General features: G+C 46.5%; 2 protein-coding genes and 1 non-coding gene across 5 annotated transcripts; all 3 read left to right on the top strand.

The window, feature by feature from the left end:
- The first annotated feature begins 17737 nt into the window (after positions 1-17737).
- ULK1 (unc-51 like autophagy activating kinase 1) lies at positions 17738-90087 on the top strand. 2 transcript variants are annotated; one of them, XM_088532482.1, is made up of 29 exons: positions 17738-17895; positions 18028-18234; positions 19099-19191; positions 19284-19325; positions 32257-32289; positions 33004-33040; positions 39607-39780; positions 41602-41675; positions 44279-44380; positions 50638-50696; positions 54521-54603; positions 57572-57622; positions 64029-64117; positions 66159-66324; positions 67445-67505; positions 68650-68739; positions 72361-72486; positions 75751-75902; positions 76733-76816; positions 77391-77653; positions 78285-78469; positions 79349-79464; positions 80056-80199; positions 82608-82795; positions 85416-85594; positions 85712-85830; positions 87604-87761; positions 87974-88109; positions 89528-90087. In XM_088532482.1, the coding sequence occupies exons 2-29, from the start codon at positions 18145-18147 to the stop codon at positions 89581-89583; spliced, it is 3150 nt and encodes a 1049-aa protein (XP_088388608.1). In that variant the 5' UTR covers positions 17738-17895; positions 18028-18144; the 3' UTR covers positions 89584-90087. The 2 variants fall into 2 exon arrangements, with proteins under 2 accessions (XP_088388608.1, XP_088388610.1); XM_088532484.1 differs by lacking the exons at positions 17738-17895; positions 80056-80199 and having other exon boundaries at positions 17991-18234.
- Positions 90088-96252: 6165 nt separating this feature from the next.
- On the top strand, positions 96253-101635 carry PUS1 (pseudouridine synthase 1). Of its 2 annotated transcripts, none has more exons than XM_088532434.1 (6): positions 96253-96303; positions 96744-96959; positions 98264-98401; positions 99212-99314; positions 99536-100233; positions 101286-101635. In XM_088532434.1, exons 2-6 carry the CDS (start codon positions 96753-96755, stop codon positions 101331-101333), a joined length of 1194 nt encoding a protein of 397 aa, XP_088388560.1. In that variant the 5' UTR covers positions 96253-96303; positions 96744-96752; the 3' UTR covers positions 101334-101635. The 2 variants fall into 2 exon arrangements, with proteins under 2 accessions (XP_088388560.1, XP_088388561.1); XM_088532435.1 differs by lacking the exon at positions 96253-96303 and adding an exon at positions 96410-96463.
- A 4587-nt stretch (positions 101636-106222) lies between these two features.
- LOC148593110 (small nucleolar RNA SNORA49) lies at positions 106223-106360 on the top strand. The gene has a single exon (XR_015913823.1). It is a non-coding gene; the product is annotated as a small nucleolar RNA SNORA49 (small nucleolar RNA).
- The last annotated feature ends 2057 nt before the right edge of the window (positions 106361-108417 follow it).

Here is a 108417-nt window from a genome sequence, read left to right as displayed (position 1 = left end):
AGGCCAAACCAGGGTCATGGGATGTCAAAGAGGAGAAATGGGCAGCAGCTCTGGGACACACTGGGCCTCTCTGCCCGGCTAACTTCATCTCCCCCCATGGCTCTTTGCTGCCTCTCTGTGCCAGAGCCTGGGGGAGACCGGGCACTGATGGCACGCTGAATGTCATGTTGTGTTGGGACCCAGGGCTTCTCTGCTCTCCCAGAACAGAGGGAGATCTGGCCTGTCCAGCTGCAGGGAGGACATGTGGTTACCTGCCAGAGCAGTGCCAAGGGCAGCCCTGCAGCCCGTGCTATCGAGGCTGCCCAAACTCAGCAGCTTAAAGCTGCCTGGGGATGACTCCTGGTGCTGCCATCCCACCCCTGACTCCAGGGCTGAGACACAGAGAGCCAGGGGATGTGATGGGTGACAAGGTTGCTCTCGGGCACAGATGGCCACAGCTCAAAGGCTGTTGCAATCATCACACTGCTGGTGGCTGGAGAAGGTTGGGCTTGGACACGAGCAGGTTGCTGAGGCCGGTGAGCACCTCCCGGGGCTCTGAGCTCCCTGAGGCCACCTGGAGCATGTGGGAAAACCCTTGGTCCCTTCCACCCCTGCTGGCAGGTGGACGGGAAGGACTTCGGCATGACTCTTAGGGTAAAGCCAAGGTACAAATCACCACCCAGAGCTGGTGTACGTAGGCTTAGTGCTCAGAGAGCCTACTTGAGCTTTGGTGGGTTTTCTCCTCAAGCGTGGCCAACTTGGCTTCCTCCTGGGCTGGGGGAAAGGGGCTGCGCTGCTGCAACGCTGCCTGTGCAGCACGAGCAACCACCACCCGTGCGCTCAGCACCCCGATAAGCAGGGTGGGGTATTTACCTTCATCTTGCACAGGGACACGGAGGCTGAGCGCCCCAGATGGCACAACAGGTCTGTGCTGGTCCCCAGGCAGGTGGTGACGCGGGGACCCTGTCCCGCGGCGGGAGCAGCCGCGCACGGGCAGCGCTGGAATTCCCGGCGCCGCCACGCGAGGACAGCAGAGACGGCGGCTCCGCTGCGGCCTCCCGCTGCCTCCGCGTGAGCGCGGCCTCCGCGCGCCCGAACACCGCGGATGCTCCACGGCTGCGCTCCCCGGCACCGACCCGGACACGAATTCCTCTGGACCTACCCAGCATTGCTCTATGGGCTTTTCTCCACAATGCCATTCTTAGTATTAGCTGAAAAGGCTAAATCAAACCAACCCCACCTCAAAAAAAGCCTTGAGCATCATATTCGTATTGCGTGTAGTGCCTTTACTCTGCAGACTGAGTCTGGCTGTTTTCCAAGGATTTCAATCCTCGCGGGACTTGGTGAGGTTATTTCAAACACTTATCCTCTGGAACACGACAGATGGGATTTTAAAGTGAGGGGGCTTTGGCCAACTGAATCCACACATATTTAAAGCTGAAAAACCTCAGCTTATGATAGCCATGTTTGTGGCTGGGGCCAATTCCCATACCTTGGTCGGGGTTTTCCTGGCTTTCCCAAGCCACCTGTCCCCAGGCTCAGACAGCCCATGAGGCCCTTTCTGTTGTATTGCTCAAAAGAAAAACAGAAGGAAAAAACAGAAGGGAACATTCAGCCCATAATCCAAAGGGCTTTCCTAAAAGGCAGGCTCCTGCTTTATTAGGAATGAGATTCTTCACCTTTTCCCAACCCCTGGTTTAGTAAGAAAAGGTGGGTGCACAGCTGGGCTGCAGCAGCGAGGGGCAGGGGTTGGCCCCGTTGCTCAGGTGCAGCTCGTCTGCAAGGTTTGAGCTCGGGCTCCCGGGTGGAGCGACCCTTCCTGTGCGGAGCGTGGTTGGAAGCAGGCAAGTCCCTGAGTGTTCCCAGTCCTGCTGCCTTGTTCTTTCCATTCCTGCGGCCAGGTATGGGATCTGGAGCCAGGTGCTAAGGCAGCGCTGCCCTGGGCAGCAGTCACCTCGGGGATGTCTTGCCTAAGGAAAGGTGGCTGATCCTGGCTCTCTGTGATCCAACAGCTCCCGGTAAGCTCTGTGCTAGGGGGTACTTGCTTTTCCCTGATGTTTCTGGGTCGGACAGCCAGAAGAAAGGAGCAGGTGGTGGAGGATGTGTCCATTGGAGATATCTGGGCTAAGAAGAGGAGTGAGTGTTAAAGCTGGATGGTACCTGGGGGATTCCTGCAGGGATGTGCTCAGGCTGCAACCCGGGAAGCGCAGAGCTGTGCCTGCCTCCTCCGCGGTGGGAGCGATTACTGGCCTTGTAGTACTAACAAAATTACTGCAAGAGCTGCAGAAGCGGTTCCCTGCTCTCCATCTAAACTTTGGGTCTTGGTTAAAAAAATAAAAAAGAGGAAAAAAAAAAAACCCAAACTTCTCACTAGAACTGCCAGCACTAGGTTGCCAGCTCTGTAGTTTCATCCGAGCGGTCTGGGCTTTGTGCTGCTTTCAGTAAGCACGGCTTGGCAGGGGGAGAAGCTGGCCTGCAGCATTAACCGGGACACCTCTTTACTGTGGCAAAGACAAAACTTCACAAGGTTTTTGCAAGGAATTGCTTGAAAATCTATGGGTTGTGCTGCTTGGACTGTAGTGCCTTGTCTTTGGACTTCATGTGAGGAACTGCATGTCCTGGGGAGAGGCCTTTCTGCTCATATCCAACCAGCCAAGTGCTCTGCAGCTGGAAATCTTGCGAGCAAATAGGACTCTTGTGCTTGGGATCAAAGCTGGAGTGAGTTCTTGTCCTCCCTAAAATCTCTTCTTGTTCTGAGGGACAACTGGTGACTGCAGAAGCCTCTCTGGATGCAGGGCCCCTCCACTGAGATTTAAAGAAAATGCTTTTCTTTTTTTCCACATCTGCTGTATTATGGGAATAACCAAGCCGAAAAGATGGTCCCTGGCATGTGCCTTCCCTGGGATCTTGATGGTTACATGGCAATTTGGTGATATCTCCATCTTCTGAAGGACAAAGCCAGTCTGAAGAATGCCTATTCTGTATCTGTGGTGAGTTTTATCTGGAGAAAAAAAAAGAAAATTATGGTGCTGAGTGATCTTCATGTGGAGACTTGCCAATTATCTGTCTTCAAGCACCAAACCCACTTCACATCCGGCAGTTCCTCTGCTCCTGGTACCTCTCCCTCCTCGTCCAAGCTGACTTAGCCGGCAGCTGTCGGCAGCCCCAGAGCATGTGGGTGTCAGCAAGGAGAGCCCTGCGGGACGGGTTTGCTTGTTTTGGAGTTGCCAGGTAATGGAGCAACCCTGGCCAATGAGCACCTGCTGTGACGAAACCATGGCTGCACCTTGATACCCTGCCTTGGAACAGAGCGCCTGAGGAGGGGCTTCCACGGAAGCAGAGGCAACTCTTCGCCCCAATTATTTGCTTTGCTGTGCTAGAACTTATCTGCAATGTCATCACTGTGTTCAATCCCAGGCTCCGACTACTGAATGGCTTGGTGTTTTACAGCAATTACATACTTCAACCTTTTCTCTTTTTCTGTTGTGTTCATCTGCCCTTTCTCCTCCTTTGCTGCCACGAAGCTCTACTCCTCATCACAGATGCACAGGTCAGACTGGAGTCAATCTTTTCTTTGGAAAGAAATCCCGTAAGCTCTGGTGGTTGGAGAGTGATTTGTACCTCTGCTCTTCCTCTCGGCTCACAGTTATCACTAGCTGTGTAGAATCATTGAGTCATTATGATTGGAAAGACCTTCAAGACCATCGAGTTCAACCGTAAACCCTTCAACAACATGCCTGTTAAACCACGTCCCCAAGTGCTTCATCTACGTGTTTCTTGAACATTGCCAGAGACAGAGACTCCAGCCCCTTCACCAGCTTCGTTGCCCTTCTTTGGACACACTCCAGCACCTCAATGCCTTTCTGGTAGTGAGGGGCCCATATCTGAACATGGTCTTCGAGGTGCAGCCTCATCAGGGCTGAGCATGGGGGAACAATCCCTTCCCTGGTCCTGCTGGCTGCACTGTTTCCTCAAGCAGATCAACTCTTCCTCCCAGCTTGGTGTCATCTACAAATTTGCTGAGAATGCACTCGATCCCCTCATCCAGGCTGTTGATAAAGATCTTGGAGAGGACCCGCCCCAACGCTGACCCCTGGGGAACACCGCTCATGACTGGTCGCCGGCTGGATTTAACTCCATTCACCACCACCCTATGGGCCTGGCCATACAGGCAGTTTTTCAACCAGCAAAGAGTACGTCTGTCTAGGCCATGAGCTGCCAGCTTCTCCAGAAGGCAGTGGGAGACTGTGTCAAAGGCCTTACTGAAGTCTAAGTAAAGCATGTCCACAGCCTTCCCTCATCCACTAGGCAGGTCACCTAGTTGTAGAAGATCAGGTTGTTGAGGCAGGACCTGCCTTTGATGAACCCATGTTGGCTGGGCCTGATCCCCTGGTTATCACACACATTGTGTGATCACCCTCAAGATGATCTACTCCATAACTTTCCCCTATATGGAGGTTAGGCTGACAGGTCTGTAGTTTCCCCTCATTTGGGACCTCTCTATTTGACCAGGACTTCTGATAGATGATGGAGAGTGGCTTTTTTTGGCTTAGTTTACAAAAAAACAAACTACAGAATGCTTGGGTTTCACATTTGGCTGCCAGATAACAGCACTGAAGTGTAACCCATGCCTTTGTTAGACTTTTTAAACTGTTAAAGGAATGAAAGCAACAACAGAAACTGTATGGCTTCTGGAGATATACAATACAGAATATAATTTGGTTCTGATTTCCATCTACAGATTTTGCATGTTCAGACATCACCCCAAACTGGAAGCAAAAATAGCAATGGCTCTGCCTTGGCATGTTCTTTCCAAAAAAAATACCTGCTGTTAGGTTGGGCACTCAGCTCTGTCATCCATGAGGTGATAGGAAAGGCCTGTTTCCAAAGCACGGCCTATGGTAGGCACCGGGGGCACGTGCTGGGCCTTACTGTGCTGGGCTGCTGTTCTAGCCAGGTACCATAGTGCAGAGTACCAGGTAGAACAAGCAGCTGTGGTAGAGTCTCAAATCACAGTATATAAATCCATGTCCTAAAGTTACTGATTAGAGTGGGGTATTGGGATTAGGGGCTGAGAGCGAGGACTAGGGCAATGGATTGGGGATGAGAGGGATTGCAGGAAGCTGTAGCAGGAAAATCATTATCTTGTGGGTACTAGGTTTTGTTCACATAAGGACTGCTCTCCCAGCAGGACAGCAGGAGGCCAAGCCTGCATAGGGGCTCTCTCTTAAAGCATGCTCATGGTATAGGTAGAAAACCCTGTGCCTTGGGCCCAGGGTGACTTGGAAGGAGAAACTCGATGTAGATCCTGTCCTAGACTCATAAGAAACACCAATGCCTCATGTAGGCTGCTGAGACTTGAATGAGGGGGCTGGCAGCAGCTTGCCAGGAACGTGTTTCCTTCATCTCAGTTGGCTCTGGAAGGCTTTCATGGAGATGTACGTGCAGGATAAACAAGTGAGATCAGCAAGCCCCTAAGCAAAAGCTGTGCTCGGGCGAGTAGCGTTTTGCAAGGCCCACGCTAATCCGCACAGCACATGCCAAACACTTCCCCGTGTTTATAGGAGTGAAGTCACGTCCCCGTTGGCCTCTGCCGCCGTCGTGGGTGCTGATGGCAGCTGGGCTGCACATCTCGAAGCCCTTCTCCCAGCACACTTGCCAGGGGAGCAGCGCGCTGCTGCCCTAGGATATCTGCCCCTAAATAGCTTTGCTCTGGCAGCACGAGGCCGTGCAGCCTCAGTGTTATTCTTACCCTTCGGGTCACGCAAGGTAGCAGTGACATCATGGAAGAACTTTGCTCTATGCATGCAGCGCAGTTTATCTCGACTCTCGGGCGGTGAGCGCATCCAAACCTCTGTTGTTGTGGAGGGGAACAGTCCCAGCACCTTTGCTCCGCTGTCGCTCGCTGACATGAGTCAATTCTCACTAGCAAAGCATAGTTGCATTTTCCATATGTTGCCAAAGGTGCTCTGGTTATAGTGCTGGGAGTCAGAGCAGGTTTCGTGGCCTCCTGTGGTCCGATGAGCGCCGGGCTCTGTTGGTGCCTTGTTCTACTCATCCCTTTGGTAAAGGCAGAACGAAATAATCCTAGTTGTGTTGGCTGGTGGGGTTACAGGTCCCAGGCAAAGCCATTCAAAGATAACTTGTCTCTTTCCATGAGCATGTGGAGAGTGACACTGATAAGAGGCTGACTTTGCAAGTGCTTGCCAAAAAATGTTGATCCTTTAGTGGTTCTTGTCTTATTCGGTTCTAACAGGAGGCTGTCAAAGAAACATAGGCTTGGCAAACATCCGAAGGGGCCATTTTACAGCCTCCTGTGTCCTTCTCTGCCACATTCCCAAAGCATAAGAGATGCTCCTGGGAGTGCACCAGCTCTTCAATCTCATCCCAAGACTTGTGAGCATGTTAGGATTTAGTATTTGAATTCACGTCTGCTCCCTACTTGCTTTTCTATGTCACTAAGGGCGAAACAAATACTGGAAAACAAATTCCACCAGAAGGCCAAGCTGGTTGTCTGCAACGTGCCCGTGTTTACACAGGCGCTATCTCCACGGTGTTTGGACTCCGCAGGTGTGTGCGTTGGGCTGCCGGGGGTGTAGCCGCACCGCAGAGCGAAAGCGCAACTATCGCTCCTTGTCGGGCACCGCGGCTGTGGCCTCGCTTGAACCCACCGAGGAGACGAGTGCCGAGGACGTGGGGCTCCGGCAGAGGCTCGGGAATGACCGAGCGCGGCTCGGCAGCAGCCGTCCTGCCGGCAGCCTCTCCGCGGCCGGTGGCGGTTGCTGCTCCCGGCTCTGCTGCAGCAGGGCACCCGTTCGTGCAACCGTTGGGGCTGTTTGAACCCCCTTTTCTGCACAGAGTGCCCGAGCTGATGTCCTGCCCTTTGAGGACTAGGTACCTCATCCCAGGCAACTGAGCTCCTCCTGTCTGGGCTTCTACACTGAGCATTCCTCTATTTGCTGTTGGATTCTGTTGCCTTCATTTCTTTCGCTGCTTGCAAGGATGAGTGCCAATGAGGAGTTTTTTCCCTTCCCCTCTCTCTCTCTTTTTTTTTTTCTCTCTCTCTTTTATGCCCTAAAAACCTAAACTCAGCGGTGGACACAGTCCTGTGCCACGTGCTCTAGGTGACCCTGCATGCGCAGAGGGGCTGGGCTAGATAACCTCTAAAGGTCCCTTCCAACCTTAAGGATTCTACGATTCTATGAAAGGAAAGGTAAGGAAAAATGATGAATTAGGGTGTGGTGGACAGTTGGAAAAGTATTAAAAACTGACTCCAGTCTTGCCCTTCAGGTCCACTGCGAGCTCTGTAATTAGACCTGTAGTCTAAACTGGAGAACAGCGGCCCATTCTGCGTTCCTGGCTGCGTCCCGCAGCACCAGCCAGTGCAGCAGCCGCCCGGGGCACAACAGTGTCCCTTGTCCTCCTGCCCCAGCTCGTGTGCCAGCCGCTAACCCCAGCACAGGGCACTGCACTCGGGGGGTTTCTTCTGCATCCTTCTCCGGTGCTCCTGGGCTTCCCTCCATGGGACGGTGCCAGTCGAGCAGACCGATGGGCCGGCACGACAGGTTTGTTTTTCCACAAACTGCTCAAATTGTGCTGGCGCTATCAGTGAAAGCAAGTTTCCGTATGGCCTCTTGGTTTGCAGGTGATAAAGGCCTTATCTGCGTGTGTTTTGGGGACGGGGGAACGTCTTGCATGGATTTGCACAGAGCCAAATGCAAGGTGACCGTGCTGTAATGACTTATCACGACAAACTAGTGCTACACATAACTGCAGCGCGATGTATTGGGTCCTGAGGAGCATCCCAAATGCTGGGGGAGGCAAGACGTGAGTGCAGGTACCCCTGTCTCTGCACCCCGCTGCCGGTGGGGACCAACCAGCTGCCCCAAGGCTGCGGGGCTGCCATGTTCTCCTTGCCCTTGTTCTGAAAGAAAGCTGGAAAAACTGAAGTGTCAATGGGAAAACACAATTATTTTGAAGACTGTTGCTTGTCTTGCTCTTGCCCCTTCGAAGGGGATGTGACTTGCCAGCCTCACCAGGCTGCAGCAGCTGGAGGTCAGCCCAGGTTGGGACTACCTGGATTTTCTGCTCGGATCCGGGACTTTTGGTAGCTGGTTCAGTTCTGCCCACGTGCTGCCAGCACAGGATCTGCTCACTGGCCTTTCTGCCCTGTGCTGCTCTTCAAACAACCATCCTTGATCTATACCCTCATCAGACTCCAGGAAGCAACCAGCCCTGGTGTGATAAAACTTGCCAGACTGGTGCTCCAGCCCCGTGCACGTAGGCAAAGCACCGGGAATAACGTCTGGCTCCGCTCTGCACCGCGCTCGGCTCGTGCCAGGCCCTGTCTCTATTGCTTCTCCAAGCAAAAACAAGCGCCATCTGCTCACGTGTCTGCTGCCTACGAGAGCCTGCCAGGGACAAAGAGAAGTTCAAATATTTGTGTTCACTTGTTACTCTTTCCATTCAGACGGTAAGTGACAAGCTTAAGCAAAACCTACCCGTGCCAACTGCAGGATTTCCAGCACACCGGCCCTGACTTTGCAACCTCACTGAGACGAAACACCTGCAATTAGCAACTGGGTTTAAATCTGGGGGAATGACTGATGAGCATTTCTGAGTTAAGGCCTTAAGGAAAAAAAAAAAAAAAAAAAAAGGGTCACCAGAGTTTCTCTGTGTCTGGTTGAATGCAGGCATGGAAGGCCGAGCCAATATGGTCTGCGCTTCCTCCTTCTTTTGTGTTGATACAGGAGGACAAGGTGAACAGGAATCAAGGCAATGACAGGTATTTTCTCTGACTTGTTATGTTAAAATAGATGCTGCACCCAGGAGCTGAATCTCTGCAATTTGAGACATCCTAAGGAAGTCTGTGTGGCTCTGTCTTGGGGACTCTCCTTGCCTCTTAACTCAGTGACGTTGTTGCTTCAAGAGTACGATTCCGTAATAGGAATCAATATCGGGTGTTTCTGTTGCAGGGACAAGATCGTACTCTGCCTGGATCACTTCTGTGTTGTGTGCTGATGACACTTTGGCTTTAAGCTAAGTTGGGAAGCTTTCCATTCTCTGGCAGGCTACGTGACAGTTTATTTTGCAAATTTGTGCAAAAATGATGTAATCTGCAGTAAAGGCTTGATCTCTGACCAGGTGGCATGTGTCAATAGCCCAGGCTTGGGGAGCTGCACATGTAGTTCCTCGTGTTTTTTTTTTTTTTTTTTCCCTCCTTCTCATGGACTTCAGGCTCTTTAGCCCTGTGGATCCTCTATTACATGTGGGGTGTCACTGCCCTGCCAGCCTGTCCTAGCATCGGTCTGGACAACTTGTTTTGCTTGACAAAGCCTGATTCCCTTCTCAAATTAATGATGGTTCTTCCACTAGTCCCAACAGGTACTTTTTGGCTCAGAAACTTCTTATCAGGAGCTTATTATTCCTGAAACTTAAAGGAATGACTCCTCAGGCTGCATTAGGTTCTGTAATTATCTTTGCACTACTCTTTGAAAGATATTATTAGTGTTTCATTCACAGCATGCAGTACTTTACTAATTTCTACATTATAACATCAGATTTAATGACCCCTATCACAGATAACTGAGAACTTAAAAATCTTAAGAGCTTTAGTTAAATCTAGTGTCAGAGACGAGGCTTTTTCTGGCTTTTTGATCATAGTCATTGCACGCAACAGAGACAAGAAGCGCTCTTGAAGCCTGCTCCAGCTGCTCCCCATTTCCAAAAAGGATCGATTCTGGCAAGCTCTTTAAGCTCCCTCCTTCTCAGGCCACTTCTGAGATCACGTAAGAGCTGAGGCATCTCCCAGTAGCCTGTTCCGCTGAGTGCTCAGCTCTGTTTTGCTTCCAGGCTCACTGTCTGACACTTGATAATCATGCCTATTGGAAATGTAATAAAAGTAAGTATTAAAAAGTAGACACTCCAGGCACACAGTAAAAGTGGGTAAACTCTGCACAGTCCAAATGAGAAATGTTGGAATTCAGTTTATCTGCATCTGCTCTCAGATGTGTCTGAGCCTAATGTTCCCTGCCTGGCACATTTGAGTGAAGTAGCAGAGTACTAAATTCCACATTATCTTTAGACCTTTAACATTGGCTCTGGATGAAGGTCAAAGACACAAGGCTACAGGGAGATAATTTTGCCAAATATCTGTCCTTTTCCTAACATAAATACGTGAAGCTTAGGTTTAAAATACACCTACTAGACAGGTTGCATATATTAATGTGTCTTTAAAAACAGCTGATTGATAACAGCTCTTGCAATCAGCACAGCCAGTACAGTTTGAAACTTCCTGGAAAAAAACATATGCACAGCAAACCCATTACAATGAGCTGCATGATAAGAGGTATTGCACTTTAATGAAGTTTGTACATAACATCAAAGAGCCCTTGGTTTCTTGGATAACAGCAAACAAGAGCAGACGTTATGCAAATCAGCAATATAAGTCAGTTACTCGGTGTAGCTACAAGATAAGTTTAATGCTGGCTATAATCATTGTCCACTGTGAACTTAGAACATCTTCATTACTCCTGTTCTCCTGAAATTGTCACTTTTTCCCCTGCCAGGAGTAATCAGGCTGCTATTTCAGCTACCTGGCAGTCGAGCCACCCAATGGTTCTTCATTCACACTTGCAGCCTCTGGAGCTCCAGTGCGGAAGCATTTAAGCTAAAATTATCTAATGCTGGAAATCAGCTTTTTTAGTTAAAAGCCAAAGAGCTGGCAAGAGCTTGGCTAAAGAAAAGAAGTGAACGGCCAGCTGAAGTGCAGAATGTGATTCATTATTGAGCATGTATCAGCTGGGGTGCTAAGTAATTCCCTGCTTGTGCATCGCATAGTGATGCCCGTTATGTGGCTGCTTCCCGGGAGCACCAGGATACTTCCCGTGTGATGCAGGCAGCGTGTGCCCCCTCCATCACGAGGGAACCGCCTAAACAATTGTAGGGAGGACACTAGATTCGTTATGTAACAACAGGTCCTCTATGATTCAGATAAGAGTGTGCTTACGTTGGTAAAACGGGATGATTTGCATATGGCCTCGCTGGCTGAATCCAACCACAGAGCAATTCTCTGATCAAATGAGGCAGCCTGGTTTGGCACTGGTGAGTCTGTGGGTTGCAACTCTCGTCCTCAGTGACTGTGCTGAGTTCAGTGGTGGATATTGTTTGTGTTTTGATGGTATCTCATGTATTTTCTGTTTGTGGGTTTTCCCAAACGTTAGGAGGTATGTGGGGCTGGGTAACCTGTTTCAACATAGAGGTGTCTTCTGCTGAAGCTCACGGCAAGAAAAGTTAAGCATCACATTTGCCAGGACATACTCCTGGCTCCCATTCATGTGCAGTGATGAGAATGAGAGATGTGTGCACGGGAGAAAATGAGCGTGCATCCTGTGCGGCTCTTCCTCCCACTCATGTCTGATGGCTGGTTCTGTGTCAGTGTCTTATGTAACAGGCTGTAACCATAAAGGTATCAGCAGATTTTTTTGTCATGGCCTTAATTTGGTGTCTTGTGACACCTTAACCCGATGCCACAGTGGTTACACGTGTCTTTCAAGTGAGATCTCTTCCTAAGCGTGTTGGCTGCCTTAACTAGGTCCTCAGAATGGTTGAGTCCAGTCTTGAAACGTGTGGCCTGATGAAGTGCCTGTAGTTTATTTCATGAAAGATGCTATATTAAAGATATTAAGATTGTTGATAGAAAATCTGTCTCAAGATAAACCTCAAAATCTGAAGGAAGTTATGCCAAACAAACCTTAGTCTTACAAACTACAGGATCATGTCATCTTCAAAGAAAATAAAGCTGCTTTCTTAAATAGTTCCAGTGTCCCTCTCTTTCTCTTAATGTCATTTAAACCGTATTCCTTTGCCTATTTTTCCCCTTATCCATCATAAGTAGCTTCTGAGGAAGAAAATCTCTATTAACTTGTAATCGCTATTGTTAGAAAACATGGGATGTATTATTTAAACCAAAATGACTGCAATGTGTTAAATGGGTAACGCATTGCACAGCTCTCTGGATTACTCTGCATTATTAGGTCTGAACAAGTGGATTCAAACAGGTCATTAGGATGTCAGAAATGTTAAAGGTCAGATGGAAACCAAGTACCACAATAAAAATACCACTTTCCCTGTGAAGTCCTTGAGCAGACAAACTGTCCAGGGCCAAACCCTTTGTGCTCCTCCGGAGTTTATACCTGTTCAATGTGTATCATCCCAGATGCTCTGTGGCCTCTGTTACTGCAGTCTTCCACAAAATTTATAATTTAATATTTTTTAAAAATTTATTTAATCCTCTCTGCAATTCCCCTTGCCTCTTTTTGCAGAGAGAAGTGCAGAGAAGTTAGAGATGTTTGTCTGCAGTCTAATTTACCACAGTGATCATGCTGTTGTAGTTGCACAAGAAGACAAGCTACTTGCCCTGAGTTTCCTAGGAAATTCATTGCAAAGCTGCTTGAATCCACATTTCTGAAGTCCTGAGTTGATGGAGATTCCCCTGCAATGGAGTCCATGGGGTCAGCTCCAGATCAGATGCTCCTGGTATGGAGTTAAGCAAATGCATAATATTTTGGTAGAAGGGGGTAGTTAACCTAGTTATAGTATTTTATCACACAGTTCATTTAAGCCAATATTCTGGTGTATGTTTATTCACCTGGTTAATTTTGTGTGGCATGTTTAAACTAGTATTAACAGTTTCTTGCATCTGGGTATGTTTTCTGTAATTGGATTTTATTAGTACTGCTATTCAAGCCTAGAAGCTGCAAGTTTTCCGTCCTAAATACAACCTCAGTTGTGGTACCCTGCTAGTGAGTGAGTGGACAAAACTCTTTCTTAGGAGTTTCTCAGTTGTCAAAAAGGAGATATTGCTGTCCTGCTTAATCCACTGTTTTAATCTTGAACAGGCTCTTGTCAACCGATGACTAGATAGTTTCTCTCTTTTGTTTTCTTAGGCTAATGCATGAGTCATGGAACATTTGACTAAAATCTAATGAGTCATGGAAAACCTCTATAGCTCCGAATGATCTTGCCCAGCACTGCTGAGATGGGTGTCTTCCAAATGCCTGGATATACAGCATGATTAAATCCTATAACATTTTACAGTGTCAATAAAAACAAAGTTGTCTGCTGGGAAACACTAGGGTTAGCCTGGCTTTATTAGCTGAACAGCTCATACAGCTTGTACCTCGCCCTGGGGAGCATTTGCTATAAACAGAAAGCTAGATAGTAGTTAGGTTTTTTTTTTTCCTTTTTTTTCTTTTTTTTTTCTGTTACTTTCCTTCAGATATTTATTGTCTTTGTTAGTGACTGTAGCTCGTTGCGTTTGACAAAGGGCAAACGACATCAGGGCCGCTTTGTGGAGACGCACCCGTTTCTGATCTTTAATTGGATGCAGCCATTATCATTATTGCATTAGACTCACTGTCAAAATAAAAAATAGTACAGAAATTAGGTCTTTAAAGACCTTGCCTTTCATGAGAGAAAGGAAAAGAGGAACAGACAGGAACCTAGGGGAATTAAATACTAAACTAAATAATGCTCAGAGATGTAGCTCTGGTTTGTCAGGAGGGAAGTATGTGGCTAGGTATCTTCAATCCCAATCAAGTGCTTCAGCCAAACTATGTTTCAGGGCAATTGCTGTGTGAATTCATTGAGCAGAGAGCTCACGTGATGTGCAAAAAGAAAGAAATTCAAAATTTGGATTAAAAGCATCTGCTTTATTTCCCTGCCTTCCTCACCTAGAGTCTTCCCTTTTGCTGCAATGCTGTAAGCAATGGAGTACAGATATGGGCAGGCCTGGTATTAGCAGGTCAGGGCTTTTCTTTTATTCTTTTCTTTTTTTTCCTTCATGAAGTGATTTGAAAAACTTCAAACAGTAAGGACACTTTTCTGATGCTCCACTGAGAAGTTTTTTATTTCTGTCCCTGTTACTTATTGCTACTTTCTCCCATAGACCCAGCCACGTTGACAGTGTAGGGGACGAATCCTTTCCTATCTGTGACGGACACCACCTCTTGTAAGGAAGTACATGATGATACCTGCTGATTTAAGGACAGGGAGTGCTCGTGTTAGCAAGACTCACCCTCCAAATAGCCTGAAAATCCACTGCTGTGGATTTTTTGACTCTCGTATTTACGGCAAACCTCACGTTGATACAATGGGCTGTTTGACAGGCAGGTTAGATGATGGTCCTTGATGTGAGCACTGATCTGAACACTGAGAACAGCCTGCAGTGCCTGCAGCCCTGTGCCAGTAGCTGAAGTGCATCCGATATTAAAACGTGAGGGGAAACGAGGAAGCCCCTTGCCAGAACACCTTGCTGAGTGCATTAAAACCCTGCCTCAATAATTCATAAAAGCTGTTCCCTCGGCTGGTTATATACGTGCGGGGAGGGGGGTAATAAAACATCTCAGAGCTGGCCTGCCAGGATAATTGAGTGGCTAGTTAAATCTCCCAACAGCATTAATCAATAATGGGGCCCACAGTGTAAATAAATCCAGAACATAATATGACAGGGCTTTGGAAGTGCCTGGAAAGCGTTTCCTTCTCCCTGGTGCTTAAGTAACGCTAGGTACCGTAGCCCTCTACAACCAGTATTGCAAACAGTCAATATTATGAGTTCCTTGCAGCGAAGCTCAAATATTCAGTTTTTCCAGCTGTTACTGCATGTTCAAATGTCACCTAGCTGTCCAAGTCTCTTAGATGAAGACTTGTGTGACAAGGGATCTCTGTGTGTGACATGGGAGAGCTGCTGACTGTGAAAGGTGGGGACCTGATTTTCAACTCTGTCACTTAATTCAGTGTCTCCAGTTTTACTGATCAAAAGCTGCTGTCAGGAGTGGGGATCCCTCCTGAAGACAAAAAGCATTTTACCAGGCTATGAGAAGTTGTCGAGTCTTGAGAGAGGCATGAGCAACTGCTCTTGACATAGCTTACACCACTGCTGTAAACTTACGTACGTTTTCAGGACTCCAAATTAATTTACTTGCTCAGCCTCTCTAGAAATGCAACACGATGCTACTGTGTTCAAAATGCAGGTTTTCTGGTGTGATTTTGATGCAATTCTATCAGTCTGTATCTTGCCCACCTGTAACTGAGCCAGAATCAGCATCTCAAAAAGACTGGATTAAGAGATGTAGCTTTAATTTTTCATTAAATTCAGGTCACTGCTTGTCTTCAATTCCATTAGTGCTAATACTTCTTTTACCAGTTACAGATATTCATGGACCTATGCGCCTTCCTTTCACCAAGCTCATTCTCAGCCAAGCATGGCACATTCAGGCTCTTTACTCCTTCCTGATGAACCTGGCAAATATTCCAGCATTCAGGTTAATGTTGGCTCTGTCCAGACATTTGTGGTGACTGTGCTGAGCTGTTTGCGGAAAGTGAATGTTTAACTGGTTTTAACGTGTCTGAGTTTGAAATAGATTTTGAACCGCATGAATACAGTATCTGCTTTTAGTCCAGATGTGCTCTGAAATCAAGCCATACAGGATCATTCCTGCTGCTTCTCTCTGAAATCATGTTAGTTTGTCCATTTTTTGGCCGTGAAATACTGAGAATAATTTTCCAGTGGCAATGCACCCATTTCTATGAGGAAAATTACTTGCCCTGCAGCAGCGCTACCTCCATATGCACCTATTGCCATGTCATATACAAGTTAAAGCTCATTTTAAAGGCTTAAACTAGCACATCTCATTCCAGGTAAAGAAGAGATGCATGATCAATCAACAAGCAGTAACAGGCATTGGCAGTATCTAGTTAAGTCACAGCTTACTCATGTGCCCGAGCCACATGGTTCAGCACTTCTTTTCCTCCAAAACAACCAGTTTGTTTTCCTGTGCCTTTTTTTTCAGTGTGAGAAAGTACTCATCACAGAATGAGATTACAAACGAGCCTTGGAGCTTCCCTCAGCATCTAGCAGAAGTCTGATTTCAAAATGGAGATACAGAGAGAAGGAAAGAACCTGTTCTTCACCACTGTATCTGGCCAAGGATCACCTCGCCCCTCCCAGAGTGTTCCCCAAATATCTCAAAATTGAATTGTATCTGCCGTGATGTGGCTTGACACCATTAGCTGTCCTTCAGTAAATTTTCAGATGTGTGTAAAAGTTTGCTTGCTGTTGAAATCGATCTTATTTTGGGGAGACAAGACACATTTGAGAATGGTGTAATTGCTGCAAGTGTCAGTGCAAACACTGCGTCGTGCTTCACGTGTGCAGACGGCATCCAGCACAGCTTGGTCTTGATCTTTGTAGAGGCATCAAGTGCCTCCAAAATTGCTGTGCTACTTTGAAGGTCCGATTATTCCCTACATACAGTGAGTCTTCAGACTTACTGGTAAGAAAATTCACTTTACAATTGCATCATTTTGTTTTAAGAATTAAATAAAACAAAGTGTCAGCGGAGGGAAGCTCTCTTTGCCTCCTGGTTCTGCATGTAGAAGGCTTCTTTAGGCCCTACGTTTAATTAAAACAAAACAAAACAAAAAACACTATTTAAGACCTACTTAAGCCAAGCATTATTTTTTTTTTCGCAGCCCTCGCATGCGGAGGAACGCGGGAGCACATGCTGTACAGAACAAAGCACATTTATCACTGGGGTATTTTGGCCTCTAATTGAGCAGCGTTTGTATCCGCTTCCTCGCTTGCTCTGCAGCGGGACTGTGTGCGCCTCCACCAAGAGGAAAATAAAAGCAGAAACACCTGTGGTCACTAGAGATTTTACCACATTTTGTGCAAGAGCAGGCAGGCTAACCATGGTGCCCTGGCTATTTTCCAAGGAAGGGGGGATGGACACACGATTTGTCCTACCTAGCAGCTATCTAACATGTTTCTGAACAATTTCTTCACTTCCTGCCTCAAAACTTTTGCAACTGTTGTGCTCCGCGCTGTAGACAGCAGCTTCTGAACAACTGGCAAAACAAATTCCCCTCTGCCTTCACCAAAGAGCCTGACTCTATTACAAGTTTTATGAGGCCTGCTATTATTGCACAGCTTCGGGGCTAACTTTTGAATTAACCCCTTGCGGTCTCAGGCAAAAGCCTAAAAGCATGAACTTTAGGGGCAGAGCAAGAAAATAGCTGCGGTGGGTTGTGTGTGAAGCAGATCTCAATCTCTTAGTTTTGTGGGCCGCAGCGCTGGCATCGCAACTGTCCTGAGCCTTGTTCTGGTTCGGGGCCCCTTCAAAACCGGCAGTTCTGGAGCAGAGGGGCCTGGGCGCTGCGATCGCCCGCGCGGCGGCTGTTGTGTGGTAAACTCCCAAGGATCCAGCCCTATTTTTGTTTTATTTATTACGTTTTAAGCGTGTGGAACCAGTTCCACCAGAGGCCGCGGGGCAGCCGGCACCAACGGGCAGGAAGGCAGCAGAAACGCGAGCGAAGCCCCGGGGCGGGCAGGGGGCGGCCCCTTGGCTCTCCCCCTCACGGGCGCCTCAGGTGGCGCCGCCGCCGCCGCCGCCGCCTCCCCCGCTCGCAGCCGCGCGTGCGCCGGGGCCGCCGCTGTGCTCGGGGCCGCGCCGCGGAGCTCCGAGCGGCCGCGGGGACCCGCGGGGACCCTCGGGGCGGCCGCGGGGGCGAGCGGGGCCGGCGCGGCGGCCCTCAAGGCGGCCCGGAGCGTTAAGGTGGACGCGGCCTTAAGGTGGACTTGCCCTTAAGGCGGCGCGTCAGTTAAGGTGGCGCGGCGCGGGGCGGGGCGGCCGGGGGAGGGCCCGGTCTCGTCGCGCCGCCCTCGGCGCGGGCAGAGGCGCCCGCAGTAGCGACAGCGACGGGACGACGGGCTGCGCTCGCCGGCGGGCCGGTCGGTCGGTGCCGAGGAGCCGATGGGGAAGGGCCGCTTCTGAGGAGCCCGCTTCGCCCCGGCCTCTAACAATGAGCAGCGTCCGGGCGGCCTCCAGGAAAAGGCAGCCCCTGGCCGGAGGAGAGGTGGGGGCGCGGGGCAGGTGCCGGCGGGAGGCGCTGCCCCTGCGGCCGCAGCCCCGCACCGGGCCGGAGCCCTAGATATCCCCTTCTTGTTTTATTTTATTTTATTTTTATTTTTTAATTTTTTTTTTGAAGGGAGCTTCTTCATCGCCGTCGCCCTCGCGCTCCTCGCCGCTGCGCTCCCAAGTGCTCGCCACCACGTAGCTCGCCCGCCCGCCTCGCCTCGCGCCGGGAGCCGGCCGGCGTCGCGCCATGGAGGCGGTGGGGAAGTTTGAGTTCAGCAGGAAGGACCTCATCGGGCACGGGGCCTTCGCCGTGGTCTTCAAAGGCCGCCACCGAGAGGTGAGACCCCCCCCTCTGTGTCCTGGGCCGCCCTTGGGTGCCACTGTCCCCTCACCCTGATGCTGTCCCCGTCCAGCCTTAGCGCTGGGAAGGCCCCCGGGAAGCTGGGAAATGTGTGCTGGGGGTGATATTATTACTATTACTGTTATCATTGATCTCTGGTGTCTTCGGGACACAGGCCCCGTCGGGCCTTGGGACAGGGTTCGACCTTGTGTCTTGCTGGCAGCTCCCACCATGGTCCTGCAAGGGGACGTGCGGTCGCGCCGCATGGAAACGCCATCTGTGCCAAAAAACGTACCCTTGTCTTAAATCAGAAGCAAAATAAAAGGGCTAGAGGAGCCCAAACAAAGAAGAGGGGGAAAACAAAACAAAAACCAGAAAACCTAACCCAAAATACTGCCCGACTCCCAGGATCGACTCCAAAGTGTCTCTCTGTCATTGTGGAGTTTGCTCCATCTTGGTCCCCTTTATTTTTTTCCAAGAGGAGGGGAAATCGCTCACCCTTAAATAAAAGGAAACCAATCCATCTGTGGATTTTCCATCATTAGCGCTCAGGATAAGCCCTGGTTCCCACAGTGCGTTTATTTCTAGCGCTTAAATAAGAGGATAATCGTGGTATAAAGTAATAACAAAAACCTGAACCTCGGGCTTTTCTCCTTGGGCTGACAGGCATAATTCAGGAAAGGGCAAGTCTGAACAAGTTAGGGATATGCATTAGGGCATAAAGTGGAGGCCTTTGCTAATGCTGCAAGACACTTCTTTCAGTTGTATTTTTAATCTGTTAAGAGGCTGCTTATCCTAATGTAAATTAATGGTGGAATTTACATATATCTTTGAATTACACATGCACTTTTTAACTTCCAGAAACCTGAGCTGGAGGTAGCTGTGAAGTGCATTAACAAGAAAAACCTTGCGAAGTCTCAAACTCTGCTGGGCAAGGAAATAAAAATACTGAAGGTAAAGGTAGAATGAATTATTTTCTTCAGTGTCTTTGTTGTATATCTTCTTTGTTATTCATAGCTTACTGCCTTTGTCTTATTTTTTTGTAGGAATTGAAACATGAAAACATCGTTGCCTTGTATGACTTCCAGGTAAACACATTTAATTATGGCAAAGCATTCTAGATTTGGGAGAAGTTGAGTGGAGTTTGCGGAGTTTGTTTTTATCAGATGTTTGTAATCAGGCATACCTCTTCTTGGAAAAAGGCCCTTATAAGCTAGGGAAAAGATAAACAAACATGTCTGAGCAAATCATGTATTAATTGTGTTCTGGGCCACAGAGCACTCATGCAGTTGAGGTGGGAGCTCCTGCTCCTCCCTAGCTTGGGAGCTGCAGGATACTGTGTGGTAAAGTGCAATGCGTGGTGAATATGTCTGTGTTTTGGAAGGCTTCAAGTTCTTAAAATGCTAAAATTAAATAAAATTACAGTAGTTCTTGGTATGCCTGCTTTTTTTGAATATTTCTTTTTCTTAGACTGCCTCATTTCATGTAGAAATGGTGTGAGCATGACTCTGTAGCATATGATTTGTGCTCAGTTTCTCAGAATTATCATTTGCATTTTTCTGTTGTCCTTGTGGCAATCAGTAAGTGTTTAAAAATTGCAGGCGATGTTTTTGGATCATTGTGGTTTCCCACAGTTGCTTTTTCCTACAAAGTCAGCTCTAAAAATCCCCTCTAAGGGACTGGAGCTGATCTGCTCTGAAACTCAGGTTACTCAATGATATTTTTTTCCTCGGACTTTTAGTTATAAAGCTCTGTTGGACCATGAGGCACATTCTACCCATTGTTAGTTATGTTATTTAAAAAAAGAATGCTGTGTGATATAAATGTATAAAATGGAATTCCTCTGTTTCCAGACTGAGGGGCTGGTGTGTGTGATAAGAGCCTGTTTCACACTAAGGTTTTATATTTATGAGCGACGGCTGTGGTGGCTGCTGGCCCCACTGCACAAGTCGGACCACCCGGGTGGCTGTTGGGTGGCTTATCTGGAGCCGCTGGCCCCTCGTCGGTCCCTCATATCACGTGGCCCCCAGGCCGGCGTGTTTGTTGACATTCCTCCTGCTCCCGTGGATTGGCTCCGGTGGCCTCTGCGTCACCCGAGACACGCGCCTCGGTGGCTGCTGCGGTGCCTTCTGGGTGCTGTAGTCTGCGCGCGCCAGCCTCGCTCCGCGGGACAGTGTCACCCGCTGCGCCCGGCCCTGCTAGCACAGGGCTCAGGACGTCCTGCGGGGGGTTTAGCGGAGGTTCCTGGAAAGCCTTTAGCCTGGTGTTGTTTTGTTAAAGGAAGCTGGACAGTGGCGGAGCGGGGAAGAGGCCAAGGCATTAGGAGCAGGAGCAGTTCTTGGAAATACCCTTTGGACAAGCGACCACCTGTCCTCTTGAACTAGCATTTGGAGCTGATCATGTGAAGTCTGAAGGGAGTGACCTCCTTTGCTATGATGCCCCAGAGTAGCACAGAGATAGAGAAGTTTCCACTGGGAAAGGGCACTTGAGGCACTAGATATCTCTTTTTGTTTGTTTGTTTGTTTATTTTCATTCTCTTCCCCTGTGTTCATAAGTTTACTTGCTCCATAATTTCTCAGTTGAGGGAGTGAGTGGCTGCTTCTGCTCCTTTGCTATAGTTTGCATTTGCATGTAGTAGTACACAGCAGGATTTACTTCCTGCAGACCTTTCAGAGCCTTTGTGTGTGTCCTCTTCCTCTGCCTGCCTCAGCAACTGCCTGGTAGGAGGCAGCTCAGATAACTCCACTTAAAGTAGTGAGTTCATAGCAGCTATAACAGAGACAATGCATTTTTCTTATGTGTTGGCAAAAGAGCTTTAGCTAAATTCTGTATTTAGCAGTGTAGCCTGTTGAGCTGTTTGCAAGAAACTGTGTAAGTTGTGAGGGAAAAAAAAATAGGAACTCAGAAATGGTCCTGCTTTCAGGACGTGCCCAGATCTGTTTTGTGTTAGCAGCTTTCAGAGGCTCCCTGTATGTCCTTGGGTAATGTGACTTGTTGGGCAAAATGCCCAACAATTTAGGCTGTGTTGGGGGTACTATGTGGTGCTTCCAAGGCTTGGAATCTGGTAGAAGGTGATCTGTGGTCCTGCACATCAGACTGTGTGTGATGCATCTGAGTTTGGCCTTGCTCTGTATCGGTTCATGATTTATCTGAGAGTAAACTCTTGGCAAGGGTAAATGCAGATTCTGTGGAAGGCCGTCTCCTGCCCACTCTTTACTTTGTATAAAAGACTTTTTTCTTGCCAATCTTGTTCCTCTGATACAAGATTAATTTTCATCCATAGATACCTATATATGTATATATTTACCCTTGAAAATGTTATAGTTGCAGTTATTTTAAGTTATTGAGCCATTATTTAAAGGCTTTCTAAAAGTCAAAAGGTTTATTCTTCTATTACAACTTCATAGAGCAAAAAGAAAAAAAAAATAGTTCCTGTGAATCTTAATGTTGCCCTGCAGCTTTTTCTATTACATTGTTGTATCTCGACTCTTCCCTTCCTCTGCACCTCCTGTCAGCAGTGACTTTAACTTTTACTCACATGTTCCTTCCACACAAGGAAATGGTTGCTAAAACCACAAAGGCTGTAAGCAAGTGATTACACCTAGCGATGCTTTCATTAGCATTAACTTTTAACCAGGAAAATGCAAGCCTGGCCTAACACGACTTTAAATTTTCTGGTGTAATGCCAGTTTGCCCCAGACAGGCACTTGCAACACTGATATTTCATGCAGCAGCTCATTCCCTGGCACTCTTATTTTATCCTCAAATCTGGGAAAGCTGCCGTGTCCCTCTTTTTTTGTTAAGCATCTTTGTGATACTGGCTCATAAATAATGACCAAGTTAGAAGCTTCCTAAGAAAAAATGACACTGGTGAATGTTTTAATGCATAAAGGTGCGGGGTTTTGGACTTTTGTAGATCCCCTTGCTGGAGTCCTAGGAGCAGCATCGTTATGTGAGAATGGCTCACCAAATGAAATATGCATATTCCCATTATTTTGTACTCATGTATTAATGAGAGGTGCTGTGACTAGTCCTAATGAGAGAACCTCTGCTCAAGAAACAGATAAATCGTGTTTTATGGCTTTTTATATTTAGAAACTACTCTCCAGTGTCCGTATGGGGTTGTGCTGCAGATCTTTCCTAGGCCCAAGAGATGTTTGTCATAAAATAAAAACTAGATTTGTCCATTTGCAGGCGCGTTACTTGCAGCCAAACAATCCCTCACTCCTTTGCTGCCTTGCAGAGTATTTGGAGTTAGTCTGAACGGCAGCAGTCTGGAACACCTCTGACATCTGGAGCGTGGGATTTTTTTTTTACTCTTTTCAAGCCAACCATAATGAGCTCTTATTGCTTAAGGTGGAAATTAATGACAATAAGGAGTTATCGTTTCACTTGCATGAATATTTAGGTTGAAAATGAGGTTTCTTAAAACGCAGATCCCCAAACTGTGGAGATCGATTCAGCTCTTGATTCATTTTGATGATAAAACTTAGTGGTGTCTGGTAATATATTTCTACTGGAGAGGCTACATCACCTGAAACTCCTGAAGGGGAGATGTAGAACATGGAGTCCTTGCAGTCCGAACTATTTGTTTTCCTCTTGTGCCCATGGATTGAGGCATGGGGTGGTAGAACAAACATTCTTGGGCTGAACGGTCAGTCTTCCAGGGCCAGTCTTGGGAAGGAGCGGAGCCAAGTCAGAACAGCCTTATTCTATTGCTGCTGCAGAGTCCTTGTGCTCTGTAGGGTCACAGCTGCTTGGCTTTGGCATTTGGTTGTGCTCTGCACCACCATCCTCCTCTGACACCATGAACTAGCAGCCAAACGCTTCATCTTGTGCACGTGCCTGCTGCTGTCCCTCCAGAGACCTCTGGAGCTCTGCGTGGCAGTGTCCCTTGGTGTGCCCTGCAGTGCTGCTCACTTTTTGCTGCACTGCTTTGGCAGCGCGTGCTGGTGGATGAATCAACGCTGCAGTGTCACCTCCTTGCCTCACCACCCTCTCGTGCCACCTAATGTGAGATCTTCTGCTCCTCAGGCATTGCTGATTTGGTGCCCTGAGACAGGGCTCCAGTGTGACTCTTGGAATGACTAAGGCGCTCCATGTCCTGGGAGATGGCACTCCTGAGGTCAGGCTGGCTGCCTGGTTAAATCCACTTTTAATTCCCTCCCTGAGTGAGGCTGGCAAGTTGCCTCGTGAGTGGGTGTGAAGTGCAGTTCCTCTGAATTGCCGAGCGATGCTCCCGCTCGCGCTGTGGGCAGGAACGGTGTCTGCTGCGCGGCGCCGGCAGCATTCCTGCATCCCTTGAAGGGAATCACCTTGGTAATGAAGGCTCCGTTTGGAGATGCAAGGGGTAAAACGTAAGGAAATCTAACCTGCCCTCTGTCAGTAGTTTTGTAGAATGAGATACAAGAAGCTAGTCAATCGAATGGTTATATTTATGGCAAGTAGAGAATTTTATGGCCTTGAACTCCTGTTTATGTCAGTGTCACCAGCTGATACCCCATGGAGCAGGTCATGGAAACATCTAGCAAATTTTGACCACTAAATATAGACCTCGAAGGAGTCACAGGGCTTTTTTTGGAGGAGTGGTCTTGCTGCATTTCTGAAACTCTGCTCACTGCTTTACTCATGGTGTGTGTAGAAGCACGTACCTGTGCTCCTCTCACATGACACCGGTGTCACGGAGGTGCCAGCGATGTGGAAGGCTAATGGCCTCCAAAGCTCCCGTGGAAGGTAGCGTTACTCAGGCTATAATGAGAGATTAAGGAATGTTTCCCAAGAGTAATCGGAAACTGGGAGGCCGTGTTCACAGTCTGACAGCAAAGCCCTGGAACTGCTGAGGCGCGATTAGTGCTGCTCTTCCTTAGGCTCCATCAGTGTTTCCATTATGAAAATTTCCACTGTTTAAATCCTTGTGATGAGTGAAAACATTTTGCTGGAGTGGGGAAAGCAGGGATAGGGTGATCTGGTGGGGAGTAGGTGCCCCCTAATCATGTTGACATGAAAAAAACACCGCTGTGTGGGAATTTAGATGGAGAACCACTGCTTTAATTTCTGCCAGAGACTTGTAAGTCCAAACCAAAGCCCAGTTAATACCTTTAACTTTGTGATTAGATTAGATTGGAGTGGACCCTAAATTACAAAATTGCAGGGAAACAAAGTGTGTGTTTCAAAGGTTCATCTTAATGCTTACTTGAAATGCAAAGCGATGATCTCAAAGCTGCCTGTCTTCAAATCTAAGGTTATTTCAAAGAGGGGGGCTGATTGATAGAAATAAATCAAACTTGGCATCACTGGTTGCTTAGGGCAAAAATGTTCTGTCTGGGCTGCGAGAGCACCTGGCTGCCTCTTAGCATGCGAATGACGGGAGGAATTAGGTCAGCTGAGCTGGCGTAGCAGAGATCAACCAGACGGTGTGTATCACTTGTGGGGAATGAAAGATGCACAATTTTAAGATATTACAAGTCCTGTTTAGCAAAGCATCTTGCATCTCTGAGAGAGAGAGCGGCCTCCCAGCCCATGCAGGTCTACCTGGGGTCTGCCCAGGTGGTGGTGGAAGCAGCAGGAGTCACCCTGGGCATGAGGTGGGATAAGGCAGGGAGGGCAAAGGGCTGTGGGCAGTGAATGGCTTTAAAACACACAGTCTGTGTGTTCATTAGTATCACTATACACACAAGGAGCATTTTTGGGGCTTTTCTGTTGGGGTTTGATTAATGGATTTTTTTAAACCTAGTTGGCACTTGCAGCTGACGTGAAATATGTTAAAACATATTGCATTTTCTTCATTTTTGAAATATCGTAGTCTTAAAGCCATGTTAGTCTGGTTTCTGGCTCTTGGATTTTCTTAAATGAATTTTTTTGTTGTTTGAAATAACCTATGCTTTGTTTCTGTAAACACCTTGTAAGAGCTTTGTGCTGCAACAGTTTCTTATTATTAAATATGGTAAAGGAAATACAAAATAAAGGGATATATGAAAGGAGACTTGCAAGAGCCAGTTAATCCTGCAACTTGGGGTTGGGCCCTTAATTTCTGCAGTTGCTTAAGAATCTCTTGCAGGATATTGGATTAAGTGTGTTTAGGATTTGCTGTTAGACAAAACAAGCCTTTCCCAACTTTGTTAGTAGAACTGCATTCTTCAGTTCTAAAATCAAGCTCCTAGATTAGCTCCCTTTCTTTACATTTGAGTGTATCTCATTAAGTGTGTGATTGCAACTGAAATGTTCAGTGTGAAATTCAGTGAGTGTCCGAGGGAGGCCCTGGCTCTTGTAGCCTGCCCTGTTCTGTGCCTCGACCTGCAGCGCTGCCTCCTGCTCCCTCCTCTTTGCGTAGCCTCTTAGTCTTGTAAATGCAGCTTCACAGTGAACAGGAATTTTGTTCCAGTGCATGTGACTGAGCTTAAGGTAATGGGAAGTCAAACCTTAAATGCTCATTTTATAGTATGGCTGTAATACTGCAAGGAGATGAGGAATAAATATGGAACAGCAAATCAGTTTTTTGGTTTATCGTTAGTTTTGGAAATGTGTACATCCCCACTCTGGGCGTTGGCATATTCCATGTCTTCTGTCATTTGCAAAAAGAAACTTCTTTTTGTTTGACAAAGCTTCTAATCTTGTTTTGTTTGTTAACAAAGGAGTAACTGCTGTTCCTCCTATTATCAGAGCAAGGGAAAGTCCCAACTTTGCTGCTTTTTTTTCAGTCCTGGCCCTTGCTGGGCTGCTGCATCAGCTGCACGTGGAGGCAGCAGGCGCTGTATGTGCCCAGGCAGCAAAGCCTCCAAAGAGGTGGCCAGCTGGGGACATCAACTGCTGCAGTTGGCACTGTGCTACCCCTAAGACAGGCTGTGATTACTTGTGTCCCAGCAGTGAGAGCCTTGAATTTGACATGATGCATGGGTTTCTTTCGGTTGGCCTCACCTTGAGTTCTGCAACTAGTGGAGCCTGCTGCTTTGTCTCTATGCTCTTATTATGACATTAGTCCTATATTCGCGTTTCTGTGGTTAGGCTCAGATGCTGCTTTCAGCTTTGACTCGCTGCAGCACTTTGCTCACTGAGGCCCAACCTGGCTTTGACAGTCATGTTTTCCTGTTGGAGCTCCTGTTGAACAAGTGATGACTACAGCACTCGCAAGTGCTTTGGGGGGTCAGGATTTGAAAGCCTGCAGTAACCTTTGTGAAGCTGCAGCTGAACATCCCCTCTGTGGAGCTGTCGAATGAACATCCAGCAGTCCGCAGGGGCCTGGAGGTAGAGAAGGGAGCTCCTGATTTGAAGAGAGCTGCTGAAAGCTCCAGTGGGAGGTACTGGTGAAGTTTTTCTGGCAAACCTGAAGTTTGAGCTGTTCTACCAGCAGTCCTATCACTTGCCTGTGGTTGTTTACCAGACAGCTTAATACCATAACTTGGAGGACGTGACTCTGCATTTTGTTTTTTGTTCATGTCACGCAATCAAAATTTAGGGCAGTTACTGTGAGGTTTTATTTGTATGGGAAGTACATTCCCTCCCTTCCTGAAGCACACACAGAACCAGAGGAAAACTTTCCTGTTGTCTTTAATCTGCACAAGAGTATGACCCGTTCTGAAGCAGCTCATCGCCTCATGGCACTGGCCCTTTCTGTTGTTGCTCTCCTGATCCTACAAAAATCCAGCTACTGCAGGTCTGTCCAGAAAACTCTTTGCTGCAGGACCTCACTCCTGCTTGCCATGTATCTCAACGGGTGCTCGCAATCCTGGAGCAAGCTGACAGGTTTAGAGAAAGCACAACGAGGTCAAGAGCCAAAGGGAAAGTCTGAGCTTCTCTGGCTCTTGCGTCTTACATCCTAGGACCTGCATTTAAAAACTTGGGACACCTCATTCTTTTTGAAAGCCAAAGGTCTCCTGAGTAGGTGAAAGTGCTTTTTAATCACTTGGTGTATTGGTGGTCCTGGATCTGCCAAAGCAGGCCAAGACATAAACTAGGTTGTTGCATGACTGAGTTTGTTGTTTCCATGCCATCTTTTGGACTGTGTTTGTGTGTGACCGATACCACAACCCCATGTTTGTCTGTTCTGGTATAGCCCTTGCACAAGAGGAAAGTCACTGCTGGTTCCTTATAGCTGGTTCCTTATAGCTTGCTGTGGGGCAGTACTGCATAGGTTGCAAGATGCAAGTCTCAAAAGTCTGTCCTAAAACTCGCTTTTGGACAAGCTTAGCCTTAAAACTGTCTCTGGGTTTGGCAACCAAAGTCCTGTGGATATCACTTACCTGTTTGCTTTAGAGCTATTCTGCTTAGGGTAAAGCAGTGGTAGATGCTCCTGCAATTCAGATTAGTATTAGTTTGTCTTGTATCTTCCTTCTGTTCAAAAAAAGTTGCATCAAGAGGTAATCTTTGCTTAGCATGAAGGCTTTCTTTTCCCTTTTCAGTAGTTAACCTGCTCAAGCCAAGGTCTGAACAGCAGTAAAATAACACTTAAGAGATTTAACTCTTTGGAAACTTTCTTCTCTTGGGAATCATAGGTTCTGTTTTCCAAGCCTAGTCAGCTTGAAAACCAGCACGTTAACTAAAGACCTTTTCAGATGGCCTTGGCCTAGGAGTTGAATTCTCTTGAGCAAAATCTTGCAGCTACAGCCTGTGTTTGTGGCTCCTTCCAAGAAGGAGCTGCAGGGCGATGCCCCTGCAGAGGGGAAGGTGCGAGTGCCTCCCCGCTGCCGCAGCCCTGCGGGGGCATCCGAAAAACTGCCCACAGCAGAAAGCCGGAGCTTGCAGCTGCTGCCGAGCTTATCTTCTGATTTCAGGGTAGGCCCGGAGCTTTGTTTCGTGTTCTGTGTTGCCGGTACAATGGATGAGCTGCAGCCCTGTTCACCGAGATCTGCGCTCAGCAGTTATCTTGCCTCGGCAGCTGCTGTGGGTTAAGGTGCATGTGGCTGGTGCTTCCTGCAAGGTGCAAAGCAGGAGCTTGGGTGCCAAGGGAGACTAGCAAAGAAGGCAACGTAGGGAAGTGACAAAAAGGATTCTGACAAAAATGCCTCGACTCCAGGAGTCCTCCCTTGCAAGCAGCCGGAGCCTTGTCAGCCATGCTGCGCTCGTGGACATCAGAGCGGAGCCTCCAAGCGTTTGTGCTGCATTTCAGTCTTCCTGGAAAAGAGAGCAGTTTGGCAGGGCCAAAGCCTTTCTTTTGTAAGTTTTTGACCCTGTTGTACTATTAATACTCAGATTAGTTAAAAAGCAGCACTGCTGACAGTTCTGAAGGTGTTGTGTAATTAAAATTATACTTTGCTTGAGTGTGTTTTTTGTTTTCTGTTTGGGTGTTTTTTTGTTTGATTGTTTTTCTTCCCTCCTCCCTCCTCTTTAACAACCTTCTAAATCTGGTTGCAGCCCAGGCTGGAGCAGAGGAGGATTTCTGAGGAAGTTTCCTCTCCCAGATGTTTTAGGCTGTGGTAGGAGGATGACTAAGTCTGGGTACACCCAGACATTTCCCTTTGGACACACCTAAGCACACACTTTCCAAGAAGACGATCATGCCACCTTCCAGTCTGGGCGGAGAGAAAATATTAAGGCAGACTGGGCCTTAACATCCCTAACACCCTCCTACAGTGCCTTAGTGAGGCACTTCAGCAGCGCGTTCTCCTAGGATGATTTCTGTACTGCTAAATTAAGCTTCTCCGTTTCTTTGTTCCCTGCTAGCAGATGTGCATTAGTTGTAGACAGTAGAGGCTGTTGCCTATTTTTACACTCAATTAAAGTGTAACTTCATCGCTGGGGCCTCTGCTGTAAGAGCTACAAGTCCGGCAGTGATCCAGACTGATTAATTGTCAGCTTAATGTCTTTGGCAGAGGCCTTTGGTGCTGCTGCGGAGCACAGTCGGGGCACTGCTGCACACTGTGATGGGGGAAGGATTTAGGGTTCTTTGGTGCCATTCCCATAGTCGAGCTCCTTTGGTGACAGAATTAGCCCTCGCTGTATGGGCTGGCATGTGTAAGAGGTCCAAAGTAAACTCCCTGCAGTGCTGCTTGGGCGTGAGGCTCAGCAGAAATGTAGCAAATTGCAGCATCGCGCTGGTTGCTGCTGGGGAAATGAGTGGGCTGGGCATTTTCTTTCTCTTCAAAGAGGCTGGTAGGCTGCAAAGTTTTGCTTGAAGCTTTTTTTCCCTTGTTTTGTTAATGAGCAAATTGTAAATATTGTGGAAGAATAAAAATGGAAAAGAAATGGCTTCTGCTGCCGAGTCAGCTTTAAAGGAGTCCTTCAGCCCATTTGATGAAACCAGAAGTTTCCTTCAACAGTTGTGTCTGTTATAATCAAGCTGCTGGCTGAAGGCTTTTTCCAAACAAAAGAGCTTGTTTCTGGGGCCTTCTTAAAATAAGTGCTTGGTTTAGGTGGCAAAATTCTGACAAACCTCTTTCCGGTGAGCAATTCTTGAAATGCTGAGGCTGTGAATGTGAAAGTTCCTGACCCTGCTACCAGCAGCTTTGCTCTGGGAACGCAATGGGTCAGTGTGCTGCTGCTGCGCTGGGTGTGTGTGCAGCAAGGTGATGCTTCGGCTCAGGAACAGAGCAATGCTGCAGAAAATACTCATTTGGGGAATCTATGGTGGGATATTAGGACTGAGGAGGGCCCCTGGTGCTTCCAACTGCTAGTGGCCCGTGGCAGTTGAGTAGAGCTCCTCTGAAATAACCCCCCTGAAATGTAGTTAGTGTTGATGTTGAGTCTCTGGCACCACTTGTTTTGCTGCACTGATCTCTCCTACTGCGTTATGGTATTTGTTGAAGTAGATGCAGCCAGGATGAAACTCGTGCTTCCAATTTTGACTATGGGCCTTTTTCCAAACTGAAGGAACACGGTTTCAGTTCTCATCAGAAATGACAGATGCTGAACACAGCTTTTGCATGAGGTTTGTATTAAACACAATCAGTGGAGGAATGCTGCCTAATAAGACTCGAACAGGCAGTAAGGGCTATTGCCAGTGGACAGACAGGGCAGCTCCTTGGTACCTACCAGATGCCTTGCGAGCGTTTCACTCTTGTCCTCACCCCACATGTGCTGGTGAGATAAACCTTAAATATAAAGGTTCTTTTTTTTTTTTTTTTTTTTTTTTTCCCCCCCGCTAGGGAAACTGAGCAGAGCACCTCCCTCATCTGGTGCCCTTATTTAACCCTGGTCACCAAAGCATTTGAAGCTTATGTGTACACACTGACAGCCAAAATCAATGCCTGTCTTTATAATGTTTGTTTGCAGTGGCTTTAAATAAACACTGTACAGCCAAACTGTACAGTGGACAGTAGCTCTTGGCTAATAACTAAGAAGTTATTACAAATGTGTTTTGAATTTAGCTTGTATAAGCTTAACTTCCCCTTCATTTTGGACAAAGGTAATAATCTATTATGCCTTCCCAAGCCCTGCTCGCACTGTATGTATCAATGGGTGGAGGTACTGAGCCAGGTTACCACAGCGTGTTTGGAGAAGAACTGTCTGTGAGAAATTTTGTGATAGTGATGAACTGGATGTGGGCTGCAGAAAACACTGTGGAAACCTCCCCTGTGCTGAGCTCTGCAGCAGCACTGTCCTTCCCCTTGCAGCTGCTCGCAAGGCGGCTCTGCCGCTCGTGTCTTGGGCAGGTCTGTGGCTGGAGTTCACGGAGAAGTGAAAGGCCTGGGTAGCTCATAAATCTTCCCTTCTGCTGTTCTGCCAAGGCCAGCAGGGATCCGAGGGCTTCGAATGCTGCTGAGAATTTTCCCGCAGTGTTTTGTCATGTCTGAAGCTTGCGATGATGCCTGGGGTCTCCTGTGCTGACTCCCTAGCTTCGTGCTTTTAAGCACAAACTGTTTCTCGGCTTTATCTGAAGCACGTGTAAAAGTGACTGGCTTAGCTGTTGTAAGTGTGGGGCCTGGAAAACAGGGCCTGTCTAATGCAGTTCTTGTCATTTGACAAAGGTGCTCTTGAAGTATTGCAGAAAACTGCTTATTAGGCAAACAAGGAGGCCTTTTAAAAAGTTCAGCTTGGCTTGGTAGTGAGGACAGTTGCAAGTCAGGAGTTGCCACCCCTGCATCTGGTGGCGGTCTTGAAGGAAGGAAACCACTTGTGGTAAAGCTGCTGGGCTGCCAGGTATTTGTGTGCACCGTTTGGGGCGCGTGGCCTGTTCTGCTGCAGCTCCAGCAGCCTTTTGGCCTGCACGTAGTTCAGCTTCCTGACCTCTCACCACCCTTCCAGCACCCAGTCTGCCCACGTGCGTCTGAAAACCCAGGTATCGAGTTGTAAAGTTAGACAAGAAGTGCAAGAGAAGGGATAGAAGGTGACGAGGACTGGAGGTGCTGACCAAGGCAGTCAGGCGCAGGCTTGGCAGGTGGCAAGTCCTGTGGGCAGAGCCAGGTGAAAGGAGCTCAGAGCAGGCAATGGAAGCTGATGCAAAGCTAAAACACTGGTAGCATGGATACTGAGACTTTGTGAAATTTTAATGAAGCTGAGAGGGGGAATTGGATAGGCAGGTGCCTAAATTGTCTGTATGCAAAGGCAGGCTGCCCTGGAGCTGCAGAACTGTAGGGGATTTGCTCTGCCATCGCTTTCGGAGCTTCTCCACAGAGCCAAGTTGCTGCTGCCTGTAGTTGTCTGGAATAGGGCCTTGTGCTGGGGAGTGATTTTTAGCATTTAGGGTTTCATGTCGTGACTCTGCCCAGCTTTTTTTTTCTCTCTGTTGATTGTCATGATGATTCAGAAAGTCTTAGCCAGCCCTCAAACCACAGGTGAGTCCCTTAACGCGCCTTTCCGCCAAAGAGCAGATCCCATCACTTGCATGTGGAAAGGTCCCATCATTCAGACGGGTGCTGCTTGTGTGGGCCTGCCTGCTATGAAGGACCATGTTAAATACAGAAATGATCAAGAATGGGATAGTTTGACAGCATCTCCACGGCTAATCCCAGGAGCTGGAAAGGAACATGAAGACCCAACCCACAAGAGGAGCAATTTGCTTTGTCGAATGAATGCTGTGAGAGGAATAACATGTTTAAATTAGTGTGAAATTGTTCTCTTATTGTTTTCTTTTCTTTTTTCCTCCAGGAACTGGCAAACTCTGTCTACTTGGTTATGGAGGTGAGTACTTTTGTTAAACTTGTATTTAGCAGACCAGCTCGTTACACAGGTAGTGCTTCCCGATGAGTCTGACCTATGGTGCTTTTGCCAGCCTGTGTACTTGTGAGAACTGTAGCAGTGCAGGTGAAGCTGGCAGCCAGCAGGACTTCTCATAATACTGCAGTCACAAGGTCCTGCTGGCACAGGTTTAATCAGCCAAAATTCTTATCTCAAGGGTAAAAGGGATGTTATGGGGTAGTATCCCCTTCTAGATACATGGAAGAACTGTCTCCACACTGGCTGCAAAGCTCATAAACTTCTTATTTGCACTGCGGTCTTCGCTCTGAATTCTTGTTGACTTTCCTTAATGACATGGAGCATAATGTGGGGAATTTCAATATTCATGTATAACTGCTCCAAGGTTTTCCTCAACCAGTTTTCCTCTGGTCTTTCAAGTGGTCCTTTGTTTTCTGAGTCTCTTGCACACGTGTGCGGGCACACGTACAAAAGCCAACGTATGCTGATATATCATAACAGAGCTTAAAATATAGGGGAAATGTGACAAGACAAGCCTACCAGAATGATTTTTTTTCTATCATCCTCTGAATAAGCATTTTGATATATCCGTGTTTGTTTATATTTAAATATTATGAGTAGCCTACAATCCTAGAGGAGTTTTTTTCTTTTAAATCTTCGCTTCCCTCGTGCTAACTGACCTTTGTGTTCTCTTTCCAGTACTGTAATGGTGGTGACCTGGCAGACTATCTTCACAGTAAGTACAGCAGTATGGAGAACATCCTCTGTATTTGGAAGAAATCAGTAGCTGTTCTAGCTTGTTAAAGTTGCTGGGGTTTGTGAAAGATCAGAGTAAGCAGATGGGATATCTTCTTTATTTTTCAAGAGCTGAAAACAGTTATCATTGCTCCTCTTAGAGCTTCACCCTTGGTAATCATTTGAAAACTGAGAATTCAAGGCGGTAACATGAGGTGGATGACTTGTCTTTGCTATATAGGTCAGTAATGACTGAAGGGTATGGACTGCTGTCAGCAGTTACCTATCTATTTTGGTTATGGTGGCCAAAAAAGTGTTGAAACAGTTTTACTTTGCCAGTGGTATGGTTTGTCTGTTTCTTGATTTAAAGGAGGAAAAAAAAAAAGAAGACATAAAGAAATAAAAATACTTGTTCAGGCCTTGTATCTGTACGGTTTGATCACATGAGGTTCCAAGAATATTTGATTTGCTTTAAATTGTCCTCTAAGAATGTTCCCATGCCCATAACGGAACACATTTGTTACTCCACTGGACAGAGCTGTCTCCAACTTGTAGGCTGGAAGCCAGTGGTGGTTTGAGGGGGACAAGAACTACCAACTCTGGGATTTTTTGGGCAGCACAGAGCAGGAGGCAGACAGATATCTGTAACCAGGATGCCTTGAGGAAGCTTTTAGTGGAAGTGAAGAGCCCTTTTGCCATGAAATGGAATGAAATGTGTGTTGCAGGTTATCCACCTGCAACTTGGGCTTTAATCTCACTGCTCGCCTGACTGTATTTTTTCCCATTTAAAAAAAAAAAAAAAAAGCCTTTCTTGTTGCTTTGCATATTAGCTAGGAGATGTAAGTTATCTCTTCATATTTAGTTACTAATCTCACTTCTTGTGTAGCTGTGGGTCATGATTAAACCAGGTTTGTCCATACTGTAAAAAAAAAAATAAAAGCTAGGTAATACATCAGGCTCTTTATTAAAGGTGCATGATGCCTAGAAACTGTGAAAATTGAAGGGTTGAAAGCTAAATTTACATTTGCCCTACAGCAAGTGTTAATATCCCCAGAATTATTATTTTGGGCTTGATGCTCCTGTTGTGTATTCAGTTTGTACAGGGCAACGAATTATATTTGTGGATATTTTTTGTTTGTTTTTAGAAAGGATTTTGTACTTGAAAAAATAAAAGGATTATTTTGCCTTTCATAGGTTTTATATACTTAAAATACAGATGAGTCAGATGTGCCAGTTACTTGTGTTTGTAAATTCAGGTTTTGTGTGCTTTGTTTTAGTTAAGTGATAATGTTTTGCATCCATTGTACTTTAAAGAGCTTCTTTTCTAGTAGTAGGACAGTGCTATGAATATCAAGTGAAAATATTTTTGTATATGTATATTTAATTTTCAAAATGTGTTCAAAGAAGAGGGGGAAAAATAGCCTATGAAAACAATGAAATGCTCTTAAAAACAGTCAAGCTTGGCCAGGGCCAGGCAAGTTTCACACAGAGGATGGGCAGTGAGTGATGAGTGGAGGCTGGGGGTCAGCTGGGAGCTGGGGCTCCCTTTCTGTTAACTCTTCCAGGCTCTACAGCTAAACTTAAAAGCTCCAGGTCTGTGTCAGAGATGTTTGCATGTGAGGCAGGTTTGTTTTGTGAGGATGGGGGCACGCCGAACAGGTAATAGTGTTCTTCCCCCGTGAGGGAATTGGTGACATTTTGTGCCCTGTCATTAAATATAGCCCAGTTAAAACACAGAGAGGACTTTTCTAGCTCTCGTGCATGTGAAGAGAGGACAGTGACAGTAAAGCCTGAGCTGTGCCCGCCTGCTGCTCGAGCTGTGGGTGTAAATGGGAGAGCAGAGCCTCTGGCTGAATGGCCAGCCCCTGCCCTGACTTTAGGGGAAAATCTGCCTGTTCAGAGCACTGTTTCCATGTGGACAGCACGGTGTTTTCATTAAAGTGCGCCATGCTGCCCAATTAACTGGGTTATTAATAAAGCTCACTTCCTTGTTCATCAAGTGAAACTACTTGGGAAATCGGTGGCTAGTTTGAGAAAGTGACAGTGAATTATTTTTGCCAGATAAAATACTGGCAATGAATTATATTTGTCAAATGAAAGACTGTTTTACCCCAGCATGGGTAGTTTGAAGGTTGGCGGGGCTAATGCTTCATCCTACTTCATCTGACTTAATTGTATAGAAGTTAAATTGATCTCGTGATCATGAAAAATACTTGGAATCTTATATTGGAAAGTTCAGATTTCTTCCATGGTGCATTGCTGGTATGCAGGACTCTCATTTCTGCTGAGCAGTTACTGAGCTGCTTCAGCTGTTTGAGTAATTGTCTGATGGTTTTTAATTGCCAGGTGTACTTTCCCACTGGCTCCTTGGACGATTTTGCTGGTCGTTGCTGCAGCACTTACGCAAGCTGCACATGCAGATCCCCTGGCTCTCATTGAACGAGATGCCTGAAAGCTTCCCAGTCCGTTCTGCCCTCTAATTACAGGCGTTAGGCAACATGGTAATTCTGTGTTGAATCAAAAGACTCCCTAATTCTTGTCTTTGTAACTGGAAGACGTGCATATGTGCACGTTTCCATGCACTATGCATTTCTGTTGGATTTCTGTATCAGCCTCATCTCTTTGATACAGCCTTCTATGAGTGTTTGTGTCCTCTTGAAAGGAACCACCCTGTGTTTCTTTTAAATGTTGTGTTGCTTTTTCTTGTGGATCGCTGTAGATGTTGGCTTCACTTAAAACACACTGAACATGAGCATGACAGATCTCTGCAGCGTATGACAGAGCTGTGGAGAGTACTGCAGGAGTTACTATTCTCACTACAGGAATAACCGGATCTAATTCTGGGCTCCTGATGGTCAGGAGGTCAGATCAGGTTGATATCTAACATTCTCTCTTTAAATTCCCTGACATGAGCAGTAATGAACAGTTCATAAATGCATATTTCTGATCTTTCTAAAAAGCTGCTTCCTGGCAAACTCGTCTCTGTGAAGAGAACTTCGCATCTACGATTAGTGTTTCTTTATTAGACTGTGACATGCATAAGATGTAACTTTTCTCTTAGATTATTGAATCCTCAATGATCTTGGTGGCTCTCTTGCAAATCAAAGGTACAAAGACATTTCTTTAGAGCTTTTCTCCTTACAGCAAGGTGATTAAGAGTAGCTATGAGAAGAGTGGATCTATCCAGAATAAGTCTTCTGGTTAGTACAAGAGACTGTTTTAAGGGTCATACTCCTGGTGTTTGGGGTGGATGGAGCCCAGGGAGGATATGAACCATGATGGGCCCCAAACAGGCCAGCCTGGTTTCTTTGACTTCAGTCCAATTGAGATCGGACCCACGTTAAGGTGATACTTGTGAGCAGTCGTTACATTGCTGAGCAGTGCTTTCCAAGTGGCTTTTTAGGTGATTTCCACCTTTTTCTGTGCCTCAAGATCTACCAGGCACACAGCCCTTGCACTGACCTGCTGTAAATATTTGTTCTGCTCTCCTGACCCGTGTAGCGGCCGTTCCCGGGACAGAAAGCTGAGTGCCCTGGCCTCGAGTGCAGCCCATGAAAATAAACACAGGGATATTATTACTTCCCAGTAATGGCAGAGTCAGGCTTGGGAAGCAGCAATCCCTGCGAGATGTGTTGCTGACTGCAGACGTCCAGGGGGATGCCCAGACTTCAATGCAGAATTAATGTCCTGCAGAAAGTTTTCTGTGGAGATGAGAGCTGGCCCCTCTCGGTAGCCACCGAAGTGCAAGCTCCATGTTTAGGATGGGATAGGAAAGCAGTCATGTTCTCTGCATTTGTTCTGGCAACACCTAAACCTTCCTGTATGTTCTCCCTGCTGCTGCTGATGGGTGGTTGGCCTGTAAAACTTTGGCTGACCAGTATGTGACTGTTCCAGACTTTCAGAAATCGTGCTAGTGGGGTATGGCTAGTGTTGCTCCTTCTGACTTTGTGGGAAGAAGCCCTGATATGAAATGAGACCTGGTAAGACTGAAGCAAACTAGAAAGCCATCAGAAAGACTGGAGGTGGAGACTGAGATTCTCAAGGCCTCTGAAGTGTCTCTTGTGTTTATTCTTTATTTCTCTGTCCTTCAGCTGGAGCTTGCTGCTGCCCTTCCCTACACTGGTGGGCTGGCTATGAGAGAGAAGGCCCCAGGCTGTGTTGTGGCGAGTCTGTTCCTGGCGGGCGGTAGAAGGGGATCTCCCTGCGAACCTGCCTTCCCAGCGCATTCCCCGTGGGAAGCGGCAGCTCCGCGGTGCCGCTCGCTGCTCCACGCTGCAGCTTGGCAGCTCCCCTGAGCCCCGCAGGGCAGCCTTAGAGGCCCCTCACGTTAGGGGATGTCTTTGCAAGCCTAAGAGCTTCGCATAGAACTTCTGTTAAGTGGAAAAGCTTAAATTCTGCAGAAAGTGCAAGCTTAGAGACCCTGTTTTCTCTGGATGAATGGATTTTCGGACCTTGGTATCATTTTTTTCCAGTGTGAAGGCTTAGAGCCCTCATTAAGGAGGCTTAGCATGTTTGCACAGAGAAGGTGGCTGGCACTGTGTAAGATTCTTATAAACATCAAACTGTGTAAAAGAGAGGGTAACGCCTTAAAAAATGTGGCATGCTTTGGGCCTGCAGGTCAGAACAAAGCTCTAAAGAAAACAGCTCCCCTGCTAGAGGCAAGGGGTGTTTAGCCAGGAGTTCATTATCTGTCTTGGATATGGTAAGTACTGCCAAGTTTCAAGTCTTGCTTCTTGTTGGGGAGATAAAGGTGCAGTTGGACTGTCCCTTCCTGGACCTGAACCGAACTGAGCAGAACACAGGGGAGCCCTTGCAGTTTTGTTTAAAGGCAGTAGTCCCTGTTTTAACCGTTCCCAGGTAATTTCTCTGTCTCCATTCACTTGGGGCTCTATTTGTCCAAATAGTGGGCAGGAATGTGAAGTGTGCGAGGACAGCAGGGAAGGGAATTGCAGAAGTATTTTAGAGAGGCTGTTTGTTAGACGCAGAAGACTAAGCCCCGCTCAGCCACGATGCCAGCCCTTTAGCACACACGAACTGCTGCACAAGTGAGTACTGTGATAGTGTCAGCTGGAGATCTGTCACTTAATGCCCTCCTGGGAAAAGCCTTGTTGCAGATGAGGCAGCACTTTTCGGTGCACGATAGCAGTGGGTTTGGAACATGTGCATCTGAGCTGCCTCTTCATCTTTAAAATTCCTTTGTAGACTCTCCCCTTCTTGCATGGGATTTCTGAATTGCAGTTGAGTTCCAGTTCATGGAGAAAAAGGCCCAGAGAGGAGAGCAACTCTGTAGCCATGTGCACTTGTGTCACGTGTATGGAGCAGGGACCAGCTGGTACCCATGGTGACATTTTAGCTCTGCTTGTGCCTCTTCTAGAACAGGAGAGTTTGGGAGCGGTGGGAGTTTATTTTCCGTTCTAAATGCTGTTTAGCTGACCTTTGTCCCTTGCTGTTTCCCATGCACATATTTTAAAAGTTAGATTTTTAATTTCCTGTGTTGTGTTAAAGCCGCCTGCAGCCTCATCTGTGTTTTCATAAGGATTCCTCCCTTCTAGCTGACTAGGTAGGTTAGCAGTTTGAAGCTCCTGCCAGCTTCGGTTAAGGACTTGCTAGAGAGCAGCTGGAACAACTCTAATGAAGTCCCAAGTATTTTGCAGGGGGCTTTTACAAAAGAGGTGGTTTTATTCAAATGGAATTGGGCTTTTTAAAGCTTGACTGACAAAGGGGCAGGGCAGGAGCACTGTTGATGCTGGGGCTGGTTCCTCAGACTGCTCCTGGCTTTGGCAAGAGTTTCCTGCGCACAGTTCTTAAAATAACCAAAGCTGACATCGTGTCAGTCTGGCTGCAAGAGCCTGCTGGACATTTTTAATCCCTTCAGTATGTCTTAGTTTTCACACCACAGTTCTTAGGAAGCCTGTCTCGCAGGGAAAGTGCAGTGCTTATATACTTAAGAGGGTTGGATTATTAATATTATTAAAAAAGTATTTACTTAAAAAGAGTTCTGAGCTACTATAGCTGCTCCTTCATATCTGTGGATGCAGGACCGAGAGTGTTGAGCTGGAGTTTGCAGGGACCCACTTGGTCAGATACTATGTTAGGTATCACTGAGCTCTGGTTCATCCAAACTTGGGGAATTTGAGGTATGGTTTGTCCTAGAGGGTGATGATGCACCAAGGTTAGGCCCAGGCTTTGATTTAGTCAAATCCCTAAGTTACAGGTGCCTTGTGGTCATGGCTCTTACTCTGTCCAAAATGCCTCTGAAGCCCTAAACCTCAAGTGTTGCTTTTGGACCCAGCTGGGAACTCAAGTTCTGGCCTGAGTTGACCACAGTGTGTGTAAAGCGCCGGGGAGAAGGGAAGGGAAAGCTTCCCTTCCCCAGAGTACTAGTCTCTGCAGTAATTGTTCAGAAATAGTGTGGTGAAAAAAAAAAGTTACACATGGAAGTAAAAATGCCAAATTATGGCTAATTGCTGTGGACAAGCTGCCCTCTGGGCTCTTAGGAGAACTGGCATTACAATTTTTCATCTGTTTTTTTTTTTTTTTTTTTTTTTTTTTTCCTTCCCTCCCTAGCCATGCGGACACTTAGTGAGGACACCATCAGGCTCTTTCTGCAGCAGATAGCAGGTGCCATGAAAATGCTGCACAGCAAAGGCATCATCCATCGGGATCTGAAACCACAGAATATCCTTCTTTCCTATGCTGGAGGCAAGAAATCAAATCCCAACAACATTCGGATAAAGATTGGTAAGACCCCGATAAAAGTGCCATCCCAAGAGCTCTCAGGAGGGCTTGGTAACTGATAAGCAGCAAGCCTCAACTTCTCTTTTGGGAACTGTCTAGATGGGAGGAGGGGAAAAAAAAAAAAAAAGAAATTCTGTGCTTTTTAATAGGCCGTAAGGTTTTCCAGCTTCTTCTGTTAATTCCTCTACTAGAAAGACCCAAGCTCAGCCAGCTCCAGTCTGTCTCAAAGCAGTAGGAGCAAGAGTGTTCTGCCCTGGCAGGGCAGAAACTGATGTGAAGTGAATTGGATGGACTTTCCTGCCTTGGATGGTGCCTCACTTCGTAAAAACAAATACCACCCTGCCCAAACTGGCTTGTAATCTCCAGCCGTGTCAACAAATGAGTTCTTGTAGTGACTTTTTTGTCAAATTCTCAAGAATTGTGTCTTAAGGCTTGAGACTGTCTGCTGGCCTCAGAGGTTATAGTGGGAGTCGGCACAGTCATGTCCACTGTTTAAATTACAGAAAGGCTTCTTAGCTGCAGCCTGAAGAGCTTCTTTTCGTGCATATTGGGCACAGAGGGTGTCAAGCAGCATGGATGGATTGACAATTAGGAAAAATGCTCCAAAAATGCAGTCACTGAGCACAGATATCCCCTGTGGTCCCTAAGAAATGAGTGCTAGTTAACATCATTCTCGACACACAGGCATTTGTCCTGTTATGTTACAGTTCACAAGCTGAAGTTAATGCCAGTTAGATAAAACTAGTCCTTGCCTGCCCTGTGGAGAAAGTGTAAATGCCCTCATTTGTTTGAGAAATGAGAGTCAGTGGAAAAGCTTCTTTGAAACACGGCTGCCACTGGCTGTGGTTGAAGCGGCTGCTGAAACGCAGAGGTCTCGAAGGTGGAAGTGGCTGGAGCTCTGGGGCCTGGCACAGCAGCTGCCTCAGGAGCACAGCTCTTCTTCAGCCTGTCCTGCCCTCGACCCACTCCCTCCCACTTCCCTGAGCAGTTTGTGGTCCAGGAGAGGCTATAGGCAGCCAGACCAGTCTGTCAGTGACAGATGACAGTGTAAACAACTGTGTCAAATAATCTCCTTGCTTGAAATATCTGGTAACCTTGAGAGAATCTCTAAACATCATATGATAAGATGCTGAGTAACCTGCAGATGTAATTCATCCTGGTTTTCATAGCCTCTGGCTTTTCTATCTACCAGGTGAAGTAGTAGCTTGACTTTCTCTCTTCATATCGATTATTATCATTATTAAAACTCTTCTAAAAGAACAGAGCAAGTCAGGGTTAAGTCAGCAGGTTCCAGAAATGTGACTGGTGACAAGCAGTGGCTTCTGTTGTATGTCTGTTGCTCTGCAGTTCTTTCAGTGGAGAGAAGCTTTTATTCCCCCAGATTATAAGTGGAGGTAGCAGCAAATTAGTGATGTGAAAATCTTTGCAGTTTGCTAGCACTTTGACACATTTGTAGATTGTGAGTTCTGCTGTAGCTAGTATGAATTGGTACACCCTTACTGAAGTCAAGAACTGTAATCAGTTTGCTGATACTTTGGAATACAGACAAATAGCTGCAGGAAAAGTGACTGGTTTCTAAGATAGGAAGGAATTTGTTCCTCTGAATACTTTTTGTATCTTTGTTTCCCTCTTTGTAATGTCTGTAGCTTGCCTTAGTAACTAACACAAGGATGTCACTGTTCAGGGATATGGTTAATAATGTCCTGTGGAAAAGACAGAATCATTTGCTGCAAGGATTCATGAGGAATAGGGCAGTTTGAGGAAGGTGCAGAGCCTGTAGAAACGGTGTCTGATCCTGATGCATTTCTTTGTTTCTCTTTGTAGCTGACTTTGGGTTTGCTCGATACCTGCAGAATAACATGATGGCAGCAACGCTGTGTGGTTCACCTATGTACATGGTAAGTGAGTTTTGCTGGTGAGTGTTTCTCCCTTGTTCTTACTCTGCTCCTCTAGAAACAAAGCCTTTCCCAACAAAAATCAGGGTAGCTGCTTTCTTTTTCCTCCCCAAATATCTTACAAAGGTGGAATTTTGTCTACTTGTCAAAAATCTATTACACTGGGAGATTTTCTGAAGTCCTAGCAGCCTGTAATGTCAGGTGGCGGATGCCTGTGGTGGGTGCTGCTGTGTTACCTAATTTTCAGGTGAGCTGTTGATAAATAAAACTTAACAAAGAGTGAAGGCCAGGATGGTGTTTCACACACCTGGTAGACTCAGAGGCCTTTCTTGGGAGAGGAGCCTCAGCTGCTGTGCTTCAAGAGGCCTTTTTGAGACAGAGGTTCCAAAAAACCCCTTTCACCTTGGACCTTTCAGTCACTTTTGCCAAGCCCAAAGCATCAGCGTAAAGATCCCTGTTCCGAAGCAAGTTTGTAGAGTTCCCAAACATTTTTGCTCTTTGGTCTCAAAATCCATTTGGGTGCTGGCAATTCTGCCATCCTTGCCATATTTTTAACTGGCAATTAAATCTGTTTTGCTATGCAAACAACTCTGAATGGAGCTCACCTGCTTCTATTTGGACTTTACAGTTTGTGCCTCCTCCAAATATTCTTTTAGCAAACCAAGTGCTTCAGGGATGATTTCTTTCTTGTGAAATAGATGCTTTAAAAAAACAAAGTGATCCCTGACACCTCCTTTGTACCTCTTGCCCTCAGAGCAGGATGAAAGGAGGTGATCTCTTGTTGACTGTTTTCATCAACACAGACATCTTGGTGTCCCATCAGGGCACTAAAATTAAAAATGACAAAAGTAGGTCAGAAATAAAAATGACAAAACAAACTATGTAATAGTTTCCAGGAATGTGGGTGTCTGAGCTCAAAGTAAAGAGTTCATGTGGATCCATTTGGCTGAAATTTTCAGAAATGCACTGGGGAGAGCAAGGATCTGAACTTGAACATCATTTAGTCCACCTAAGTTTTGTTTGAACTGTTCAGGCACAAAGCTGGGCCACACTGCACAGCGGTAGCGTGTTTGATAGTCTGCTCCACCATACAAACCTTGTGCAAAGCTTATTTCCTCCCTTTTTCTTTTTTGAAACCTGCTGTTTACTTGACTGCGCTATATGTGTAGATGATGTCACTTTTTTTTCCTGGTGAGAGTTTCCTGAATTGTCTATTTTTAGTGATGCTTTTTATTTTTGAGGCTCTCGTGAAAGTAAATCGAAACACTCAGCTCATGTTTTGAGAGTGCTGGAGGGAACTGCTGATGACCCTTGTGTGGTTGTGGGTTTTTTCTTTTCTATAAAGAGCCCTGGAGACTTCTTGTAAGCTTGGAAAATTCCATGTTGTTCTGTTTATTGCAAGATTTGAGGGAAAAGGGCAAGGGAGGGTTAAACGGGGATTTAGGGTGGGTGTTTTGAAGTCTCTCTAATGCTATTGTGGGTCTTGTGCGTTAGCCCTGGGAACATCTGCTAGCAAGGCTGATATTGCTTGTCTTAGCTCATAGCCTGTAGCTGTTCTTTTCATTTTCTTAAAAAGAAAAGTATGTTACCAGCACGAAAATGAGCTTTGTGTCTGAGCACGATACGATCTGTGTCCTGTGAGATGTGCAACCTCCGCGCATAGTTCATGTCCCCTTTATTTTCCCCAACTTTGTTCGGTGTTATGTCTGCTTCCCGTCCAGACAAGCTCTGCTCCCCTACTTACTTGCTGCCACTTGTTTCCATTACACATGGCCTTTCTTTGTGGCAGAACTAGAAAGTTCATCGTCGTGCTGGCAGCACGGAGGTGAAATCTGTTGTTTTAGTGTTTGGGGTTAGCAAGCCTGCCCACCCATCCCTTCCCTGCTGCTGCTCCCAGGACACGTGGACTTGGGGACCATGCGGCTCTGGGCACTTGCGCCGCTTCCAGCTTCTGGAACGATCCCGGGCGGGAGCAATCGAGGGCACCGTGTGAGATGAGACACCAGCCTCTGTGGGCTAGCAGGGCTGGAGCCGTTCGGGGTGAAACGGATCTGCCTCAGAACCCCAACTGTGTCACTGGCAGCGGCCTCCGGTGCGTAATTAATATCCTGCCATCTTGGGATAAATGAGGCAGACGTGGGCCGTGACGCTGCCCGCGGCAGCGGCCGGAGCTCCCCGGGCAGCTCCAGCCTTTGTTCCCCACCGCGTTCAGCTCTTGCTCCCCTGGCGTGGGCAGGTCCGGCCGTGCCAGTGCCCGGAGACCCCGGGGTGCAGCTCAGCAGGGCAGGGTGCCCTGAGAAGGGGATGGACAGGGTCTGCCACGGTGGGCAGGACAGCGTGAGTTTAGTGGGATGTGTCGCTGGGTTTGGGTTTTGCCTCTGCCCACCCACCCTAGGTATGGAATTGCCCCTGTCAAGGTAGCATTACCATTCTCCTACGTGGGAGCTCCCACAGCTTCTGGGGAATCTGCCTCAGGGCTTTTTAAAGAATATTGGTGGTTTCTGGTTCTTTTTTGCAGCTGTTCCCCTTAGCCCCCCCCCCCCCCAAAAAAAAGCCACTTTTTTTTTATATGTATAAAACAGATTTCACTTCTCTTCCCCTAAAAGGCACCCGAAGTCATCATGTCTCAGCACTATGATGCCAAAGCTGACCTCTGGAGTATAGGAACCATAATTTATCAGTGTCTGACGGGAAAGGCTCCATTTCAGGTAAGTTGTTTAGATTTAATGTTTCTGTTTTTTTTCTCTCGCTACTTAAATCCAGTAATTCTAAGGCTTCTGTCACTTATAGTATCTAGCCCTGCAGACCCTTGGAGGTCTGGCCGTCCAGCACACCGCAGTGTGATGCTTTATATGTTGTAATTCTGGAAGTGATAGTGGAAGATGACACTTCTTCAGCCTGTGTCTGTGAAATGTATCTTCTAAGCATAAGCCCTCAGCAAAGGTCATCCCAGCAGAAAATTATCTTGGATTAGTTAAAGCAGTGGTGCTTTCAGGCAGTGCTTTAAAATTCACTGCTGTTTACAGCTGTGCTCAGAGTGTAATTGATAATTATAATTCTGTTGGATATGTAAGGACAATAAGGAAGACTCTAATTACATGTTAATGTTATGGATGATTTGGTGACAAGTGGTGTGTTGCAGCTGAACTGGCTTTGTTTTTGGAGTAGTTAAATAGGGTCATATCAAAAGGATCTTATCTGTCAACGCGTACGGATCCCTTCCAGCTTTAAATGTTTACAATCATCAAGTCCAAATTCCTCTGAATATAACAGCTGACTGAGCTAGAGTATATCTTTGTGACAGACATTCTTTGATTTAAAATGTGCAAGTGATAGAAAAATTGCCACAACCTTATGCAAGTTGTTTCAGGATTACTTCACCTATTTTTAATCTTATATGTAACTGGAGTTAATCTGATTTAGTGCGTTTCTCTTTGCCGATCCTTGGTGTGTCACAGAGTGCACATCGTGTTACTTCTCTCTTCCGTGCTGACCCATCAGTCTGGCTGCTTTTCTTAATGAGATCTTCAAAATAATGCTTGCAAGGGAGAGTCTGAAGTGCTGTATTTGTCATTCTTTTCCTTGCTGGTTTGCATCCTAGCAGAGATGCTTAAGTTACTGGTGTCTTGCCACATCTTTAACTGTGAGCTCTGTAGAGCTCAGTTCTTTCCAGTCCATGGAATATGGATAAGACCAAGCCCTACACTTGCCTGCTGAGTTAGTGTCATTGACACCAACTCTTCAGCTTCCTAGATCGGGTCCACCAGATGGGTGAACTGTGACCTTTATTTCCTCTTTACCAGTCCTGGCATCTCTTGACCCTAAATAAAAAATGAGTCAGTGGTGTGAGGAAAATTCTGTGCTCGTGTAATAACCCAAGTTTTATAAACGGCAGGACATCCTGGCCTTTAACTTAACCCTTTAGGATTTCATAGGCATTCAAAGTCTCATGTGAAGTTGCATAATCAAGAAGGATCAAGTGAATTCTGAATTTGTGGCAGGAAAGATGCTGCAACTTAGGAAAATATGGAAGTAAACTAATGGCACGTTTGGGTTTTAGATCAGTGCTACAGCTTTTCTCCTCCAGGGTGTTTTTACCTCATTGCTCTAAGAACCTTTTATGCCAGTGCTTTGCAATCTTTACTCCCTCCTCCTTGCTGTGTATTTAGAGCAAAACTTTGTTTCCTTGGTGCCTTTTGTGTGTGTTTATATGTGTGTGTATGTATGTATATGTACTTCTGTTTAAGAAAGAAAAAAAACAACTACTAAGATAAAAGAAAATAAACGTTTGCATTAAGGGAAAACTGTGGGGGTGGAAAAAAGCAAAGGTTGACCCTGAATGCATGGAGGAGTCTGGTGCTTATTTCTTCTTGCAGTGGAGCATTTTGGTCTCTGAAGATGCCTTGATATCCTCCTCCTTATTGAAATTGTTTAGGCATCACTGACATGGTGACTTTATCACAGGTGTTTTGCACTTAGAATCCTGGGGCAACTGATCTGTTTTTTTTTTTGTTTTGTTTTGGTTTTTTGGGTTTTTTTTTTTTTTTTTTGGAAGTAGGTGGCTCTAATCACTGGTCATTGAAGTGCGTAGCAGGATTTTTTTTTCTGAGAATATTGGGATTTTTCCCAAGAAATAAAATGAAACAGTAGTCAGTGTCATTCATCCCTTTAGCAAAGGTGAGGAGGAGGAAGGTGAGAGCAGTCCTGTGCTTGGTTGATCCCTTCTTTCTTTCACGTGTACATCTGACATCTGTTGGGCTGGAGCAGGGGGGGGCGGATATTTTTATTTTAACTTTTCCCCAAGCCCTTTGCTCTTTTAGGGGTTTGTGTTTTGAAACAAAATGCCAGGCCCCATTTGTTAGTGCAGTAGCAGCTGTGGATGTGTTTGATCAGGGGGAAGGAAAAGCTCAACCCAGATGGTTGTCCACGTGCCATCTATTTGCTTTGACCATGTGTGCTGAAAACTGCCTTTTCCCAGCTGCTAGTTTCAGGTGAATGAAACCTGCCCAGGTCAGATATTGGCAAACTAGTTAAAAGTTAACCAGCTTTTTCTTCAGCTAGACTACGTGTAAAGAATTTGCTGTGATGGCTGATGGTCTCCAGGCAGGCGAGAAGCCCTTGCTCATGGGCAAGGGGAGAGAGGTGGTGAACAGAGGTGCTGCGTCCAGATGAGATTGCCGGGGACCCTTTTGGGGTAGGAAACGGACCTATTGGAATCAGCTGCTCATCTCCCCACCTGCCTAAAGCCAGGGGACCTCGTGGTGCCACCAGCAAACCCAATTGTTTGGAATGGCCAGGAACTGAATTTCTGACACTAACTCCAGGCTAAAACCTCCCAACTTGTCCCTCCCTCACCTTCAGGGATGTCACCACTGCCCTTTCTAGTGGGAAACCCCAGCAGAACCTGGAGTGCAGCTTGAGACCTTCTGCTTTTAGGTCCTTAGCTGTTCACTATGTCAGCCAGCTGGGCCACTTCACAGGAATGCAAACGAAAAGGACTCGACTGTAGCAAGGAGGAAGGAGTAAACTAAAAATAAAATGGGCTTCAGGGGCCTGGAGAAAAGATCAAACCTGTGTGGAAGGGCTGAGGTAGCTGTCAGTTGAGAAAGTGCTTATAAATCAAGGGAGAGGTGTGTGTGTATGTGTCAATATGATTTCTTGCTGTCTCAAAGTTAAAATTATCTGTAGGTGGGTCACCCAAGGTAACTTCCCAGAGCTATTCCTGCCTCTTCCCTGCCTTCTTGCATGTGGACAAGAAGCTGCCGAGGCTGTCGGACGTGGACAGTTGGTAGGCTGGCTGGCGAAGCTGTCTTAAGGAGCTTTTTGTATTAAACATGCCCATAAACAAAACAGTGAGACCGCCAGAAGGATGAGATTAATAGGATTCAGAATCCCTATAAACAGATTTGCTGAGCACTGTATTAATGTGGAATTGTTAATTTGCCTTGCTGACTAAGTGGCCTGGGCTTCCTCTCTGTCACTGAGGACTTGGGCTGTGCGTTTCCTGGCCTTGCTGGTCCTTGGCAGAGAGCACCTAGGGGCTCCAGCAGTGATCTCTGCTCATCATGAAGAGATGAAGTCTCTGCAGGCAGGTGACAAGCAAAACTAGGGGTGGGCAAAGGGAAGAGAAAGATTTACAGAGCCAAGAAATCTCCCCAAATCCAACTCAGTGCTTGTTGGATGATGTTTTCAATGAGACTAGAGTCACATGAGCTCAGTCTTAGGAGGAGCTGGAGACGCACACACATACGGAGTTGGATGTTGAAGGAAGGACCTTATGAAAGAGCAAACAACATCCTCCCTGCTATGATACGTTGTCCACCGAGAGCGTGAACACTTGTGGCTCTCATGCCTGAGCCCTGGACATCCAGCTTTTTCCTGGATGCAACAAATCCCATACTGAGATGAAGCGCTCCCCAGTGCTTCAGGGCTGAAGTTGGCTTGCAGGCAGTTGGTACCTGGTGGGATTTGGCAGGGTTGTGGTGGGTGCCTTTACCAGCTAAATGTGCTTACCTGCTGCCTGGGACTGAGCAACAACCGGCAGGGTTGAATTTGTCCCATTGTTTTTATATATGGAAAGAACAAACAGAAAGACTCAGTTGTACTAATGCAGCTGCTCCAGAGTAACATGAGAGGAGGGAACAAGGACATGAATTGGCCTGTAGTTCTTCTGTTCCTGGGGAAAACTGAGACGTCCTTTCTGCATCCCTGTTTCTGACAGATGGGTGCTGTCCTACAGGTAGCAGATAGGTCCGACTACCTTGAATGGTCCAGGTGTTAGGTGGCTCCAATGCAGGTGGTTTTTTTTTTTTTTTTTTTTTTTTTTTGTGTGTGTGTGTGTGTGTGTGTGTGTGTCTTTGTGCCTGAAAGGCAGGTTTCAGATGAAGTCTCTAGCTCCAGGAGGTAGGAATTCAAAGGGCATTTTTAACACTTCTCAAATATTTTTGCATTTTCCATGATGTACAGAGCAGTGTTCCCTGTTGAAGGAGGAGCTGAGCAAAGTGTCTGAGGGTACCAGTGGTTTATGGAATGGGTGCTAATGGCAGGAAAGCAATGGGTTCATCCAGGCAGCTACTGGGAGCCTGATGTGTGGAATTGTGCAAAACTTGGGAAAACTTACTGAGGATTTTGTTTCTCCTCCAAGCCAGTGCTGAGAAACTCTCTCTAATGAACTAAGCTATATGCTGCTCTTAATATTGTCTGTCTTTATTGTCAGGCAAATTGACAAAACAATGTTTGAAGTAGATGGGAGGTTCATTGCATTCCGAAGCAAAGGAGCTGTTGCGAGGGGAAGCGAGCAGAGAAAGCGGCCGAGGCTCGTGGGGCTCCGCGGGAGCGAGCGCCTGGCTTCCCTGCGGTCAATCGAGCTCCCCCTCGGATGGGCGTCTGTCCGCCCAGTTTTCTGGGATGTGGAGCGTTGTGGGCAAGCTGTGTGGTGCAGCGTGGACACTTGCCTCATTTAAGTTAGCCAAATATTAAGGATCTAATTACAGGGCAAGATCTGCAAGGGGAGAGGTGTAAGCTGGGGTTGTAGTGAGCTAAAATGAATGCCGTTTCACGGGTTTACTTCTGGGTAGCAATGTGCTCTGCTGGACAGCACTCAGTTAATGGTTTGCGAAGAACATAATATCTTTGCATCTCCTGTTCGGGCCCCTGCTGAGTCTGTGAACAGCAAAGGGTGGATTATTGCAGAGGAAAACCAGATTTTTCTTATATTCTCTGCTTGGAATCCAGTTGCTCTGTGCCAGCGTCTGCAGATGCAGCAGTACCTGTCGTGCATTGCTGGTCCAGGTCGGTCGTGGAGCTGGGTGGCTAAGGCTGTGCAAGAAGCCTTGTCCTGATCAACACTCGCCAGTCTGACCTTAGCTGCTTTTGAGACTCTCCATGTGTGTGTTTGTTTTTTGTTTTTTGTTTTTTTTTTTCCTCCTCCTGGAGCTTTGTGCTGAGCCTTCATAGTTATCCTTAACTTAATTTTTCATCTTCAGCCAGAGGGAGTAGGTGATGTTGAAACAGCATGTTGTGTAGCTGCTCTGTCAGCCATGCTGTGGTGTCGGCATTGATGGCCATCTGCAGATTGGCTTGTCAGATTTGCCATTTTAAGCATCTTAACTGACCTTAAATGCTTCCAATTTAGAAATGGAAGTGGGTGGAAGGCTCGAGGTTCCCTCTTGGCCCAGAGCATTCGGGAGTTGCTGACTGTTGCCCACTCATTCATCCTTTCCTAAACATTGCTGCAACAATAGCAGCTTGCACACACATCTCTGTGATCTTCCCTCCTTGTTTGTGTGCACTTTCATGTCTGACACACCATCCAGCCTGCTCTGCCCTTAGTAAAGAGACTTTACCTAAGCACAAAGGCTCGAGATGGTTGGATTAATTTAGTGCCCCTGTCTTATTTGGTATATGAAGTCCAAAGGAGAAATGACATGCAACTTTTGTGTCTGTTTGTACACTGGCGATTGCAAACTTCTTGTGCAGAAAGAGGCACTGTGACTTCAGACCTTCTGGCTTCCTAGAATTAAGTTAGAAAAGTCTAATTGAGTTGTTGTTTCCCTGTGTTCCTGGTTTCTACACAGACTTGGGCTCCCTGCCCCTTCTCTAAATACTGCAGCACTAATCCTTGGTCTCAGCAGGAGCTGCCATTCATCATTAGGCAGCCCTCAGGTCCTCAATTATTTGGCCTGTGGGTGAGGCTATTAGGCATCTGAGCATCAGGACCCACTGAAATGACGCTCAGAAGGGCAGAGCAAAATGCAATCAGGTCAGGGACATAAAGTCTGAAATGTGGTATTCTTGCTCTGCCACAGCATTTGCTTTGCAATCCAAAGCGGGCTGCAAGTTCACATTGTGCTCGTTCAGCAATTGCAAAGCTGCCTCTGCTCTTCAGTAACTGTGAAATGGAAATACTAATCCTCTTGCTTTATTGCAAACTGCTTCATACACTGGTTTTCTTTCTCCTCTGTAGGCCAGCAGCCCACAAGACCTTCGTCTCTTCTATGAGAAAAACAAGATGCTGATGCCGAAGTAAGCACTCTTCCAGTGTCACTGTTTGCTTCCACTTGTTTCCACTGTAGTTACACCTGTCCCCTCATGCTCCTGGCTTGTTGTTCAGGGATGTAAATATAAAATATTTGTCCACCTGCCTTCCTCCATTCCTCAACCAGCAGTGGTTGGGGGCTCAGAGCACGCCTGACAGCAGGGAATTACCTGATTTGGTGCCTTTCGCTTCCCCCAGATATTCCTTCCCTCCTGTTATTTAGAAGTGATTCTTAGTGATTTTGAGAGCCAAGTGGGGTTCTGTTTCCCTCATATGGTTTTCCCTGAGAGTGGAAATGATTCTTGGGAAGAAATCATGGCCACTCTTGAGTCATGCGAGCAGCCAAACTTCAGTCTCTCCTGTAACCTGCCCTACCTGACTGGAAGCTGCATTCCCACTTTTCCCATGTTGGGACAGCAACTGCTCATGTCCATCATCCTAATAGGAGGAAATACCCAAGCTCTATCTATAAAAATGGACACTAGTGCAGTTTCCAGGGGGCATGCAGGGAAGGTATCTGCTCTCATCCTACGGGGGTGTATGTTACCTAGCAGAGGAGCCAGCTGCCACTGAGCCCTGTGATTTGTCAGTGTATTTTGGTTTTGTTGCTGTGCTCTTTTCTTTTGAGCTCTTAGGGCAGAGCTTCGTGTCTGCTGTTAAAAATCTGAACTTAGTGTGGAGACAGGGCTGAATTTACAAGTTACCCGGCCAAATATTGAAACGTTTTTTTAAACAGAAAGTTTGCTTCTGTTTGGCAAAGTTGTGAATGGAGCCACATGCACAGGAAGCTCATTGAGTTGCTGTTTATGATTTTTCCTTATCAGCTTAGACAGCTTTGAGGCATAGTGGAAAGAGCCGTCAAGAAGCCAGAGCTCTTATTAATGACCTGTGCTGTGCATTTAGCTTCTTTACTTCATTTTTTGATTTGGAGAGAGCTGGACTTTTGATCAGGATTAAATCCTGGGCATGTGCACACACATCGGGGTGGAACCAGAGCATATGATGGAACAAAACACCCAAACAAATGACCACCAGGTATTTGGAGCCTCATAGTATGCATGAGTAGAAAGCAGAGTCCATTTCCCATAAAGGGCCTAAAAAGAAATGGATGCCCACCTTCGTGTTGGTTGCTGTTACTAAGAGAAATAAATCCCCATGATTAACAAGCTTCCTCCTGCTGATAGGACCGTGCTGCCTGCTGCCACCTCGGCCTGCCGAGCATGCGGTAGGAGGCAGCCCGGAGGAGGAATGCAAACTCGGCAGCAAGAGGACAGCGTGTTTGTTCTTGTAGGGCTTGATCCTCTCCCTTTGTCCTGCACTCTGTGCACACTCTCTATTTACCATTTCCCCTCGCCACCTTTCAGCTACCAAAGTTCACCAAGATTTGGATCGAAGGCCATTGTGGGTTTTACCCCAGGACTTGGATCCGAGGCTGCCTTTGAGTTCTTGTTGACCCCCTGCTTTCCAAAGTTGGTCAGTCTCTTTAACGGCAGCTGTAATCTGTGCTATTTCCTGAGTAAACACGAACAAACTGCCTGCCCGAGCCTTGCCAGCGCAGATGAAACACGAACCCGCTCGAGAGACCTTGTTTGCAGCCTGCAGCAGTGCCAGGGTTGGGTTTCAGCCTCCTTGGGGCTAGGCAGGTTGGCACCCACCTCCCCAGCATCCCATGGGAAACGCCGTGCTCCGGCTTGGGAATAGGGCGGGATGGACGAGCTCACGAAATCCCCAGCAGCAGCCCCTGCCCGCAGGCTGGTGCGATTGCGAGTGCTGAAATGCTGCTCTCAGGTGGGGAACTCGTGTCAGCAGGGGCAAGCCCGAAGGCCTCACAATTTGAATAGTGCTGATCTAAATACCTAACATGGATTGTACTCTTTTGCATGGCAAAATAGACCATGGGGGGAAGGAGGCAGTTCTCACTCATGTTTAACAGGATGGCCTTGGAAAATAATGCTGGAGGGTGGCTAAGCTTGGCATCCCAGAGGTGTGAGAGAAGAGGAGGCAGACGGGCTGCTGACCTGCGCTGTCTTCAGCCTGCTTTGTGATTTCCCAGGCCTACTGCTTGACCTGCCTGTTTCTTGGCTTTAAATCCATACAAAAGCTAAAGTCATTTCTGGGAAATGGACTCATCTTGGATGAGTGTTTTGTGTGTCATGAATAAATAAATTCCGACGATAGCAGCGGAGCACTGCGAGTCCCCAGCGCTAATGTATTTTTCAGGAGAGCCTGCTAGCTGCGGTGCCTCGTGTTGCTCCCTTGCACAGTCTGCTTCTGTTTTCTTGACAAAAGGTTATTTTCTTGGCTCAGGCTAAGTCTCAGCTTAACTGCATCCCTTCCGGAGCTGCCGGCCTCCTTCATCAGCCCGTGAGGCTAGCCCGCGTTAGGCTGGAAAAGCTGCTCGAGCTGTTTTTGTGTCAGGGGTGGAAAAGCAGCTCCTGGAGGACAAACAGGGATGATGAATGCTAGCCGTGGCTCTCCGTGTTCTAGGAATCACTGGACTCAAATTCTGCACAAGCAGGGCCTAGCACTTCATAGAAAAATAACCAGATAGTGCTCAGGCCTATAAATACACACCTTGTGCAGCAGCTCTGGTTTCACTCCCGCCTGAACAAGCTTCTATTAATGTTACCTCGCACATGTTTTCCCCTCCCCTTGCCCCAGCCCCACGTCCACGGCGGGTGGATGTGGTGGGAGAAACGCAGACGCAGCTGTTCTGCCCGTGTGGGTCCCGCTTGGGCTGGCGAGCGCTGCCCGTCCTGAGCGGCGGCAGCGGCGGCTCCGCGCGCCTCAGAGCGCCGGGCGCGCGCAGCCCGTTACCTCAGCTGACCCCGGCGGCCTGCGCTGGGCACGGCCGCCATGAGCGGGGCTCATACCGGAGCTGGAGCCACCTATGGAGAGCTCCGCTCTGGCTGCCGCCGCGGCCCTGCTGTTAGGGCCCCTGAGAGCACTTCTGGTTACAAGGGAAGTCAGCGGAGCTGAATCCACTTATGCAAGAGCTGAACTCTGCTTTCCTTTCCTTAATCCGTTCATTTATTCCCTGCTTTGTGCAATATGCCCGGATTGTGAAGAACTGCCCTGGCCTCTCCCTTTCCCCATCTGCTTGTGAGGCAAGGGGGAGAGCAGCCCCCTACTAGCTCTGCTGGGCGCTGAAGAGTAAATTTCCTTCTCTACTTCTCTTTTCCTTCTCTGCTTTATTGCAGAGTGGGGAAATAGCAGCACTAATTTTAACTTGCTTGGGTGGCAGATGCTCTGATCTTAGTGGCCTTCGATTAATAAATATTGTATAACAAGGGAGCAAATAGACAAAGGTTACTTGCTGGTTTATGTAAGTTGCATTTGAAAATGAATACCTTAATAAAATGGTAGTAATTGGTGATAAACTTCACTACCAATGTCTTAATTGGAAGCTTTCCCTAAATAACTGCTTTGTTTTAAAGATCGCCTCATTCTCATTAGAACAAGAAGAAAAGATCTAATTTATCTTCTGCAACATATTTTACCTTTAATGGACTTAGCTGAGAACTAGGCAGATGATATTGGCTCCACTGTGGAAGGGAAGGATCTGCAGCTGCTTTTGGGAAGGCCACTTAAAGCTAGATTAGCCATAGCCTTAATGATGATATTGGGAAGTAACAGGCAAATGGAGATGCAAATGGAAGTGTTCCTGTTCAGCCTCTCTCCAGTGAACACTTCTGCTCCTACCCAGCATGCACAAAGCAAGTTTGCATTTGTAGTCTGCCTTCCTGAATATATAGAAGCAGCTGAAAAAGTCCGAGACTCATTCTTATATTGCTTTTGTTTTTAATTTTAGCATCCCCAGAGAGACATCAAGCCACCTAAGGCAGCTGCTACTGGGGCTTTTGCAGCGCAATCATAAGGACCGCATGGACTTTGGTAAGAAGCCCCTGGCTCCAGTTCTGCTGCCTGTCTTTGCCTTCTCCTTTTTGTGCCTTGCACTGCACAGACCTTCGTAACTGTGGTTGGTGCTGCTAGAAACATCCAGACAGGTGGCACGTGTGTTCCACCTGCTCAGAAGGTTGCATTATCCTGTGTTTTTATTATATGCTTGAAAGTTCAGCGCTGGTTCCAGTAAAGCTTTGTGAGCCCAGAGACTTGGCACACCTTTGCCAAACGCTTTCCTCCCTGTATTCCTTATGCTGACCTCTGATTTTGTAACCTCTCTCAACTTCTATTGTGTTTGGTGTGCTACCTGGTGAAATACATAACTCTTACACTTGTACTCTGGCATGATAACTTCCCAAGGGGATGGAAGCTGCATCTACTTAATTCAATTGTTATGTTCCCTCTCCTTGGGTCTGCAATAATAATCCAATTCAATGCAGCTGCTTGCAGCACGTTCATTCCTCCAGGTTCCTGTGGAATAATGCCTTGGTGCTCACCAGGGCTCACAGCTGGCTCTCCTTGCAGATCTGTCTCAGTGTTGACCTGCCTGGCATAGAGATTTCTTCCTTAAGGCCCTTTTTCTGGTGACTAACTCCTTCCTGACTGCAAGCAATCATTAGGAGCCAGGCAGTTATTTTTGGCAGCCTCTTCCAGATGTGCTTAGCTAAGCTAAAAGCTCTGAAAAGCTAGAGGAGCCTTGTTTTAGGGGCAAGCAGGCAGAGTTGGAATTATTCCCAGAGCCCCTAAAGGACCAGGTCATCTAAAGGCAGGTCTGTTGTCTTCCTCCTCCCTAGGCAAGGACAGAGGCTAGGCTGTAAATTTTCACCCTTTCTCGGGTAAAAATCAAGATGTGAGTAGTGTCAGTGTTTGTGAGTAGCGTCAGTGTTTGGAGGTAGGGAGAAGGTTGTTACTTATCTGCTTAGGTGTATTATTGCCTGCTGGGCAAGACCTGCTAGTTGAAAAGAAATTGTTTTGCAGCCTCTGTGATTTTTTGGATTAGAGATATCAGGGAAGCCTTTCTGGGTAAGCTGTCATCTGGATAAAGCAAGTGTGTGTATTAAGAGGCTGATTGTAGTTATCCAGTGCTGAATGTAAAGGACTAGAACTTGCTAGGATGCAGAAATGAGAAAAGCCTTTCAAAAGGGAGTTGCTGAAGCTACAGTCAGGCTAACTGGATCATGAGCATCCCTCACAATTTCCTGCAGTTCCTCTGTCTGCGCTGTGGATCTCCGTGTCTTTTATCATGCATTACAAAAGAAATGGTATTTAAAGTTCCTGTTTTTCTGTCAAAGACTGATTCTAGCAAATCTTTTTGGCCCTCTTTAAGCCGTTTTTATGCTTCTTGGGAATTTGCTTCATGAGTCAGTGTCTCTTAATACTTGGGGTCTAACATGCTTTGATTTCGCTGGGAACAACAGATACGACACATTGTTCTGGACTGAGATTGTTGCCTGCCCTTAATCGCACGAGGGATCTTTCTCTATACAAATTAGCTCATCCTTGTAAGATGTAGCTGTTTCTCAGGGATAGTTTGTCGATATACCGTGTACAGAAGCCTGTGTATGAGATGTTCCTTCCTCCCTGTTCCCAGAGGTCCTCTGCAGTCCTTCTGCAGAGCTTCCCCCTCGTTTTGGGGGATTCACATGCCAGCCCTGAATGAAGCTGAGACTTCTTGGTTGCTGTTTTACTTGGAAGCAGAGGTCTTCACAATTCCAAGATTATCTAGGGACAGCCAGGGGGATTTCAGGTAGCAAGTTTCCAGCTGATGCTTATAAGTAAGATTGTAATTATTACTGCAAAGCAAAAATCAAAGCAACTTGGAGCAGGGAGGGAGAAGAGAGGAAGAAATGGTCATTTCCACCCACTCTGCGGCTACTGTGTAACCAGATGAACCAGCTGTGGGGATGAAACCTTCTGGAGTGGTGGGCTGGAGGAGAGGCCGGAAACGCAGCAGTCCACATCAGAGCAGGGATGTTCTCCATCCCCAGCAGATCTAATCTGGGAGATTCCAGCTTTCCTGCCAGAGATTCCTATCACGTCTGTTGCGCTGAGCACCAAACCATTACACTCTGACTCTGAGGCCCTGCAAGGAGAAGTGGGAAAGAGAGGGCTCGTTTAAGTTTAAAAGAAAGGAGATAAAAATGAGAGAAGGTGGGAGGGGGAAGAAGCTTACTTTCAGGAAAACTGACGGCTCAAGAGGAGCTGTTTACAGAATGCCGAAGTTTGTAAACTTGGTGTTGCAACAGGAAATCTGTGCTGGGAAAACAAGTTGAACTGCCTCTAGCTAGCTAAATAATCAGTGTTGATTCATGACTAATGCTCCAAAAGGCTGAGTTGCTGGCAGAGATAGGAGAGGAGTCAGTGCTGAACTGCACTGGATCAAAGGCAGAGTAGTCAGGCAGGAAGGCTACTGTGAGGGCATGAAAACACGTTAAAGGTCTCCGGCAAGTCAGGACACATTTTTCCCAATGTGGATGAGTGGAATAGCCTCCCATGGTGGGAGGCAAAGAAAGAGTAGTGGGGCCTTGTATAACAGAAAGGGAGTTCTAGGCTTTTAACTCTGTAGTGAACTATCAGCAAATCCATTTCTGCCTTAAGTGCAATGTGGGCTCAGCTCTGATCTCTCCAGGGAAGCGTTTTTGCCCACTACACCTCTTCTGTGCAATGAGTAACAGCCTGGTGTGATAAATACGCAGTAATCCTGGATCTCTGCAGCTAGGGTGACTTGCCATCCTGAGCAGCTGGGGATTCTGGCTCCTTTTGGTGCTGCTGCATTTAGGATCCCCTTTTGTTGCTGAGAGCTTTCCAGCTCTGCCCCTTGGCACAGGATTTGCTCATGCCGACTCTCAACACGTTCTGTCATCTTCGGCTTTCAATAACTGATTCCCCTTCCTGCCGTGTAAACTTTCTGGTCCTTTACTACTTTCACTGAGTCATTGCTCTTGATCTTTTTTTTCAGATGAGTTTTTCCATCACCCGTTCTTGGATGCAAGTGCCTCTATGAAAAAATGTAAGTGTTGCTTTTTAATTACTACTCTGACCTGTGACATGTCTGTTGTCGCTTCCAGTTCAAAAAGAAACAGACCTCTCTGTTCTCTGGGATATTTAAACGTGAATTGAGTTTTCATCAGTGTGGTGTCTAGATTTTGCAATCAAATGTACTTAATTTTGCTGAATTTTCCTCAAATGGGGATTTGGGGGCTATTAGAAACCTAAAGTAAGAAATAAATCTAGCATTAAATATATTCAGCTACTTTTTCTGAAGTGCTTGGCCAGTGGAGATGCTTGTAGGTAAACAGAATTATGCTGCATGATCTTGTCTTTCGTCTACATCTCTGAGACAATTAAGGATAGTGAATGATGCACAGGAAAATTAATATTATTGGCATATAGGTTGTAACTTAGGTTGGCTTTGCCAAATGGCATGTTCCAGTTACTGAATCTTGTTTCAAGACTTACCTTCAAATTCTTGCTAAATCTTCTAAACCTTGTTTTAGAGGGGTTGATTTGGGGTGTTCTGTGAACTATCTGAGGTAAAAGACCTTTTCCGTTAAAAATCCTTCCTTTCTTCTTCCGATCCAATTTTCAAAATTTTCCAACATGTTTCAGTAGAAAACAGTCCAGAATTGCTGCTAGTGTATGGGATAATATTCTTTTGGCCAAGAGACTTGGTCTGGTAGAATTGTTCCTAGTCACCTTCCTCCTTGAAGGATGCACCCAGGCCTTTAATCCCCTGGATAAAGGATGGAGCCAAGTGGCTGCCCTGGGGAGCCCGTCCTGCAGGGCCTGGATGCTCCGGAGGAAGCGTCCTTGAAGCTCTCTGGTCATGGAGCCTCTCTTGGACGTGTGTTACGATGGATCCCCCTTGTTCGACAGCCTCTTGCCTACACCTTTGTGGTCCCAGAGCAGGACTTTTCAGTTGTTCCTGATACAAACTTTTAACTGTGCACTTAGGTGACCGTCCCGCGGGCAGGAAAAAACGCTTCTGGTTTAGGTGGGCTTGCAAGCCAGCCCAGCCCCTGTCTCCGGCCACGCCAGCAAGATGTGGGGTTAATGCTGTCACACCTGGCCGCTCCGCGGGCGGGAAGGGACTCTGCCTGTGCAGGACTGCTCCTGAGTCAGCCCAGCGCTCCGCACCGACCGTGCCACTGCCGTGTGGGAAAAGCCCTTCCAAGCCTGCTCATCCTGTGGGCAAGAAAGGACTCCCTGAGCCCTGTCTTGCCTGCCCACCAGCTCATCTCCTACCTCCAGCTGCTCCATTGCTTCTTTGCCCTGGGGAACAGAAAATCCCAGGCAAGCAGGAAAGGATTCTCTTGACTTGGCCTCAGTTTCCAGTTTCACCTGCGCCTTCCCTGTGTGGAAACCAGAGGCACCATCATGCTCAGAGGGTGGTTCTTCTAGCTCAGCCTTTGCCCCCAGCTGCTCCAAAGCCAATAGCTTGGGGTGCAGGGCCAATAAAGAGGGCACCTGTATGGATAGGTAAGGACTATCCCAACTCCAGACTTCTTTCCTGCCCTCTTGGTCCCCACTCCCGGGCTTGCATCCACAACCTGGAGCCTTCTCCAGGCAGGAGACGCCACTGCTGATCTCAGGGGCATGAGAGAAGCATCTCTTCACCAGCAGAAGCCTTCAAGCTTCAAGCTGTGCTGCACTGTTAGGAGTGTGGTACTTGAGAAGACACTCTGTGTAGTCTGCTCTGGAGGTCTCTGCCACTGCCAGATGGTAGTGAGAGATGAAGTCCATAAGTGCAAAGAAGACCCTCAATGAGAAAGGCTGGATGTGCAAATTATGATCTTTTTGATTCCTCAATAGTTAGAGAGGAGCCAGTGGGTCAGGAAACATCCATGTGATCTCAGAACAGAGACCAGCCCGAAAGCTGCTGCTTCATCTTAAGTGTGTGGCTGTGAACCACGAATATTGGAAGGATTGAGGAGAAGGGGGCAGGCACTTGCATCTATGATCTGCATCATGCTAAACTGGAGTTGTTTGTCAGCATCCTTAGGCCTGTAATGGAGAACTGGGGAGAGGAGCAGCTTTAGGGAGCTCCCCTGTCCCCTCTCCACATCAATTGCAATCTGAGCAGAACGTGATGGCCTGCACCCCTGCAGACAGGTTTGCCCTTGATAGCAGAGGCAGGGCAGGAGCTTCCACCACTGTGCAGAGCCAGTGGCAAAGCTGAGATCATACCCTGGGCCTCTGAGCCCCATCAGGGCTGGTCCAGATCTGCTCAAAATACAGGCATTAAAAACAGTCATAAACTATTCTCTTCTCATATATCTTGGTACACCATCTCATGCAATTATGCAGGAAGTCTTTTTTAACATAAGAAAATTTTGCAATTCAGGAAAATCTTGGAATTCTCTTCTAAGTGGATAATTTTTAAGCTTCCTGCAAGGTTTTCTCCTAGTTTAAACAAAAACTGCCATGTTTTTTGAGATATTTCAACAAAATCCACATTTTTCATCAAAAATCTTCATATGCAACACTTCTGGCAAGCACACCCTGTCTTCTGCAGTCTGGAGGGCCCTTCGTTCTGCTCTCCTCCCTCCTCATCTTATTTCTTTAGTAACCAAGAACTTGAGTCTTCTGGCATCCAGGGCGTGCTGCAAAGCTGCCTGTTTGCCACAGGCTTTAGCTTGAAGAGTGATTCAAGGCCTTGAATTTTGCTGACTAACTTCTGTTAACTTCATTAACGAAAACACTCTACTATGTTTTGTTTGTTTATTTATGTTTTATATTGTGGGTTTTGTACCAGTGATTAAACATGTACTTTAGATATGTAAAATTATTAATAAAGTCTTTAAAATACACTGTCTAGTCAGAATGTCGTCTGTCTGCAGCTAGGGCTCTGCTCGGTGGGTGCTGTAGGATGGTGTCTCCCAGCAGGGCTGCAGAAGGAGGCATAATTAGATGCTTGCACAAGGCTTCCCTCCGTAAACACGGTGTAATTGCTACCCGTGCAGAGTATTTGGGAGATTTTCCGCCTGTCTTTGAATGGTGAACTGGTTCCTCCTTTGCTCTGGCTTGAGAGGATGTGTAGTGTGAACACTTGTAGTTGGTGAATGTAATACGTAATGCTAGCAAGAGGGTTCAGTGTCTGGAACATCTGATTTTACCATCTTATATGGTTATCTTGTGCATAAAAGGCTCAAGTAAAAAGTAGCAATAAATCACCATAGCTTCTACATATAAGATTTTAACAGTGCATTTTTTTACTCAAAAGTACAATGAAGTGTTTTTTGTTGTTGTTGCTTTTTGTTTTTTAACCAGTGCCTTTCCTCTTTGCACTCAAACTACTGCTTTGTCAAACTGCAGCAAAGAGTCAGTTTTGATGACTGGTATTGATTGAATCCAGATAATCACAAAAATGCATCTCTTCAATGTTTGGGTTGGATTTAGACTCCACGCAAAACCTTTATGCAAAAAGTTTGAGGCTCAGATATATATATTTTTAAGATAAAGTATCTAGCAGACAGATTTTTCAGAAGTTTATTCTGCAGGTGTGTAGATGATGGAGTTCAATGCTTTTACGTAGGATGCAGTCCTGTATCAGGATCTGTACAGCTGGGGCACGGGCACGGCTGATTCTTAGCTCTCCCCTTTGAAACCAGTTGATGTTGGTTATGCAACATACAGGATGACTGTTTTGTTGCTGGAACAAGTTGGCGAGGGCAATTACAAGAACAGATTTATTTACATTACAATTACAATCCAGCAATTTTTGGATTTGGGTGGGGGCCTACAATTCATCTGAACATTCCCTGCATTCAGGCTTGAGCTGAAAACATGATGAGCCAAGTGTCTGCACCCTTTTTTAATTTTAAACTGGGAGTGCCTGGGCGTATGGAGAAGATGGAAGCCAGTGTCTTGCTTTCAAGCTGTCCTATACAGCTGACACCGCAAAAAAAAAATGTACCAACAGGCACACGGTGGTCAGAGATGGTTTGGCAGAGCCAAACTATACGGGTCTACATGCATGGACTCAAACACTCTGCTTGCAGTGGCAGGATCTTCTGAACTAGACCTCCTCCTATTAAAATATGGAATTTGGGAGGTACTGCTCTTTAATAATGCAATTAAACAGATTGCATCTGTGCTTAAGTGCAGATATATTTTTTATTTCCACTTAATAATCAAAAAGTCTGCATCCTTGTCTTTTTGTAGATCAGTGGAAAATTGTCCAGAGCAAACAGACAAAAATAGAAGGCTCCAATCTAGCCAGGTTTAAAATCGATAGTAAACACAAAATCAAAAAATAGGATGAAAGGGACCTTGAGAGAGACCTGACATGACCGTAGTGAAAATACTAATTCCAGGAAACAAATAAAAGGTGAAGCAAATATTGCAGCTGACATGTGAATAGAGTTCAGAACACTTAACTCTTAAGGAGACTTTGTGAAATGATGAACTGTTCTCAACCCTTTACAGGAAAAAAATGGCTCCAGACTTCTAGTCTTCTGTTTTTTAAATAATAGGGAAGGTGCTAGGATTGCTCTGCAGGCTCTGGGGGGTCCTGAGATCAAACAGAGGTGGACAACGGCAGGACAGAGCTCTCCATTCTGTGGGCAGGTTCTCAGTGCCAGGTTTGTTCCGCCATTGTGGGAACATGAAGCAGCTGTGCTCAAAAAGCAGCATCGGGCCGAGCTCACCAAGGCCCTGCTTGCAGCTTCCCCACTCACAGGTGCTGCAGTCCCTGATCCTTGGAGAGCTGTTTCTGCCAGGCAGTACTTTTTCCCTTCCATTCTTGCTGTTACATGTGTGCAGGTGCATGTGTACATATCACTGCACATGTGTCACAGGCAGCAATCGTGCTAGGACTTACTATGGCAGAAGTCTAAAGGCTCCACTGGACTGGTTTCTATGTGTAGTAGAACCTCTTGGAAAAAGGTACCCAGCTTCTTTTAAGCACTGCAAAGAGTGAAGGAGGTCACCGTGACCTCCTAAAATGTTCCAGTGGTTGATTACCTGTGCTAAAAGTGCACACTTTGTTTTACTTTGTCTTCGCTTTCTGTTTTATTTCATCTTCGTTTTCCTGTCGTTGGGTCTTGTTGTGTCTGTTGGTCTGAGAAATTCGGTATCTAACTGATTGCTCTCTTTGTGCCAGTAGACACTGATCTAGTTGGCATTCAACCCTATCCAGACAGAATGAAAAGATGTCATTAAAAGACACATGTTCCCATTCTTTTAGCACTAAAACATTTTCAATAGTTAACTGTAAAGAGGTTGAGCTTTTATTTTTCTAGCTGATGGAGTAAAGTTAGTTTCTTTGTAGTAGTTAGTGTAAGTAGTGACAGGGGTACCTTCATTTCAAACAGAAGCATCCTCCTTCTTAGGTACTATTACACCTCTTTGCATTAAATGTGGAGTCATTTAGCACAGATTCTGTAAAGTTATAAATCTGGTGCAGGTTTCTAATTTTCTGTCAGCACAAAAGCCAAACATTCCTCTCTTCGCTTAAGCATTGTCTTTGGTCTCTGCCTTACATTGTGAAAATACTAAAATGCTGAGGAGTTTCATTTGACTTTGAGCTGCATAGTAAAGGACTCTTTTTGCAACTTCTATACCATTTAGTATCGTGCTGAGAGACCTGGGAATTCAAACCACTAAATGTTGCAAAGTAGTCTGTTAAAGAACCAGTGCTGCCTTTGCCTCATCTCCTCAGCTGAGCTGAGCTCTTCTAAATTATTTACTGAACTTCACTTGCACAAGTCATTGGAGTTAAATATTGTTGTCTCCTGTGGTGTCTTGATCAGCTTTTCTGCCTGAAGGTCAAGGCAAACCAGGCCTTTCAGGATGAACTTTCTGTCTCTGTGAGGGTTATAAAAGCTAGTTTAACAATGAAGTGAATAAAATGTGCAGTTCTGATCTTGAGCAATAAAACATAAAGCAAAGGCCATGCAACATAAAGCAAGAATGACCAATGCTGCGGAACAATTTCTGTAGAAGCAGAAAGCAAAACCTGCTCAAATTTCAGAAGATATAAAACAATAAACAATTTCCTCACAGAATAACTAATTCTGTGTTTTTAATTGCATGCAGCCTGGGAAGCCCAGATGACTTTTTGGACATTAAGAACTTGCTCCACTTTGCAAATGAAGGGGAAGATGTACAGAAAAGGTGCCTTGGAGGCTTTTTAGGCAGAAACCATTTCACCAGCTCTAGGTCAACTCTCAGCCAGTGGACCTGATCATAGGCAGATGTTCAGAGAACTTCCACCTTGGATGTGTAGGAGTGGATGGATGCAGATCTGATAACCAGGCAGAATGCTGACTTTACTCCTGCTCTCCGTTAATTGACACAAGAGTGGTACACAAGAGAAATCTGATGAGAAAAGATGAAAAAAAAACCCTTTTGTTATTGAGTGCTTTTAAATTTTGACCACTTATTTTGGTTTATGTTCTTTCCCTTATTTTTAGCTGCTTCTGTGCCAATGCCTTCCTATCCCAGTTCAGGCTCCGGTAGTTCCTCCAGCAGCTCTTCCACCTCCCACCTGGCGTCGCCTCCTGTGAGTACAGCTCAGAGGGTCGGGACTTCTGTGGGGCTTGTGTGAACAGTCTCCCTACTTGCTCCTTTGAAAGAAGAATTCGGTTTTTGCCATCATCTGGTGCAAATTACCAAATGTATTATTTCAGGCTGGGTTTGGCTCAGTGTCCTCTGCATTCTGTCTACTGTCTGATTAGGGTTTGAATCCTGAAGGTTGTCCTCCTGTTCACAAGGAATTGGTAGTTTGTTGTTGCCTATTATGTGGAAAGCGTTCGCAAAGAAACTGGCATTAGTGACGTTAGTGCCTTGTTAGGGACAGAAATGAACTGAAAAGAGTCACTAATTCAGCGTTTCGCCCCCCTTATTTGGCTGCAGGTTCTCTGTCCTTGAGCAAAATCTCTCTTTGGTGCCAGGTGACCCTCCTCATTTCTCACCACCATCCTCAGGCACCAAGGAGCTCCTTCAGCAGAGCCACATGCCCAGGCCTGTGGTCTTGTGAGAGTTCTTGTCATACATATATATATATATATATATTTAATTTCTCCCCTGGTTACCTGAAATGAGGAAAACCTTCCTGAAGGACAGAATATTGAGTGACCAGCTCACTGCTGGTCGTTGTTTTCAGAGACCCTTGGTGACAGCTGCCTGCTGGGTTCTTGGCACTCAGAAATGCTGCTGGTGTGGCATGGAGGAGAGCTGAAGGAGGGAATTTTCTTCTCCCTCTCTTGGGGTTGCTGCTTTTTGTTGTGTTGGTTTCTTTGGGCTAAAGCTTCTCCGTCTGCTTCAGGGATGCCAGGATTGAGCCTTTCTTACAGTTTCAATGTGGCAGCACATTCAGGTGAAGCTGCCGTGAGTGCTCAGATGTGGATGGGGCAGGAGGAGATCTCTGCCCTCCTCCAAACTTCACACAGTCATATTTCGAGGGTCATATCCCTATGCTGGCCTCTGCCCTGCTGGCAACCCCAGGCAGGAGGGCTGATGGAGGGCCTCAAGACTAGATGGTGTTAAAAGAAGACTGTCCTCTGAGGCGTCTTGGTTGGGAAGCCCGAGGATGCCACAGCCTTGCTGCCCCGTGCGAGGTGTCCGTGTTGGAGGTGTCCCGCTCGGGCCTGCTCCGCGTTTTCAGGTGTTGCTGGCGGAGCGGGGCTGGCTCTGCCTGTGGGAGGGCCTTGGGGAGCTCATCCCATGGCTCTGCCGTGTGGAGACGGGAGGCGCTCCCGCCTGGAAGGTCTCCTCCCTGGCGGGATCTGCACGCGCGGTGAGGGAGGCTCCCCGCAGCGGCGGCTTTGCAGAGGCAACCGGGCCTTCCCAGGGCCGCGAGTGAAAGCTGATTTAAGTCTTTTCAAAAATGCATTAGGGTAAAGGGGTAAAGACAGTCTGTGATCTGCTCAGAAGGCAATTCAGCCGTCTTAAGGCTTTCTTAAACCGCCCAGCCTCCTCCATCTGTCCGTAAGATGTAAGGATTGTGGGGTTACCCATCATTTGGCTGAAGGACGAGAAGAAATGGGCTGTCTAAGGCCTGTCCTTCACTGTGATGGTGAAGAGGCATTTGTCTGTTGACCACTGTTTGCTTTAGGCCTGTCTTTAACTCATCAGCAGTGCTACTGTAAAATAGGGTTGTCCTGACAGCACGTTTATGTGCATGTTCCTGAGTGCTGCTTACTGCTCAAGTGTCACCAGAGAGCAGGCACGCATTGTTTACAAAAACAAAACAAATGAGCAACCAAAAACCCTTAAAGCTCTTCTGTTTTTTCTAAATTGCGTTGGTAGAAAATGCATGATTGATCCAGAGAGCCTCAGCAGAGGGATGCATTACCTCAAGTAAATTCCTCTTATCCAGGCTGTTTGACACACGAGTACTATGTTCTGTGTAACAAAAGATGCACTGTTCTGAGGTGGACTTAAAAGACTGTTCCTTTTCAGTATACAGCTGCTTCTGGCAAATTGGCAGCCCTAGTTTATCAGTGAAATGTTCTGTAGCCTTTCACAGCCCAATTTAGAGGAACCAGCAGAATGATGAAGTAGGTGTGCTGAAGCTAGTGTTTGTTTTCCTCTGGAATTAGCAGTCCCTTGGAGAGATGCAGCAGCAGCTGCAAGAGAAGACTCTGACGTCTCCAACCCAAGATTCTCCTGGCTTTCTGCACGGGTCTAAGGAGTCTGTTGGAAGCAGCAGTAAAAATTCATCCTGTGACACTGATGACTTCGTTATGGTCCCAGCACAGTTTTCAAGTAAGTTGGTCTCTGAAAATGTGATTGCTGATGGACCAGAAGTTCTGCCAGAGGGAGTTGTGGGTGCTAAGGATAGAAAGACAAAACACTGATAAACCTGTACGTTTTGACTGAATAACAGGAACATTTTAGTTCCCAGGCTAGGAGAGACATCTGTTTCACTGATTAATTTCATAGGACATTTCGTAATTAATTATCTTTGAAGATAGGATTTGAGAATAAAGACTTTGGGGGCTTGAGTAAGAGCATAATGCAGACAGGTTTTCGGTTAGCAGACTGCATTTTATACTTGAAAAGTACCTAAGAAACAGGAAAAAAAATCTGTTTGATATTTTTTCAAACATTTGAATTTCAGTTTAGCATCTCTGTGTATGTATATGTTCATAGGAGTTGTATGACAATAGGTATGTGCATGGAGGCCAGGGTCCCAGTTCAGCCATGCACCAGTTATGTCTGTAATTCTCACTTGACCAGCAGAAGGACATTCTTCAACCTTCACCATGCATAGAGTGCTTTGCTGATTTGGGACTTGGTGGTAACTGCTGCAATGCTTCTTTCTGTAGCTGCATCACTCATGTTAGCATAGAAATTTTGAGAGGGCAACTTTGAGTGCATGTTGGACAGGTCTCTGCTGTGTAGCTTTTATAAGGAAAAACATGTCTGGTGCTACTCAGCTTTCCAGTGTTCAAATGTTTTGGCTGAGGTGTGAGCTCCCCTGTGTTATATATCCAGCTGCCAGCTTGTGTTACTGCCCTGGATTTTTGCCACTTGGGGCACAGATGTGTCCAAGCCCAACATTCAACATAATACTCCTGTGCTTGTACAAAATAGCTAATTGTTTGTACCAAGTTAGCAAGTAGCCGTTGCCCCAAACAATTCTGTCAATGATTGGTCATCTTCCAAAAAGAGACTCCCTTTCAGCCTAAATTTTCCAGAATTTCAGGGTGTAACAATCAGGAGCAGCATTAGACATAGATCAGTTTCAGCCTGCATGAATTTGGCAAAATGCTGACTTCAGAAATAACTTGGCTGATCTTCAGAGAGGAGAAAATTCCACTCAAAATCTCAAGTACTCTGAATACATCCCAGATTAATATCTCTGCATTTCTGTGTTCCATAGGTGATATAACTGCTGAGGCTGCCGGCGGAAAACCAATCCAAGACAGTCTGATGTACAGCGGGTAAGAGCACTTAGGCAACTGAAATAACGTGGCCTTTGGAGCACTCTGCACTGGATACTTTGGGGTTCTGGTGGATTGCAGGAAGATGCTGCTGAATTAACTTTCATTTTGGAGCTGATTGTCACATAGCTGGTTCTGACCAATTTCCAGTTTTCACTATTAGGTCTGAATCAGAAATATGGATATAGGACTCTGATGATATTGGGGAACAAGCTGGAAAAAGATTTCCTGCCCCAGTAGTGTTTGTAACACAGAGGTATCTTTCAAATCCTCTGCCTTTGTAGATAGGGAATTTTAGGAGAGGGAGAAACCAGGAAGGCCTGGATGTGCACTGAGGTCCAGTCTTGTTCTCATCACTGTGTGAGCATTGGCACAGCAGGACGTTTAAGTTGGAGTGCAGCCCGAGGTGCTGGCATCCCATTTTTATTTGATCTGCCAGGTGAAGATCCAAATCCCTGTTTCCTCTCTGTATCCAAAGCCTAGGAACTTGCTGTAGTGATAGACTCCATGATGCAGAGAGTGTACAATAGCCCTTCTGCTGCATTCCCCTAGCTTTGCAAATAGGGAAAGAGAAGAGTGAAAGTGATAGTTTTTTGAGTTACTAGTGAAAAGAAACCTTCATCTTCGGGTGCTGTTTTTCTCCTGCTGTTCATTTCTCTTGTCTTCATTTATTCCCTAACAAATTTATAATTGGAAAAGCAGTTGTAGAGACGAACATCACAGTGAATCTTTGCTGGCTTCCTTGGGTTAGGAAGAGTTGCACTAATGTGAATATATGTTTTGTAAGAACTAGAACGTGTGTTCTGGTGTGAACATACACAACTTTAAGAGTGGATATTTGTTTGCACTTTGCTTCATCTTCCACCAGAACTAAATTCTATTACATTTGGCTGTTATGCCAGGTTGAAATGACATAGAAGAAATGGAGTGTAAAGGGCTAGTCAGTTATTTAAATCTCTGCCATACCATGGGTGTTTGGCATCTGAACACCAGATTGTGGGACAGCATGGCAGCCCCATGGGCTCTTACAACGAGGCTTGGCAGAAGGTGCTGGGCAGGCTCAGTGCCAGTGCTGTGCTCTGTAAGGGGTAGCAGGGCTGTTTCCCAGGCTCTAGCAGCTTTGTTTTTTTTTCTCGTTTTCCAGGAGTTCTCTGGTGGCTTCAGCAGGCTTGGAAAGCCAGGCACGGACACCATCTCCTTCGCCCCCTTACAGCGGTTCTCCTAGCCCGTCCAGGTAAGAAAGACTGTTCAGTGATGGCCATCCAGCATTGATTAATTAAACCCATTGACCTCCAGGAGAGAATTTTGGAGATCTTGGGAGTGTTGGGCTAGGTTCATATCTTTTCGTGTATTAAAGGGTTACAAGAAACACCATTGAGAAGCTCCCAGCTTTGAGGACTGATGATTCTGAACTGCAGAGCTTGTCTCTCCTTCTGGTCCTCAGGAGGGCTCTGGAGAGAATATAGTAGAGCAGGAATTAATGCCCCTTCCCTGAGGAAACAGAGAATGTTCTCAAGTGGACAGTAAATGTACACCCCACTGGTGAATATGTTATCCTAGCCCCCCTTCTGTGTTTAGCCTGCAGAGGAGATGAATATTCCTACTAAGTTCCTTACTTCTCAATTTCTACAGTTCTTTGGAGCACAGAACCAAGGTTGAAACCACTACAGGCTTGAATTGCTGGGCAAGGGACAGGAGGACAAATGTAGAGGAGTGTTGCTCATCTCTCCTGGCTTTTGAAGGCTTAGTTGTTTGCCTTTTGCTTGAAGCACTAAACAGCCCGCTGCAGTGCGTTTAAAGAAAACACTTCTGCTATGTGGGCCAGATTTAGTAATGAAGGATGCAGCAGTTGGAGTAAGGAATGCAAATAGGCTTGGTCACAGGTTTAGCCCCAACTAAATCAGTTGCAGCAAACTCAGCTTGGCCTTTAGAAATGAGCTGCGTGTCAGCTGCTCAGCTCTGCTGGTGGTTCCAGGAACATTTTTGGTCAGCATGCACACGGTAGTGGCTGTAGAAGGTGATTCCATTGCCTCCAAAGCCGTGGGGTGTGTGGTTAGCTTGTGGAGAGCTGGCAGGGGCTGCCTTCCACGTGCTTGCCAACTGGGGAAGCAGAACAGCTTTCATATGCTGTTCTGGCAATATGGCACCTGTGGGGGGAAGAGAGTTGGAGGGGAATTTACACCGCAGGCAGGAGGGATGACCCTAAAATTCTCTCTTGGGGGAGAAAAAAAGTACAGAACAGTCGAAGTGACGTGTTGGAAACACTCTTCACGTAACAGAGTCCACACAATGACAAAAAGTGGCCTCTAGCAGATATATAGGAGAAGAATACAGCTCCAAGCTTTGCTGATGCGATCAAGTAATTGGCCAGCACATACCACAGAGTGGAGTTTAATTGCATGAGGCTTCTAATGCCGTTGCGTGTTGTATTTTTTAACAGTTTATTCTTTAATCGATCAGTTTGCATTCTTGGGATCAGTCTTGATTAAAAGATAGGGCCTTGTTTCTGGACAGCAGTGAGTGAAAATGCATGCAAGATTACTACAAATGCCACCCACTTTTCACTGTTCCCCCACCCTCTTCACCAAATGGGCCCAATCGTACTCTGCTGGATTAGAAGGTAGAAAGTCACTGCCAGTGGCTATGATCTAAAGGTACTTCTGCTCTCCCTGTCTTTCCTACTTGTTTCCAGCAGCTTCTGTGGAGCAGGCACCAAAATCTGCAGAGCTGGTTTCCATTTTTCTGTTTGCTTCAAAGAAACCCTGAAAAGTTGCTTTCTGTTCTCTGTCTAGGACAAGGAACAAAAAAACATAGGTAGTGAAAGACTGGAGCAGCCGTTCTGAATTCCAAGCCTGGAATATGATCTTTGGTCAGTCCCCTGAGTAGTGATTTGAATGGCGCTACCAGAAATACCCTTATTGCTAACAGGGGTGTCAGTGCCCTCCACTGTAGGTGCCATGAGGCCTCCTGGTTCAGATCTTGGCTTTGCCAGTACAAAGGACCTGTATTTTTCTCTCCTCCTTTCCTTCTTCACGAGCAAGCAGGAACTCCAGGCTAGCAAGCAATACTGGATTCAGCCCAACTGGGACAAAAATCAAGGGCTATTTTTGGGTGGACAGCAGTGGATTTTCCTCAGGATGATTAAGATGGTCAACACTAGACAGAATTAATACATGCTAACAGTGGAGCTTATTTTAAAAACACATGCTAAAGATGCTTATTAAGTTCAATGAAAGATACATCCAAGGAAGTATCCCAAAGCAATGGATATAATCCCATTTTCAAAGAGCTTTTAATTACTGGCAAGTAATTAAACTCCTTGTCCCAGCTTTATCTCTTGGTGTATGCAAGTTTATGGTCTGTTTAAGACTTGAGGCCAATTAGCAGGTTTAATTTCTGTCGGTTAGCTTGGATATTTTTATTTGCAACTTGTAAAGAGCTGGCTTCTTTGAAGACTTGATATAATTCCTGGGTAGAGGGATCCTTTCACTAAAGAGGTCACTTCCACAAAACGATTTTGGCCAGACTGAAGAGTGGCTGCAAGTCTGGACATTTCCAAATTGAAGTTTGACATTGAGCCTCACCTTTCTTGGTCAAAGTTCTGTTCAGCTTGTCCCTCTGACTCTGTGTTTTATGCTTTTGGAAGGCAGAGACCCCAGAAATTTGACTTTCCACAGAGCCTTAAGTTCCCTTATTTTCTTTTATGTCAGTGAAGCATCAAGGCCTTCTTACTGCCTGTTAGAGGCAGACTAAAGTCATCGAGTTGTTTTTGTGGGAATTGTGGTGTTCTAATGAGGTGCTCAAGGTGCCAGGTAAGCAGACAACTATTCTCTCCTCCCCTCTCCACATACATGCACTGTCGCCAAGTTAAGTATCTTCCTTAATCTTTACCTAAAGTTAAAGGCTTCCGTACCAAGTGTTACACCTGGGGAAGTAACCCTTCCTGCTTGTAAGGGACAGTACCAGCTGTGCCTCCTAGACTGACAACAAGGAAGACTACAGAAGCCTTCATTACCAATAAGATCCTCCTGTAGTTGTGCAACAATCCTGCAATTGGTGTTGGCAGTTGTAAATAGCATTACCATGGCAATTAATCCTAGAATTCTGGCACCTTTGGGAAAAAGACTTAAGCACAGCTATTTAGTTAAGCGTGTGTTTGCATGGGTTTTGTGTAGCATAGTACCCAGGCTAAGAATAAGAGAGGGAGCTACCATTGGGAGACAGCAGATAGCAGATATGAGCCAAATAATGTGCTCGGGTGGAGCCAGGAAGGAGTCTGCAGTCTGCAGAATGGGCCTGTCCCGTTTAGCATGGGTGATGTTTTGCCGACCTTTGTGGGCATTTCGGTGTATAGCCCCTGGACCTTCTCTCTGATTTTGTTCTCTCCTAAGGTGTCTTCTGCACCCTGTAGTTAACTGCACCACTCTGATGTTCCCCACGAGTGTGTGTTCTCTTCTCAGCACGGCAGTTCTCGTAGGGATCCCCCTGCTCCAGCTATGCACAACTCGCTAGTCTCACTTGGCAGCGAAACCTTTTGCTGGATTGTTTGGAGAGCCACGAGCATTTAGCCTTTGTTGGGCGATGTGCTCTTTGGCTGTGCATCTGAGCTGTTGAAAACGAGGCCAGTCTGAAATATCTGGGCTCCAGTTTTGCAGAAGGGAGTGGTGTGCTCGGAGGTGGGAGCTCACTGCAGCCCGTGGGTGGGAGAGCTGCATGTTCTCACCTCATCAGGGTGATGTGTGGGGCCACTTCCTTCTGGTAGGACTGCGACCCAGCAGCAGCTCGCAAGCCGCGGAGAGGAGCTTTGCAGAGCTCGTCCCTCCCGTTACAAGGGGCTCTCCTTGTCTCTCCACAGCCGGCCGGGGCAGTTTTCCAGCAGCAAGTACGGACACTCTGTGCCCATTCCGGTTCCGACGCAAATCCATAACTACAGGCGGATTGAGCAGAACCTGCAGTCTCCCCATCAGTGCTCCTCGCCGCGGTAAGTGCTGCGGGCCGGGGCGGACGGCGCTGCCGCTGATGTTGCAGCTCGGGACACGCTTTGCAGTCTGTTCTTGTTACTCCTTTAGAAACTTCCCTGGGCAATGGGCTCTCCCCGTTGCCCTGGGGAACTAACACAGTATGTGTTAGGTGGTAACATTGCTATTGGGGTATTTTATTGTCACAATATGATTTATTTATTAGCAATTACTGGAAATTTGATGTGTGATGGCTCTTGTGGATTTCCAGTGCAGGCTGAGCCCTTTGTGAATCTGACAGATTTTTTTAAATGCTAGATTGGGCTTGGATATTCAAGTGGAGAGCAACATTTATTTAGCAGATGCCTTTATGGAAGCAAAATTTGAGAAAAACATCTAAAATTAATGGGGCAGTAACACTTACCTGGCTCCACCTTCACCTGTTCCTGCGGCCAGTCACGCCATGGATGATGTGTCTCACGTTAGTTGCATATTAATGTGGTTATGCAGCCTGATTAAATCATGAGCAATTTGTGCCTGTGAGGCAGAATCCGCGTTTCGGAGGGCCGCGAGGAGGAACCGGATGCAGCCTTGCACCATCGAGCCGCCTTCCTGAGTTCAGTGCTCATGGATTGGGCTTGCATGAAACAGCAGCCTTCTGTCACGTGTAATTCATGGTTCTTGCCATTCTGAGATGAGACTTAACCTGACAGCCTGGGTCATTCAAAGGAGTTTCTTACAGTTTCTCAGGTGTACTCTACTTAGGTAGGGCAAAACGCAGGTCCTTTTAGCCTTGGTCCTTTTGTCCCTGCGTATGCAGGGGGGTTGGACTAGATGATCTCTAGAGGTCCCTTCCAACCCTAAGCATTCTATGATTCTATGATTGGGCCTAAGACACACATTACCCATGTAATGTACGAAGGGGCAGTCTGGGAGGCACATAGAGGATGTGCCCAGGGTCCCCGACACGGCGCAGACTCCGGCGTTCAGGTCACAGCCTGGAGCCACCAGCCTGGGATTGACTGTCATGTTTTGCTCCTTTTAGTCAGCACAGTGTAATGGTGAGATTAGCATCGTCCCTGCAGAGGAACTCGAGGAATGGACGCAATCAGATGATTCATGCTCTGCTTTTAGCAGCTTCTCAAAATCACTGGCATCATGTTTTTTTCTGTCCAAGGAAGCCATATTTATCTCTCATGATCACTTCCTCTAATCACCAAATTCAGCAGACACCCTTCAAGAATGGAAGGGGAAAGCTTCATCAGGTAGTTAATATGTGATTCCAGTTTTCCATCATGAGTACAACTTAGGCCATTACAGCCAAATGCCTAGTCGTGCCTGGCAGGTGATTTGACTAAAAACTTTGAAATGTGCTGTTTTTGAAAAATTGATACCGTCATCTGACTGGCGGGTGCAAGCCTGTGTAATGTAGCTTGTTTGTGGCAAGATAAGTTGCTTGTGGAGGTGGTAATTATGTGCACTTACTTTTGGCCACATCACCTGTCCTGCTCGTCTGCTTGCTTATGCCGTGTCTTGCAGGTGGTGGTTGACATTCCTCATCGCTCAGCAGCTGCAATCAGCTGCATGTTTTTCTGAAAGTTCATGATAGGTAGGGTCAGCCCTTTGGCTGGCTCGTATTATGGAGAGTTAAAAAGGTGGCGGGGAGAAATACCAGGTGTCTCAATAGCAGAAAGAGCCTTTTTGTCCTCCTGGGTTCCTGTTCCCTTTTGTGTGCACATATGTGTATAATCATTCGTGTTGCTTCAGGGCCAGGCACTTGATGGTGCTAAAATGCAGAGCAACCTGGCATGCACAGGAGTGTTTTAAGGTTGAAGCTTTAAAGAATTCCCTTTTTTTTTCCTAATGTATGAATGGAGTGTGGATTCATCTGACTGAGGCACCTTAGTAAGACATTGAAGGAAAGGAGGAGAATTAAATTCTTAAACCCCAAAATAGCCTTTTTTTTTCCCCTGGAACATGGTGTAAAGTAAAGCTTACTGAATGGAGTTGTTGAGTGGATATAGGGATACTTCATCGAGATGACTTTGCCATTCCTGAGTAACGTAGTTAGCCCTGCTTGTGCTGTTAAACCCCACATGCCTGTGTTTCTGCTGCTCAGACGTGCATGGACAGCGTAATCCTGCGGTGGAGGGAGAGGAGGGGTGTTTGGGTGATAGAATCTTTCAGTGATGTGAGCTCAGTTTTGTTCTTTTATTTTTTCAAATGGTTCAATGATTCTTGTCCAAAAAAACACCCAATGGCTGAGACCAATATCCTTTTAAATGAGGAAAATCAAGAGTAAAATTAAGGAGCTGATGAAAGGAGTGTTTTCTTATGTAGTTGACTATGATGGGAATCTTAGTGAAGGAGCCTGCAAAGGTAAAACTGCATTTCAGAAAGCAGCGTTTGGTTTGAGTGCATGTTCTTACTATGCAATGAAAACATTCAAATATTAAGAAACACTCAATATGCAAAATCACCAGCTTTCTCCAGAGAGATGGTGTGGCTGCACTGACTTTACTCCAGTTTCTCTCTTCTGTCTCTCTGTAGCAACTGGGAAACACTTGAGGTTCCTGCATGGGTGGCCTGTACAAATTAAAGTAATCTTAAGCCTTCCAGGCGAGGTTTTACAGGCAGTTAAAGGCACTGGATGCCCAGACAGTTCCGAATACCCCAACCTAGGGAGTTATTCCTCTGGGTAGGACAGAGATGGTTTAGATCTGCCAACCAGGCACTACTGTGTTTGTCTCCTCTGCTGATTTGAATCAAAGCTCTGCTGAGGATCAGTTGGTTTGGCCAGCCTAGCTCTGCATGACACAGCATGCACTCGCAGAGCTTTCTAATTAACAGGCTGCTCTAACGAGGGAGCGTGCGGCACAGCAGGCAGGGAACACTCGAGTGAAGCCCTGTGAGTGCATTATGGAGGCAGTAGCCAGGATAGGGAAGGTAGGGAGCTGTTACTTGTTCATAGTTGTTCTACATATCTGAAAGAGTCCAAATACGATTCTTAAAAAAGGTAGGCTTTTCTGCTTGCATTTAAGCTAATCTCATTCTTTTCCTCCTTTGTTTTATGAAATTTTGTTTGGATTAAACATTTGGAACTAGGGCTACATAAATGCCTATTAAGATGATAATCCTTGTGCAATGGGATTTTGATTCAGGATGAACAGTCAGGAGGGATCATTTCTGTGGAAGTACCTAGGCTTGAGCGTCTGGTGATACTGTTTTTCTTGCTCTCCTTAACTGGCAACTGAAGTAACGTGTGCGTTGCTGCTGTTTCCACCAAGGTCTGGGGCGGTTCGGAGATCTAGCAGTACAAGCCCTCTTGGTTTTCCTAAAACTGGTGCTTCGCCTCCTTATGCTGGAGAGCATGGATCTGTGCCCAGCTCTAGGAAGCTCTCGTTTGGTGGTGCCAAGCCGTTCATGCCATCCCCGCAAGGTAAGCACCACAGGGAATATTGCTGCCCTGATAAAATCAAGGGTGTCCCTTCCTCAGAGAGAGAAGAGGTGGTGACCAGCTGTCGCTGCCACGTAATGGGGAATTGAAGTTGTTGGGTTCTCTCGTGGCCTTTCGATTTGACAAATGTTTTGGCTTGTAGTAAAATGGAGATGAAGATATTTGTCTTCCTCACAAGATGCAAGCTTTGTTTTAGTTTTTGCATGAAATATTTTGTAATCTTCTTAAGAGGGCTTCTGCAAGTGCAAAATATTTTTTTTTAGCATCTCAGACTGGAGTGATAAAAATGGAACTCAGTTGCTGTTGGAGCAGAATTCTCCCTGGCTTTGAGAGGGTCTGAACTGCACTGTTCAGAGTGAGTTCAGAGTAGTTGTTCAGAGTAGCTATCTGAGTAGCTGGTAGCCTGATCCAGATGCTAACAAGCAATTCAAGTGGAAGGGGATAAGAAAAACCCCAGTGTGCAATTGATGCCATTTGCTAATTTCCAGAAAGGAATGGACTCTGATGTAGCTAGATATTCTATATTCCCAATCCTATATTTATAAGTCTCTTTTAGTGGGCAAATGCAGAACTAGTCATATTTTACTTTGCAATTAACATCAGCAAAACCAGACTAAAGCTGGCTAAGTTAATGCCAGGTAGGGCTTACTTTTTCCTTTTTTATGACAGTTGTTGATCTTTTCACTATACAGTTAGGGCTGAGGAGGTGAGAGATGACTAGTGTCTTCCTATAGAGTGGGTTGTGCATAGTGTTGTTATTGTCTGTGGAAAATTAACGCTGAAGTAACTTACTGGTTGTGTTTCTCTCAAAGTGGGAACGATCCCCGAGCAGCCTAACCAGACTGTTATCCCTTCCTCTCTTGGAGCAGAAATGAGAAACCGGATTCCTGTGGCTGGTACGTTGCTTACTTTCCTTCATTATTCCTTTGGGTAAAGTCAGTCCATGGTCTCAGAGTATTGAAGGTTGAGTGCAATTCTTGGAAGCTTCTCCTGGTTGTTGGCCAACCAGGATTTCTGCATGTTGGCAGGAGCAGAGATTACTCTGCGCAGGTCCGCAGTCTCTTCCTGTGCTTGACAGATCTGTGCCACAGAAGCTCTGATTTGGGGCTCTGAAGGCAATGGATTGAGTAGAGCCCTCCTGACTTCTCCTTCTGCCACGAGCCCTGCTTGATGTGCAGTTTCCTTGCTGCTGATGTAAGGGCTGCAATGAAATTAAAAAATCCAGCCATGCTTTTTGTCTCTGCTGTTCATGTCTGCTCCTCCTGTGGGTCAAACCCTGGTCAGATCTAGTTTTGTGGCACTGATAGGAGTGCCATCCATATGCATCCATTGAAAATTTTGAGCTGAAGAACCCTGATAGAAACATACCGCTTTGGATGTTCTAGTGAATCCAGTGATCCTAGTGAATCCTGGCTTTTCGTGTCAGTAGCAGGGAATGATGTGGTTTGTCACTGTGTTTATGCCCTCCAGGTGCCGCAGCACCCGAACACTCTCCTCGAGGGATGGGTTCCCGGCTCCACAGCGCTCCCAACCTGTCAGATTTACATTCGTGCAGGCAGAAGATAACCAAGCAGCACTCGGACCCTCTCGTCGCTCACTTTGGCCACAGCGCGGCCGGCCAGCCGCTGGCCATGCACGGCCTGCAGCACTGCCGGCAGCTCCGCTCCTCGCCAAAGCTCTCTGAGTTCATGCAGAGAAGCCCTCTGCCAACTATCTTGGGCTCCCCTACTAAGGTATTTCTAGGAGTCTACTTCTGGGTCTCTCAGCTTGGTCTGGTGGATTATTTGGGGTTGAAATACTGTGTGATCACGTAACTCTGGCCTGGATTTATCACGTGCTCTTCCGCCTTCCTCAAGGGCTGTTTAGTGATCCATGTGGAATGTGGTGGTGCCCCAGTTCTTTGTGGACACATCTCGCTTGGCAGGGCTTTTGGCCATCTGAGTGGAGTCCAGGGGTTTAAAGAGTCCAGAAAAGGAGCTACCCAGATTAGGCCACAAGTGCATTAGTGAGCTGTCATGTCCAGGGTGATTTGCACGCACTGACTTGGCTGGTGACGCAAGCGTGTGCCCACTAGGAATCCCCAGTGGAGATGGCAGACGGTTAAGCAGGTGGCAGCCCCGGTGTCTCGTGTGGAGCTGGCACTGTGACAGCCTTTTCTCTCTGTTTGTGTTAGGCTGCTGTGGTTTTTCAGCAGGATTTTTTCACCTTTCGTTTTAGTTTTTCTGTAACCATGTGGGCTGTAATTTCTGCCTGTTTATTTCAGATATATTTCAGTTTAATTTTAGTAAAAAAAATGGGGAAAAATAATCTTGATCCTTTGATTTTAAAGACAGATCTATATATATTTTTTTTCCCTCTCCCTAGGCTGTGTCCCCTTTCGAATTTCCCAAAACACCAAGTTCCCAGAATCTCCTCACACTCTTGGCTCATCAGGGGGTCATGATGACTCCAACACGGAACAAGACCTTGCCAGATCTGAAGGAGATGGGTCATTTCCACTGCCAGCAGACAGGCTTGGGACTGAGGCCTGTGGAAGAGATCAAGGGCAGGTAAGCTGTACTGGCTACTATGAAGTATAAAACACTGTGGTGCTTTACTCCCTAGCACAGGAGGGATGGGATAAATTTCACACGCTGGCACTTCTTAAGGTATAGTGTAGCATCTGCAAATGTTCTGCAGTAATGTGCTAGCACCCTTGGGTTGCAAGCAGATGTTATGCAGATTTTAGAGTCTTCCTCTATACCATCAGGCCCTGGCCTAGATTTCCAAATGCAAAAGATTTGCCTGCAGCTTCACGCTGTGTTTACTGCCCAAGGTTTCATCAAGCAGGGATCAAGGATTTGGGAATTAGACCAGACTCCCTGCAACTATGCAAATATGCACCTTGCTCTTTCTGGAGCCTAGCTCTGGGAGATGTTCCTCATCTACCATTCAGTGGGCCCGGGTCTTCAGACCAGATTGCTGCTTGAAACCCAGGGAGCAAGTGTCATGACCACTGTAGGATGCAGATCTGCTCAAGTCTTCACATTAGATTTCCTTACCTGCCTACCTGTAGTTTGCAGTTTCTCCAGTGATCATGGATTTGGGTATTCAGAGTGCTCCAGGGCTTGGCTCTTGGGGCAGGTAGGCTCCAGTTCCTTAAGGGAAGAAATTAACTTCAGTATCTTCCCTTAAAGACAATTTCTGTGTTATGGTAATGCTGCATTGAGTAATTGCATGGCTGCAATTAGTTACAGTAGTCCTAAGCTTTCTGCGAGTATCAGGAGAAGCTTTGGGTGCTTTGTTACAAGGAGAAAGGGCCTGTGGTTATGTCTGCTCTGCACCATTTGCTGGACAGTGGTACAGATTGGAGCAGAAGTCAGCAGAAACCTTGCACGTGCCCCAAACTTGCTGATGACTTCCTGAATCATGTTTTGTCCTCTTTTTAGGTCGCTGAGCACGGGCAGGCTCACTGACCTGCTCCTCAAAGCTGCCTTTGGGGCACAGATCTCGGAAGCTGGGAGCAGTGACAGCCTGAACAACGAGAAGCCGATGGAAATTGCAGGTAGCGGGAGAGACCAGGCGGATCCGGCAGGATGTCCTGGCTGGGGCTTGGGGGCAAGGGTTTCCCTGCGTCTGTCCTGTGAATGGGAGGCTTCTTATCTGATGGTTTTGGTGTAGGAAGTGTCTGCTGTGTGTGAGGAGTGTAATGATGTTTGCTTCCTCTGTGGAAGGCTCTGAGGTCTGTGGGTTACGCGTGCTGTGTAATTGCTGGCCAGCGGTGTGATTTTTGTAGGCAGGGCTTCCTCTCTTGGCCCTTTCTGGCTGTGATATCACATGGGAGTGGGGACTTGGTGCCAGGCAGCCCTGGTGTGAAGGGCTTTGCAAGGGTGGGTGTTCCTGGGCTTGCAGGTTGGGGAGCGAGGAGGGGAGAGCAGCTGCAGCAGTGCGAAGCAGTGCCAGGCTCCCATGCTGTGGTACTCGCCAGCCTGGCTTGCTAGTGCTCTCAGGGTGCTTCCAAGGGGAGCCTTGGCCTGTGCTGGTACCCATGGGCTCTCCGCAGAGCGTGCAGGAACAGAAGGCTGCTGGGTGAGGCACACGGTGCTCCAGGAACGCTCCTGTAATGCCAGTCTGCACCTTTCAACTGTCTCCCCAGCTCCCTCAGGTGCTTACGGAGGGACCCTGCACGCTGGTGCCCGGGCTGGGGGCTCTGCCAGCCCGTCCCCAGTGGTTTTTACTGTCGGATCCCCTCCCAGTGGAACAACCCCCCCACAGACCACGAGGACCAGGATGTTTTCAGGTAAAGGGCTGATACCCACCTGTTCCACTGCAAATGTCTCCAGGCTGAGCTCCGGGCCGTGTTTCTCGCTGCTGAACACGGCCAGAGCACTCCGGGATGGCCGGAGCACGAGACGGAGCTCAGCTGCTCAAATACCTTTAAGGTTCTTGTATCGATTCCTGCCACCCCTGTTAGTGCTGATAACTGTTTGCACAGGTACAAGGGCATTTCGGTTACTGGTGCTGGAAGAGAGAGGCCTACTGTTTGTTTTTGCTTAAGTTTGCTATACTTGAGGAGTAAAGCTGCAGCTGGTCATAGGCCCAGGGATTGCTGATAGGTCAGCAGTTGCAAAGATTGCATTCCTATGGTTTTCCTCCTAGGTTTTGGGTAAGCTGTAACAGCCAAACGTAACTGATGCACAAGTACTGTTAGGGAAGTGCTTTTTCTCTTTATGCAAAAGTACTAATGGTGTTAATTATGCCCCGAGTTGCTTACGTAGGAAAAGGAGAATGCTTTCCCACTTGGCAAATCCATCATTTTGAGATGCCAGCACTCTGGTCTCATCAGGCAGCTGCCGAGGCTCTGGTACTGGCCCTTCTGGGGTAAAGAGTCCAGGAGCTGGAGTTTATGCCTAGTTTAAGAAAATATTTGGACACATCTGTTTGCATTTTTGGCCTGATTGGGTTTTTGTCTGGGTTGTTCCTCATCTGAACATAGTTGGCCCTGTTGTTCTTAATTACCACAAGGAAGGTTTGGATATAACCACAAATAAACTACTTTCCTGGGATAGGGGGACATATGGGCTCAGTTCCTGGCTGTAGCCTGAATTTCTCATAACTAAAACCACTCAGATCTTTGATTATCTGTCTGGAAAGTTGGGATCATAATCCTTCTTTTGTTCTGTCTGTTTTTAGAGTGTAAGCTCTGTAGGGCAGGGACTCTCTTGCAAAGTGTCTGCCTGGCTCACAGCCAAGGTAGCAACTCCTTTGTGCGAGGACCTCTGGTTCCCACTGAAATGTTTTGAATAGGGAAATCAGGCTTCCTGTATTGCTTTTGCGGCAACTTGGAAGCAGATCCAAGCCCAAGTTGTTAGGGGGTCGGCACTTGGATCTTCAGGGTCTTCAAAACAGGATCTCAGATGGGATCCGTGGAAGAGGAGGCTCTTGGGCAGAAAAGTTAAATCTCGTGCACAGCACTTGGCCAAGCCAGTGTGCAAACAGTGCAGCTTGGCAAGCTTGGTCTGGCAGCAACTCCTTTTGTTATAGCTAAGACACAAAAGGGTTGAGACTCTATAACCTAGATGTTTATGCCAGCAATGAGTAAGACTGCTTGACAAAGCCTTTTAACACATGATGATAGAAACTTCTGCGAGCAGGGTCCTGGAAATACAGGATGCTTGAAGTGTGATGTTGTCTCTGAAAGATCTCTCTGAAAGGTCTGGAAATACCCTGTCAGTCTTTTGAGGTCTGCTTGGCACTGAACTGCTGCTAACTGCAAGAGAGGTTCTGGAGGAAAGGAGCCTCTGCCTTGCTTGACTGTGTGTCACGTTGCTGGACCTTAGAGCAGCAAATAAAAATCACAGGGGCAGATGGGTCCCTTCTACCCACATAGTCAGTGACAGTGGAGAGTGTCACCTGTGTAGAATTAACACAGTCTTGCAGCTGGGATTAGCATCTTCCTGCTGGGCAGAACCCCTCTGCAGAAGTGCAAGTTCAGGGGGTGTGAAGCCCTCTGGAAAGGAATACCCAGGGACAGAAGTTCTTTTTAAAGTATTTATCTTTATACATGATATGCTCATGGGGTGGATTCAGTGATCAAGAGGGCAAAGAGATGATGTTAGAGGATCGTGTGATGGACACAAGACTAGGCAGGATTTCCTGAGTTCTGAATTAGGGTGTTTCCATAGCCGATGTCACTTACCCTGTGCCCAAGCTCCCATTTGTCAAGAGAAGGAAGCAGAAATGTGGGGAATGTAGTGGAAAACTCTCCTGGCTTCCGTCTAAATTGCTGATGTTTTAAAACTATGATAACTTCACTTAGCAGAGGTAATGAAGACCCAGAGTTCAAACCATGCTGAACTGTGATGGGGAATTCGCTGTAGTGGCATATGATAAAATAAGGCCAAGATACTGAAGCAGAATTTGAAAGGGCTTTGGGGAGGGAGAGGGGAAAAAAAGCTCCTGTAATTGTCTCTGTGAATGACAAATGTTCTGGAAGGTGCTTTAAATGTTGGAGTTGATAAGTTGAGATGATGAGGAGCTTGCACGAGGAGCAGTTGTTCTGGATCCATTGCTCTCCAAAGCATCTGTTGCTGACCCCTATCAGGGATGGGATCCTGCATCCCACCGTGGCAGCAGTACCCCAGCCTGGGCGAGGAATACCCAGTCTGGTATTAAAATACTAATTTCCTTGTCTGTTTTTCTTTTCAGTGGGGTCTTCCAGCTCTCTCAGTTCTGGGGGCTCGTTCACTGGCAGACACCTGGCCATGGGGGCGGGTGGTGACGTCCTGGAAGGCCCCGCCAGTCTCCGGTACGCCTTCGCTGACCCCATCGCCGCTAACCTGGAGGGGGGTGTTACGTTTGAGGCACCTGAGTTGCCTGAGGAGACGCTCATGGAGGTGGGTGTATGTCAGAGTCTTGTTAGGGGCAAAGGGGAGGGAGGATAAAAGGAAAGCACATCCACAGCTCGAATGACCCTGTGCGTGCAGGGAGACGTGACCTGATGATGTGAACTGGCTGCAGGAGAGCCAGCACAGTTTGCAGAAAGCTCAGGACACGTTTAGCAGAGTGGCTTTTGAGCCTTATATTGAGTCCCTGGGACAGACTATGTCGGGGGATATAACTTGTCATTTTCAAAACCTGGAGGTTGGAAATATCAGTTATCTGATGCGTTCTGTGTTAACCGTTTCCGAAGAAAACCTAGGTGGTTTGTCACTCTTTCTCTTTATAAGGCTCGGCATTGGTAACAGCTAATTTGAGAGAGTGAGTAGCTTAGTGTATCAAATGACTGCCCTCTCCATGTACTTGGGGAGTCAGACAGTGATACAGCCTCTAATGAAAGAATCTGAAAAAATTTAAACCTGACATGTTGCTTAAGGCAGGGAGAGGGTAAAGTCTGTACCAGAACAGCTGAACCAGCCTGCGAGGCTGAAAGGCTGCTAGGGTCCCCTTCTTTGCAGGCTGGAGTGAGGCTGAAGCAGAGCAGATGCATCTGTAGCTGAGATATATTTGAAATGTAGGTCAGGCTGTCCATGTGCAATAGAGGTGGGAGGCAGATGCAGTCATGGTTTCAGCTCTATTCCTATTATCTCCTTGGCTGCCCAGCACTGGGGAAGGTTCTTTGTATCCAAATTTTGCTGCTGTTGCTAAAATCTCCTAGCTACTGCAGAGTTCTGCACACATTGTTCTAAGGATGCAGGTTTGATCTGCTATTCCAAATTGTTTCTAGCTCAGACTTTTCTCACTTTTCCATTGGATGGCATTTGTTTGTTTGTTTACCTGCAGAGCCATGGGGCAAGGTTTTCAACATTGATGTGAAATAGTAGTGAATTTATTTAAGCATCATTCTTCTGTAAAGTCCCATGAGTACAGGGCTCTGCCAGCTGCCACCACTCCTCAGGATTGGAAGAAAAGTATTCTAGGAAAGTATCAGCTTGATCTCATTCACACCACTCGGTTCAGCTTCCCATATCTGTAGTGAGTCAGTTTGGTTTGGTGGTTTCTTCTGCTGAGCACAGCAGTCCATTTGCCTGTCACTGCCTTTCTGGCACCAAATATGCTTGGCATATTTGGACACCTCTTCGTACTCTGGGGATTTGAGTGGAACACAAACCTGGCTGGTTTTCTGCTTTCCGCTGACATTTTCAGGGCACTGAAAACTTGCTTTTTGCCTTGTTTATCTCGAGCATTGCTGTTACATTCAGATAGATGGTTCTCCTATCATTTGAAAAAGTTTCCCTAAGTGCAGGCAAGGCAAATTGAAGGTTAGGTTTGCAAGTTCGTCCTGTAGTGCCAAACAAGGCCAGGAACTGCAGTGTAATTAATAGCAGCCAACTATTTAAGCAGAGGGGAAAGACAAGGCTTTGGTTAGAGATACCAAGCTGAGGCCTGCCAGATCTCAATTTCCTGCTCTGCCACAAACTTCTTGTATGACTTGGCAGTTGCTTAATCACTGACTTCCCCTCTGCTTTTAAAGAGAAAAGAGGAAGATGGAGATAACATTTCCTTACCTCACCAGTCTGTCCAGGTAGCAATATAGTAGAGGAGAGATTTGTATTTCAGATATTCAAAGCTGCTGTGGAAGCCAAGTGCTTGAGCCAGTGAATAAAAAATACTAAGCATGCAAAAGCATGAAGAACTTGAGGCATATTTTTGTCCCAAATTCATGTAGGAAAGATCCTTACCAGTCCTCCTTTGGGAGAACCAACCCACTAAATATTTGAAGGTCAAACAAATTAGCTGCTTTTCTGCAGAGGCAGGGAAGGAACAGTGAAGCTGCGTTTGACCCAGACAGCCTACAGATTTGATAGGACCCGCAAGCATTCAGTTTTTCCACAGATGCAACCTTCCCAAAAAGCTTGCGTGCGATTTGAGCAATGCAGCTTCCCAGAAATGGGATAATCCCCTTTGATCCACAATAGCAGAAGAGAAGCTGCTTTGAAAGGAGCGTAACACCCTGGGTGAGAGTCTCTCTTCCCTCACTGACCAGACAGGACTCGCAGATAAAAATGTTGTCTTTGCTGTTGCCTTCTGAGCACCTCACCCAGGATTCATGTACACTGACCTGGAAGCATGTGAGGTGGAGAGCTAAGTGAGGGCATCGGGTATAGGGAGGGTTAAACTGTGGGTCAAGTTTCCTTGAGGGAGGAGGTTTCCACACTCATGAAACCGCCTACCGCTTGTACCAGCGTTGCTGTGATGAGGAGCAGAGCTGGGCCCACGGTACAGGCACTCTCCCTCTTCCACGTTGGCTTCCAAGCCTTGCCAGCCTCTCCAGGGAACCGCCTGTAAATATCTGTCCTGGGGCTGTCACTGCTCCTTGGAATGTGGAGGAACTGGGTGCGTGGGCCCGGTGCGCAGCCTGAACGCCCCTTCCCCAAGTGGAGGTACAGAGGGATTTCTAGCCTGATGTGTTGTGTTTTCTAAACCTGGATGAGTCGCTGACACTGCCGCCCGGTGAGCGGCCCTCCCTGCCCTGCCAGCTCTGCCGTTAACCCACCTTTGCCTTCCCTTCTGCAGCAAGAGCACACGGACATCCTGCGCAGCCTCCGCTTCACGCTGGCCTTCGTCCACTACGTGATGGAAATCGCTGCCCTGAAAGGCAGCTCCAGCGAGATGAGCAGCTCCGTGGCATCCGAGTACCAGCTGCAGGAGAGCGTGGTGGCTGACCAGATCAGCCTCCTCAGCCGGGAGTGGAGGTGAGGGAGAGTCTGGAATCCCAGTGCTGGCACTGCCTGCAGGAAATCACCCGGGATGCGTGCTGCTGTAACCTTGCCCTGCTCAGCTGCTTGCATTGCAATGTGCTTTCTTTGCAGCTATGCAGAGCAGCTGGTGCTGTACCTGAAAGTAGCAGAGCTGCTGTCCTCTGGCCTGCAGACAGCCATAGAGCAGATCAAAGCTGGCAAGCTGTGCCTCTCCTCCACCGTGAAGCAAGGTAAGGGGCTGACTAAGCAGAACTGCCCCAAAATGAAAGTATTTAAAGCACCACAAGGGCAGGGAAGAGCTTGAGTGAATGTGAGCCCCTATGTGTGCTGGTTCCTCATGGTCCCCATGCAGGGCAAGGCCTTTCTGTCAGGATGTTTTTTATATATACGTAGTACTCAAACTCCTCCTCCTTTGCAAATCTCCAGGGCTGGTTAGTGAGAGGGGAATATCTCTTATCTGATTCTTGTATTCCTCTATCTCAGATGCTTATTTGCACTTGACGTAAGTCCACTTTAATTACATGTTCTAGTAAGTGCTTACTTGGCAAACTGAGACGTGTCTTGGCAGTGATGATTTTCAAGTGAAATGAAAACACAGGAAGTGAAATACTGGTAACACCAGAGTCGCTTGTTTGCTAGTCTCTTATGGCCTTACATTTGCATCTGACTGCCTGATTTGTTGGTTATGATGTGAGCTGCCTGTGATTCAGTGATTAGAGAAAAAAATCATTCAAAAACTACCATTAAAAACTACCATAAAAACCATTATTATGGTTTTTTAAAGGAGATTTTTTTATGGTCTTTTTTAAAGGAGATTCTTGAAGCACAGGAAGTTCTTGACCCCTCAGCCTCCTTTTCCATAGGGCTTAGTCTTTGGAAGTACCTGTGCTTTCTTGGGGGAGAGAGTGTATATATAAAAATAAATAAAAGAAAAACAAAAATTATGAGCACACATATGCTGTAGTGAGCATTTTGGAGAAACACAGGTTTCCCTACACATCTTCCACGTACCCAGACTAATGGGAAAGTCATTATAACCCAAGCAAATTGTTCCTCTTCATGGACAGATCGTAGTGGCTGATGACAGCAGTGCTGCTCTGTTGGTGGTGGGAATTGGGCAAGGCTCTCTTCTTATTTGCCCACACAACATGACTCCCCTGAGGTTTTCCTCAGGGAAAAGAGGGTTTTCGGGGTACTTGGGTAACTTGGTCCCATGGGCCAAGTGGGGAAATGTGACAAGGGGTTGCCCCCGACTCTCCCTAGCAGTGCGTGCCAGGCAGGGTCTCTACCCACAACTTGCTGTTTTTTTTTTACAGTAGCTTGGGCAATGCCCAGACCTCTGATTGAATTTTATTAATGAGGACATTGCTTTGTTTGTTTTAAGAAATAAAGTCTGCCTTGGCTTTTCAAGCGCGAACCCTTCTCAAGGAGTTCTTGATTTCTCCCTCCTGATTCCATCTAGGAGCTTTGGGTTTCCCACTTTCAACTTCTTTCTGAGCAAGGCTACCCTTTGAGTCCCTCACAGGAGAACAGGTTCCCCAGGGAGCCTCGCTTGGCTCTTTAGTCCGTGCTGCTCCTCCACACTCACCTCTAGCAGCTCTCATGCAAGTCCCATACTTTTTCACAGCACATCATCACCCATCAAGTAACAGAAGCCTCATATCTGGCATGTCTGTTGCTTCTGGTGATGCGTGAGACAATTGCACAGTGCAAAGTGCTTTACCCTGAGGCAGCTGAAAGAAACAGAAATAGACCTGGCCTCAGGTGACCTGGGCGTATGTGTAGGTGTTGCCATGTGCAGGCTTGTAACTGGTGAAGGTGACAAAGGACAGGAGAAAGACAAAGCCCTGTTGGTGCAGGGGGTGCTTCATTGTTGGTCTCATAATGGCTTTAATACAACCCACGGGGCTCCGGGTTGTTTATGTGGAGTCCTGTGCATGAGGAATGGGAGGCACAGGGAGAACTGGAAGTGGAGCCCAAAGCATTTCCTTCCTTTGCCCTAGTTGTGAAGAAGCTGAATGAGCTTTATAAATCCAGTGTGTCGTCCTGCCACTGCCTCAACATGAGACTCCAAAGGTTCTTCTTGGACAAACAGAAGCTCATGGATCGCATCAACAGCATCACCGCCGAGAAGCTCATCTTCAGCTACGCCGTGCAGATGGTAAGAGCCACACAGTGCCAGGAAGAGGGGTCTGGGCAGAGCCAAGGGTGGGCACTAACAATTCCTGTCCGTGGCCTTGGATGGGTTCATTCCTGATGCCGTGTGCAGCCCCTGGAGAGCTGGACAAGGAGGTGGCACGCAGCATAGGGACCGTGTTGGGAGAACTGGGTCTGATCTGGGAATAAGCCCTTGCATGGGGTTGTTGTCTGTAGGTGCAGTCTGCAGCCCTGGATGAGATGTTCCACCACCGAGAGGACTGTGCACAGAGGTACCACAAGGCCCTGCTGCTGATGGAGGGGCTCTTGAACATCATCACCGAGCAGGGAGACATAGAAAACATCAATAAATGTGAGTGTTCAGAGCCTGGTTCTTCAGCAGACCATGCTGTGTCTTTTCTAGCTGCAGGGATCAGGAGTTTCAGTATCCAGCATCCTTGTGTGTGTGTGTGTTTGGCTACATTTTAGTGGACATAGTAGAGATTTCTTGGCTTGTAGTTTCTTCTAGCCACCAGGCCTCCTGCTTTCCCAGTGGGAAAACTGTTGGAAACGCAGGCCCTTGTTCCACGCCATACACTGAGAGCTGCTCTGCATTTGCCAGAGCTTTGCTGAGCTTTTGATGCGTGAGAGAACTTGCTGAAGGAGGTGGCTTGGCAGCAGCCAAGACCGGCACTTGGTTCCCAGCCGGACCGTCCGTCCGGTCGCGCAGAGCCCTCGGGAGCGAGCGCGAATCCGCAGCGGCTGCCGACGGAGCTGGGGGCAGCTCCGTGTCCCCCTGCGGAGGGCAGGCACTGCCGTGGGCACAGGCAGCCCCTGCAGAGCCCCTTCCTCGGCCTGCTCTGCCCCGTCACAGCTAAACCCGCCCTCAGCAGCAGCCCTGCGAGGGGAGAAGGCAGAGCTGGCAGCGGCGTCTCCTTCCCTCTGCTGGCAGGTGGACGTGTTCCCTGGGCCACATCCTAAACGCTGCCAGGCTGCCCTGCTCGTCCCCGTCGATACAGCCCTGGGATAGGTGCTGAGATGGGAGTTCTGCCTCACAGGCCATCAGACCGTTAATTATTACCAGCTTTAACAGTGACCTGAGGCTCAGCGAGGAGAGCAGAGTGTGCAGTGCTGGCTGGGGATCAATAGGAAATGCTAAGCAGCTCCCAGGGCACCGTTGCTTACAAACCTAAAGCACTTCTTTGCCCAGAGATAGAAATTTCTGATTCATGCCCCTAATAGATTTCTTTCCCCCACTGATATCCAGCTTCCTGAGCAGGTTGCTGCCTGGTAGGCTCTAATAGGTATGGGTTCCATTTCATATCTGAGATACATGTGTGTTTTGTTATTTATTTCTCAAAAGTGAAGTAATGAACCTAGAAATGAGAAAGCCTTCGTGGTAGAGAAATGAGTTCCAGCAAACTGAAAGCTTTTGAAAAATTCTTCCCGGGCTGGTGCAGACAAGAACCTGGCACTGACCACGCTGAGCTGGGCTGTACTTGTTCCCTCTGATTTAAGCCATGACAAAGGGCATTGAGACCTTGAGCCACCTTAGCTGCTGGCAAAGCCACTCCATTAACTCCAAATGGATGGACTGGTAGTGGCAGACCGTGGTCCTTAACGGCATCTTGATGCCTCCACTGCAGCCGCTATCTCCTGGTTTTCTTTGCTGGAGCTCTGATTATTCCACTCCTCAGCAGGGTGTTTTTGGTTAGATGCTCACCTGAATAAGTGTTTGTAGTGCCAGGAAAATGGAAAGATGATTTTCTGTGTCGTCTTTTTCTCTCCCAGGCAAACTGTGCATCGAGCGCAGGCTGTCGGCTCTGCTGTCGGGGTTCTGCGCCTGATGTCAAGGTTCATCCTCTCCACACATCTCACCCTAGCTGATCACTCTCTGCTTCCAACACCTGCTGCTGTGGCAAGAAATGATCCTGGCAGGAGGAGACCTGGAGGATGAACTGCTCAGTGTTCTGTATTTTGAGGCTTTGGGAAGTTGTTCCACAGACTCGGATTCTCTTGTGGGTATGTGTGACTGCAGCGAGCACCAAACTTCCCTGCCCAAAAGCCTGGGTGAAGACACAGACAATGTGGAAATGTTTCCCTCGTTGGCAGAGGGGGATGAAGGATAGAATTCCACTTCTTCCCAGCACTTTGAAGGAAAAGACTGCCTATCCCTCTTGTTTAAGAACAGGGTATTCCAGTGCTGTCTCCATTGCGGGCAATGGATGTGCTGAAACTGCTGGCTTCAGTTCACGTTGGAGGGTGTCGTTCAGAAATCAAGGCCAGTTTGTGACTTTCCCCTAGCCCAGCTGATAGGCAGGCGTCCTAACGCTTCCTGGCAACCCGAGGCTCCCCTCCCTAGCCCCTTCCCCTCCGTGTTTTTGCCTTGGAGCGCTTGCTGCGTGGCAGAGAAGGGGAGTCAGCTCCGTTGAGAGCTAAAGCGGCTCCCGCCTTCCGCAGGCTCCTGAGCAAGGCAGGACACGTCGCTGCCGGGCAGGTTGCGGCACCCGTGGCTGTCGCGTGGCTGGAGAAACGACGCAAGGAAAGAGACTCTGCCCGGAAAGCAAGAAGCCGACGCGCTGCGTAACGGCGCCGCGGCAGCCGAAACGCCTCCGCGCTCAGCGGGGCCGAGGGTAAAACTCTGGGCTGTGCAGCTTGGCCTCTCAGTACATATCTGCCCGAGGAAGCACGAGCGAGTCCTGCTTTCAGCTGTTGGTTAGAGCCCCCTTCCCGTCCCCCGTCCCGGAACTGAAAACACTAGCTTTGTGAATCAAAGGAGCACTTTACAACTGTGGGAACTGCGAGAAGTTGACTTTGCATCACACGACAACCCAGGAACATCACGACTGTTAGGAATGCTCTTTTTTTTTGTTCCTTTCCTTGTGTCCTGGTTGTTCAATTGCACTACGTGTGTGCATATATTGATATGTATTCCTGAGGGTTGAATATATGTTGATATATAGGGTTTGTGTGTAACTGTATGTATTTAACTGTACTGTATCTCGTGAGTGTGAGGCAAAGAGCACGGCAGAGTCTGTGCGATTCCTCCTCCACACCAGGCAGAGCTGACTTGCAGTCTGGCAGTACCAAGATAATTTGTGTTTTGTTTTTTATTTAAGTGTTCTTTTAAGGACAGTCGATATAAAGCTCCTTGCTTTTTAAGAGCTCAAGAACAGGCGTTAAGATCCTACACACTTAGATTGGAAACGCATTTTTAAAAACAAAGTTTTATTTGCTGCTTAATTTTTATAAAGAAATCTTGTAGTGTTCGGTTTTTGTGTTCAGCATTTCTTCTGAAGAGACTCTGTAGCCAAACGAGGCTGTGGGTGCGTGTGGCTGGGTGCGGGGTGAGCTCGGGTGCTGTGAGCGTGCGTGGGGAGCTGGCTGCCCTCCCCGCTGGCTGCGTGCGCATGTGTGTGTCTAAACTTAGCAGAGTCGTGGCAGTATTTTGTTAGCGCTGGGCAGAAAGCATCTGAAAGCAACTCGAAAACCTCAGGCTTCGTTTTTGGGGATCTAATAATATTTTGCACATGGTGGTTAAGTCCTCATTGCTTTTCTTTCTCTCCATTTTTGCACGGTCAGTGTGATACGTTATGAGGGTTCCAAGGAGCAACTTAATTGACTTTTGAGCTGGCATCATCTTTGGCAACATGGATGTTTCTGATCGCAGAGCAGAAATGCTAATAACGAAATTAAAAAACACTTTTGATTGCCCCCACCAGGGAAGTTTGAGTGTAGCTCACAGAAATCCTTCAGTATCAGGTCTCCGTTACATTCTCCCTTCACAGCCTGCTGCTTCTGTGGCTGCTTGTGCTTGTGCCTAAAAAAGCAAATACAGGAAAAAAACCAACAAAATAAGCCCCAGCCTGTGGCCAAAAATGTCGAAGAGACCCAGACTGCTTCCAAAAGGATGTGACCAGCTCGGCAAGGGCTTCCTGCAGGTCCTGCAGGACGCAGCGCGAGAGCACCAAGGCCTCCGGCACCCGCGGCCCCGGTACCTTCCAGCCAAGGAGAAGAAGAGCCCAGGACTTGTCCATGCTGCAGGTTCAACGATCCATGGACGTGGCAAGCTCAGCACTAACCTTCCAGCTGTACTTAATTACTTGAATGTACCAAAATTGTCCACATTCAATGTATACAAATATATATTGCTCCAAAAAAACAATTGTGGTTTACAGACCTACAACCAATATATATATGTATGTGTTTGTGTATATACATACAATTCTACGTGTGTGTATGTGTGTGTATGTATATGTACGCACGCAAACACATACATGTGTGTATATATATATGTTTTCTCTCAATACTTGAAACTTAGCCACTGTGCTTGAATTAAAAAAAAAAAGAAAAAAAGGAAAAAAAAAAAAAAAAAAAGGAAAAAAAATCCGACAGGTGATTTATTTTGCCATCACTTTGGTGACTTTATTTTTTATCTAATTGCATGTAGCGTGAAACCAACTTTTTTGGTGAAAAATATTTATTGCTTTGTAGACAACAAGGAATGCAAAAAAATCAAAAAAGAGAGAAAAACATTGTTGAAGTTGCTAGCGTAGTCCACTTGCTATTGTCATGGCTTTGTTACTGTTGCAGCGTTTGTGTGTAGCGTCTTTATTAGATTTCAAGAAACCTCAGTCTAATAACACGTATCTTCAGGTTTATGAGAGCGTATGATGTTGTTCTTTATAAGGTAATGCTTGATACTTTGTCAACTTCTTTTTTTTTTATTTGTGTTTTGTGTGACTTTTTTTGGCTTTAAATTGTATAACACCAATTTAAGAAAATAAAATTGATTTGAAATTGTTAGTGCCCTATGTATTTTCTGAAACTGCTATAATTTCTGTTGCTGCAGTGTCCAAGTACAGCACTCAGCATGTTTTGCTCTGCCAGCCTTGCCTTTCGGAGGGGGAAAGAGCTGTTGTCTCCTTTGCGCAGAGGGTCAAGTTTGAGGCAAGAAACCAGGTTTTAGTATTTGCAGGATCAGCCTGTTGAAACTTTATTACTGGGTGCTTGGTGAAGGCATCTGATGCTCCTGTTAAAGGGCAAGGAATGAGCGTCAGTTGTTACTGTTGTTTCCATGCAAGCGGATGGTTATAAACATGATTTATTTCGTGATTTATTTATCCAGCTTTATTTTAGCAATAGAGTCAGGAAGCTTATTGCTGCATAAGCAGTGTGCTTCCAGATGAAGCGTGGGAGGAGGGATGAGATTTGGGTACTTCTACTTTGGATTAAACGTTTCCCTGGGGGATTTGTGCTATTTTAGCAGAACAAATGGCCTCTGGCTTTGTTTTCTCTTGCTCACCTAAATCTTGCCCACGTAACCTCAAAGGAGGTGACAATAATTCCACGATCCTTTCCCAAAACTCGGCTTGCTGGTGTGTGGATGTTACTGTTGGCCTCAACGCCTGGGGAGAGACTCCTGCCCACCAGCCCCTGCTCCACTAAGTGCCGCCCCCACAGCAGTTACGGGACCTCCTGCTTTTTGTAAGAAAAGGTCTTATTTCCAAAACGTAGTTTTATGGGGACTGGGATTGTTTATTTCTCGCTCACTCCTATTTATAACCTTTGTTTCCCAGCCCTTTCCCACCAAGGGAACTGGACGTCGCGTGTGTCCTGCCTGGAGGTGCCAGACTCTGTGGAGCTGCCATTTGTGCCAGCTCTCCTGCAGGAGACGGGGCTATTCCATGTGCACTCCGCGTTTGTGCAGGAGACAGGGTTATTCCATGCGTGCTCCATGCTTGTGCAGGAGATGCGGCTATTCCATGTGCGCTCCACGTTTGTGTGGGAGACAGGGCTATTCCATGTGTGATCCGTGCTTGTGTGGGAGACGGGGCTACTCCATGCACGCTCCATGTTTGTGCAGGAGACGGGGTTATTCCATGTGTGCTCCACGTTTGTGCAGGCGACCCCTTGTTTGCGCTAGTCCCTGTGCCACAGGGCAGCCGGGTAGGGAGTGCTCCATGAATTCCCCATGAAGGAAGATGCTGCTTTTGAAGCCCTCCATGAGGGAGTTAAAAGGATCATATGGAAACTTAAACCTAAAAGGGGAATGGCTGAGTGCCGTGTGCCCCGTGCGGATTGGGAATACTCTGCTGAGTCCATAGGACTCTTTCACGGGCGGCAGAGCAAAGCGGGGAAAGTGCTAGCGGGAGACTTTAAACAGCAGAAATAAAGAGTCTCTCCTAAAAGCTCTAAACCACAAGGCCTGAAAAGTTTAAAAGCACCAGTGAAAATTGCACAACTTTCTAGACGTTTATTGTGATGTTTTGTAGCTGTTGCTTGCTGGCTGAAAACAAGCCCAAGCAATTCTCCCAGCGCCTTTGGCTCTGTTCCCATATTTTATATTTAGTTGTTGGCATGTACGTCAGCAAAAATGCGCTCATTCAGCTATCAAAGATCAGAAGTGGCCTGATGACATCAAGGAAGCAGGAATGGGTGGGTGTGTTTTAAACCGAGGGGATATAAAGATCAAGAATTCCACTTTTAGCTACCAGCTCTTTTCCTTTTAGAACTCTGTTTTTCTAGGGGGAGTTAACTCGTTCGCAGCGTGCCTAGGCCATGTGCTGTTCAGCTCTGCATCCTCTTCTGCAGTGACGTTTTGGCCAGTCTCAGTGCGCCCACTGCAGGGAAGTGCTGCCCAGAATCGCTGTGGAAGAAGCTCTCCGTCCTCATGGATGTGGAGGGTGGCCTGGCAGGAGAGCGGGGACACGAACACAGCCCCTTTAGGCAGGAGAAGTTCACGCTGCTCAGAGGCACCTCCTGGCAGCAGGGCTCCAAAGGGCTCTCTGCACCCCTCGAGCAGTGTCTGTGGTAGGCGCCTGCCTGGCTGGGGAATGGTGGAACACAGGGTAGGGATACAGATTTCCCCAGTGCAGTTCTGTGGTGAAAACAGCATTTTTAGGCACTTTAGAGATCCCCACCCTCCCTATGCCAGTTGAGACCTGACAGGGGATGTTCATGCTCTCAGGAAATGTGTTAAATAACGCGTTTGTAAGAAGGAGCCTAAGAAGGTAAGGCCAAACACAGGGTTCTTTCCTTAACAGGGACCAAGGCCAGCCGAGTTTCAGCATGTTCCTGGTTAACCCTTCATCAGCCCTCCCTGAGACCCAAGCGCTGCTGCTGGAGATCCCTGGGGCCGGTCCCAGTCCTTTCTGCTGTCGCACACGGCCGTCTCTGCCCACAGGAGCCAAAGCTCCCACACAAGAGCAGTCAGCCTGCCGTGCCCGAGGCTGCCGCGTGCCAGCAAACGCCTCGCAGGCCCACGGGTGCTTCGTGGCATCCCATGCATTTGCTTGCATGGACAGAGAGCACGGTAAGTCACTGTGGCGCGGAATTACAAGCCTGTCAGGATTCGTGCTGCAGGTGATCTTCAACTACAGACAAATCGTTTCCAAGCCTCTCACAATTCAGATCTAGCTTTAGGCAGCGCTGTGTGCTTTCCCAGTGAGACTGGACTGGCCTGTGTTCTGGTTACAGAACCTGGTGCTGATGGGACGCTTGGCTTGCAATGGCACATTGCTGCTCTCCAGTGGCGACGGTCCTAGGAAAAGACATGGGCAGGGAGGTGGGACTCTGCCAGAGATGGCACAACAGGAACAAGCTGTTCAGGGCAGATATTTCACAATATGGTGTATGCTGAAACTCTGTCTCCTCAGTGCCTAAGCAGGGCGGGTTGCTTCACTCTGGATGTTAAGATGTTCAGCTCCTGCAGGGGTGGCTTCAAACTCCTGCCTGTAGGACACAATGTAAGCAAGGGAAAACACTTTGTTTTTGCTTTTCTGATAGCCTCGTAAAGAAGCGGATATTGGAATAAGCGCTCAGAGCAGGGCATGAAGACTTCAGATTGCCAGAGCTGACTTAAGCCCCCAGTTCTGCAGTGGTAGGTATGATTGCCCAGAAATTCCAAAGATGCTCCATCCTTGCAGCTACAGAAGGATGAATCTGGTTGACTTCATGGTTCCTTGCTACAAATATGAAGGTCTTACTTAAAACTCAGAAATATTGAAAACATAATCATAGAATCATTAAGGTTGGAAGGGACGTTTAGAGCTCATCTAGTCCATACTCCCTGCACACACAGGGTCACCTAGAGCACGTGGCACAGGCCTGTGTCCAAGCGGGTTTTGAGTTATCTCCAGAGGAGATTCCACCGCGATTCCCTCAGTCACAGCACGGGAGGAAGGATGGAGCGGGAGGGCCGCGGGCAGGTTCGCGCTGCCGGAGCCCCACCTGGAGGCTGCTCCTGCTCGTCCTGCCTCCCGCAGGCCGCCTCCTAGGGCGGCTCCAAACGGAGCGCGCGCAGCCCTCCCTGGCCCCGGCCCGTCGCACGGCTCGTGTTGGACCCCCGGGCGGGGGGTATTTTCGCGTTTCGCGTTTGCGGGCTGCAGCGGAACGAACCTCCTCCCGCCGCTGCGGGCCGAGCGCCCGCGGCCGCCGCTCCCTCCCCACAGGGGCTGCCCTGGGCGGGGCCGGGAGGCGGGGCCTCCGCGCTCGCCCCGCCCCCGGCGCGGCCCTGCGCGGCCGCCGTAGCCGCCCGCCGCGCCCACGTGCTCCCGCCGCGGCCCGTAAGTGGCGGCGCGCGGCGGCGGGGCCGGGCCCGCGCGCGCCCTGAGGGGGCGGCCATGTTGGCGCTGCTCCGCCGCGCCGCCAGCGCCCTGGGTCGCGGCGGGGGCCGCGCGGCGGGAGCGGCGTGGGGCCGGCCTGGGCCCGGGCCCCGGCGCGTAGGTAACGCGGCCGCTCGGCGCCGGTGGCCGCGGCTCGTGCGCGGCGTTTCAGGGGATGAGGGAAGGGGCGGCAACTGGTCTCTGGTCCCCTCTACCTGAATTTGGCCCCGGAGCTGCCTGCGGGCTCTGCTGAGGGCCCTGCTGCGTACAAGGCTGGACAGGCCGCAGCTATCTACCTCAGCGAATATCGGTCACCTTGGGAAGGGCCCCTGCAGAGATGAGGGTGTCACTGTGCACTTCAGTCTTGTGCTGAGTCCTGCCTGCTCTCCTGCCCCTTGCAGGTTCTCATCATGGCTGAAGAGGTGAGGGCAGCGGTTGCCGGCCAGCCCAAGAGACTGATGAGCAGCAGCGAGGAGCCAGAAAGGCTGGAGGAAAATGGGCACCTGTCCAAAAGGCTGAAGAGCCAGGTGGATGAGGAGGACCAGACTAAGAAATTGCCCAAAAGGAAGATCGTGCTGTTGATGGCGTACTCAGGGAAAGGCTACCATGGGATGCAAGTATGTGGTTTAGTCAAACATTGCAGCTTTCTTGTCTTAAGAGTTTGTCAGGTCTGTAGCTGTAGTCAGAATGATTGAATAGGGAAGCAATTGTGGCTTCAGAAAGCTGGGCAGGTAGGATCTAACTAAAGAATAACCAGTTACACATCTCTGATGTCTGATTCTAGTAGATCTGCCTTCATATTAGAGCATCTGCACAAATCTCCTAGAAAACCTGTGCTGATGACAAGGTCCTGGGGGAGGCTGAAAGCACCGGCTCTGCCGCTCTGGCAGAGGTTGAAGTGCTCTTTCATAATCCTCTTTGGACCAGTTCTGCAGTTTCTGGTTGAAGCTTTACATTTCAGAGCAGTTGGGCTAAGTTTGCTTTAAGTTAGGCCTCAGGTATTGTGGCATTATGCAAAACATCTCAGTTCTCTAGAACCTGGTTACGTATTTTTATGAAGCAAATCTGTGTTTATATTGCTTTCTCTTAAACGTTTAAGTTTGCACTTGAAGACATTGCAAGTTGTCCTTTTTTGATGCCCTGACTTACGGCAGCTTAGAAATGTGCAACACTGTTATGTTTGCACGTGGAGGAAAAGGGATGTTGCACCGACAGTCCCGGCGTGTTACCGGTGCCCTGCACTAGCCTGACCAGCGCAGGGACCCGCCTGGTGACATGTGACACCAGAAGGATCACGCTGCTCCATCTGCTGCTCTGCTCCGTGTACTGCAAGCTCCACATGCTCCTGGGGCATCCTGTAAAACCTCCATGGGATACTTAATGATTCATGGGATACTTAATGATGGTTCAGCACAGAAAAAGGACAAGTCTTTCATGTTTATGCAGCAAAGTTTAGTGCAGAAAATCCTGGAGAACATTGTAGTCTGACTCTTGGAAGAGCACAGGCAAACTGAACAAAAGAATTAAATGAGCCTCTAGGATAAGAATTTGTGTCTGCTAGGTTGGGAGCAGCAGTGGTTAGTGTTCCAGGCTGCACACTGGAACTGTGTATCTGTGGTGCGGTTTCATGCACGAAGGTGAGTGAAACATCAAAAAAAAATACATTGCAGAAATCTTCCACAGGAAAGTTAAAAATGCCCTTTTGCTTCCAATAATAGTAAAAGTTAAATGAGAATGTAGATGTTTTATTAACAATCTCAGGTGAAATGTAGTTAACTTTGTTAGAGAAAGGCAGTGCTTTTAGGATTGTGAAAGGATGATCTTAAAGAATCTTGTAACATTGTTCAATGCTGATCTTTAGGGAGGTTACTTAATTTTTACTTGTTTTATTTCTTTTATTATGTCTTTCCTTTTCTTTTAGAGAAATGTGGGATCTTCGCAGTTCAAGACAATTGAAGATGACTTAGTATCTGCCCTTGTTCAGTCAGGCTGCATTCCAGAAAACCATGGGGAAGATATGAAGAAAATGTCTTTCCAGAGATGTGCTCGAACAGATAAGGTATGCTGGTTGGTAAATGTTATTCAGCATAGATGTTATTTGAAAATTCTGCCTTTATCCACTATTAAAGATAAGTACAAATAACTATCTAGAGAGTTAGAAAAATGCCCTAGAAAGATGCAGGACACTGACTGGATAATGTTGGTAAAACTGGTGCTTTGTTTTTGCTGTGTCTGTTGGCATTTCTATCATTCATCTGCTTCAACCTCCCAACCTGCTGCTGCTTCTCACTGTGGCTGCTCCCTGGTTGATGTGGAGCTTGAGAGCTTAAAGCTGCATCTCAGTCATTCTTAGGGCTGCCACAGTGGTGTTCTAGCCCTGAAGTTCATGACTGATCTTATGTATAAATAATTTCTTTTCAGCTCTTGCTTAAATACAATGAGATGTCATGAAAGGAAGTGAAATATTGTCCAAGGCTAAGGTGCTGTATGGCTACAAAGCTATACAGTGCTAGCAGATTAAATCATGCTCATCTGCAAGTTAATAGATCTGTTTTGTGGTTGAAATGCAGAACTGAGAAAGGAGCCTGTTCATGGCTTTGCTGCCAGCTTCTCTGTGGCTTAGGCAAATCTGTGGTTCTTGGTCAACTTTGTTTCAAATATGGAGTGGGGAAACACCACTGTACAAAGGTGAAGTTGAAGAGTAATCTGACTTGCATTTCTGCATGTGGTCTTGTCTTTGTCTCACTTCTGCCTGAAAGGACTAAGGAGAAAAAAGGGATTAAACTCATTCTTCAGCTATTTCAATTCTGCAGGTGCTTCCTTAGAGCCCATAATTAATTACCTCTGTGTTCTATGTTTTTTTTTATAGGGTGTATCTGCAGCTGGACAGATTGTGTCACTGAAGGTCAGATTAATAGATGACATCTTAGAAAAGATCAATAGCCATCTTCCTTCTCACATCAGAATTCTGGGTAAGGATACTGCAACAGGCAAAGGAAATGCTTCCAAAGAGGATGTCTCTCCTGCAGAAGGTCACTCCCCTATCATTATAATTTTAACCTGAATCCATTTGTTCCTGTTACTTTAAAAATAATGTCCTGTAAAATAAATCTTTTGTTGTATTTTTATTTTAAAAATACAATTGCATTCAGATTGTAACCTACTGATTCAAAAACTATACTTTTAAAATAAGGGCTGAAGAGAGTCACTGGAGGATTCAACTCCAAGAACAAATGTGATGCCAGAACCTACTCTTACATGCTGCCAACATTTGCCTTTGTCCATAAAGACCACGATGTGCAAGAGGAGACTTTCCGACTGAATAAAGAGACCCTTGAAAAAGTGAACAAACTGCTCGCTTGTTACAAAGGAACACACAATTTCCACAACTTTACGTCTCAGAAGGGGCCCAAGGACCCCAGTGCCAAGCGATATATAATGGAAATGTACTGTGGAGAGCCCTTTGTAAGGGAAAGCATAGAATTTGCAGTGATCAAAGTAAAAGGCCAGAGCTTCATGATGCACCAAATAAGGAAGATGATTGGACTGGTGATAGCAATTGTGAAAGGTTATGCTGCTGAGTCCATCATAGAACGCAGCTGGGGTGAGGAGAAAGTAGATGTCCCCAAAGCTCCAGGACTTGGGCTGGTCCTGGAGAGGGTGCACTTTGAAAAGTACAACAGGCGTTTTGGAAATGATGGGCTGCACGAGCCGCTCGAGTGGAAGGAGGAGGAGGAGAAGATTGCTGTTTTCAAAGAGCAGTACATCTATCCTACTATCATCAACACGGAAAGGGAGGAGAAATCCATGATGAACTGGCTGAGCACCCTTTCCATTCATGACTTCAACTCTTCTGCAGTTGAGCTGCAAGCTAACAACAAAACCTCAAAGGTAACAACATGGGAGCAATTAACTTTTCAAAGGGAAACTGTCAACTTAAAATGGTTTTTGTTTTCTGTGGAAGATGACAGTTGCCTGGATCCTGAAATATGCTTTATCTTTTTAGTCTCTGTGCACTTGATGGCAGTGGAAACAACTATACATTTTTATTTTTTCCTCCCTCCCCAGCATTTTGTATGAGGCAACTGAGGGAGGAGGAAAAGTTTCTAAAACGCAGGCTTGCAGAATCACAAGTTGACAACACAAATTGTGGATACATAACTGGCTTTTGCTATTGTGAATCTGTTTAACTACTAGTTAATCTGTTTTAACTACTAGTTTTCAGTACTAGCCCTAGTTTTAGAGTTTAATAGTCTTTAAAAATAGTTTTATCTAGGGCAGTCCTGTTTCAACATGTAAAATAAAATTTACATCCCAAAGATTACAACCAAGAATTCACAGTCTTGGTTGAATAGCATAAGCAGAAACTTGTTGGGATTATTTTTGTACTTCTGTATTGTAGCGCTGTATGAGAACACTCATGACAAGAGGTAGGACTCTTGCAAAGAATGTCACGTTAGTTTGGTGAAATGGGACCCAAAAAGATTGAGGCACAGACAGTGCTTACCTGGCTCAGGTGTATGGATGATAAAGTTGACAGGGCTTACTGCAAAACTCCAAAATCTGGATTTACATGATGTAACAAATGTAGCTTTTGAGCAACTTTCATGGAAGAAAAAGCACCTGCAAGTCTGTATTGCCTGCACTTATTTTGAACATCAGCATTTCATGCTGTTAGCCAATTCTAAGTTACTCACGTACTGCAAGTTGTAAATGTAATTGAAAAGAGACTTTTGCTGGTAAGTGAAACCCAGTGTGCGAGGTCTGCCACAAGAAACTTTTTACTGTCACACAAGTTTATGACAATAAACTTGGCTATGAAGTTAGGATCTTGCCCCATTTTCTTACACTTCTGGGTAATTGTAGAAGACAATATTTGATTTTTAGGACAACTGGCAGAAATAAATGAATACTGACGGTCTGTTTTCTTTTTTGCTTTACAGAACAGTGATTTTGAAGGCAGTGATGGTTGTGATGATGATTCTGAGTGAGCCAAGAAGTGGCTGGTCTGGGACTCTTACCTCTTGCAATTTGCTTTGACTAGAGGAAAAAAAAAAGTGGCCTTTTTAAATCCAAGAATGCAGTAAAGCAGAGGTTTGCATGCATGAAGAACAGATGTCCAAGAGAAATCGGGTGGGGAAAACTGCAGAAGAAAAAGTAGAAGCTGCTGCTTATACCACTGACTGATTCACCTGACTGGAATACTTGAAAATAATGTAATGAAAAACATGCTTTCAAAAAGAATCTTGTATTGCAAGAAATCTTAATTGCTCTTTGCATAATTTTTATTACATATTTACCTGGAGAATAGTATTTTAAATATGTATAATCCCTACATGCAGATGGAGAGAACATTTTAAATACCCATTTTTTATTAGTATTAAGCAGTTATGATTCCATGGATTTGTGAAGATTTTAATAGTTTAGAGATCAGGTTCACTAGAAGTGGGGGGGGAAAGGTTCTTATTTTTCCATGACATCCACAACTTTCCTGTGGGATAATATGCATGGGTTAGCATTCCTTATCATGTCAGTCGTTCAGAATTCTGCTGCCATAGAATCAGTTCTTCCATGCTTTTTAAAGCTTTGCAATTAAGATTTCTTACTTGGTGAGTTCTTAATTTCTGAAAGTGAAATGAAATATTTTTAAGACCAGATGTTTTATTTGGAAGATGTCATCCCAATATTGTCCTTCTACTTAGCAGAAAGTGTGCAGCCATTAAGGTTTGTGTTGCCTATGGTGGATTGCTAAATGTCTTGTTGCTAGTTTGTTTCTGAATTTTAGTGGAAACCCGCTAACCATCTGCTATATTTTGAAGGTTAAATGGTTCATATTTTCTCTGGGCTGTAATCAAGTCTGGGTTGAATTTGTGCGAATTTTCATTTCCCAGGAAACTGCTCAGAATAGAGGAATTCATGCAGTGATGCGGGAAGCACGTGTCCAAGGAGTGTGTTCCTTCTCCTTTCATTTTTTGTGTTCTAAGCATCCATCCGCCTCTGAATTCTTGCTCTGCTTCCCTCAACTCTGGCTTGAGTCCTGGTTCTTGGTTACAACTTTAAGGAGAGAAAAAGGAATAACGTTGGCAGCCCTTCTGCCCTCCTAAACCAGAAAGCACCTTGGAAAGGGGTGAGAGTGGACTAAGTCTCTCCAGGTTTGGGGGCTTTGGTAACCAACCCCTGTGTGGAGGGTTGTGTGGAGGCTTACTCCACAATATTAAAGCTCACGTCTGTGACAAATTCCTTGATAGAAAGGCAGTGGTGCCTTCTCACTTAGTTGTTCACACAAGCACAGCTGTCCTGTCGGCTCAGGACACGTCTCAACACTCGGTGCCTCTAGTGTGAACCAAACCTTGTGGCCCTTGCCGCATGTTGTAGTTCAGGTCAACTCTTCACTCCTTTATTCATCAATTTCTGTCCAAGGCCTCCACGTTTGAGGGCTCTTTGTCAGAGCAGGCTGTCCTTTGGAAAGGATTACCTTGATGCTTCTTCTAGGTTAAAGTTAATGTTTCTAAACTGGAGGCCTTGCTCTCTGTTTGTCGGTCGGGCTGTTAGAGTTACCAGCTGCTCCAGACCGAGCCGTCTTCTCTCCCAGAAACTCTTTTAACTCCCTGTCAACTTGAGCAAAATATCTTTGTTTGCTCCTCATAAACCCCTTAAAGTGACACCTGTGTGTCTGTTGAAATGGATGGGAATTTCTGCCTATAATCTTTGGAGAAAGAAAAATAAAATAAATGGATATTTCTTATCTTTTAGTATGCGTAAGTTTTATTTTGTGGGAATTACTGGAGTGGTGTTTCAGGCCTGAGTTCAGTGCAGTTAAACGGCTTTAGGGCTCAGGAAATGAATTTCAAGAAGTGGTGCGGTGTCCAACCCCGTGACTCAAACCACCCCGCACCTGATGGGGAGAGGGAATCATTAATTTAATTAAAGCAGCGGCAAAGCTGAGGTGAAGAGCGGCGCGCGGGGCGCCACGCGCATGCGCCGCCGCCGCCGCCGCGGCGCCCCCTCGTGGTGCCGCAGCCATGGCGGGGGCTCCGCGCTGTGGCGCGGCCGGGCGCGCGGGGCCGCCATGGCGGCGGGGGCGGCCGCGCTGAGGGGCGGGCGGGCGCGCGGGGCGGCCGCGGCTCCGCGCTCGCCGCGGCGGGGAGGTCCCTGCTCTCGCGCTGCCGCCGTTCCCCGGCTGTCGATCATCCGCGGCCGCGGAGAACACAGGTTTTCCTCGCAGCAGATATTTGCGTTCTCTCTGACTTGATTTTTAGGCTTCGTGAATTAAAATTTTCTTCTTGCCTTTGCCCACTACCTTTTTTTTTTTTTTTCCCCTCTCTCTCCTGAAATATCTTTGTTGCTCGTTTGTTTTTTATTTTTCTTGCTCTCATACAACTTATGGGATAAATCTTATTCTAATTGCTATCATTATTGTCCTCAGTCATCACTAACTTAATGGATTTGCTGCTGCCTGAAAGACCCCGTGGGCCCCTGCACCTTCCTCAATCCCAGGGATTTCCAAATTCCACCTGGATTTCCTGAGGTGGCTCCTGCAGGAGGGAAGAACATCCCATTGGAGAGCAGGTATCTGTGGAAGATAGTCTTTAAATAGCAATATCCCCTTCCTTGGGGAAATACATCCAGGAAATAATTATTTTGGGTTATGTCGGGTAGTGCAGTCCTTAATTTAACGGCTGGGGGCAGGTAGAAGGAAATCCGAGCATGTGCAGGAATGTCATCTTCCCAATGGGCAGAGGTCTGTGCATTGAGACTCCTGCCTCACCCCACGCATGTCTCTGCAGTAGCCTCTAGTGGCTCTGTCACCGTTAAAATTAGAAAGCTTTTCAATTACAGCAAGAGAGCTTGATTACCGGTAGGTTATTTTTAAACGAGTCGCAGCCTCCAGATTAAAGAACACGGTATAATGATAGCGCTCTGCAGACCGATCGTGTGCTACCCTATGCGGTAATTGCTTTCAGTAATTTCTTCTTTCTATATTTAGTTATATCTAATTGTTTTAGAAGAAAAGAAGCATTAACAGTGTTTGAAAAATACAGGATGAAAAACAGTGTTCTGCATTTGTAATTTATGCACTTGTGATTGTTTCATAACTTTTGTCTGAACTTCGTCCTTAAATTATTTAGGAGATGAATATCCTAGTTTATATTTTTCTTCACTGTTCTTAATATCCTTTTTTATATTTCCAGTAAATTTCATCTTGTAGTGGTGTTTACTCAGGCATTAAACTAATGCCTTAATATTGACAGTCTGTTTCATGTGTTATCTCACCTCATTTCCTTTTGAAATGAGGTGGCTAGTTGAGAAATATAGAATATCCTCATATTGTAACATCATGTATCTGTGAAATTAAATTGCTTTCCTTCATAAAAAAAAAATACTGCTTTCCTGGACAAATTAATTTATTAATGTGACAATGGATGACTTAATCACTATGTCTAGATCATTATCTACTCTTTGGTGTCCAACTCAAGTAAAATATTAACCCTTTGTATGATAGGGTATGATACATGTTCACGAACAGTGTATAGTTTACAAGATTCGTGTGTGCATATCTGTTTGCTGAAATAGAGGCACTTTTTAATTTGTGCGCTCTCCAATGGTAGTTTGAAGGTCCCACTATATTCTTGCCAGCAGGCATAAAACAGGAAAGCATTTTTATACATTAAAATATCAAACCTTACATCCGTCTTTGTATCCGACACATTATTCTGTTCTTCAGCTCTTAGGTTACTTACTTCTTTTATATTCGTTGATGGCAATTATTATTTACATAGTTATTCTACTTTATTTTCAAGTATGACATATCTTTGTGTGTCTGAATTCTTACAAAACAAATGACAAGGGTAAGCAAGAGGGAGAAATATCTTTGTAACTTTAGAGAGAGAGGCATTTTTCTCTTGCCCTCTTCTGATAATGAGGGTTTTACCTTTATCTCATGTTGACATAAAACTTTACTAATCACTCAGCTACCTTTAGCCAAATTCTTCATGTTTTGGGGCATACACGCACTTTTATTACTGTTACTTATTTCTTGAGTAGTTAACAGCCCAAGCTGCTACAAATTAGAATGAAATAAGACTTTCTTATATTATAGCTTCCCCTCATTAATATAACAACGAAATGACAGACTTCAAATTTAATCTGAAAGAGCAGATATTTTCCAATTTCCATCTGCTGGAGCAGACAGTAAGGCCTAATTTTCTACGGTTTCTAGACACCCAACTGGTGCATCATGAATCAGATAACAAACCAAAACATTGATAAAACCGTACCAATGTTCTTGTCTAACTCTTGATCGCTGCATACAGGACTGTTAAGTTCTTATTTCATAAACAGGCAAGATGAAGGCCATGCTGTCGGTCTTATGGAGCTGAAAGCAAGAGGAACATTGTGTGTTGATTTTCATGGAAATGATTCCAGCACTTCCAGTACCGGAGCTTTTCCATTTTATCACATACGTAACAGTAAAAGAGTGGTGCTCAGAGTTGTCTGTTATCTGGTGAGAGGATTTCTTAGTCAGATTAATAGCAAATAGACGTGAGGAGGAGGGAAAATGCCAGAGGGAAGTTATTTATTTGGGTCTGTAATTTGGGAAAGCCATAAGCTTATTTGTTATTTAAGCAAAATACATATGTAGCTATAGCACAGGACATAGCTATGTACAAAATACGTTGGTTATATTGGTATTTGATGTGACATCCAGGGTGTTTCCAAGAGGTATGCCTTAAGTTGTTGTACGCTTGAATAATTTATGCTTGAAATACGTCTTTTTTTTTTCTTTTAAAATAGCATTTTGCTAATTGCTTTTGTTTTCTCTGTGTGTAGCTAGGTACACTGTTAAATCCTTAACTGTAGTTGTGTTTTTGTGTTGGCACTTCCTCAGCCTTACTCCAGGGGCTTTTATTTCTGTATAGTGCCCTGGCATTGCCTGAGGATAAATTGAAAATATGCTCATTTCCCTCCCCAGTAAGATTCTCAATATCCTTTGGGGCCTACGCGCTGAGCAAACATTAACAATATAGTTAAGTTGTCCTTTGTTTATTTGATTTCAAATCTCATTGTCATGCTTTCTGTCAGATGCAGTATAAAACCTAACTGGAATACGTTGCCTTAAGGCAACTCACGTCAGCATGGTACAAGGTATCCAATTTAGTCCATAGACAAGAAAATGATGAAGATGATGAAGCATGAACAGAATGTAATAAACCAATCAGGTGTGCCCAGGCATCGGACCCAATGTTGTTATTGTAGATTTCTGGGTTTTAGTCTGGTCAATTGCCCTATAAATGGTACATAAATGATTTTTAATGGTGCATAAAATAATTTTTCAGTTATGCACATCTATAATGTGAGCTCTCAGATACCTTCCCAATCTATACCAAGCTTGCCTACATTTTAAGGTAATAAGAAAGCATTTTTTCTTTAAAAGAAAATTGTTTGAGATTTATGTTGTATTGATGTGAAGTCGTAATGAAGTTTTTTGGCTCTCCATTTCAGGAATTGATAAAAACCTTCAGCCAAGAAGCTGCAGGTGTCAACCATGTAAATGCAGGAACTGCCGTGTTCTATGGAACTGATTCAGATCTGCTGGTAGATGCAAGGCTCAAGAACGGTGTGTTAGGACTGTGAGCGACAGACAAAACCACATATGCAGGTGACTTTTGTACTTGAAAATGGAATAGTTTTTTTTTTTTTTTTTCTAATTGAAAGTATAGGGAAGGTGTTTCTAGGGGAAACTGTAGGATTTTTGACTGAAGTCATATACTTCTGTGAGAATTTTTTTCTTTAAAGATATGATCAAATCTTTGATATGCAAAAAAAAAATCTTCAAAGTAAAGAGAAAAATAAAAACCTTTAGGCCTCTGCCTTTATCTTGTATTTCCATCTTTCTCTCCCATGTTTCATCTTGTAATACATCTGGATCTCCAAGTTGGGACTATCAGAAAGAACATTAATATCTCTAGGTGTTTCCTGATCTTGATAAATGTCTTTACGGATGTTCTGTCTTTGGATTTTGAACTGACTAGTGATGAAGTTCACAAGCAGAAGTTCGTGTCGTTCTAAGATGTGTCTGAAAGCTGCTCTCAAATGACTGTGTGCTGAGAGCATGGGAGGCTTTTTCTTACCTTACACCAATGGTCAGGTATCTGCTCTTCATGAGAGGTTTTCAGCTAGAAAATGAAATTGAGGATATTTCAGACTTCGTTCAAGCTACGCATGGGTGGTGTCAGCAAACATTCTGCTGTTTTACGGAATGAAAAATTCAGTTCTATATAGATGCATGGTTATCATGCATCTGGCGAATAAGAATTTAAATGACCTTAGTGTCTTGGAAACACGTAATCTGAGGAGGAAAGATAACCTTTTATAAATGAGTTTTATTTGTTGTGCAGGTTTATAAGTGGTAATTCTGTGGAAGAGATGCCACTGAGGAGAGGTATCAGTATTTGTGTCAAGAAATGGCTGTTGAACAGATGAGGAACAAAAAAATGGAGCAAATCCAGTATCAACTACAGGAAGAAACACAGGTGAGAATAAACAATACAGATGGTAATTACCAACTTGGCAGATGAATTCAATTGATTCCTGAAATTGTATGCAGAGATGAGCGTTCTCTAAGTTTAATGAATCCGTAAGTGTAAACACAGATTCATGTGCACTCAGGGTGCCTGTGTAGGCCTCTCTGAGCAAAGGGAGAATTGGGTTTTGTGTAATAGGAGTATTTGGTTTTATCTGAGCTGATGTCAATGGTGATAGACTTCACCAGCTTACCTTATGTCAGGTAACTTTTTACCTTTTTTTTTTTCATCTTCTTTTTTTTACTTCATGTTTTGCTACTGAAAACAAATTTCTTAAATCCTCAGTAACTATCATTGCTCACTTTTAAATTCAATGAAAATAAGTGGAAAAGATGGGACAAGTCTTTCAGCCTCTGCTGTTTAGGAAAGTTAATTCCCTAGATGCAGTATTACTTAAGTATAAGGAGTTCCTGTGGCAGTAAACCATCACTTCACTCTTTTTCTTAGATGTGTGAACACTCATTATTCCCTGCTAGTAACCAGAATTCCT

Source organism: Tinamus guttatus, unplaced genomic scaffold (genome assembly GCF_059628265.1).
Source record: "Tinamus guttatus ecotype Peru unplaced genomic scaffold, ASM5962826v1 Tinamus_guttatus_pri_ptg000459l, whole genome shotgun sequence".
Classification (NCBI taxonomy): domain Eukaryota; kingdom Metazoa; phylum Chordata; class Aves; order Tinamiformes; family Tinamidae; genus Tinamus; species Tinamus guttatus.
Note: the sequence above shows the minus strand (reverse complement) of the source record. Positions and strands in the feature narration are given on the sequence as shown.

Coding starts and splice junctions, on each gene's coding strand:
- ULK1 (XM_088532482.1), top strand. CDS start 18,145: ATGGAGGCGGTGGGGAAGTTTGAGTTCAGCAGGAAGGACCTCATCGGG. Junction 57,623..64,028: donor AAGTGCCTCTATGAAAAAAT/GTAAGTGTTGCT, acceptor CCTTATTTTTAG/CTGCTTCTGTGCCAATGCCT. Junction 67,506..68,649: donor GACAGTCTGATGTACAGCGG/GTAAGAGCACTT, acceptor CTCGTTTTCCAG/GAGTTCTCTGGTGGCTTCAG.
- PUS1 (XM_088532434.1), top strand. CDS start 96,753: ATGGCTGAAGAGGTGAGGGCAGCGGTTGCCGGCCAGCCCAAGAGACTG. Junction 96,960..98,263: donor AAGGCTACCATGGGATGCAA/GTATGTGGTTTA, acceptor CTTTTCTTTTAG/AGAAATGTGGGATCTTCGCA. Junction 100,234..101,285: donor CTAACAACAAAACCTCAAAG/GTAACAACATGG, acceptor TTTGCTTTACAG/AACAGTGATTTTGAAGGCAG.